This window comes from Poromitra crassiceps, assembly GCF_964638095.1.
Source record: "Poromitra crassiceps genome assembly, chromosome: 2".
Lineage (NCBI taxonomy): Eukaryota > Metazoa > Chordata > Actinopteri > Beryciformes > Melamphaidae > Poromitra > Poromitra crassiceps.
The window spans coordinates 50719799-50863977 of record NC_139624.1 but is presented as its reverse complement, the minus strand read 5'-3'; the positions used below and the strand labels follow the sequence as shown (position 1 = coordinate 50863977).

Below are 144179 nucleotides of genomic sequence, written 5' to 3'. Positions count from 1 at the left end.
TAGGTTTAGGCATTGGGTAGGTGGTCTTTAGGTTTAGGTATTGGGTAGTTGGTCTTTAGGTTTAGGTATTGGGTAGTTGGTCTTTAGGTTTAGGAAATGGGTAGGTGGCCTTTAGGTTTAGGCAATGGGTGGGTGGTCTTTAGGTTTAGGCATTGGGTAGGCGTGCTTTACTGTAGGTTTAGGCATTGGGTAGGTGGTCTTTAGGGTTAGGAAATGGGTAGGTGGCCTTTAGGTTTAGGCATTGGGTAGGTGGTCTTTAGGGTTAGGCAATGGATAGGTGGCCTTTAGGTTTAGGCATTGGGTAGGTGGTCTTTAGGGTTAGGCAATGGGTAGCAATTTTTAGGAGTAATAATCGACCACAACTTTAGCTGGAAACCACATATCAGATATATCAGGTCCAAGTTAGCAAGCACTGTGGGGATTCTATGCAAAACAAGGCACTTTTTGAATATCAAATCATTGCAAACACTGTACTGTACACTCTTCTTACCATACTTGACTTATTGTGTTGAAGTATGGGGAAACACCTATAGAAGCAACTTACAGACAATATGCAACATGCAAAAGAGAGCAATAAGGATAGTGAATAAGGTAGGTTATCATGAACACACAAATGTACTGTTTCATAAATCAAAGATGCTGAAGTTTTGGGATCTGGTGGAGTTCAAAACCGCCCAAACTCTGTATAAAGCGCGACATAATTTACTTCCTGGTAATATACAAAAACAGTTCAGTGATAGAGAAGGTGGTTATGAGCTGAGAGGGAGATTGAATTTCAAACAACCAATTGTTCATAGCACTCTGAAGAGCATGTGCGTATCTGTCTGTGGTGTGAAACTGTGGAATAAATTACCTGACGAGATCAAAGAAAGTAAAAATCTTGTGCAATTCAAAAAAAAGTATAGAAACATTATTCTGGAGAAGTATAGACGTGATGGTACATAATCAGGACTTATGGGTCACTTGTATTTCCTGTAGTATGTTTGGTATTAGCTATGTATGTGTAATTATATGTATAGGTGGTAGGTAGCCTATGTGTGTATGGGCATGTATAAATAATTAGGAGCATGTGCTATTTGTGTGTGTAAATCAATGCATGTATGTATCCATGTGTATGCATATGTACTGCATATGTTTACATATAACGTAAAGGAATAAGGGTAAGGGCATTTAACAAGCTAGTTAGCTTCAGCCCTAAACCCTTTCGGTCAGCCTTATGTATCTTTTGTTTTTTTCTGTTTTTTTTCTATTCTGTGAATATTCTTTTCTTTCTGATCGAAATAAACTAACTAACTAACTAACTAGGTGGCCTTTACTGTAGGTGTAGGCTTTGGTTAGGTGGTCTTTGGGTTTAGGCATTGGGTAGGTGGTCTTTAGGTTTAGGAAATGGGTAGGTGGTCTTTAGGTTTAGGTATTGGGTAGGTGGTCTTTAGGTTTAGGCATTGGGTAGGTGGTCTTTAGGTTTAGGCATTGGGTTGGTGGTCTTTAGGTTTAGCTAATTGGTAGGTGGTCTTTAGGTTTAGGTATTGGGTAGGTGGTCTTTAGGTTTAGGCAATGGGTAGGTGGTCTTTAGGTTTAGGTATTGGGTAGGTGGTCTTTAGGGTTAGGCAATGGGTAGGTGGCCTTTAGGTTTAGGCATTGGGTAGGTGGTCTTTAGGGTTAGCAATGGGTAGGTGGCCTTTACTGTAGGTGTAGGCTTTGGCTAGGTGGTCTTTAGGTTTAGGCATTGGGTAGCTGGTATTTATGTTTAGGAAATGGGTAGGTGGTCTTTAGGTTTAAGTATTGGGTAGGTGGTCTTTAGGTTTAGGCATTGGGTAGGTGGTCTTTAGGTTTAGGCATTGGGTAGGTGGTCTTTAGGTTTAGGCAATGGGTAGGTGGTCTTTAGGTTTAGGTATTGGGTAGGTGGTCTTTAGGTTTAGGTATTGGGTAGGTGGTCTTTAGGTTTAGGCTTAGGCATTGGGTAGGTGGTCTTTAGGTTTAGGCATTGGGTAGGTGGTCTTTAGGTTTAGGCATTGGGTAGGTGGCCTTTACTGTAGGTGTAGGCTTTTGGTAGGTGGTATTTAGGTTTAGGCATTGGGTAGGTGGTCTTTAGGTTTAGGTATTGGGTAGGTGGTCTTTAGGTTTAGGCAATGGGTAGGTGGTCTTTAGGTTTAGGTATTGGATATGTGGTCTTTAGGTTTATGTATTGGGTAGGTGGTCTTTAGGTTTAGGCATTGGGTAGGTGGTCTTTAGGGTTAGGCAATGGGTAGGTGGTCTTTAGGTTTAGGCAATGGGTAGGTGGTCTTAGGTTTAGGCAATGGGTAGGTGGTCTTTAGGTTTAGGCAATGGGTAGGTTTTATTTAGGTTTAGGTATTGGGTAGGTGGTCTTTAGGTTTAGGTATTGGGTAGGTGGTCTTTAGGTTTAGGCATTGGGTAGGTGGTATTTAGGTTTGGGCAATGGGTAGGTGGTCTTTAGGTTTAGGCAATGGGTAGGAGGTCTTTAGGTTTAGGTATTGGGTAGGTGGTCTTTAGGTTTAGGCATTGGGTAGGTGGAGACCAGGGTCTTCGGAGACAGGGGTTTTTGACCCCCTGAGACCCAGGGGTCTTCAAGCCCCAAGCCCCTAACCCAAAACCAGGGTGGTACTCACGTTGCATGGGCGGTACTACCATATTTCCCAACTCGTCCTGGACGACGTGGCCAAGGGCATGCTTGACCTTTCCCTCAACCCACAGCTGCGGAGTGCTTTTTAACGGGCCGCCCATGCTGCGTTCCATAAAATGCTTTAAGCTCCGTGGACACCGTCTGGCCTCAAGCCCTAGGAGGGTATTTACATTGTAACCAGCCAATCAGGAAGGCCGCTAGCAAAACAATAATGGCTGCCTCCATGCCTGTCCGCCTCGAGGACTAACGTCAACGTTCGTCAAGTTTAAACAGCCATAAAGTGCAGTTATTGCAGAAATACACTCAATAACAACAATAAAACAAGTACAGGAGTATGCAACAGCGGAGTTTCTCGGCAGAAAATATGTGGATTTGGGTTTGACTGGATACAACGCTGATTGGCTGAAGGAGTTGTCTGTCAAGGCAAGTACACCCGCCCAACTTCCGCCCACGTCACTACAAACACTGGGTGAAAGCTTGAGGCCAGACGGTCTGGTAGAACGAAATGAAATGTGAGTTCACGTGACCGGCTGGTTTACCATGCTACTTCTACAATGGATTTCTCCCTGTATGATTGTTGAACATCTGTGCAAAATGTTGAGTCTAGAAAGAAGCTGTAGACTGACACCAAGGACTGACACCAAAATCTGATTATTACATTGATATTTTGCCAGAATGAGAGATATACTGAACCCAGAAATGCAAGGTAGACACTTGTGGATTCTTCCTGCAAATGAATGGCGTATATAATATATCGGTGACATGCTGTATCTCTTGACCCAGATTTGGTTCCAGAACCGCAGAGCCAAGTGGAGGAGGAGTGGAGCTGGATCTCCAATGGAGACACACTGGCTGCAGCACGGCCAGGAGCCAGAGGAGCTTGTATTTGGCTACCAGCTGCCCAACTGGCTCCCTCTGTCCAGTCAACTTCCACTACAGCATGCTGACCTGACTTACTCTCCAGCTGGTACTCACCTGAAGCACTTCCTGGTTGAGACCCAACTCTACCTGGAACCCCGCCTAGAACCTTATCTGCTGCCTCTGTCGATGCATCATCATGTCTGTTGTCCCCGAGTGAGTCATCCTATTCAGGGACATTTGCTGAGCTAGGAGACTGCAGATGCAGAGGAGACAAGTGAAACGTTTTCGGTATTCTGGGTCAGTGCAGGTATTTCCCACAGCGCAGCCATTTTGTCAATGTTAAGTATTTCCATTTTAGGGGACTGTGTATTTTGAATTCACTGTGGTTTAAAACAAATATCATACTTTTTACTCCAATCTGATAACTGCAGGTTTGCACACCAATGTGATAAGTTCGTGAAAATGCTATTATTTAAATGTTTGGGCCAAGGATTGAATGCTCCCAAGCACCGAAACACAAGAACCTTGTTAAAGGGCTGTGTGCTTCTGATATTTAGTGACATTTAATTTAATGGTCAAGATCAATTAATTGTATTTCTCATTTGCATGGTATAATTTAACATGTAAAGTTACCCAAATTATTATAGCCTAACTGTCAGCATTGTGGAAATTTGACTGGCGTCCCTTGAAAAACTCAACAGAATTAAAGATTTAGAATTCCATTCTACCTTGTGTAAATGACCCGCCTGGGTAAACCCAGCCTTCAACGTGACATCACAGGCTATGCCTGTCTTTGTGACTGATATCACATAGAGGTCACGTGGAGGCTGGGTTTTCTCAGGCTAGTAAATGATATCACCTACTTTTTTAAAGATTTTTGGGCAGTGCAAGCCTATATCTGGCTTTGTCCAGTCCAATTTGGATGCCGATTTGAGTGCCGATGCTCGTGAACGCTTTATCGTGCTGGCCATATGCTAGGGTCCGACCTAGCCTTGTTGTTTTTTGATTTTGCATTTATTAGAGTGGACAGTTACTGTAGGCAGACAGGAAGGTTGGTGAGAGAGAGAGGGTACAACATGCGGCAAAGGTCAACGGGTCGGATTCGAACCAGGGTTGGCCGCGCAAAGGGCCAAGCCTCTGCGGCACAGGTGCCACCAGGTGAGCCACCAGGACGCCCAACCTACACCCAGGTTTTAATCAATGTTCTGATTGGTCAACAGTATGCATAGGTATGAAGTGCCCCATAAATCTGTCAGACATCCAGCTACCTGCCAAACTAGCCTACATCTCAGTGACTCCTGCTAGGTGTTGAAGTTCCAACACTGGATATTTGTCCTCAAAAATATAAATATTGGCTGCAGTGGAAGGTTTGGCTCTCACTCAGTACTATAAGCTTTGTACCAAAACTGAACAAAAAGAAGATGATGGCTGATTTGCAATCATTGTACTGTTGGATCTTTAAGAAGAACATAATTAATTTTCAGTACATACTCCTCTGTAGGAGGTGTCAACTACTGGGTGCTCTTGAGTGACCCTGATTACCCTGATTATTATTGATCAATTAAAATATTCTCAGAATAATAAACAGTATGCGAACAAGACAAACATGCTTAGACACAGGAAAAGAATGAAAGAAAGAGAAAAACAAACCAGACAAAAAACAAAAGACAAAACAAAAAAAACATAGGGGAGAGTGGGGTGAGTTGTGCCACTTTTTACTTGAGGTGTCTTTAAAGTGAGGGCATGACAGTAATGCCTCCAACTACAATATGTAAATATATTTCAGGATGTTGTGCACCACTGGGAACACTCCCTTTGGATCTTAAATAAACTGTTAAAAAAATATGGCTATTCTTAAAAAAGTGGTCTCTTGGCACAACTTGCCCCCGGTGCGGGGTGAGTTGTGCCTTTGGAGAGATTACGTTGGGGTAAATTGTGCCATTGATTACTGAAGTAAAACAGAACATTTTCATCTCATATACTGTAATGCTATATCAAAGCAAGACAAAATAAAGATAACACTAAAGTCCAGTGTACTATAACAGGGTTAAACAAGGCTAAACGGTAGCAGCAGTTGACCTACATATTTAACATTTTCAGAAATAAAAAATTATGTTCAAAATGAACAAAATCAACTATCACAGAGCCAGGCTACACTTGCCAATACTGCAATATTCTTCAACAAGGTCTATTTAAACATTTAAGAACAAAATGAAATAAAATTTCACTAAATCAACTGCAACTGCACTGGCACAACTTAACCCAGGCCTTTTGGCACAAATCACCCCATCCCCACCATTTTAACAAACTTGTATCATATAGCTGGTTTGGAGCTAACATCATGCTAACAGTATAGCCTCATATTGTAGCTTACTAAAACACTAACACATGTGTGAAATGTTTTCAAGCTTGTCTATAATTGTTCAGACACAACAATCAATAAACCTTGATCATAAAAAATTTACTTTGAGAGGCAAAAAACAGTTTTTTGAACTTAAATGTGCTTAGCTCTTGTGCCATCTGCCTCCCTTCTTTGCAGAGTGAGTAAAATGGATGCCTCTTCAAAAATGTGTGGTCACATGACCAATTTCTTCTATGGTTTTCTAGATACAAGGGGTGGCACAACTTCCCCACTGGCACAACTCACCCCACTCTCCCCTACATGTAAATCGACATTCAACATTATAACATGGTGCTATCAGCTGCTTAAGGTGCGCATGTGCTTGCAAGAGACAATGTGCACAGGATTCCACACAAGGGGCCCACGAGACACCAGGCGGGCGAAGTACTGTATATTCCAACTTTTACTTGAGGGTTTATCCCTAGTCGTAAAATAGACTATGGATGGGGAAAACCAAAGCCCAGTATTATATTGTAGATAGAGATGTCATGTTTACTTTGTATTTGCTTCTTATTATGCCAAATATGAAGTAAAATAACTTTTACAAAATTATTCCAAATATTGCTGGTGTGTAAATAAAAGTATTTTGTGCATACAATATACTGTCCATAATTATATGTAATACTTTGTTATGATGAAAGCTGGTTATGTAAGCGTTGCTATCAATAACTAACTGAGTCCCTCTTTTGACTAACCTTTGACCTTTTCTCATGTCAACAGTCTGCAGTCACACTTAAATGATTTGATGGATTTGTAATTTACAGTAGTTTAATATTTTGAGATGACTACAAAATAATGGGACTTATCCTGAACCAAAAAGAGGGGGTAGAAGCCTAAAGGTTAGAAAAGAATGTTTAAGGCCAGAAGGTTGATGGTTTCAATCCCGTGGTTTGCTCTTGCAGTGGTGCAGTGGTGGAGGACTGCGGTTCAATAACATCTAATCTTTATATCTCTTATTTATTGTAACGCTCAATTACCATATCACTGCACCTTAGAGATATGCTTGAATTCCTCAGTGCCTGTGCCTGCAATGAAATACTTTGTTCTGATTTCTAATGATTGCTTAGTTGGTTTATTGCGTTGTAAAGATTACGCCTGTCTTATCTTAATTTAACTAGGGTCAATCTATGGTCAGGACTGGTTATCTCAAAGCTTGATTTCATACTCCAGCACAGCACAGAGTGAAATAGGTGCTTCATCCATTCTGTGATAAAAAAAATATATACAAAAAATAAATCTGAAGGTTTATAGCACAATAGTAACATAATGGCTTTGACACAGTTTGCACTGTGATTTATTTGCTTGCTTCCTTGTTTATTTACTTTATTACAAGTTCTTGTATGTGATTCCTTTTCTTACATTTTTCTTTTTTTACAAGAATGTTTTCTGTTACAATTTTTTGCATTTTTGGAGGCTACACTTAAATTGCCTCGTGTCCTCTCCTGTCCCCTCTGCCACCACACATTGGACCTTGAGTGAACACCTGGCAAACAAAGCAACCAGTCAGAACGCTTCATCAACTTCCAAATGAGAATTTCTGTTGAGATGCATAATATATACCGTAAATTCCGGACTATAAGACGCACCGGTGTATAAGCCGCGGGACCAAAATTGACTATTTTTTTCTTCTATAAGCCGCACCGGACTATAAGCCGCGGGTGTTTTGATGTTTAATTACCATATGAAAGGGTTCGTGCACAGAGAGGAATGTCGGGAAAGAGATCGCTGTTTGGGGAAGCTCCCATTTATTAACATTTCAACAAAACAAAACAAAAGTCAGGTCACTAATCCCCAGACAAAATCACACAACAATAGGCTACCGTATATGTGCAGCAAACCTGTAACCAGAGAAGTCAAGTCACTAATCCTCGTCTTCCTCTTCTTCCTGCGTACTGAAACCACCAAAGTCCTCATCTTCAGTGTCGGAAACGAACAGGTTCAGGGTGGCTTCGTCAACCACTCTCCTCTCTCCTTCAGGTGCCATGGCACGAGTCCGATACCTCACGAGTCCGACACCTCACGAGTCCGAAAAAAGAGGCTAACTTCCCCCAGACCCTAACCCAAAACCTAACCTCTCCCACCCCCACGCCTAAACCTAACATCCCCCAGACCCTAACCCAAAACCTAACCTCTCCCACCCCCACGCCTAAACCTAACCTCCCCCAGACCCTAACCCAAAACCATGAGGTGTCGGACTCGTGAGGTATCGGACTCGTGAGGTATCGGACTAGGGGGCAGTCCCCGTGGCGTCATCCTCTTCATCCCGCAGCAGTCCAGCGTTTTGGAACCCGTTGGTAATTGTGGATGTTTTCACACTCCTATAATATTCCGTGATCTTCCTTTGTGTGAATTCGCCGAAGTTTGTGATTTTCTCCTGATAGTCGGGAGGGAGTTGTTCAGTAGTTCTCCCCCGGACGGACAGTCCCTTTTGCCCAGGTTACGCGCGGCTGCTCTGTTTGATCGGCGGCTGCTCTCTTTTAATGCGAGATTGACTGCTTTCAACTTGAAAGCTGCCTCGTGTGAATTTCTGCGTACCTTCCCCATGGTAAGTGAGAGTGTTGCTTCTACTGCTCGTCTTGTTGTGAATATTCCTTGATCTTCCTTTGTGTGAATTCGCCGAAGTTTGTGATTTTCTCCTGGTAGTCGGGGGAGGGAGTTGTTGCCCGAGTGGCCGTTTGCTTACCGTAATTACCATATGTAAGTGGTCACGCACAGAGGGGATTGTCGGGAAGAGATGGCTGTTTGAGGAAGCTCCCATTTACCGTATTACAACATTTCAACAAAACAACATAACACAACACCACCGTTGTTTATTTTTACAGTGCACACAGTGTCCGCGGTGTGGTGAAAAGAGGGCAAGAGAGGAAATTAAAACAGAAGTGGATTTATAGTTAGAAAGAGTGCTAAAAAAGAGAGATTTTTTTTTTTTTTTTTTTTTTTTTCTGAAAAAATCCATAGATAAGACGCACCGTTATATAAGCCGCAGGGGCCAAAAAACGGGAAAAAAGCCGCGGCTTATAGTCCGGAATTTACGGTATATTGCGCCATTCGCTCCATGCAATTGTGGTACTTTGGGGAAGAATAGCCTACGTACGCCCTTCTTGTGGATTTGAAAAAGGCCTCTGAGAGTATCCATCAACGTAGGAGGAATACTTTTACAAAATAATTCAGTGAGTCAGAAAATAGATCGATGACACATCCTATATACCAGTCTGAGACTGTGGGCCTCCCCCCAGACAAAGCTTGGAAAAAGGTGCCCCACCCCCCTCACTCATATCCTGGATGCCTATGGGATCATGATTAAGCTGGACTAATGCAACTCACTCTTCACCGGGATCTCTGGCAAGAACATCCAGAAGCTGCAGTACATTCAGAACAGCGCTGACAGGATCATGTTGAGAGTACGGAACCATGAACACATAACACCAACTCTGTTCTCACTGCACCTCTCTGTCTCCTTCAGGGTCGACTACAAAGTCCTGCTACTCACCTACAAATGCATAAATGGGCTACTGTATCTCTAAACTATCTCTTTAATCAAATCACACACATTTAGGCTATTCTATGATTTCCTTTTACACTTCCATTCACTGAGCCTCCCCTGAAACTGCTTGGAGCCCGCCTGGGAAGGCCCGCCTACCACTTTGAAAACCCCTGCTATATACTATGGGTTTAATCATGTCCAATCACAGAGAAATCCCCTATTAATGTTATTCAGGGGTCTGACAGCGACCCTCTGTCCCCTGTGTTGTTTGGTTGGTAATTTAGAGACACAATTCAGCTTCCAAACCATTTTATGTTGAGATATGGATAGAAATGTGACTTTAATTCACATGCTGAAAGATGTGTCCACTGTCCAGATGTAATCTGTGGCTTGAAGCAGAATGTTAATATCTGATGCCAACCAGGAATTTGGACGAAAGAATGACAAATATATGTACTGTAATGGAAGGTGAGACAGTGGAAAAACAGGAACCTGTCTTGGTGAAAGATGAGATGCCCTCCTCCATTATCAGTGAGGCTGTTTTGTGTCTGATGACAAAACAATGTCAAAAAGACAGAAGTCCCACCCATCTCCATCCCACCCAGTCCCATTCCACAGTGTCTTACCTGCATGTCCAAATTTCTACGGTTGCAGAAGCCGTCATAGATTTGTCTTACCTGTACATTGTCATTGGTTGGCTGGACCAAGTGTTCTGTTGTTGCCATGGAGATGCAACAGTTGTCTACCTTTCATAATCGCCATGACAGTATGAAGAAAAAAAACATTTTCCAGCTTATATGGGTGGATGGAGAAAAAAACTATATTGGAGAAGAGACATCATGTTCACATAAAGGCAAAAGGGTGAAATCTACATTTTGGACTATTCTGTGAGCCCGCCTCTCTCAGGCCAAACGACTTGTGTGTTCCCCATTTTAACAGATTTGGGTTGGTAAGGTTGTGAGTGCCTGGAGGAAAAGGCAGAGCACGTGGAGATCACATGCTGATAGTGAAATAAATAATAATAGTGAAAATCATGTTAATATTTGATCCTCTGCATTGATCAAAGTATTACAAAATTAAGTGCAGGCCCTTATGACAAACGTGAATATAGGAAATAGATGGTTGGAACCCTGAAAATGTGTTTTATTTATCTAGTCAATGAATATAAATCTTTTTACAAATCATTCAATAATGTTATGACAATTTGATTATGCATACTACTTGTGGCAGCTAAGTATTTACAAAAAAGTTTAAAACGTAATTACACGTAAATGGAAAAAGTAAAATAATTAGCTATGTAGGCCTAATATTCATCCAGATCATAGGTGAATCATTCTCATTAATAATTCACAACTACTTTACCATTTCTCTGTTCATTGTCTATTGATAAACAATAGTTATAACTATATACTTCACTCCTCTAAATGTAAGGTCGCTACACACTTTCCATTGAAATGTTCTGTAGGCCTATACCTACTTTTCCCAGAACATAAATACCTGACTGGATTTGAAGATTTTCTTCAGTGTTCAATAGCTACTGTATATGACTGCAGGCTATTCATCCTCCAGACTTTACAGCCTGTGTAGCCTACCCCAAAAAATATTAAATTCTAAAATACACCATCTTGATCATTATTCTCACTCTCATTGTCGACTCTGCACAGAACTGTCAAAATCTGGCAGTGGTTTTATGACGCAGACCTTTCCTTGAATCCTACAGCGCTTCCATCTGTTGAACTCTTGACTCCTGCTCTTATCAGTCTTTTACAGTTAACCTCCTAATGAACCTGCTCGTTATCGTGGCCTTATCGAGACCAGCTCAGTTCTCGGGTCCATTCCTCAGACAGCAGCAACAGCGACATTTGCCTTTCAATTATTTCTTATTATACTTGTTTTGCAACTGTCCTCACAATCAAAGGGAATAAAAGATAATGGCATAACAAATTATTGCTTGAGATTAGAGGTTATTGTGTCAGTTAAGAAGTACCAGTCAAATGATTGGACACAACTGTTTGAGTGTACTGTTTTTCTATTATCTTGAAGCCATTTTCATCTAAAGGCATGATCAAAATCTGTTTCTCAGACAAATACAGTGAAGTTGATGCCTGTGCATGAATTTCTTTCCAAAGCACTTGCCTTTCCATCAAGGTAAAGGGTGGCTTTGAAGAAGTTAAAGAAAGATTTACAATGTAGCTTTACTGATAGGTTACTAATTTAATACTAAATCCTAGCAAAGATGTTCCTATATGGGTCCCTGGAATTAAATATTAATCAAATGTGGGTCTAATGTGCTATGTTGTGATTACAGCTGGAAGCCAAAAAAAGCGAGCCAGGCTAAAAAAAAAAGAGCAAGGTCTGGTACTTTATACTCTGTGTGAAGTGAGCTCTGGTACCCTCTGGTGGCTCAGTGTGAGAAGACATGCTCTCTGCTGGACTGCAGGGATGAACCTCTGACAGGTGGTGGTGCTGTAGACTAACTGCAGGAAACCGGGTGATAGTTCCTACACATGATTCTCGATTTTCAAAATTCGACTTTTCCTCCCACTTTATCGTCTTGATTTGACTTCAAAATTAAATAGTTGTCTTGCTCCTACACAACTCTGTCACATTGCTGTATAGATAGGAGGGATGACTGGAGTCTAGAACCACAGAAAATGTTTTGTATGCATGTCCCCAACAGTTTTCGCCATACTTTTCCAAATGTTTTGCCATTTCCAAAATTATCAAAACCCGGACATGACCAGCTTCTTTACCAATACATTTCCTGTGTGGGAACCCTGAGAAAGAAAGAAAAATCACTAAAGAGGAGAATGATACATCTACACAATCAATAGCACAGTCCTAAGATACTTTGGGCCATGAATTCATACCAGAACAGGTTAAGTGACCTGAAAAATGTAAGTGTATCCTAAAAAAGAAAAAGGGGGGGGGGGATGAATTTAGACTGAAGCAAATTCACAAGTGTGTACAAAGTTGGCAATGATCCAACATAAAAAAGGGTAAGTAATACTGTATTACATTACCTTAATGCACACAGGGAGTTAAACCTATTTCTGAAGCATCCAGCACTTGAACAGGGCAGTCGCTTTCTTTCTCGCTCTCCCTTATCTCCCTTCTTTCCCTCTGCCTGCAACAACACCCAGAGCAAACTTGCATTCGTCTACTCGAAATGACAAATATGGATTTATTGGATTTACTAAGCTGGTCTCTCAACGCAAATCAACTAAACTTTGAGGAATGCGGGGTCCGGGGAACCCCCACCCTCTGCCCAGACGGATCTTTCGCCGCGGGATACGGGAAGACAACAGCGATTGACCCTAGGCTGTGACGTCATGAAAATTGAGATGGGCGGTCAGTGAATTTGAACTGTGAAAAATTGATTATATCTGGATATATCATGGAAATTCCACTGATCTGCAATAAGAGTAATGCACTAAGTTTGGAATCAGAGACTTGACACCTGCTGTTGACTTTCTGGTCTGTGTGACCCTGGTCTGTGTGACCTGAAAGGAATTCCAGGCAACCAAAACATTTTATTCTAATCTGGAATCTCGTACTGCCAAGGACGCAACTCTCCTGATATTTCGTCTGCAACTGAGCTCTTCCCCCCCCAAACCCCCCGCCTTGTTCACTCTACGTGTGTTTTGTACTCTGGGCTTTCCTTGCCCTGAGTCCCACAAACCCACCGATGCATCATCTTCAAACTCAACTCAACCTGGGATGCCTCATCCAACATGGGACAGACTCCTCCAGCGACCATTCCCACATCAATGATTCCTTTTTAACAACTCAGATCCTTGGTACACCATCTCTCTCTTTCTCTCTCCCTCCGGCTCTATACTCATGTTATCTAATGAAACTGATCCACAGTTTTATTTCACTGCCATCTGATCTCAAATCAACTGTCAGAAAAAGGAAACATTGTAATTATTTTTCCATACTTTGTCGTGCCTTGATTGTATTATTGCTGATTATATCTGGCAATGTACATGTTCATCCTGGCCCTTCTGCCGTAGCTGTTAACCCTACTGCTGGCTTATGCTCAAATGTTGACCAGTGCTTTAATGATCTAAGCTTTTCTGAGTTTTGTTCTCGTAAAGGTTTAGGTTTTTTACATGTAAATGCTAGAAGTCTACTACCTAAAATTGATCAGATAAAAGTGTGGGTGCACAGCTCTAACCCAGATGTGTTGGTTATTACCATTGACAGTACATAATATGGACCACCTTAGCTATATGTTTTTGACACAGCAAAATGAAGCTCACTTCCCGATATTGTTTGATTTCGTTTGATTGGATGAATGGATTTTCCTGTTGCATTGTGGGAAATCTGTTCAAACCTGGAGCCGGGAAAACAGGAAAGGGCGTGAGCGTGGACGGGACTCGGGGGAGGGTTTCCTCCGCCACGGCATCCATCTTGTTCATGTTATTTTCCATGCTAGCCGTTAGCTTGGCTAACAAATGTTGCTAACGTTAGTTGCTATTGCTAGCCTTGCTCCATTGCTCTCACATTGAATACAATAGCCCGAAGAAAAACCAGAGTATTATTTCCTCCAGACCTCGCGCGGCGTCACCAGCCTGCCGCTTGCATCTTCCACAAAATCGAGGTAATCTTATTTTCTAACGTAACGCTAATTACATAGCATGACATTAACGCTAGCTACGTTAGACTAGAGTAGCATAAGTTAACGTTATACAACGTTAAACAGTATTGCATGCTGCACAGATTCGGACGTAGACAGAAAACAAACGCAGTTCTGTTTACCTAGGTTACCTCTTTGAGATGAGGCAGACTCAAAGCATACTCATGATCTACCAGCTATAGCGTTATATATCTAGCTAACGTTAGATCAACTATCAATCAATGAGAGGGAACAAGGGGGTTAAACTCCTCTGGATAGTTTATCCACCTCTGCATTTACAGTATTTACCAATTGCACGTAGTGTTGGGTAAGCAAACGTTAACGTTATACAGTGATTAACAGTGTCTAGTATTGCATGCTGCACAGATTCGGACGTAGACAGAAAACAAACGCAGTTCTGTTTACCTAGATTACCTCTTTGAGATGAGGCAGACTCAAAGCATACTCATATGATCTACCAGCTATAGCGTTATATATCTAGCTAACGTTAGATCAACTATCAATCAATGAGGGGGAACAAGGGGGTTAAACTCCTCTGGATACTTTATCCACCTCTGCATTTACAGTATTTACCAATCGCACGTAGTGTTGGGTAAGCAGACATTAACGTTATACAGTGATTAACAGTGTCTAATTCGTTTCTTCCAGGGGTAGGCGCCGTCCAGTACCGATGGGACACACAACAGAGGATTATGATTTGTGACGATCAAAGCTATAATATTCTGTTCTCCTGAGATTAACGCTAAACTACATGTTACTGCTGATCAGTTGTTTCAACATAGGAAATTGCCATAACACACAAGCCAAATGCTGACATGAGAGATTTGCTTTGAACAAGTTGTAGCCTAGCTAGTATCTGCCAGTGACCGGAGAATATTGTTATATTTGCTTGTTTTAATGCTTTTGTCAATAAACATTGTCAACAAAGATAGCCTTGTTGTATATTATCATGTATCTGAATGTCGCAAATATGATCGCGCAGAACGATCCATTAGTTGTCTGGTCAGAGGCAGGTTGGATAAAATGATCAGATGTGATATAAAGATTGTTGATGTCGAGTGAACACGAACTACGAACCGAAGATTGGACCATGAGGACATGACGACGGAGAAACAAGCGATCAGCAGTCTGCTTCAATCAACGAATGCTTTATATTTATTGAAATGAAATATGGTGATATCTGGTGGTCTGAAATTACTCTCTCTAGCTAGGCTAACTGGCTCATATTATGTCATATTATTGTAACGTCTGAATCAGCGTTTCATAACTTTATAATAGCCTAACGTTACTGTATAGCCTGGATGACAAATGCTACCCATCCTTCCATTGGTGTATGCTGCCTTTAGCTTGTGGTATTATGGTACAGTAATATTGTCTAGCTACTAGACAGACAAGTTTATCTGAAATCAGGGTGACAAGATCCCTGCTGCTAGCTCGTCTGCCTTTCTGTGTCAGAGTATCTAGCATGTTTACAGTATCTTAACAGACTGCATTACATGCTACACCATGCAAATATATTTCGATATAATTCAAACAATGGTTCCAATCCTTAACCATACCATGGTGGGCTGGACTGTGTATTGCTGTGAAAAAGTTAAATTTGATTGTTTCAAGTGTTACACGTGGTTACACGTTATATTTTTAATTGAGCTTTGCGGAATACCTCAACACAATTGTGTATCAGCTTTAAATGTCCAATATATACAGCATTAAACAAACGACCAGCAGCATTCAAATGTGCAAAAACGTTATATTTATTGAAATGTGGTGATCATGTCACAAGTCACATTACATAACGATATAGCGTTAGGTGTTCTTTTGATCAACATACCTCGGGGGCTCTATACTGTTGCTACGTTGCTAGCTAGCTAGCCGCAGATCAGCTCTGCCCGTCCACTAAAACCCGATTTCGATATAGCGTTTTAGGTGTTCTTTTGATCAACATACCTCATAACGGGGATCTATACTATTACGTGTGTCTACTAACATCATTAAAATATCATAAGGGTAACGCTGTTTCTGTTATTTTACTTTTAATCTCTGGCTACGTTGCTAGCTAGCTAGCTAGCCTGCCTTGGCAACTGGTTGGAATCATCTGGTTTCCTGTGGCTGGTGTAAATCAAAGAAAATCCCGCCCCCAAAGTTATAATTTTTATCGGCTCTTTTACTCGAAATGGGACCATAATTTAGAAAACGGAGCCCAGGAGAGCATGAAAAAGACTTGAAATTGTTTATTCAGACCATAAGCTCATTCGGAAAATGTTTATTTAAGACACAGAACGAGAGAGAAGTCGGCTCATTTTTACATTGGAGCCAATGTACGTGTCGTCACTTCCGGACCTGACGTGCGCCCCCCGGCGGGATTTTCGAATTAATGGAATTCCAGAACTGGCTTCATACATTCCCTAGTTGACTTGCCCACTGGTTATTACAGAAACATGGCTAAAAAAGAATGTTCAGAATTCTGACATTAACATTGTGGGTTACAATGTCTATAGGCAGGGTAGATCCTCTAAAGCTGGTGGAGTGGCCATTTTCCTGAAAGAAAATCTTCAGTGTTCTATAGCTACTAGTAAATCTGTCCCCAAGCAGTTTGATTTACTTGTGCTAAACATCAAGCTATCAAATACCTCTACATTGACAGTTGCTGGATGTTATCGACCACCCTCTGCTCCAGCCTGCACCTTACCTACTCTTAGCTCCCTGCTGGTCCCTTATATCAAAGCTGAGTTTGTGCTGATGGGTGACCTAAATTGGGACATGGTTAACCCCCCTGTCCAAGTTCTAAAACAATGGGATTATCTTAATCTCTCTCAGATCATCACCACTCCCACACGGTTTAACCCCAAAAACCCTGAAAAGGCCACTCTCATTTATGTGATCCTCACAAACAACCCAAATAGATATAGGTCAGGTGTTTTTTGTAGTGACCTTAGTGACCACTGCTTTATCTCCTGTGTCCGTAATGGTGGCACAGTTAAGCAGCCTGCTCTAGTTACCATTAGACGGCTGATGAAACACTTTAATGAACAAGCATTTCTTCATGATTTGGCAGCTGTCAATTGGAACAGAATCAGTTTGATCCCTGACATTCATAATGCATGGACCTTCTTCCATGACCTTTTTAGTGAGATAATCAATAAACATGCCCCCCTCAAAAAAATGAGGACAAAAAACAGGTGCAGCCCCTGGTTTGACCGTAATTTAGTAGAACTACTTCGCCTCAAGAACTGCTCTTGGCGCAAGGCTCGTGAGTCAAAGTCTAAGGAGGACTGGTTGGCATTTAGGAAAAACAGAAATAAGTGTACCCAGGCTATCCGCAAAGCTAAGGTTGACTATTTCCACGAACAGTACAATCGCTGTGGCTCCAACCCAAAACAGTTTTGGAGGACAGTGAAAGACATGGAGAGTAAACCATCATCCTCTCAATTGCCTAACTCCCTTGTTGTGGATGACACTGTAGTTACAGACAAGGAGCGTATGGCTGAACTCCTTAATTGCCACTTCATTAAATCTGGGAACCTGTTTGACTTAACATCTCCGCCTCCCCCTCCCAACAGCTCCCTACCCCCCAGCCCCCCTAGCTTAGCTCCACCTTACAGCTTCTCCCTAAGGGAAATCACTGTGGCGGAGGCACAGCAAGTACTCAGTAAACTTGATCCCAACAAACCACCCGGTTCTGATGGGTTGGACCCTTTCTTTTACAAGGTTGCGGCCACCATTATTGTTTATCCTATCACCCACCTATGTAACCTGTCCATATTGTCAACAGAGCAGCCTCCTGCTTGGAAGGCAGCCTCAGTGGGCCCACTGTTTAAAGGAGGAAAACAAACGGATCCTAACTGTTACCGTCCAATATCTATATTACCCTGTATAGCCAAAGTTTTGGAGAGGCTGATTTGTAAACAGCTTACAGGTTTTCTGGATGTATATAGCATTTTGTCTAATGTGCAATCTGGATTCCGTGCAGGTTATGGGTGTGAAACTGCAACCCTTAAAGTATTGAATGATGTTATCACTTCCCTTGATTCTAAACTAAGCTGTGCAGCCATATTCATTGATCTTGCGAAAGCTTTTGACACTGTAGACCACAAACTGCTTCTGGATCGACTAAAACATATTGGTGTCACAAAGCAAACAGTAGCTTGGTTCAGAAATTATCTCTCTGGACGTACACAGTCCATCAAATATGGAAACGTGTTATCTCAGCCTCTGTCCATCTCTATGGGAGTGCCACAAGGTTCCATTTTAGCTCCAGTTCTTTTCTCCATTTATAGCAACAATATAGGTCTCGCAGTTGGTAACTCTTCCGTCCATCTCTATGCCGATGACACTATTCTATACTATGCTGGCCCCTCCCCAGATGCTGTCCTGAAAACTCTGCAGGAGAGCTTCCAGCTAATTCAGGCAGGCTTCTCTGCCCTGGGTCTGGTTCTCAACACCAGTAAGACTAAGGTCATGTGGCTCGGCAGAAGGAATGTCTCCCCACCTGGTACAATCACATCCTCCGATGGCCAAGAGCTGGAGTCAGTCACCTCCTATAAATATCTGGGGGTCTGGATTGACAGCACTTTGTCCTTCTCAGAACATCTGACGAAGCTCCAGGCCAAGGTCAAATCCAGGCTGGGCTTCCTGTATAGGAACCGTTCCTCTTTCACTGCCTCGGCCAAACTCACCCTGGTCCAGATGACGGTCCTCCCTCTATTTGATTATGGAGATGTGATCTACAGGTCGGCTGCCAAGGGAGCTCTCGATCACCTAGATGTCCTATATCACTCTGCCATCCGTTTTGCCACCAATGCCCCTTACAGAACACATCACTGCACACTGTACTCCATGGTAAACTGGCCTCCCCTTGAATCCAGGCGCAAGATACACTGGCTTACCCTGGTTTACAAATCACTCCTAGGCCTCACTCCCCCCTATCTTACACACCTATTGGAACACTCAACTCCCACTTACAGCACCCGCACTGCATCTCACATTCTTCTGAAGGTCCCCAAAGCTCACACATCTCTGGGTCGCTCCTCCTTCCAGTTTGCTGCAGCCGATGACTGGAACAAATTACAAAAAACCCTGAAGATGGAGAGCTTTGTCTCCATCCGTTCCTTCAATGACCTAATTACCAACACTATGGCACACACTTGTCGTTGCTCCTCATGATGTTGTCCATGTTGCCCATTTTCTCTGATTCCCTTGTTCTTGTATTCACTGTTGGCTACTTCCTCTCTTAAAATGTAGATATTGTTGCCGTCCTGTGTGCTAGCATACTATGCCAGCACACAGTTTAAATGTATACATATAGTATGTGTACTGTTCTGTCTGTTCTGTCTATTGTCTGTGATGGCCTGCTTGTGTTCTCTGCTGAATCTAATTGTTTCTTGTCCTATCTCTGTGTAACTTTTATGCTTTTATTTTCCCCCCAACCCCTTTCCCCTCAGGAGTTTTTTTTTTTTCCTCCCACCAGGCCGTTATTGAAAATAAGAATTTGTTCTTAATTAACTTGCCTGTTTAAATAAAGGTTGATGATGTTCCCTGACAGCTCTTGCATCATCCACCCCCCCCCCACCCCCTCTTCCTCCGATACATCCATCTGGCGCTGATGACAGCGAGCCACTTGCGTTGTTTGAGGAGCTAGTGCAACGGTGGCGCTGCGCACGCAGCGACCCGGCTGAGGGCAGCAGATGGTCCTTTGGAATCTGTACATAATGCAACAAGTGAGGTCTCTAGACCATATTTCAAGCAGAAGGCCATTCGTGCATAATCTAATCCGATCACCCCCTGACGTCAGTCAAGTTCTAGTATGACGTGGTCAGTCAAAGTCTTAGTATGACGTCTGTAATGACGTCAGATATGACGTCAGTTAATTCTCATATATATAGCAAGGGTTCTACGTCACCTCTCTCTCTCTGGCCGATCATAGCAGCAGCTAGCTTCACGGCAGTCCATCTCCCCTGAAGCCGTCCTCCGAAGCGTTGTTTTGCGGCTGTTTTGCACCACATCTGCAGACCGAATCAGCACCCCCAAGTCCTCTTTACCCGTGGATAATCCCCGCGGATCTCTCAACGCTCCCCACCCCACTCCTGGCATGTCGGATCCCGAGCCAGAGCAGTCCATGGACAGTGACGACAGCTTAAACAACGATACCCTGTTCCGGATCAGCCACGGAGCGTATTTGCCCTCCGAGACGCCTGACGACACCGGCGAAGCGGCCGTGCCACAGGCCGCCGACGTAGCCACGACGAGAAGGCACGGGGCGCGCCACTGCGACGGGCCGCGCCACAGCTCAGCAGCCGATCCTGTCCCGGGTGTTCAGGCGTCCAGCACCCAGGCTTCTTCTCCAAGCAGGCATCACAGGCCGTTCCATTCCACGTCGCTTGTGGTCAGTTGCACGCAGGCACGGATCCCTCTGCTATCACCGGGCAGTTAAGTCTTTACTTTAACCGTAAATAAACGGGAGGTTGCGTGAGTAAAAGATGTCACGTCGCTGCCTGATGACGGTGACGTTATCACCGCACATTGTAGCCTATATTTCATCCATAATTCTGTCAGCATGTTGTTGAGCTCATCAAAAAAAAAAAAAAAAAAAACTTGGCTCATGGAGCACGGGGCATCAGTTTGAGTGTTAGCTAATCATAACCTTAAGACCGAAGTCAGACGGCCCAGGGGATGTTGACAGATCATCATCATTTTTCTTAACAGCAAAGCTTGAAACGTTTGCATTGAGGCCGTATCACCACTCTGACAGTAACAGCGTCTTCGTTTACATTCACGCTGGCTGTCTTATTTCACGTTTTTTCGCGTCAAGCTACCCAGTCCTAACTCACCACTTCCTGTTAACGAATTTCAAGGTAAAACGCCTTTGGCGTTCCTGTTGACCATAAATAATACCAAAGCTAAAACAGTTAATACAGTGACATGCTAGTCATGTAACAAGAGGCTGCGAAACCCACCGTTATATAACCATATAACCAACCATAACATATCACTGCGAGTTGCAACTAGCAGTATATGGTGCATTTGCATGGGGGTGAAACTATTTTATTCGTTTGTTAACCAGTTTCTTTATATCTCATGCATTAAGCATTTCATTTCAGCTCTAGGGTTGCGCCAGAATGAACAGTTTGCCCCATGGATCTCTTGGTCTGCCCAGAGCGTCCGAGATGATATGGCACTCCCGCATCAGTGCTGCAGGCCGGGTCCCGTCAATCACCGTGAATCTGCCCAGACTTCCCCATGGTCTGGCCTCAGCTGCGCCAGCAAGGCTATGAGCAGTCCGTAGCAAACAGGTGTTTGTTGGGGGAAAAGATGTGTTTGTTGGGGGAAAAGATGGTCGCTATCTGATGACATCATCACCGGCCGTCACCGTATCTTTTTCATACAAATAGCTACTAATAATGCTTGCATTCCCATGAATTATTGGCATGTAATCTTGAAATAATTTGTCCTTGAAAGGGCTAAAAAGTGTTGAAGCTATTATTATAAGAATTTCGCATCGGGTGAATCATGTCTGCCTCTCCACCTAGCGATCCTGTCCATGTGTCATATTTATTTTCAGCTCATCAATCTCATCATGTGATGACTGCTCCGGATTCGGATTCTGGACTCCTCATCGCACAATTTGGTTCACCAGACAAACCACTAAGTAATCCAAATCCAGCACCAAGTCAAGTCAATAAGTCACCCAGGCCAAGTCGGGGACCCCTAAGTCACTAAGTCACCAACCCCTAAGTCATCCAAGTCCAGCGCCAAGTCGGGAAGTCACTAAGTCACCGAGGCCAAGCTGGGAACCCCTAAGCCACTAAGTCACCAACCCCTAAGTCATCCCCTAAGCCACCAAGTCACCAACCCCTAAGTCATCCCCTAAGCCACTAAGTCACCAACCCCTAAGTCATCCCCTAAGCCACTAAGTCACCAACCCTAAGTCATCCAAGTCCAGCGCCAAGTCGGGAAGTCACTAAGTCACCGAGGCCAAGTTGGGAACCCCTAAGCCACTAAGTCACCAACCCGGATCCGGATTCGGATTCCGGACCCCTCATCGTACAATTCGGTTCACCATACAAACCCCGAAGTCACCCAAGTCCAACGCCAAGTCACCCAGGCCAAGCCGGGAACCCCTAAGTCACTAAGTCACCAACCCCTAAGTCAGGGGGAAGATCCGGATCCGGACTCCTCGTTGTACATTTGGTTTGCCATTCAAACCCCTAAGTCATCCAAGTCCAGCGCCAAGTCAAGTCACTAAGTCACCCAGGCCAAGTCGGGAACCCCTAAGTCACTAAGTCACCAACCCCTAAGGCATCCAAGTCCAGTGCCAAGTTGGGAAGCGCCAGCCGTAAGTCACTAGGTCACCTACCCCCAAGTCACTAAGTCACCAACCCCTAAGTCATCCTAACTTCTGGAAACAATCTACTCCCCATGGCTCGCGACATCAGGCTCAGGCCTCAGACTGGCCCCCAGCTCCCCTGTTCCTCATCGCACCTCGTCACCACATGACAAGATCCTGGTTCATCCTGCACCTCAAGCGGACGCTCCCGCTGGTCTTCATCAGCTCTCCAGCTACACCCGCCCGGAGCAGGCGGCCATACCGTGGCCCAAAGAACCCTCCTCCCTTAATCGGCGAGCATGGCAACGAACAGTGTCCCGGGCTTCCGTGCCAAAATGTCTCGTTGGTGGTGGCTCCCCGAAAAGCACAGCGCCCAGTAAGGCGCAGTAAATCTCCCGGATCATTTTTGGGGGAAGAGAGAGTCGAGAGAGTCAGGGTCAGTCAGAAGGCCAAGTCGTGCGGCGCGCAAGGCCCGACCGAGTTGGGAAGCGCCAGCCGCAAGTAGGGGGATCAAGATCGAAGGCCCGACCGAGTTGGGAAGCGCCAGCCGCAAGTAGCTGTAAGTCGTTAAAAAGGTCGAAGGCCAGAAAAGTACAATCAACTACTAATGTACCGAGATCGAAGGCCCGACCGAGTTGGGAGCGCCAGCCGCAAATAGCTGTAAGTCGCTAAAAGGTCGAAGGCCAGAAAAGTACAATCAACTACCGGTGCCCGCAGATCTCAATTAACCTCCGGTAATCAGATCTTCCTTTTGGGGGATCTCCTAGCCTATGCAGATGCCCTCCTCTTGCCTCAAGAGCAGCGCCACTGGCTAATGGAGTCATGCGCCAAAGTATTTGCCATGCATGCCGATTGCTAAATAAAGTTTGTTAAATCCTACCAACTGGCCTCTCATGATTGAAGTGAGGTCTCTAGACCATATTTCAAGCAGGCCATTCGTGCATAATCTAATCCGATCACCCCCTGACGTCAGTCAAGTTCTAGTATGACGTGGTCAGTCAAAGTCTTAGTATGACGTCTGTAATGACGTCAGTTAATTCTCATATATATAGCAAGGGTTCTACGTCACCTCTCTCTCTCTGGCCGATCATAGCAGCAGCTAGCTTCACGGCAGTCCATCTCCCCTGAAGCCGTCCTCCGAAGCGTTGTTTTGCCCCACCCACCTCCCCAGTCCGCCACCAACGAGTCGTGACTCCTGATCCCCCACTGGGGGGGGATCTCCTAGCCTATGCAGATGCCCTCCTCTTGCCTCAAGAGCAGCGCCACTGGCTAATGGAGTCATGCGCCAAAGTATTTGCCATGCATGCCGATTGCTAAATAAAGTTCGTTAAATCCTACCAACTGGCCTCTCATGATTGAAATGTTTATGTATTGTATAATATTGAAGTGTGCCTTTATTATTTTAAAACTAGTAATAATGTATCTCAATTCTGAAGTGTGCCTTTATTACTAATCTCAAACTAGTAATGATGTTGTAATTATCCACTACTGTCTGATGTGAACCAAAGTGCCCTTCTGGGACATGTATTAAACTGATTGATTGATTGATTGATTGATTGATTGATTGATTGAAGAAAATGGTGAAAACGACATACCCAAACTAAAATGCTTACTGTGGCTGAAGCGCTAGGGTTACAGACAACTGCCTGACCTTTTCTGAAAGGTAAGACTTTGAAGTTTCTGTTCCAAGTGTCAGAATGACTCTATGTGTTACTGACCCTGAGTAACACCAGCTCAAACACAGTGGTTGATTCTCGCCTAGAATAAAAAACACTTTTAGAGTGTAAACAGTTACCTGTGGTTGTTGTATTTATGGCTAGAAACCCAATGGAGACATAGCCACAGGCCTTACCACATCCCAACTCAAAGAAGATGAAAAAATACCAAAACATGAGTATTTGGCAGTGGTTTTTGTAGGGAGATACCTAGGCGGATTTCCAAAAAGCCATTATAAAAAGCCATTTGAAAAAGCCAAATAATCTGAAATGTTGTCTTTGTCTTTGTACAAAGACAGCTATAACTTCTGCTGTGTTTATCTGATCTGAAAAAGGAAGACATGGTTCGATGCGCAAGATTCAGCCGGTTAATTTGATATATAGCATGAACAGTATTGTTCAGAATTAACTACCTAATTAATCACATAAATGACAGATGAACAGCAAAAAATCAGAAACATAACGCCGGGGTTACAGTGCCATGCAAGAGGTAAATAATAAAATACACAATTGCAATTAACACATTTAATGAAAAAGTATTCATTAACACATTCACTGCCAGCCGCTCATCTGGCTCATCTTTCAAGACCCGAGGATTCTTTTCTGCTAAGATTTTGTGAACACACAATATCTCAAAATAACTAATAGAATGTGTGCTTTCTCTGTCTAAAAGAGTTAGTTTGTAGAGTTAGTAGTTATGTAAGCATTAGCAGTTGAATACAGCATGGTTTCAGCGTCAGAAAAATTATTCTGAGATAAACGGCTTTTTGTGAAATTCGATAGAACAGTCACTTTAACCATTCATTTTTGGCATCAGTAAGACGTCAGACATCTAAACAATAGTTTTGAACAGTAATTTCCTCCATAACAGCAGGAAACCCCCCTCTGCTTCCAACTCCTCCCTCCGTGTGTGTCTTCTTGGCTGCAGCGGCCGTGTCACAAGCTCGTTGCTGCTGCTGTAACCTCGCGTCACCAGGCTCATTGCTTTGCTGCTGCTGTGCCTGTCTGCGCGGCCGCTCTTTGAGGAAGTCTGGATGGACTCGCTCGTTACTTGGAGTTTTGGTTGAGAGCTTTGATGAAGCTTTTGCGATTCTGGTCATATTTATGCTGCGTGTTTCAAAGTGTGTTCCACCCGTAATCTATTATGCAAATTTGCAATCCCGCACCGCCAGCAATCAGCGCGAAAACGAAAGCGTTTTCGCCAATCCATTTTCATGAGAATGGCTTGATCACACTGCTTTTTGCTTGCCTTCCTCTAGTCAGGAGAGCACTGTCGCCACTTAGTGGGTCGGTGGAATGGGTTGTAAACGTTCGGTGGCTCCAATAATTATATAAGAGATGTAAAAGGGTTAGATGCACATCCCACGGTCAAAAAAAAAAAAATCTTTTTTTTGACGGAGTAATACGTCATTGGCAGTGAACCGTTGGATTTTTTTTGACGGAGTAATACGTCGTTGGCAGTGAACGTGTTAAGTGCCAAAAACGTTGGCAAACAGTAACAGGGAATAGAACAATATAGTCAGATAACCGTTTTCTGAACATTCCTGTTGTGCCCATAAAAACCATTGTGCAAGTGAAAAAAATAAATGAACTATCAGGAGGCTAGATAAAAGGTTCTTACACATTCTTAGCTGGATTTGAAGAAACAGTGGCTGGACAGTATAACTGTAAAGTAGGCCATATTCACCAAAACAAGCAAATTCCCAAGTGTGTACAAGGTTGGCAATGATCCAACATAAAAAATGGTAAGTAATATTGCATTGCCTTAATGCACACAGGGAGTTAATTGTTAATTGTTGATTAATAATAAAATACACAATTGCAATTAACACATACAAAATAATTCATTAAGTGCCAAAAACTTTGGCAAACAGTAACAGGGAATAGAACAAACAGTAACAGGGAATAGAACAGTAACAGGGACTAGAACAAACAGTAAGAGGGAATATAACACACAGTAACAGGGAATAGAACAAACAGAGAACAGATTTCTGAATATTCCTGTTGTGCCCATAAAAACCATGTAAAATAAGGCAATACCAAATAACATTGTGCAAGTGAAAAAATAAAGGAACTATCAGAGCAGGCTAGATAAAGGGTTCTTACACATTCTTAGCTGGATTTGAAGCAACAGTGGCAGGACAATAAACAATATAACTGTAAACTAGGCCATATTCACCTAAAGCCGGTCTTTCCACAAGGTAAAGCAATCTCCAAACTATTCAAGACATGGGAATGAGCAGTACAACGCCCCCTGTCTGCCAGCATAGTGCTGACACCCCGTTTTATACACCAGGTCTCACTTTAACTTGCTCTTAATATCCATGTTTTCACCCGTGACTCATTTACAAAGAGGGACAAAGGAGGCACTTGAGAGAGAGAACACAAGTGAGGGCTTTGCTAAGAGGCTAGAAGTTCCAGGTTGATAGATGACTTTGCTGAGCTCTTTATTTGAAAAACCTGAACTGTGTGAGGGGGAAACATCAGATGAGCCAGATCCATCCAGGGATAGGATTTAGGTCAGCCAAGTCGAATGATATAATTGACTGATTGATATAATTGGCAACACAGCAGGCGAGAGAAATGGGGTAGATTCCTTTGATCAAATCAAAAACCTGTGGGATGAAAAAGGGCTTCCAAAATAGCAGGAGGATACAATCAAGATAAAGGGTTTGGAAGCATGCAGACTGCAGAGAAAATGGCAATGCATTGCATAACCTGCATGTTTATACTGCATGTTCACCTGCTCAGTATGCACTTTAATACATTTTTGATGTTGCACAAGTTAGATGCTTCCAATCCGCTTATTTTGATTTGGGTCTATCCGCCGGTGTGACATGTGAAGGGCATTTAATAGGAAAGATTACTTTTTCTTTCAGCAAACTACTGCAGCGTCTAAATAGCAGATAAAACTGCTTTCTGAGGTTCTGTATTATTCCAAACAGATATATTTTCATCCTCATCGTCAAGAGCAACTGACATGTAGGTAAAGTTTTTCTTGCCAATTCGATGGCTGTAGGTAATTTCCCCCTGACTCGAGTTCTGTTCAAACAGTTGATATCACCTGTGGACCAGCTTCCTCCGGCCGCTGACCCGTGTCCACAGGCTGCGGGCCGTCTGGGCGATAGCCACACCGCGGGGCAGACGGAGGCTCCTCAGGGGCTCCCTGATACATGCTAACACCCCTGGCTCTGAGGGCTGCCCCAAGCATTCGTGGGAAATGTAGTTTATTCTTCTTAGCTGTTTGCTGTAGTAATTCCTGAGGTCGCAGAGCTCCTCCACTGCGGTCTCAGAGATGATGGAGGCCTGGGATGGAGAGCTAACCAGGGCCGGCTTCTGGTGGGCAGTGCTGGCAGCAGGGGGAGATGTGGGAACTTCTGCCGCTGCACAGGGTTTCCTTCTCAGTCTCTGAGGGGTGGTGGATTTTCGTTTGGAACTAGGTTTAGCTGGAGGCGTTTTTTCAAAATGGTCAACAGCTACATTTTCTATTATATTAATCTCAACATCCACCTCAACTACATGTTGAGGCAAGATGGTTTTTCTCTTGTCCTCTTCATCCTCTCCATGTCTGGCCATCTGTTTGTCTGTTCGTCTCTTTTGACCTCTCTCCGTTTGGCCGACTGGGTTTGGGTCTTGCTTTCTGGCCAGGTTCCTTTGTTCCTTTATTAGTTTGTGTTTTGGCGGTAGAGGACTGCTGCTGTCCATGTCAACAGGGTTGAAGGAAATATCAACCTCTTCCTCGTTGGCTTCAACAGCTGATGTGTCCGTCTGTAACCGTAAAGACTAGTGTCAGTGGCCAATAGGATGAAGGTGATGCATTCAAACATCAGCAATGCATGGAAGAACCCAGAGGCATGTGCATATAAAGAGATAATGGCCATTACAGTTTACAAATTATTATTATTATTGCTAAAAGAAAATAATCATAAATAGCTGGTAGGCAATAGGAATCCATAATGTACAATTTGGCCAACCTCTCTATATACTTGATGATAAAACGACCATGTTAGTGGAGCCAGTTAGTGTGATGCAGGGTTAGTGAAAGCATGCTCCAGAACAAGGAGAATGGGACCAGAGGGAGACCATGAGTGATGTTAATTTTACAAAGCGCTGGTTAGGATGCAATTATTAGATCGCATCATGCATGATATTTCACAAATTATAAAAGCATTTCCATTAGATAACAAAAATAAAATAAAATAAAATAAATCAATGGCTATCAATCCAACTTTAACATTCAGACAGTGGCCTAATCCCAGTTTCAGATGAATCTGTAATTGCCCGGACAATGCCATGCCAACAGATGCAGTAGTGAATGCAACAAAGAATATGGGAACTGTACTTTGTCAATTCATCTTCTGGGTGGGAGGGGGAGGGGGGCTAATGGTCTGTCTTGACTTTCTTGGCAACAGGGGAGTCTCCAGCACTTTGAACTGCTCTCTCCCCTTTGGATTTGGATTTTCCCTGGCCAGTCGCACCAGAGGGTTTTACCTGTAGGTCATCAACAACAGTATTTTACCTGAGAGGGTCTAACTCTTCTAGACCTGCACAGAGTGGGAGGAGGAAATACCAGGCGGAAGAATATGGGGAAAGTCTGGACGAGAGAATGTCAAGTATCTTCCAAGAAGAAAGAATCTTTGCAAGAACCACAATCCCAAAAAATCCCTTTCCTCCCTTTATTTGTTTTAGATTTTTATTTATTTATTTTAGGACTTAAAAGAGCCACAACTACCCATAAAGGAGCCGCATGTGGCTAGAGCCTCGGGTTGAATATCACTGATCTAAAGCAATCAGCATGTAAAACAACCTGAGCAACACTTTTTGGCAAAGGTAATAACCTCTTTTGATTCCAACAGTGGCCCGCTTGCAAGATTCCTCAATATTCCATGGCTTTGCCAATGAACTGATCAAATTCCATTACTGTCTGGAATACTCTTCAAATTAACTGTTCACATTCATTTAGTTGTGGTGACCTGTCACAGCTAGAAAATGTAAATATAACAACAATTAATCTCATGTCCTTATTGCTTAGAAATTATATCATCCTCATTATTTATCACAATAGAAATATCCAAATATGAAACATTCCTAAACTACAATATCTCCCTGAATTGAAGCAACTGGAATGGAACAAGGAGAAAACGTAGATCTCACAAGCAAAACCACAACATCTAAAACTCTAACCAACAGAACAATGTGGACCAACAGAAATATTGTGAACAGTACTATTTCTTGGTGAACAGAATAGGTGTTTTTGGAACATTGCACCGCACATTGGCAAAGTGCCTGGTGATTGGTGAAGACAAAACCAACACTCAAGCTAACGCCACTGCTTTCGGGACATGGGGACAAGACGACCGAAAATTTAGCTGACATCCAGATGTGAACTGAAGGATACATGTTAAATCTGGCCATTACGAGAAGTTGGGAGAAAAGAGGGTATGAAACAAATTAAGTGTCAAAACAGAGAACAAATCAGTATTTTGATGTGCAGAGTAGTAATGGCTCTACATGAAGTGCAATGATTCAATCTACTTATTAGGTTAGAGTACTAATGATCAGCAGTGGTGTGTGGTGGTTTTAGTTAAATATCATTATGGCTTCTAAAAAGCCCTGGAAATTAAAACAAATCACAATAATCACTATGTGGGAATAGCGTTGTTTGCAGAGACTGAATGATGCGAGTCACACTGCTAAGTCACACATCATCAAGGTCTTCAACCCCGAGACAAAATTTGCTCACCTTGACACGTTTGTTTGAGACATTTAGAAAATGTGTGGCGACATTTGAAAGTGACATGGAGGAAAGACAGAGAAATTCTCAAAATGTTCAAATGTTGAGAACCACTGGTTTAAACAGAAAGTCAATTTTGTGATTTGTTTTTGTTTTGCTTTAGTTTTTTAATGAACCAAGTGGGGTTTGGCCTTTTCTTTACTGAATTCATATCGAATGGCCTGAGCAATAGGGGTGGGCGATATGACCCTCAAATAATCGGCCCCAAAAATCCAGTATCAGTCAGGCTCTAGTGCGTGTTACTCACCACAGGAGCAGACCCAAGCCCTGTCTTCCTTATCTTCATGGTGAGCGTATGAGCCTGGTTCTTCAGCAGAGGAGCTTTGTGGCCCACCTTCAGGTAGAAGTAGGTGGTGTACGGCGTGAAGCTGAATTCCTCACTGAGGCCAAGAGACAAAACCCAACAGTGCAGATGGAGAAAAATCACAAACCTGAGAAACTGAGTTATTACATTTCAGCCATTTAGCTGGCTATAGTCAGCCCAGAGTTTAAATTGTTCCCCATCTAGCTTGTTATCACAAAATAAAGTGAATACAATTGTGTATTTAAAGGGCTCATGTTTCTAACTTTTAACAAACTAGGCATCTCGCGCGCTATGCACACTCGATTCCTGCTCGCCGAGCTGGCCCTGCAGCTCGCATACGCAGCTCAGCCACGCTCGACCGCTGTGCGGGCTCACTTGCTCCCTCACCCTCCCTGCAGCCCGCACAGCGGGCTCACCTGCTCTTATGACATCACTGATGATGTTACAACTTCGTATCACTGATGACATCACAATTGCTCTTATTGCTCTCATAAAGTCCGGCATTGTGACATCACTGATGATGTCATCAGTGATGTCATAAAGTCCCGGAAGTAATGCCGGACTTTATGACATCATCAGTGATTTATGACATCACTGATGACATCATCAGTGGGACAAAAATTTAAACAGAGAAACATTGCCCACATGCTCCCTTTTATAAAAGGCATCTCACGCTGATGAGATCATCAGTGATGTCACAATGCTGATGATGTCACTGATGACATCATCAGTGATGTCACAATGCACAATTGCAAGTGACATGATGTCATACCACTGAATTGTGATGTCATCAGTGATGTCATAAATCCTTCCCTCCTATCTGAAGAGCAGTTTCTCTGCTCCATATGTCTGGATGTGTTCACTGATCTAGTCTCCTCTCCACACCATGTGGACACAACTTCTGCAAACACTCTATCACTCAGCACTGGGATGTTAATCCCCCATGCAAGTGTCCCATGTGTACAGAGGTTGTTGACAGAAGAGAAAACGTAAGCTGTGGGTCAATACTTTCATATCTGAGATGGCTGCTCAGTTCAGAAAGTCAGTGAGTAGTAGGCCTAAGACAGAGGTTGAAATTCAGCAGGTGATCCAAGAGAGACAACTGAAGATTCATGAGGTCAGTCAGTAGAGCTCAGCAAGGAAGATGCAGACGGAGAGATAGCAGACAGTGTGTGTGTCTTCACTGCTCTGATGCAGTCTGTGGAGAGAGGCCAGGCTAAGCTCATTGAGACGATCGAAGAGAAGCAGAAAACAACAGAGAATCAAGCTGAAGGCTTCATCAAAGAAGTGGAACAGGAAATCTCTGAGCTGATGAAGAGAATGAGCAGCTCTCACACACTGAAGACCACCTCTATCTCCTCCAAAGCTTCCCATCCCTCAACACTCCTCCACACACCAAGGACTGGACAGAGGTCAGGGTCCATCGCTCATCATATGAGGGGACTGTGAGGAGAGCTGTGGCTCAGCTGGAGAGGAGACTCAGGAAAGAGATGGAGAAGCTGCTTGAGGCTGAGCTGAAGAGGGTCCAGCAATATGCAGGGATGTGACTCTGGATCCTGATACAGCAAATCCCTTTCTCATCCTGTCTGATGATGGGAAACAAGTACATCATGGTGATGATGTATGGAAAAATCAAACCGACAACCCAGAGATTTTCTCCTTGTATCGATGTCTTAGGAAAGCAGAGTTTCTCTTCAGGAATGTTTTACTATGAGGTTCAGGTTAAATGGAAGACTAAGTGGACTTTAGGAGTGGCCAGAGGGTCGATCAACAGGAAAGTAGGCATCACACTGAGCCCAGAGAATGGTTTCTGGGCTATACTGTTGAGGAATGAAATGAGTACAAAGCTGCTGCTGGCCCTGATGTCGTCCTCTCTCTGAAAAGGAAGCCTCAGAACGTGGGGGTGTTTGTGGATTATGAGGAAGGTCTGGTCTCCTTTTATGTCGTAGATGCTGCAGCTCCTATCTACTCCTTTACTGGCTGCACCTTCACTGAGAAACTCTACCCATACTTCTGTCCCTGTTATAATGATGGCGGTAAAAACTCCAACCCTCTGATCATCTCTCGTGTCAATCACACAGGTTGACTAATCATCTTCATCAACACATTCACACATACATTGTTTCTTCAGGTAACTGTTATAGCCACTCCCTGCCTGTGTAAAATAAAAATAAAAGCCCAGTAACTACTAATGTCACCTGTCTCTTTACTCTTCTTGGGAACATTATCATAAAACATCACACCCAGGACAGGTGCTGAAGTAAGCGGTGCAGACATAATTTTCATCAGTCAAGCAATTGCGTGACATCTCCAGTTGACATCACTTCACACACACACACACACACACACACACACACACACACACACACACACACACACACACACACACCCCTTCCGTCACAAATTGTGACTAAGATAAGATAACGATTTTAGACGGACAAGCCCGTCTTTTATTGTCACACGGTTACACATCAACACATGCACGGAGGGCCACAAACACACACATGCTGACGGTGGCCGGTGAAATTTGTCCTCTGCATTTAACCCATCCTGGCTTTGTCCTTTCCTCCAGGGGGCAGGCCAGGAGCAGTGGTCGCTTTCTCGTACAGCGCCCGGGGACCGACTTCGGATGTTGTCGTCACTGGTCGGATGACGATGACGATCTGATCTTCTGCATGTTTTTTTTTAATGGGGGGGGGTTATATACGGAGGAACCCCCCTGGGGGAGCACGGGGAGAACATGCAAACTCCACACAGACAGAAAGGCCCTTACGACGAGATACCCCACCTGGGCAGTAGGCACTGAAGATATGGGGGGAACACAACCACAGCGCCCGCAGTGTCCCAGGTGAGAATCGAACTCAGGACCTTCTGACTGCGAGGCGACAGCTCTACCACTGAGCCACCGTGCCCCCTGATGACAGTTGCACGAGTGACATCACAGTTGGGCAATTGCAAATGCATTCAACATTTGCTCAAATGACATCACTGATGGCATCACAACTGCCTGATCATCACAGTCGAGCAATTGCGTGACATCACTTCCAGTTGAGTGACATCACTCACACGAGATGGATTCGCTGACCTACAGGTGACTACATCAGGCAGTTGTGATGATGGCCCAGGAACCAGACGATGGCTTGTTCTGCCCCTGGGCTGAAATCTCTATTAACGGAGGACCCCTTCACGAAGGTGAAGGCGCGTTGCTCAGGAGGGATGAGGAGCGGAGGGAGGAACATGAGACGAGGTGCAACACCCAAGATTGAGGAGGTGTGAGAAACAAAGTTGAAACCTGAAAAAAGAAGAACCAGGTCTAGAGTGAGACAAGAAGAAGAAGAAGAAGAAGAAGAAGAAGAAGAAGAAGAAGAAGAAGAAGAAGAAGAAGAAGAAGAAGAAGAAGAAGAAGAAGAAGAAGAAGAAGAAGAAGAAGAAGAAGAAGAAGAAGAAGACCTTTGCACGTAATTTTAAGATATCAGTTAGAATAGTGACATAATTTCATTATGTTTGATAATAATTCTATAGCTGTCTGACTCCCCTTTTAGTTGATGGCACAAGGCAGCTCAATTTAACCCCTGGTTGTCACAAAATCCCATGGCACACCTGGACTTGCCTCATTAAGCAGGAAATCCGATTGAGTCTAGGGATGCACCAATCGATCGGCACGTGACCGGAAATGGCCGATTTTCAGCTGATCGGCATCAACCGGTGACCTGCACCGGTCAGTCCACATAGCCGATTTTGTGCCCCGGTCGGCTCCCCCCGTTTTTTGTTTGGTCAATTACCTACAGCTGCACGATGCACGCGTTCACGTGACGTGCGCGCACCCCAAGGCAGAGAGACAGATGGGCTGCAGCCAAAAGGAAACACACGCCAGCATGTCCTCCTCATTGTGGAAATTTTGCAGTTTGTCACACATGCAAGTCGAAAATAAGCCAGAGGTTCGGCCGAATCCCGCTCAGCTGGAGTCCACTCCAGTCTGAGCAGCTCGCTTCACCTCACTGCCCCCTCTCTCTCCCCGGCCACAGCGCAGCACAGCCGGCTTGGCGAAGTGAAGGTGAGATGGAGCCCTGTGTCCAGTATGATATGGTTACCCTTCCCTGACCTGCTGCAGCTGCAGTCCCCATCACCGCTGCTGCAGATCAGCTGCTGCTGCTATCTGTCAGTCATGTTGTAACGTGGATACAGGAGAGGACTATTTGTTTCGTATTGCGAATAGAACTACGAACATAATAATAAAACGCATTGGACTTCAGTGTGCAAGGTTTCTGAGCGTGATGATTTTTTTTTCGGATGGCAGATTTAAAAAAAACGCATAGGAAATTTCAGACTATGTGTAAACTCTGACATTCATCAACTCAAACTCATTTCCTCATCTACGGTACTCAAGAACAGCCAAATCCACTACTGTAGAGTGGGCGTGGCTTCGAAGGTCTGGACTCCAGACCTAGGCTATAAACACCTTGTCCATGGATAACATTTTGATGTTCTGTTGCACCTTTTTTCTTTTGGAAAAGTAAATGCATGATAGCTGTGGGATATACTGGAATTAATTGTTTTATATTCATTGTATTTTCACAAAAAAGAAAAGCTCTGTCCAGTAACCTGGAACACTTTTATTTTGAGATGTGTTTGAGTGAGATGGTCCTACCTCATGCAAACGATAAGAAATGTGACATGAATCTTAATTTTCTATTAAAGCAAAGTTAAAAAAAAAATTGTAACCCGTCAATTATTGTTCTTAGAAAGAAAATCGGAATCGGCCAAAATCGGTATCGGCAAGTCAGACTATTCAAAAATCGGAAATGGCCAAGAAAATGGCAACCGGTGCATCCCTAATTGAGTCCAACACAAGCAAAGTCACATAAAAGAGAGCAGAATAGAAATAAATTAATAGAAATAAATTACTTCTATATGTGCTCCAGTACTAGGTAGTAATCCTGTATTAGCACATCAGCAAGTTCATTATGGAAAAACTAAGACAGCTCCTTACTGAGACTCAGGCACAGGGTCCTTCTAATCTTGACCAAGTGAAACTCATCAAGAGACCAGCTCTTCCAGCTCCACATCATAAGAACACTGGAGTGAGCAGCAAGCGGTACCTGAGGTATCCCAGCAGCAGTAGGCGGACGATAACAGACTCCGCCTCCAACCGAGGCATGGTGGTGATCTGAATCATCTTCCTGCGCTTGGCGGGGCCTTTCCCCATCCAGGCATCCACCACCTTCAGAGGGGTCATCTTCTCATCCATGGACGCTGCCAGCTCCACTATCTGCACCACCTGCCGGGCATGCTGACTGATGTCTACGGTGGTGCAGTCTGCGGGGGGAGGGGGGTTGGTGGGATGGGGAGATCAAAAGAAAACGAAATCAAGCGTGAACAACTACGAAATCATTCGAGAAGTTGGCCGGTGACCCAAATTCAAGTCACGCAAAACAGGAGACTCAAACTAATCTGAATGCATTCCAGACGCGAAAAAAACAGAACACACATTTTGAAATCACACACACAAGGATGATTCCATGATGCGAAGCACACACACCTTGTCCATGGCGGCATGCATCACACATCTGGTCGCATCCCTCATCGTCCCAGACTTCGTCAAAGTGAACAGCCATGAGCGACCGCCGACACCTTCACACAGCAACAGAGAAGAGACGATCACATCAATCCATCCCTGCCACATTGTGCACCATATCCAGACTCTCTGTGTGTGTGTGTGTGTGTGTGTGTGTGTGTGTGTGTGTGTGTGTGTGTGTGTGTGTGTGTGTGTGTGTGTGCGTGCGTGCATGATCTCTACCTGTCAATGTTTTGGCAGTACTCGACCATCTGCAGTAGCTTCTTCTGACCGACGTTCTCCATCACCACCATGGTGCTGATCCTGAAGACGTCAGCAAAGCCAAAGAAGACGATGCAGTCCGCCGGACGGTCGTCTCTGCCTGGACGTGGAGGGAATAGAGAGAGGGTGATATTGAGTATCATAGCACCAATACTACAGCAATATAAACTAGTATAATGTCATGATAGAAATGAGACAGGGTCTACCTGCCCGTCCGCTCTCCTGGTAGTAGTTCTCGATGGACTTGCTGATCGTGTGATGGATGACAAACCTGACGTCGGGTTTGTCAATGCCCATGCCAAACGCCACTGTAGCTACCACCACCTGCAGTGCAACACAATGACATACTGTAACATATTCCAACTACGGCAAGTACAACTACAGTATGGCTGCTTTGCCAGGAAGGACAACACCATTCAAATTCAAGTCAATTCTAGCTTTGATTTAAAAGTTTCTGACAATTACTGTAGTCTACTCTAAGTAGTGAAATTTGGGGAGCACTGCCCAAAGCTCCTATGAAATAATGAATGATGCCCCACTAAGCACCACCCATATACCTGGATTTTGTTGGTGGTCCATTTGCGGTGAACCCGTGACTTGTCGTCCGGCTCCATGCCAGCGTGGTACGGATAGGCCAGGATGCCTTTCTCCTGCAGGGCGGATGACACCGCCTCAGCGTCCTTCTGGGAGAACACGTACACAATCCCTGCCACATACAAGTCACAAAAACCTTCGAAAATAAATTCAGTTTCGGGAAAGTTTGTGCGTAAATGTGAGAAAACCAAATAATCAATTCAGCAATATCTGAAACGAGTTTTGTAAATTTTAACATATAAATGTATGAACTGCATTGAATCACGAGACTTAACGGCCTTGTTTGCCATTGTACCTGACTGGTCCTTGTATCTGTCCTTGATCAGAGAGGAGATGTCACTTATTGATATGTCATTATTGGAATCTTTAATACGAACCTGCAAAACAAACAGTTGTACTTTTAGTATCACAAGCTATTGCCAAACTTGCATCCAGTACTTGCAAAGACAACACTGGATTCACTTCTATGTTCGATGCAAAACAGTGGAGATTATTTACAAAGGTCAGACCATCAGCAGGTGCTATAGCGTGTGTGTGATGAAAATACACAGGTGTGTCAGTGAGCGCACATGCATATGAAGCAGGTGGGGCTGACAGGTGTGTGTGTGTGTGTGTGTGTGTGTGTGTGTGTGTGTGTGTGTGTGTGTGTGTGTGTGTGTGTGTGTGTGTGTAGTTGCCATAGCACCCACCTCGTAGTAGAGGTTGGTCCGGTTGAAGGAGGCGGTGAGTGTGATTGGCTGAGGCACAGACAGGATCTTCTGACAGTCCATCAGAATGCTGCCGGTTGCCGTGGCCGTCAGCCCTAGCAATGGGACCTTGGGGAACTGCCTCTTTAGGATGCCCAGGAGCTTATAATCTGGAGAGAAAGAGAGGAAGAGCTTGAACATTGTTTTTTTTAATCTCTTCCCCCCCCCCCCCCGATTTTTTCCGCCAGCCGCTTCAGAGTTTCACCTATAGGACGTAGCACGTGGGAAGATCACGCTATTCCCCCCAGTTCCTCTTCCCCCGAACAGGCACCCCGACTGACCAGAGGAGGCACTAGTGCACTGACCAGGACACATATCCTTAATCCGGCTTCCCACCCACAATTGTGCCTGTATGGACGCCCGACCAAGCCGGGGGTAACACGGGGGCTCGAACCTGCTACCCTCGTGTTGGTAAGCGAAGAGCTTGAATTTCATCACCCCAAGTCTACAGAAACTATACTGTACTTCATATTTCTGGGGATAAACTTAGAGTTACACATCAACTGACATCTCTGTCTATTTAAATAGTTAAAGCCAAAAACTGGACACCTACTCCAAAAAAAGTATTAACACAAAACAAAAAGAAATTGTGGTACTCTTTGAATTATCGTAGGTCTTTTAAATCCTTGATTGACAAAATAGAGAGAACCCAGTCTTTTTTCAAGTAATGATCACTTTTTCTCATAATATATTCTGGTGAAAGCTGGTTATATCACAGATCCGCCCCACACTCCCCCCAGACCACGACCCGCTACAATTTGCATACCGCCCCAACAGGAGCACAGCGGATGCAGTAGCACACGTGCTCCACACCGCCCTCTCCCACCTGGAGGGGAAGGACACCTATGTAAGAATGCTGTTCGTGGACTACAGCTCAGCATTCAACACCATAGTACCCTCCAGGCTGGTACGCAAGCTCAAGGATCTGGGACTAAACACAGCAATGTGCGACTGGATCCTGGATTTCCTGACAGATCGCCGCCAGGTGGTGAGGGTGGGCAACCTCAATTCAATTCAATTCAACTTTATTTAAAGTGTAAAATCACCATGAGACATGGTCTCGAAACACTTTACAATCAAGGCATCACACAGCAGAAAATACAAATACGAACAATACTATATACATTATATGGGCTAGGACATAGGGGTGATTCATGGTGCAAGAAGTAGAAAACGAATAAAAAGTCATAATACAAAAAATAAATAAAAATAATTGCAGAAGGCAGAGTGCATAATGTCAAGAAGTGCCATGTTTCTGAGAATAAATGGGTTTTTAATCTGGTCTTAAAAACATCAATGGAGCCCGCATCCCTAACTGATTGGGGAAGTTGGTTCCAGAGATGGGGAGCACGGTAGGAAAATGCTCTACTACCTGCTGTTTTTTTATTAATTCTCGGGACGGTGAGGTAGTTACCTACCTGTGAGCGGAGGGTGCGGGTGGGAGTATAGGGGATGAGTAGTTCCGATAAATAAAGCGGTGCGAGCCCATGCAAAGATTTATATGCTAATAAAAGCACTTTAAAATCTGCTCTGGCCTGGATTGGAAGCCAGTGGAGGGCAATTAAAACCGGAGTTACATGATCAAACTTCCGAGTTTTTGTAAGTAGTCTGGCCGCCGCGTTTTGTACGAGCTGTAGATTTTTAATGGCCTGAGTTGGCAGGCCAGAAAACAGTACATTACAGTAATCGAGTCGTGATGTGACAAAGGCATGAATTAGAATTTCTGCGTCTGGTGAAGTTAAAAGGGGGCGGATCTTAGCGATGTTGTGTAAGTGAAAAAATGCCGTTTTGGTTATTGTTCTAATGTGGGCGTTAAAAGAAAGTGCTGGGTCAAAGGTCACGCCAAGGTTTTTCAGGGTTGAGGTCGGGGTGATGGTGCAGCTGTCGATGGTCAGGCTAAGGTCAGCGAGGAGTGGGAGTTGGGTTTTTGGGCCGATAATGAGGAGCTCGGTTTTATTGGCATTGAGGTGTAGGAAATTATGAGACATCCAGTCAGTAACAGCAGCTAAGCAGGAGTTGAGGTTTGTGAGTTTGGAGCGATCGTTGGGTGTGATGGGAATGTAGATTTGTGTGTCGTCGGCATAACAGTGAAAATTGATATGGAAACGGCGGAAGATGTCACCTAGGGGCAGTAGGTAGACACCAAAGAATAGTGGACCCAGGACGGATCCCTGTGGTACACCAAACAGTACGGGGGAGAATGATGATATGACGTTTTTGTGTGAAACACAGTGCGTTCTGTCAGACAGATAGGATTTGATCCAGGCGAGTGCCGTTCCACGGATGCCCACATAGTGGCGTAGGCGGTCTAGCAGGATGTTGTGGTCAATAGTGTCGAAGGCGGCACTTAGGTCTAGCAGGATGAGGAGTGAGGAGGAATTATTATCAGATGCCATGAGAAGGTCGTTGGTGACTTTAGTAAGTGCAGTCTCGGTGCTGTGAAGTGATCTGAAACCTGATTGAAAAGGATCGAGGAGGCTATTGTTTGTGAGATGATCGATTAATTGGGTTGAGACTATTTTCTCGAGGGCTTTCGAGAGGAATGGGAGGTTAGAGATGGGTCTGAAGTTGTTTAAGATTTCGGGGTCCAGGTTTGGTTTTTTGAGTAATGGTCTGATAACGGCTGTTTTGAAAGAAGTGGGCACGGTGCCGGATAGCAGAGACTTATTAAAGATGGTGAGTATGGTAGTGCCTAATGTTGGGAAAAGTAGTTTAATTAGTTTTGCAGGGAGAGGGTCGAATAAGCAGGTTGTGGGTTTGGATGACATTATTATTTTGGAGAGAGCGTCGAGGGAGATGGTATCAAAGTCTGAGAGAATGATGGTCTCATCTAAGGCTCTCAGAGGAGGGCTGAGCGGGGGGGTTGTAACCTTATTGGATAGGGAGATTATTATTTCGTCTCTAATACCTATGATTTTGTTGTTGAAGAAGTGGAGGAAGTCATTGGCTGTAAATGGAGAGTTTGTGGTGGGAGGGGGTTGGCGGGTGAGTTTTGTGATGGTGTCAAATAAAAAATTTGGGTTATCTTTATTGTTATTGATGAGGTTGGATAGATAAAGGGTTCGGGCAGCAGAGAGCATACGCTTGTATTTGGTAAGGCTCTCACTCCAGGTGAGTTTAAAAACCTCCAGCTTGGATGAGCGCCATTTTCGTTCCAGTTTTCTGCAGATCCGTTTTTGGGCACGTGTCTCCTCGGTATACCAGGAGGAGGGTTTTATTTGACGGCGGGATTTTACACACAAGGGTGCAGTAGAGTCCAACGAGGCGAGTAGAATTGAGTTAAAGTCGTTTGTAAAATCGTTAAGGGAATTGATGTGTTCTGGGAGAGATGAAAGTGATGTTGGTAACAGGTCAGTGAGAACAGTAATGGTGGAGTTATCTATACGGCGAGTGCTATATGTATCATTCTGGAATGGCTGTTGGTGGGGCAAATCAACTTTAAATTTAATGAGGTAGTGATCTGAGAGAATTGGAGGGTATGCTAGAACTGACAGATCGGATATCTTAATAGTACCGCGGGTAAGGACAAGATCAAGTGTGTTGCCACTGGAGTGCGTCTGGTCATGAACCAGCTGCGCAAAGCCGAAGGCGTCAACCAGGGACATGAAAGCCTTGCAGAGTGAGTCAGTTGCACGATTTACATGGACATTAAAGTCACCGGTGATAATAATATTGTCGGCGTGGGTCACGAGGTCGAAAAGGAAGGTGGAAAACTCATCGAGAAAAGAGGAGTAGGGCCCAGGTGGGCGATAGAGGAAAACGAGGCGGAGCGCTCCCAGGCCAGCAATATTTAAGGGGCGCATGGAGAGTATTTCACAAGATGTGAGGCTGTGTTTCTGATCGTGAGAAAAATCCAAACGTGACTTATAAATTAGAGCGACGCCTCCACCTTTTTTAGATGTCCGTGCAACATGCATATTTGTGAAATTAGAGGGGGACGCTTCGTTCAGTGAGAAGGCTTCGTTTGGTGTTAGCCATGTTTCACATAATCCCATGACATCGATATTGTGCTCTGTAATCAAATCATTGATTAGCAGCGCTTTATTAGTGAGAGAGCGGATGTTGATGAAGCCGAATTGAATGGGCTGACTCGTGGGGATAGCATTGCTGCCAGGAGAATTACAGTGGATGAGATTATTATGAGTGTGATTGGTTCGGCGATGACATACTGTTGGGATGGGATACACAGTGATGGGAAACATGGAGATTGGGTTATTGGGAACAGGGGTTATCGTAGGAGGAGAGGCGGAAAAGGGAGACAGATGAAAGGGGCTAACATATCTATTGGTTATGTGGACAGGAATGGAAGAAGGCGCAGTACAATTATTTTGACAGTAGGGGGGGCTAGTGGTCGGAGCAGTGGTCGGAGCAGTGGACTGTTGTGGAACTGTAGAGGAAGAAAGTCATTCAGGTGTGGCGCATGCGCAGTGCACTGCACAGCGTTGCCAGACGTACGATAATTATCGTATTTGTACGATAATTTCGACCTCTGTACGATGTACGATCAATAATCCCAAAATCCCCCAAATGTACGATAATTTCATCATTTTGTGACACAGACAAATCCTACGTCTATCACTCTATCTGTTTATACAATCATCTCTTCAAACAACATATTTGCAGCCAATACGTGCAGGGTGTTTTGTTGTTGTTGCAACACAGGCTGAGATCACAGTGTTGAAAGATCATGCCAAGTCCAAAAAGTAGCCTGTGATCAGCCGCAGGCCCCCCGACTTTGGCGCGCCGTAGGCGCGCCGCGCTGGGGAGGGGGCGTACGATAATTTCACTCCAAAAACGATAATTTTGACCCTCTGGTACGATAATTCAACATTTGCCATCTGGCAACACTGGCACTGCATGCTGAATGTTTGCAGCCAGTACTTGTGATCCCAGTTTGTTTGGATGGATGCCGTCTCCCCTAAAGAAAGACGAACGATTCCAGAACAAATTAAAATTGTCAATGAAGCATATATCGCGCTTGCTGCATTCGGACTGGAGCCAGGTGTGGAGGCTGAGGATTCTGCTAAAACGTCCTATCCCACGGAATAATGTGGGAGTAGGACCAGAGAAGAAAACGGACTTTCCACAACTATTTAAGAGTGTGAAGAGACGCCTAAAATCTTGTTTGGTCAGCTCAGACTGTTGACGAGCGGTGTCGTTTGACCCCACGTGGACAATTACCCGTTTAATAGAGGACGGGAGTGAAAGCAGCAACCCTGGAAGCCTATCCAGGATAGTAGGGACTGTAGCCCCGGGGAAACAGTGAGTGGCAGCGTTAAAGAAACGGACATTTCGGATAATGGAGTCCCCAACTATTAATGATGTCGGGGAGAAAAGAGGGCGAGGAGACGGCTGTGTGTTGCAGACAGACGTGGGGAGAGAGGGATCCTCCGCTAGCTGCGGACAAGGAAAAGCACCGGACCGAATGTTCACTACAGCCTCCTTCAGTAGCCTGCGTCGGGAGGAGGGGGACGGCCCCCGGCGCTTGGTTTGCTGACCAGGCTCAGAGCTAAACTGGTTGGCGGGCTGGCCAGTAACAGTGACCGGAGAGGAGACAGCAATACTAGCCAACTTAATCGGAGAAGTAGTGGCAGGGTGAGGGGTGAAGTTGATTGACCCTAGTCGGGGGAGAGGGGCATGGTACCGTGAGGACGGGTCAGTAGCTGGGCCAGACGGCTTGGACAGATCCGAGCGGGGTGGGTGTGATGGCGATTGCGAGGGGGTGTTGTGATCGTGGAGTGGGGGAAAGTCAAGCTCGTTCAAGATGGAGTATTTATTGCTGGTGGTAAGCGGGGGGGGCTGTGGTGGATGAAAACAGGGACCCGATTTACCACCGAGTTTACCCCGACTAACAGATGACCAGGGCTGAGCAGGAGTGGAGTTTAGCGGGATCTTGGGCTTGGCCCCGAGATGGAACCAGCGCTCAGCCGTCCCTCCTAGAGACAGAACAGTGGAGTCCAGTTCCCCAAGTTTTGCGGTGGCGCCGGGGGGGCCCACGGAGACCACAGAGTCCGTGGAAACCTCTCCGGGGACTGAAGTTACGATGGCAGGGCAGATGGAGACCAGGGAGTCGAGGATCAGCTCCTCGTCCCTGAGCAGATAGAGCGTGGATATCCTCCCCTCCAACTCGGACACTTTCTGGGACAGGCGATCACAGCGATCACAGCTGGATGGTGAGGTAAGTGGACCCATGCCTTATGTCTGGTGGTGGATGCTGGGGAAAGAAATACTATGGCCAGTAAAAGTGATTTTTTAACAAGGTGAATGATGCTGGTGGAACGTTTAGCAGGCAGCCAGAGGTACAGGGCGAGACTTACCCGCGAGGGCTACACAACGGTAGCCCACAGCGGAAAGTAGACGTGCACAGGAGGTCTTTAGTTGGATCAAAACTTACCGACACAGGCCCAAAGACTGGGCCTGCTGCGGTGGGACAACCTCTGGTAAGCGGATTCTGTAGCCTTGGTCTCCGATGTCTCAGATTGGTGTTTGAGGCTAGCAATAGCTAGCAGCTGTCAAGCTAAGCAGGCAGGGATTGGGCGCCAACCGCACCCGGAAGATTTTTTTAAAACCACTTAAAATGTAGGATCAAAGCGACCGATTGTCGAGACTTTTTATAATTATAACATAAAAAGCTAAAACAACCAAGCGCTAGCGTGTAAGATAAAAAATAACGCTTAGAAATGAATAAAAAAGCATAGAGTTGCAGGAGCTGCTGGCGGGTGAAACACAACTCTGACGCATGCGCTCTCACCTCCTCCCCACTGACCATCAGCATAGGAGCGCCCCAGGGGTGCGTCTCCAGCCCCTTCTGGTACGACCTCTACACCCACGACTGCGTGGCGACTCAAACTTCGAATACCATCGTGAAGTTTGCAGACGACACAGCTGTCGTGGGGCTGATCTCCGGGGGCGACGAGACGGCCTACAGAGAGGAGGTGGGGGCCCTGGAACAATGGTGCCAGGACAACCACCTCTCTCTGAACGTCTCCAAGACCAAGGAGATCATTGTAGACTACAGGAGGGGGGGGGGGGGGGGCGCCATCAACGGCACAGTGGTGGAAAGGGTGGACAGCTTCAAGTACCTGGGAGTCAACATCCACCAGGACCTGACATGGGCCGGTCACACCACCACTGTTGTCAAAAAGGCCCAACAGCGACTACACGGACTCAGGCGCCTGAAGAAATTTGGGCTAAGGCCAGAAATCCTTAGGGACTTCTACAGAGGCACCATTGAAAGCCTGCTGACTGGCTGCTTCACCACCTGGTACGGGAACTGTACCACCATGGACCGCAGGGCGCTACGAAGAGTGAGACGCGCGGCCCAGCATGTAACAGGATGTGAGCTGCCAGAACTGCAGGAACTGTATAACCAGCGGTGCCTCAGGAGGTCCCTGAAGATCATCAAAGACACAAACCATCCCCACAACAGCCTGTTCTCCCTGTTACCCTCAGGGAGGAGATACAGGGTCCCAAAAGCACGCACAAATCGCTTGAGGGACAGTTTCTTCCCACAGGCCACGAGACTCCTTAACATACACAAATAGTGTAGTAGCTGTACTGTACCGTACTGTAGCTGCTACCATTATGTATGTCTAATGTTTAATTAGGTATATGCTATTTGCACCTGTACGTCAAATACGTCGAATTTAAAATGTTTAAGCACGTCTAAAGTATGCACATGACATGTGCACCTATGTGCAGTGAATATGCCACTGTCTCTGACTTGTCTTATCACTCTACTGCCTTATTGCTTGTTGTGTCTCTTGTTGTTTTTGCACTCATATGGCCTGTTATATTTGTACTATGTTGTAAACGGAGTCCACAGCACAAGAATTTCACACATGATACTTGTACCACGGAGTGACAATAAAAATCTTGAATCTTGAATATAATGGAATCATTTCATTTGATTAATTCATGTGAGTGAAAAACATGTTTAAACCAAGGAAATTCCACTTCTGTGAATTACACGTTCACCTGTTGTTGTACCTAGAGGACAAAGACGAGCACTGAATACTATCAAAACTAGCGGAATACCCGTGCAGTGTATAGAGTGTAAACATTTTCCCATATAGACTCTTTGCCGACAGGCTGGCCAGCAGGGACAACCCGTATAGACTCTGTGCCCACAGGCTGGCCAGCAGGGACAACCCGTATAGACTCTGTGCCCACAGGCTGACCAGCAGGGACAACCCGTATAGACTCTGTGCCCACAGGCTGGCCAGCAGGGACAACCCGTATAGACTCTGTGCCCACAGGCTGGCCAGCAGGGACAACCCGTATAGACTGTGCCCACAGGCTGGCCAGCGGGGACAACCTGTATAGACTCTGTGCCCACAGGCTGGCCAGCGGGGACAACCTGTATAGACTCTGTGCCCACAGGCTGGCCAGCGGACAACCCGTATAGACTCTGTGCCCACAGGCTGGCCAGCAGGGACAACCCGTATAGACTCTGTGCCCACAGGCTGGCCAGCAGGGACAACCCGTATAGACTCTGTGCCCACAGGCTGGCCAGCAGGGACAACCCGTATAGACTCTGTGCCCACAGGCTGGCCAGCAGGGACAACCCGCATAGACTCTGTGCCCACAGGCTGGCCAGCAGGGACAACCTGTATAGACTCTGTGCCCACAGGCTGGCCAGCAGGGACAACCCGTATAGACTCTGTGCCCACAGGCTGGCCAGCAGGGACAACCCGCATAGACTCTGTGCCCACAGGCTGGCCAGCAGGGACAACCTGTATAGTAGGGGTGGGGGAAAAAATCGATTCACCTAAGTATCGCGATTTTTAATGTCACGATTTTTTGGATCGATCTTTTATTCCAGAATCGATAATCGCAAAAAAAAATAAAAAAAATAAAAAAAATAAATAAATTGTGTGCTTGCAGTCAGGCCACTCACTGAACAGCAGGCCAGGCGCCGCCTACTGGTTTACTAGTGGTTTTATTACTTTATTAGTTAGTCTGAAGTAATAATTACACTTCAGGGTTAAAGTGGGTGCATCTCATTGTAAAATTGGACTTCAAACGGCCCAAATCTGGCTTCAAACGGCCCAAATTTCACGTTGGCCCATATCGGCCTGGCCTGCTTGGTATCTAATGCCCGGCCTGAATTATGATCCCAGTCCGCCCCTGTTTTTAACTATATCGCCCAGCCCTACTCATGATATATAATATACAGTCTCTAGTGTATGATTCAACTTTTCCCATGTTCTAATCTAGTGTAAAAAAGCAAACAAACTGAAAAAAGAAAAGAAAAAAATAAACAAAAATCGCAATAAATCGTAATATCGAATCGCAATAATCGTAGAATCGCAATACTTAAGAATCGCAATATAAATCGAATCGGCACCCAAGAATCGTGATAGTATCGAATCGGGAGATAAGTGAATCGCCACAGCCCTACTGTATAGACTCTGTGCCCACAGGCTGGCCAGCAGGGACAACCTGTATAGACTCTGTGCCCACAGGCTGGCCAGCAGGGACAACCCATATAGACTCTGTGCCCACAGGCTGGCCAGCGGGGACAACCCGTATAGACTGTGCCGACAGGCTGGCCAGCGGGGACAGACATTTCTGCGACTTGTTTGTTCCAGAGACCCATAAATGTCATACAAATCGTCAAAAATAGCGCCCCAATAGATACAAATACATGAGCATATAGTATGTGTTTGATGTACATACAAAGAACTGCCGTGATCGGATTTGTGAAACACGCTTTTTATAGACCGGTCTTGGTCTCGAGACCGGTCTCAAGACCACATTTTGATGGTCTCGGTCTCGTCTCGGACTCGCCCTCCATCGGTCTCCTAGGGTTAACCCTGAAGTTACCTCGCTAAGCCACTAATCTTGCTTCGTGGTATAGGCTGCAGGTAAAACAGATGGGTTTTGAACAGGAAGTCGTAACACTAAGTCGTACTGTAACTGGGTCAAGTGGGTAGGGCTACATAAGGTGAATAGCTAGGCTGAAGCTACCTCAAGTATTGTAGACTGTAAAGCTTGAAATATACTTCCGCGATCACCTCAACTTGGAGCCTTGCCGGCGGCAGCTGGTCCTATATAGTCGAACGTCGGCTTGACGAGGGGTCGCAGGGCAGTCCCCAGCAAAATGAGTAAATTGTGTGATTTCAGTAGGATTTCAATGACTAGAAGTTAGCCCAAGGAGAGAATGTAGTGCATATACTTGATAATAGGGTAATAGGGATTTTTTTTCGACCGACAACCGACCATCATTAGCAGACTATTGATCGGTTAACCGAGAAGATTAAAATGCGCTATTTGACTGTCTGTGCCCCATTAAACAATTACCACAACAAATGCTTTATTTTTTTTATTAGAAAGCGTTATTTTTACGTCTACAAGCAGAAAGAAACACATTAACAAAACAAAAAGACAAGTTGAATCCTCCAGCACACTAAACAAAAACATTCCTCCGATAGGCTACTGCTTTAAGAGCTGCACGCATTGCAGAAAGGGGAAACGCGGACAGACGGAAAAAAAATCCATACTCAAAATTCACAAATGAATTATGTTACTGCAGGTGTCAGAATTAGTCTAATAAAATCAGCAGAAATTAATTTTAAAAGTTCAGTACGAAAATGTGTTGCTGGTGAACGAATTTCCACTTTGAAGAGCATGCAGCCGCCTCATCCCTTTCTTTCAGTACACACATCAACAACCTTCAGACTAAAATCAAAGCAAGATTAGCCCTCCTCTTCCGCAATAAATCCTCCTTTACTCACCTGGCCAAACACACCCTCGTCAAGATGACAATTCTCCCGATTCTGGACTACGGCGATATCATTTATAGAACAGCCTCAGCATCAGCCCTCAAAAAATTAGACACGCTCCACCACTCAGCTATCCGCTTCGCCACCAACGCACCCTTCCAGACTCACCATTGTGACCTCTACAATCTGGTAGACTGGCCCTCCCTTAAAACCTGGCGATCCCTCCATTGGCACCACTTTATTTTTAAGTCTATACTAGGCAAGACACCACATTACCTCTCATCTCTCCTCCACATAGCAACAAACACTTATAGCACAAGATCAAGCGGGTACATCCAGCTTTCTATCCCCAGCTCAACCGCTTATAGAACTGTCTTCAGCCGCACCTCCTTCCGTTTTGCAGCAGCATATGACTGGAATATTCTTCAGAGCACCCTCAAACTCGCAACCCTGACATCACTTTCCATCTTCAGACAGAAACTCCAACAGCTCTTTGTTGACCGCTGTGCCTGCTTCCCCCCCTCATAGTACCCCCCCCTCCCCCTTCTCCTTTTCCTACCCCCCCTCTACCTCTCTACCCCCTCCCACCCTCTACCCCCTCCCCCTTCTCCTTTTCCTACCCCCCCTTCTTCCCATCCCCCCTCCCTCTTTACCCCTTCCCTCCCTCTACCCCCATCCCCTTTTCCTCCCCTCCCTTCTTCCCATCCCCCCTCCCTCTACCCCCTTCCCCTTCTCCTCCCCTCCCCCTCCCTTCTTCCCATCCCCCCTCCCTCTACCCCCTTCCCCTTCTCCTCCCTCCCCCCTCCCTTCTTCCCATCCCCCCCTCCCTCCCTCTCTACCCCCTCCCTCCCTCCCTCTACCCCCTTCCCCCATCATGCTGTGTTTTGTTTGGTTTATGCTGTATTGTTTTGTCTTGTTGTGCTGCGTTGTGCTGTGTTGTGTTGGTTCTATTCTGTGCCGTGTTGTGTTATGCTGTGTTATTTGGCTCTATCCTATGTTATATTTCTCTAGTGCACTTTAGCCATTTACCCTGTCTCCCCCCGCCCACCCCCCCTTACCCTAATCCGGGTTCGTATCCTGCCCCCCCCCCTCCCTCCATACTTTATATGTGAATGTTGATATGTTTTATACCCTGTTTTTATAATGCACTGTTTTTATCCTTTTTTATCCTTAACTTGACTCTTTTTGCAGCCCCTCTCCCTTACCCCTTAAATAAGAATTTGTTCTTAATGACTCGCCTGTCTAAATAAAGGTTAAATAAAAAATAAATAAAAAAATGCAGTGTTTCCGCAGATGACAGGCTGCAGGGCGCATCGCTATCTCCTCCTTTTAGCAACATTCTCACTAATCCCACAGTGGTTTACCTGCTTTTGAGATCTGCCAAAAATAGTCCCCCCCTCTCTTCACACGTCCTTATCCACAACTCCGGAAACAAGTAGACTATAAGAGAACTACGCGTCCATGCCACGCAGCTGTCCGTTTCAAGTATATCAGGGCTGTAGGTAGGTAGCGCCCCTTTCCTGACCGTCCAGGTATAATAATTAATAATAATGAATGCCCATTTCAATGTGCGTATCGCTGATTTAGACAGCTTGGGCATGACTCTGGAGGCGAGGTGATTAATTATTATTAATTATTATACTTGGAAGGTCACGAAAGGGGCTAGGCTGAGTGCAGCGGCCAGTCCGCCGTCTCTCGTTGTGAAACAATTTATCTGAACTGGCATGTGTTGGACAGTAAAGAGTAACGTTAATTGATACTTTTCAATCGTCAATTAGACCGCTTCATGTCTGCATCTTTGGAACATGGTAAAAACTAGATAGGATGCTATGATTGTTTATATGTATTATATATCCGTTCCTATTTTGATGGCTGTCATTGAGAGAAAGGGGTTGGCTCAGGAAATGATGTACGGGGTGGGCAGGTATTTAATAAGCCCGGATGCAGCGATTGCTCTCTCTTGAAATCTACGCAGAAGACGAGCCAGACAGTTGAGAGTCCCAGTTTTGTCTTTGTTTTATGTCACGTTATTTGCCAGTGTGTGTTTTGAGTTTTGTAACGCGTCTAAATGAACAGAGGTGGAGTTGTCAATCTCCACTCATCCTCAACCGCCTGAGCTGTCCGAGGAAGAGAGCCTCACCACCACACCTGGGCCGGACTGCAATAGCTTCGCCAGGTGAGCCACACTTTAATTTCTCTTTGATGACAGCCGCATTTCTTTCATGTTGCAGAGTTGCGGTGCCATTTGTTTGCCCCTAGACTCGAGCTTATAACCGAACTTGTAACAAGAGTGAGACTGAATGAGCCAGTGAAGAAAAAGTAATGTTTTACTATCAATCACAATGATTAATGCACTAATGTACCCGATCCAGAGGGAAACAACAACAACCACAACAACATGATTATCAGGCACTCCCCCACAATTTTACATGGCATGGCATGTGTTAAAGGGCACGTGCAACTTTTCTTTTTAACCGTTTAACTGAAAGTATTAAACGGTTAATGTTGAAACGGTCGATTATCAGTTAAACGGTTATCGGTCGACATCCCTACTTGACAATAGCTTTCACTCTCTCCTGTTATCTCCCCATATATATTATATTATACTCGCGCTGTTCGCGTCAGCTGCGTCGAGTCACATTTTCGAGGAGCAGCACGCAGGCTGCGCCAGCAGGCTCGCCGGATGCGCCGAGGGGTTTGATGTGGAAGTATATCAAGGCTTTAAGTGTTTCCTCCCCCCACCCTAGTGAGGGCCACTGTGTGTCGTCTCACCAGGTCTGAAGTCGTGGCCCCACTGGCTGCAGCAGTGCACCTCATCCACAGCGATGCGACTCAGCCGGTCTGCGTTGTAGGCCTTCTCCAGGCGAGACATCAGCATCTTGCTCTTTGCGATCTTCTCTGGAGTCACGTACAACAGCTTGTAAGGAGCCGCCGGGTCCGTCATTGCAGCCATGACTGTTTTGGTGTGTTCCTAGGACCATAAAAAACTTGTATTGTAACATTTACAGATTCAAGATTCAATACTTTTTAGACAGTCTTCCTGGAACTTTGCCGGGTCAAATCCACACGAGTTGTTGTAAAATCGGAGTGGGGGTTAGTGAATAAGTAATGCGCTCTCCTCCCTCTACAGCTGATGTTTAGGTGCCTTTGATTATGTTGAAATGTGAGCTGCTGGCTGGGAGACAACGGTCACTTCAGTCCCCTAGTGGTAATTTCAAGTATGACGTGGGATTTTCGTACACTGGTTTGAGAAATAGCTGTTGTACCGACGACCGTACTGTGCACTGTGTGTACTGTGTACACTACAGAGAGCTAGGTCTAATCTAGGTCCTCCCCATCCTGTCAAATATACACAAGAGAACAAGAGAACCACACACACACACAGAGTACCACACACAAACCAGAGAACCACACAAACAGAGAGTACCACACAGCACACACAGAAACATAGAACCACACACACAAACCAGAGAACCACATAGAGAGAACCACACACACAAACCAGAGAACCACATACAGAGAGAACCACACACACAAACCAGAGAATCACACACACAGAGAACCACACACACAAACCAGAGAACCACAGACACAAAGCAGAGAACCACACGCACAAAGCAGAGAAACACACACAGAGAACCACACACACAAACCAGAGAACCATACACACAAACCAGAGAACCACATGCACAAACCAGAGAACCACAGACACAGAGAACCACACACACAAACCAGAGAACCACACACACAAACCAGAGAACCATACACACAAACGAGAGAACCACACGCACAAAGCAGAGAAACACACGCACAAAGCAGAGAAACACACACACAAACCAGAGAACCACACACACAAACCAGAGAACCACAAACACAAACCAGAGAGCCACACGCACAAACCAGAGAACCACAGACACAGAGAACCACACACACAAACCAGAGAACCACACACAAACCAGAGAACCACACACACAAACCAGAGAACCACACACACAAACCAGAGAACCACACGCACAAAGCAGAGAAACACACACACAAACAGATAACCACACACACAAACCAGAGAACCACACACACAAACCAGAGAACCACAGACACAGAGAACCACACACACAAACCAGAGAACCACACACACAAACCAGAGAACCACATGCACAAAGCAGAGAAACACACACACAAACTGATAACCACACACACAAACCAGAGAACCACACACACAAACCAGAGAACCACAAACACAAACCAGAGAACCACACGCACAAACCAGAGAACCACAGACACAGAGAACCACACACAAACCAGAGAACCACACACACAAACCAGAGAACCACACACACAAACCAGAGAACCATACGCACAAAGCAGAGAAACACACACACAAACAGACAACCACACACACAAACCAGAGAACCACACACACAAACCAGAGAACCACAGACACAGAGAACCACACACACAAACCAGAGAACCACACACACAAACCAGAGAACCACAGACACAGAGAACCACACACACAAACCAGAGAACCACACACACAAAGCAGAGAACCACACGCACAAAGCAGAGAAACACACACACAGAGAACCATACACACAAACCAGAGAACCACACACACAAACCAGAGAACCACACGCACAAAGCAGAGAAACACACACACAAACCAGAGAACCACACGCACAAAGCAGAGAAACACACACACAAACCAGAGAACCACACGCACAAACCAGAGAACCACACGCACAAAGCAGAGAAACACACGCACAAACCAGAGAACCACACGCACAAAGCAGAGAAACACACGCACAAACCAGAGAACCACACGCACAAAGCAGAGAAACACACGCACAAACCAGAGAACCACACTCACAAAGCAGAGAACCACACGCACAAACCAGAGAACCACAGGCACAAACCAGAGAACCACACACACAAACCAGAGAACCACACACACAAACCAGAGAACCACACACACAAACCAGAGAACCACACGCACAAACCAGAGAAACACAGGCACAAACCAGAGAACCACACGCACAAACCAGAGAAACACAGGCACAAACCAGAGAACCACACTCACAAAGCAGAGAACCACACGCACAAACCAGAGAACCACACGCACAAAGCAGAGAAACACACACACAAACAGATAACCACACACACAAACCAGAGAACCACACACACAAACCAGAGAACCACAGACACAGAGAACCACACACACAAACCAGAGAACCACACACACAAACCAGAGAACCACATGCACAAAGCAGAGAAACACACACACAAACTGATAACCACACACACAAACCAGAGAACCACACACACAAACCAGAGAACCACAAACACAAACCAGAGAACCACACGCACAAACCAGAGAACCACAGACACAGAGAACCACACACAAACCAGAGAACCACACACACAAACCAGAGAACCACACACACAAACCAGAGAACCATACGCACAAAGCAGAGAAACACACACACAAACAGACAACCACACACACAAACCAGAGAACCACACACACAAACCAGAGAACCACAGACACAGAGAACCACACACACAAACCAGAGAACCACACACACAAACCAGAGAACCACAGACACAGAGAACCACACACACAAACCAGAGAACCACACACACAAAGCAGAGAACCACACGCACAAAGCAGAGAAACACACACACAGAGAACCATACACACAAACCAGAGAACCACACACACAAACCAGAGAACCACACGCACAAAGCAGAGAAACACACACACAAACCAGAGAACCACACGCACAAAGCAGAGAAACACACACACAAACCAGAGAACCACACGCACAAACCAGAGAACCACACGCACAAAGCAGAGAAACACACGCACAAACCAGAGAACCACACGCACAAAGCAGAGAAACACACGCACAAACCAGAGAACCACACGCACAAAGCAGAGAAACACACGCACAAACCAGAGAACCACACTCACAAAGCAGAGAACCACACGCACAAACCAGAGAACCACAGGCACAAACCAGAGAACCACACACACAAACCAGAGAACCACACACACAAACCAGAGAACCACACACACAAACCAGAGAACCACACGCACAAACCAGAGAAACACAGGCACAAACCAGAGAACCACACGCACAAACCAGAGAAACACAGGCACAAACCAGAGAACCACACTCACAAAGCAGAGAACCACACGCACAAACCAGAGAACCACAGGCACAAACCAGAGAACCACACACACAAACCAGAGAACCACACACACAAACCAGAGAACCACACACACAAACCAGAGAACCACACGCACAAACCAGAGAACCACACACACAAACCAGAGAACCACACACACAAACCAGAGAACCACACGCACAAACCAGAGAAACACAGGCACAAACCAGAGAACCACACACACAAAGTGAGATGAGATAAAGTAAGCCGTCAGTTATCACCTTGCTGCTGGAAGCGTTGAGCGTGACTGCTGACACATTGATGGACTTCAGGTACATGAGCTGGTCCTCCATTAGGGACACTAGGGGACTGACAACCAGGGTAAAACCTGACACACACACACACACACACACACTTGACTACAGTAGGACAGATGTTCAGCAGACCTGTATGTGCTTGCAGAACAAACATGATTAACTGATGAACTGGGAAAGTGGTGTTTGAGAGCATGAACGATGTAAGGAGGCATCAGATCAAAGATTGTGAAACTGTGTGTGTGTGTGTGTGTGTGTGTGTGTGTGTGTGTGTGTGTGTGTGTGTGTGTGTGTGTGTGTGTGTGTGTGTGTGTGTGTGTGTGTGTGTGTACCATTGGAGCAGACTGCAGGGAGCTGGTAGCAGAGGCTCTTCCCTCCCCCCGTGGGCATAACCAGGAACACATCCTTGCCCGCCATGCTGAGGTTGATGGTCCTCAGCTGGAGCGGCCTGAACTCCGAGAGCTGGAACGAATCTTTCAGCTGCTGCTCCAAATCCTTGGACCACGGAAAATCTACAAGAGAGATGAGATTAATTCAGGTCAAAACACAAGCACAGTTTCTAAAATCAGGGTTTTGTTTTTAAACAAGCATTCAGGATATAGTAACACAGTTTTCACTAGCACACTGACTATTTTGCCTGTGTAGAGCTGTACTGCATATCATCAAACTATGGAGCAGGGATGGAATTTAACACAAGCCAGCTAAGGAAAGTTTGAGGAAATTATGGCTTCACCTGGTAAATCTGTCTGAGCTACCAACCACTTTGGCAACTATCCAATCATTATTTTTGAAGCATCATTTGCAGTGTTGGGCAAGTTACTTTCAAAATGTAATATAGTACATATTACTAGTTACTTTCATTTGAAAGTAATAAGTTACTTTACAATATTACTGTCTGTAACTTATAGTAACTTATTACTTATTACACTACTTTTGCATTACTTTCACCAAAATAACAGCAGTAGCAGAATGACATCACCGCCCCGGAACCATCCCGAAAAAGTAATTGTAAGTGTCTTGAAGTCTGTGTAAAGTGTCCAAAATTCTAAATGTTGTCCTTTTCCTTTGTTATTGTCATCTATAGTGGTTATTTGCATAAAAACACACAATTTCATTAGGAAATGATTGTATCTTTATTTAAATATGTGCTTTGATAATAAAAAAAGTAACTCAATTTGTAATGTGTGTTACAAAGTACAAAGTTAAGTAACTAGTATAATATTACTGAAATCCTATTGGTAATAAGTTACATTACTGAGTTACTGCTAAAAGTAATATATTACATGTCATGTAATATATTACTTTTGTAATGAGTTACCCCCAACACTGATCATTTGTAGCAAAAAAACAAGTTTGATGAGAACTTCTGAGTCCTTGGAGGATGCTTCCTGCCCTGATCTTAGAGGGCCATGCTTAGAATGGTTTTGTTGTCATAATAGTAGGTTAGGTTACCACCAAAATCTGTGTTTTTAGTTTACTGTACAACCCAGAACATGGCGCTAATGGAGTCAGCATTGTCCATCCACAATTCCACATACTGTTTAACATTAGCATTTGAGCTAACGCTATTGTAACAAACTATATCCAGGATGCACAATGCATGTGACATTAGTAATCTGATTAACACGTTGACTGCCAATGACGAGATATCTCGTCTTACAGAATCCAACCGTTGAGTGCCAAAGACGAGATATCTCGTCTTAAAAAAAAAAAAAAAAAAAAATTTGACGGTCGGGCGTGGATCAACGCTCCCCCCGTCTCCTATAAAAATATTGGAGTCAGCGAACGTGTACAACCCATTCCACGGACCCACTAAGTGGCGACAGTGCTCTCCACACTAGGAAAAGCAGAGCCAAAACTGTAGGGTAACGCGCGAGGAAACCATTCTCTACTGTAAAATGGATTGGCGAAAACGCTTTCACTTTCGCGCATTATCGCGCTGGGAGCTGGCGGTGGGGGATTCCAAAAATAGACTGGGTGGAAAACACAGTTTGAAACACGCAGCATAAAGCCTAGAATCGCACAAAGCTTCATCAAAGCTCTCAAACCCAAGAAACAAGTGAGCCCTATCCACACTCGCTGCCAGGGAGGGAGGCTGCTCAAACTCGCAGCAGCAGCAGCAGCAGCAGAACACTCGCTTGTGACAAACGCAGGCTGAAAGCCACCACACGCCCACGGAGGGAGGAGTTTGAAGGAGAGGGCGTTCAGAACTATATTGTTTAGATGTCTGATCTCTCACTGATGCCAAAAATAAATGGTTAAAGTGACTGTTCTGCCTGTTTGATTGAATTTCACAAAACTGCGATTATCTCAGCTTTCACTCTCAGACGCTGAAACCATGCTGTACTCAACGGCTAATATCTACATAACTACTAACTCTACAAACTAACTCTTTTAGACAGAGAAAGCACACATTCTATTAGTACTTTTGTGAACTTTGTGTTCACAAACTCCAAGCAGAAAATAGTCCTCGGCTCTTGTAAAATGAGCCAGAATCCTCAAAAAAAAAACTCTGGCAGAACCTACCTACAGTAAAAAAAAAAAAAAAAGGCTGGCAGTGAATGTGTTAATATCACATATTTGGGTGATGTACGCCATCAAATTGCTGTAGCGGGCTGTTTTAAAGCTAGAGCAAAGTTTCTGGTATTTCAGGGATTTGAAAGCCTTCAGCTCCTGAGACGTGTATGCCAATACTGTATTCACAATGTAGTTATAAATGTCCGGTAAGCCTACGTTATATCTGGCAATATAATGAGTTATATTTACTCCAAGTGTGTTTTATAGGGGTCCGCACCTCCGACCAAACTTATTTTTTCATCACTTCTCTTCAACGAAGCCATAACTGTTGCTATACGCTCAACCAGACTACGTTACGGCTGCGGTTTGTCAACAATATGGCGCCGTCCGTGGGGTTATCGAATAAGGTCTATAATAAACTTTGATTACCAGTCCTTTTCATCAAATTAGTAGCTATAATTGGGAGTGATGGTGTTACAGTAGGCTACTGGTGGAAGTGCACGGTCACAATCTGGCCCTCTGGTAGCGAGGAATTGTTTGCCCTCTCTATCATCGAAGTTGCCCATCCCTGGTGTACATGAATGTGAAATAAACTCACAGTGGGCTCTATCGTTGCATCGGCCTATGAACTGCGCCCAACACCAGACGCAGCCCAGAGTAGTGGGCGTGGACCAGCGAACTCGATATTTTGGTATCGGCGCTACACGCAGCCTTAAGCATTACAACCACGCCTTTTAAGCGTAAAATTATGCACGGTCTGCTCATTGGAGAAGTGCAGTAAACCAGTCCCCAGCTTGCCTTTTAAGCTCCAATTCCACGGAGCGATCCAGTCCGGTCAAAGCCAAGCGCTCTGCTCCCCCCCTCCCTTTCATCCCCAAGCGCTCTGTTCCCCCCCTCCCTTTCATCCCCCTCTGTCTGTCTCTATATATAGGCTATTATTCCATATTATTATGCTTCTCAAACCAATCTAACTGCAGTTTAAATACTGCAAGCATGTAAATACGCTACACTATAGCAAGATCAAAGTGAAAAGAATGTTCTAAACGCATCGGCTAGAAAAAAATAGCGTATCCCTCTGATGAGATTAGATTGGTGAAAGTTTGTCCAGAATGATATCGTTTTCTCTCCCCTGCTGCACAGGTAGGATGATGCACATAAATATAGCCTACATTATGTAAAGTCATTGCAGAAATGTGTTTTTATTGTAAAACTAAATGTGAAATAGGGCCAATTTATTGGAGCAGACATCACAGTATAGCACGACAGTAGAACCGCGTTACGCTGTCACTTATCTAAATCACGTTAAATCTGTGAGGGATATATATAGGCCCAGGCTGACATATATGTTTCACATAGGGTTGTGTTTGGATTTCGCGATTTTATTTTGTCCAATATTGAAATGTTCTACAATTTCATGTTGTGGTAACATTACACATTATTTCGATCTATTTCGATGTACCTTTCTATCTATTTAGGCTAATTTGGATGTGATTTATTATCCAAATGTATTAGCCCAATGCATGCTGGGAGATTTCTTTTTTCTATCGGACTTGTGTTGTGTCTGTCTGAGCGAGGGAGTCCGAGAGAGAGAGAACCGGCGAACTTTTTTTCAAGCAGTCGTATTGTGCCTGTCACACTGATGAGCAAGAGAGAGGGAGTGACACAGAGATGGGGGACAGCAACTGGCGCACTGAATAGGCCTGGTTTTCAAAAGCGCAAAGCGCTAAATTAACGCCAGGAGGGAAGATATCATTAGGCCGGTATATAAGGCCGAAACGCCCATTCTCGCCCATTCTGGGACTGCGCCACGCCTATTTCGCGTAAAGCGCATTTCGGGGCCTAAAGCCATGTTGCTATCTTCCCGAGGCAGGCGCAAGGCACGTTTTTTTGCGTTTAAGGCCAGTTTTTGCGCCGAAGGCCTGTGGGAGAATAGGGCCCACAGTCACAATACCACCTATCTTCAATCTTGTAATCATGTCTGTTACCGGAGTTATCGTAGCGCTGCATCTCCTGCTTGCTCATTGCCGGGCCAGCTCCGGACGCCTTCGAAGATGACGAGGAGGATGACCCCGAGGGCAGGGCAGCATCACAGGCCTCCCCCAGCCTGCGCAGCAACCTATTCTTGCTGGAGGTCAGCTCAGCCTGCCGCTCCTTGAGCTCCGTTAGCTGGAGCTCCACCACCTCCAGCTCAGCCTCCACCGAGTCCAGCTCCGCCTGCACATCTAAAGAGGTGGAATTTATTTTAGCAATGGCAATAGTGTTTCAAATTGCAATTGTTAATTTCAAGTCTGAGTTTCAGTCTCTGTTTTTATGTTGGTGCATTTTGTAGCACTATAGGCCTAAGGTCATCTGTGTGATAAACAGTCTAGATCTGTGTAGCAGGTTCCCTCCTGTTGGGTTTAGAGCAGACCCGGGCATTATGCAGATGCGGCCCGCATGATGCTTCTGTCTGGTCCTTCTTGGATTTTCATTTTGAAACACTTGTGTCTCGTGTGTCTCTTCCTGAATAAATGCACAGGATGTTTTCCATAATTTAACTGAGTTATAAAATTAGAGGTTACTTCATGACAAAGAAAAAAATTGGCCCCTGGGGACAATCTGGGATTCTCATGTGGCCCCCCAGGAAAAATAATTGCCCACCCCTGGTTTAGTGTAAGGCCGCGGCCACAGTGATCTGTGGTGTCTGTACGTCTCTGTTCACTTCAATTCATTTTCAAAGATAGCAGACTGTTGTCCATGCAGCGCTGATGAGGCGTATGTCTCCAGCAGATCTCCATATGTTTTGATGGACAGAAGTTCAAGGGGGTTGAACTTTTTCTGGATGGACGTATTCGTCACCATCCGTTTTCCAATCAGAATTGAGGAGGCGTTCTGACGTAGCACACTGGACAAAAACAACCTAATGGACAGAAATCTATCCATTTATAATTCTGTCCATTTTCTGACAGATCAGTATCAGAGTGTATGAAGATGACTCAGAACAGGGACTGTGAGGTCTGACACCTCCACAGGTACTCAATCACCTGTGGCTCACAGGTTGAGAGCTAATGATCCATTTCTCTCTGTCTCTCCACTCCCTCTGGGACTGTGGCAGAGTGAGATCTGCTGTCTGTTCCCATGAGGTCCACCTCTCTCACTTACAAAACAATTGTGTCATCATCACCACAGATATTGTTTACATCTTAGCACAATTTATTCCACTGGATGTATTTATTTAAGGTATAAACTTACCATTCGTGTTGTCACCGTCCATTTTTCTGGCAGATTTGCTCAGAAAGCAGACAACTTTCAAACTGTCATAGATCTCGCGGTAACGTTATTCCTCTGTAAGAGAAACACAATTTCAATACATTATCTGTAATGATTACCAAGGCTACTAAAGTTACAGCGGCTATTCTAGAAATTGAGAACTTAAATCCAGACTAGCTAATAGTTTCTTATCCAGTAAAGTTAACTGTGGGGGCAGTCGACGGCATTGGGCACCTGCTTTATTTACACAAGGAGGAGCTAGCTTGTCGGTTAATGGCTAGCAAGCAGGCTGATAGAGCACCAAGTATGGGCAGTTTCTCATCCCTTCTTTCCTACGCAAATGCAGGATAAACTGTTAGCAAAGTGCAACACAATCCCTTTCTCTCTTGAAGGTTAGCTGAATATTCCAAGAAGATATTTGGATGAGGTATGGAATATATTATAACTTACTAACCATTCGATGACCACTCAGCAACCCGACCCCCGTCCAAGCCCCCCTGTTGTTGACTGAACCCACTTGATGGTTGCTAACTGGGTTGCTAGAGACAGATCACTCCACGCGCCCGATAGAAAGTATCTGATCTGGCGGGCCCAGGCCAGCGGGGTTGGGTGGTGGAGACACATTCAAGAAACACTGTTCAACGGTGAAAGAATAATGTCGGTGTTTCAAGACAAAAAGGGCACATACAATAAGGAATACCACGTGCTACGCCTCACCGTATAGCTAAAAACAGACAATTTCGATGTCAGATGACAGGAATGTTGATCAATTAGAAACCCAGTGGTGGTGGTGGTGTTGAACAGCGAAGAACGAGTGTTACCGTTGATGTGTTGAATGCAACCCAGGTTTCTTCGGGAACGTGTCATCGCGAGAAGGCGTGTTTCCGGAAGACGTGGCTGTTGCTGCAGTGGCAGCTGTCATCAGAATCACAGGAGAAGCAGACCCATAATATCCTCTTTTCCTGCTTCTCTGTGATCCTCAGCTGTTTGATTCATCGCCAAAATGATCTCTCTAACGGACTCCCAAAGTAAGGCTCGTTGTATTTCAGTAGCTACTCTACAGGTTTCTGCTCTCTCTAACCGGCTTCAGCTGTACTAACAGCAATAAGCTAACTAGCATACAGTGCTAAACAAATTAGCTTTGAATTTCTCATCATGACAGCTAGCTCATCTATGCCACTAACCTGAGTAGATGCTGGCAGGCCTTGGTAAACATTTGGTCATGATATTCTGTAAAATCAAGCGTCGACTATCTTCAAATAGAGATTGGAGACTCATAGCTCCTCATGTTACTAAGTGTCAACATAGTTTCAGTATCACTGTGCCTGTTAGAGATTCGTGCTATTTTATACGTAGTTCCCTCTGTCATATGAAAGCTCAGTAACCTCCGTAAACATGCATAATGATGCAGTTATACATTATTGTTTATAGTGTTAAATACACCTTTACACGCATCTGATAGCAAATACCATTTGTTTAACCAGCTCGCACACTGCAGGGCTCCATTTTCACTTATGTATTACACTTTGGTGCCCTGCAGTCTGCAGTGGACGAGCTGTTTTGTTTATTTCATATTTTTGGTCACCTTGGGCTCAGCACCTGCCATCTTGGTTTTGTGTGTGTGTGTGTGTGTGTGTGTGTGTGTGTGTGTGTGTGTGTGTGTGTGTGTGTGTGTGTGTGTGTGTGTGTGTGTGTGTGTGTGTGTGTGTGTGTGTGTGTGTGTGTGTGTGTGTGTGTGTGTGTGTGTGTGTGTGTGTGTGTGTGTGTGTGTGTGTGTGTGTGTACTCCTAGTTTAACCATAACTTGTTGTGTCGGTGCCCTGCAGAGATCGGGATGGGACTAACAGGCTTCGGCGTGTTCTTCCTCTTCTTTGGGATGATCCTGTTCTTCGACAAAGCCCTCCTGGCTATTGGAAATGTGAGTGTTAGTGCTCCATTGAACTGACATTATCTCTGACACTGAGAAAGTCCACAGCTGCATCTCTCTCTCTCTCGCTCTCTCTCTTTCTCTCTCTCTCTCTCTCTCTGTGTGTGTGTGTGTGTGTGTCTTTCTCTCTCAAAACATTCAACACATTGAAACCCCCCTCCTTCACTGTAGATCCTGTTTGTGGCTGGACTCTCCTTCGTCATCGGGCTGGAGAGGACCTTCCGCTTCTTCTTCCAGAAGCACAAGATGAAGGCCACCAGCTTCTTCCTGGGAGGCGTGTTTGTGGTGCTGATAGGCTGGCCCATCATCGGAGTAGTGCTGGAGGTCTACGGCTTCTTCCTCTTATTCAGGTGAGGGGGAAAACAACAAATCATTGACTTTCTTTAGATTGAGATTTAGGCACTCATCAGGAAATTTATTTTGTCCTGTGTCTTTTGTATTTAGAGTGACTATAGACAGGACTAAATTATCTCTCTCTCTCTCTCTCTCTCTCTCTCTCTCTCTCTCTCTCTCTCTTCCTTTTTTTATTTTAATCCGATCCAGGGGTTTCTTCCCTGTGGTAATAGGCTTCATCAGAAGAATACCTGTCCTCGGCTCAATCCTCAACCTGCCGTTCATCAGTGGAGTGAGTATTATCCAGTGCTGAAGCAACACTGTTTACATGCAGCCATGCTCTTATTTCCAAATGAACTGGCCTTGTTCAAACACCTCAACCAGGCTAGATGAACCTACCTGGCCCCCATCCAATGACAACTATGTTCCTGTACATTAACAGTCAATCCAGTAGAAGAGCACTGCTACTTTTCAGTGGGATTTGACTGTAATCCAGCTGCAGACTGCCTGTAAACATAGTTGTGAGCAGCTGCATTCAATAGACACAAAACCTGATAAATAAAGGTGAGGCTTTTGTGTTAATTGAGCATCAAATTGGCTGTTTTGAATTTTCCAAAGTAAGGGTAACCAGTGGAGACTATTGCTGCCTGAGAGTCAAGTTATAGCATCTTTGTTGAGTGGAGATGCATACTAACGCTACAGTTATGAAGAATTCCTCAAAATAACAACAGCCTGGTTAGTTTTTGTGGCTACTGAACATGCTGCTTGTGCAGTGTGGTGTTCAAGGCTTGGTTTTGAGGTGGATGTCTCTCTGTCTTTTTAAAGCCTTCGTAAGGCTCTGCGGACAATCAGCAGTCGTGGTCAGTCACTGCCGATTTTCCCTTGCATGTCTGCATGCATAACAGTAAATTAACTCGTTCTTCAGTAAATTTGTCTGTTTTCGTTTTTCTTGCTTTCGCTCAGGTCATGCATGCCTTCCATTCAAAATACACTATAGGATAACGTCCAAACAGTGCAGTCAAGCCATTGCTTTAGCATAGAAAGTCACACTAACACTTTGTTTCTCATTTATGTCTCACAGGTCTGTGTGACAGATTGAGCCTTTACATGTGAAGAGGGATGAAGAACACATGAGTGACAAATAACACAATTTCTTTATTTTCTTTCAGTATGTGGACAAAGCGGGCGAGAGCAACAATATGGTATAACGGTGACTTTTTGTATCCAGAGAGGTCTGTTTCAACTACAGTAGTTTTTATAAAGCAACGCAATCAGCCAATGGTGAATGGCTGATTCACAGCAGTTAAGGTTATATACATTAAGACCCCCCCCCTCCCCCTCCGGCAGGCAAAAGACTGTTTTCTATGTTTCTGTAATTTGACTGGTCTATGCGGCTGCCAATCAAAGGGTCATCAGAGCCTTGCAGACTGTTACTCAAGGAAGGAGTCACTATGGAATATGTCACGTGTCGTTGATCCCTCCACCGTTGAAAGCATCACGCATGAAAATGGAGGACCCACCCCGCCAAAAGCACCATGGACTCTATCCAAGTGTCTTTCTCACTCTGGAATGTACAGAAAACACTCGTGGATGTGGACAGAGAGCTTTCAGTGTTGTTACATTATTGTGCCTGTGCTTTAACTTTATTTGGACAAAAGCCCAATATTTGTGTCTCTGCAGTTATTTTATGACACCTTTTTTTCCCCTCTCGCAGCTGTTTGAATACCAGGTGTGACAGTTGTAATACTTTCCGATACTGTTAGCTGTCATTTCTGTGTACGATTGGCTAATGATTACTTACTGTTGTTTTTTTAATGATCAGCGCTTGACTTTCAGTATACAGTAGTAAGGTGTTTAAGGGGAAAAGCACTTGATTGAAGTAAATTTAAATAAGTTAATTTTGTGGTTTAAGACACTCCAATCAGTATTTGTGAAAATGAACAACTCTCTTTTCCAAACATGATAATGTAAACTCAAACCTGTGATGTCATCATGGTGTGAAATCTGAAGCTGGCAATTGGAGATAAATAGGTTTTTATGGATCTACAGAGCTTTACCTAAATGAGCTTTATTCTATAAATATGTTATCAGATCTGAACCAGTTTATGCCCAGAGAATCCCTCTAGGTACTTTTACAGTCTACCGTCTTTACTCATTCTTTCATTCATTCGTCAATCACCCCCCACTTCACAGGTTCAAGTTGTTTGGTTTCTGGGTTTGGGAGAGAGTTCACGATCGCTCATATTGATCGCTCTGCACCACAGAGGGAGCATGAGATGAGTGAATTCTTAAACTATGAGGTCTTTCTGTTCAAAGCATAGATAATACTGAATGGTTACATGTGAAATGATAATGATTTGCTCTTTTGTAAATATACAATGAAAAATAGCTCTATGTTGTCCATGTTATTTGTGGTCATTTCTAACTTTGTAATTGTTACTCTCTAGTGTAATATATTTATGAATTCAGTGCCAGTCCATCTATGACAGCACTTTCCTACATTAGATCTAATATACATAGAAATACATCAGAGATACCGTACATTTCTCCTTTCATTGAAAGTGTTTTCATTCATAAAATCCAGCACTCATTTATCTGTTGACTGCTTCAGTGAGCAGGGCACAAACATATCAATATTACCAGGAAGAAGGGGAAAAAACCTGTTCTTTTTAACCAGGGGCATACAGCATTAAGGCTGACTTGTCGCCAGATTTATTAATTTTGATTCTGTGGTGGACGTGGAGTCCTGGAGTTGCTTTATGGCAGCTATTTTCATTCAGAAATATTGCCCGCAATGAAAGAAGATGAATTGATTGGTTGCTAGATTCATTCACTCTCCTAACCGCCCCCATTTCATCAAATTGGCGTGACCTATCGCTGTTGGCATCTATTAGCCGTGGAGCGCCGCGCTTTCCCCTCCCCGAAGAATATAAATACAGGGTGGGATAACCACCAACAAAGACGACCTGGACTTTCTCCCTCCTGGCATCTGAGACGGAGCTACAGTCCCATAGCATCTCTGTCGCGATGAAAGTAAGTAGGCCTATAAGCACATGCACTGAAAAAATGTCCGTCATTAAATAGTGTTGTATTGGGTTTGGGAATCTCGTAAATTAGGTGGAAAGGTCTGCCACTTATAGGTGAGATTCTTACTTGTTTCCAACGCAGTTTCACCTGAAATAAGGTGGGAAACAAGAAGACCGTGTTGCTTAATTTAAACTTTTAAATGTATTTTGTATTGGAAACAAGCGAAATTATTTTCAATTGCATAAAAGAAAACGATATTTTAAGACACATCATTATAGTCTGGTCATTTACGCATCAGGCCGCTTATCCTACTTGTGTTTTTCTGAGTGTCAATTGTGTAGTCTATCATTTTGTAGCCTATAGCCTACTGCCGGCTTTCAAATTTACGTAAATGGATGATAGCATATATTTGAGACAGGCAAGATGATGCGTAAATCGCTTCTGCGTAATTACGCACGGAATTGGGAACGTTGTCACGTTTAATTTGGCTTTAAATAGGTGTGTTACTTGTTCGCTTTGCTTTTCTGTTATTTTCAAGCAATTGTTATTGCAGTTCATGGGTTTCAACGTTTCTCTTCTATCTCCTGCAGGGTTTGAGGACCATTACATTAGCTTATATACTGACTCTTTTACTACTGGCAACTTTTGTCTCACACTCGTGGAGCGCACCGAAGGTAAGGCATTCTCACCCTATTCTAAAAGTGGTGATGGTTTATTTTCAATCAATGGCCAAATTGAAGATTGTGCTCGAAACAATCAAAATTAGTCCAAATAATTCTGGACCAGCAGCTACAAATCATGATGGTACAAAACAATTAATCTATAGTTTCATCTTTTGTATTCTGTTCCTTCAAAAAAGGGAACTTTCCAAAGGAGAAACTGGACTCCCCAGGCCATGCTGTACCTTAAAGGCACTCGTAAGTAGCCTAACCGCAGAGATGGGCAGTATTTTAAATATGTATAATAATGCAACTAATACATGTAGGCTATTTAAAACTAATGTGTCTATGTAAATGCATGTATTTCAAATACGTATTTATTTTTAAATAAAATAAGATGTAATTTGTATCAAAATACTTTCATACAGCACCTTGTATTTTGTGTATTTTAAATACTTTACTGTTATGATGTCAGATATCTATGGCTAAACATGATCAACGTTCCAAAACTTGAGGTTAACTAGAAATGCTCCCTATAAGTCAAAAGCCCTCACAGAAACAGACAGTGATTAACAGCTGAAGTGAGGGAGAAATTAGCTGTGCTGAAAAAACAGCTAAAACTGAAATGCAAGAACTGTTTACACAAAGGAGAATACTGTCACAGAGGACTAAAGAGACGATTTACCATCTAAAGAAACCAGAAAATGTCACATTTGAGAAGCTGGAATCAGAGAATTAGGACATTTTTCCTTAAAGAAATGGCTCAAAATGATTAATAGATCATCAAAATATAGGCAATTAATGTAGTATTTGGCAATGAATCTATGAATTTACTAATTGTTCGATCTCTATCAGTTTTTATAACATATATTTGTATGTATTTTCAAAATACAAAATACGTATTTGTATTTCAAATACATTTTTCAGACCAGTATTTTGTATTTTGTATTGTGATACATTTTTTGAGCAAGTATTTGTAATTTGCATCAAAATACTTTATGATGTATTTTCGCACATCCCTGCTTAACCGTTAGCCAACAGCAACTGAGACAAATCTTTAATGAATGCTGGATTTTTTAATTCTGCACGTTTTGTTATTTCAGAGGGACGCAGGTTCATCTCAGAGGACCGAAAAGAGGGAGATGTGTACGACACGCTGCACTTAGGTACAACTAAGTTTCTTTACATTTCCTTCCATTCAATTAAGCAATTTCAGCTTATTCTTCTGTTGCTCTGGTTAGCTCTGTTAAAAGAAGTGACAGCCATCTAAAAGACAACTAAATGTAAAATGAAGATAGCCTACAGCATCATACAAAAATGCATCTTTAAGCAGCCATGACTTAGTCAAGTAGCCTAACAACTGAAAGTATAGCGAGTAACTGTTTGTAAGTGAATCCATTATACCCATACTCTTTCCCCATTTCCCAACCATAGTCTTTTTGTTTATATTTTGCCTTTTTTCACCCCCTGCTGAATCCTATTACTTTTACGGCCTAATTTCACAGCTGGGATCAATATGGATTTCATCTTATGCCATTACAGTTCAGCACCAGCATGAATTGTGGGTGTCTACAGTTTTACAAGCCGGGTTTCCCCAAAAACAATCTGAGAACTGAGATCACCTTTGTCCCATGGGTGGCCACAACAAATAAAGATATCTTGTTTTGGAACCCAGAAGGGCTGAATGGCGACTCTACTGTTTGTATTGTTGTTGGTTTTTCCCAGAGACCCGCAGTCAAAACACAGAGAAGCTGAGCATCAACCAGGCAGCGACCGTCCTGCTCAACTTTCTGCAGCAGGCCAGGGAGGGAGGTGAGATCAGCACACAGTATTATCGTCAAACAGACAGCTGTGCTGCATGTCTTTAAGGAGCATGCAATCATAATCTCAGCACAATGCAACATCTGCAGTCAGTTTCTTTCTGGGAATTTTAATGGTGTTAAACTCGAAAACATTCTGCACTCCTCACTCAAAATGCTTTAAATAGTCGACAATTAAGGCACACACTTAACGGTTGATGTTGTGCCCTGGAAGTACACCAGGGTTCCCACTCACTATAGAAACATCAAATTTAAGCACTTTTCAGTAACTTTCAAGGTCTTGTTTGGTGAAATTCACAGACTCTAAACGACCCTTTCAAGGGTTTTCAAGGGCAATGGGACCCTGAGAACCCTGCAAGGTTTACATACTGAGTTTGTGTCCTATATTAGAACTTTGCCTAAAAACTTTTATATCACTTACATAACCGTCTTAATATTGTATTTCCTCCTCTGTGTACAAGTGCATATTAACCATGATATCCCCATCCCCTCTCTCTCCCCCTCATTAAGTCGATGAAAACCCAGAGCAGGTGTACTTTCAAGAGCTGCCAGTGTGGAAGAGAGAATACTTCTAATGGTCTTTGATATGTTTATAAAAAATAAAATAAAAATTGCCAGCCAACGTGATCTTGGTGTTTGGATGTGAGACATTCAATTCTGTGTGCGGGGGGGGGGGGAAATGACTGTTTTGTAAATATGACTACTAATGTTTGGATGTAATGTTTTAATAAAATGAGTTTGAATTCATAGCACCATTCGCTTCAGACTATCCGATCTTATAGAGGTTTACTTAACAGATGACCCAGTAAATTTCCTTGACAAACTATTAAAGTATATTTCTCTTGTTATGGTCACAAAGCATCATACTACTTTGCATTCTGAAAAATGTTGAAAAATAAAAGATTGAATATATATATAGAAAAAAACAAAGCATCGTACTACTGCATTTTTATGATAAAGTGTCAACTATGCAAACAAAACAGCTTCATGCTATAAGTATTCAATCATGAGCATAAGTGTGGAGCACCTGATTGAATTAAAATGTTCTGAGAGCAATACACTTGATTTAATTATGAGTGATGGGGAATATCAAGATTGCAGAAGAAAGACAGATGTGATTTTTTTCAGTGGTGAAACATAGATTTTGCTCAAAGGAGAATCAGGCCCTATACTAGATATTGGTAACTGCAATCTTACAAAAGATAGAATTTCAAAGAAAATTGAATTGATTGTCAACAAATCTGTCTACTTTCAGGCAACACATTCTCTGTGTGTTGGGAGGGGGGATCTTGAAACTTGTTAAACTCATCACATATCCAGAAAGACTTCTGATAAGCTGCCCATTGGCGCACACAATGACTAATTGGCCATTTAAGGCCTTGCTCAAAGAGTTGGCATGCAGCCTCTCCTCTCTCCCCCTAGAGGGCTTTCCTAGTCCACTTCCCTGGCTGATTCCAACAGGTGTGCTCCATCAGTAGCTAATGAATGGAGTTCTCCATGGTGCTGAACCCGTGTTCATTCATTTTGGCCACTAATGAGCCATTTTTGCCCATTTAGTCGGCCCTAATAACTAGAAAATCCGGCCCGTCTGCTCAGGACCTCTGCCGGTACCCATGCCTAATATGAATGCTGTCAGGCCGACGGTGTCCGAGGAAATTGAAATGGAGACACAGACAGAGATACATACGTAGACACAGACAGAGACACAGGCACAGACAGAGACACAGACAGATATACATACATAGGTTTGCTCATTTATGTGTGAAATATGTGAACGATGCATGGTGGTCAAGCAAAAAATAAGACTGATTTTCTTAGCTCCTCAAAAAGTTTCATTTTGGGGGTACAAGCTTTTCATACAACAGTGGTAATAACAGCATGTAGCCTACCTGTATTAACACACATTGACATAATACAGTATGTTGTCATGTCTCAAATTGGGTTCATCTTGCAGATAATCATCTGTGAAAATACACATTCAAAAACTTTAAGCCATTATTATTTTTTATTTTTATTTTGTTGTCATGTACACAAGCCTCAATCTTCTGAAAAGGGATTTAAAAGACCACTTGATTCACAAAGTTACCAAATTAACTTGCATCAAGGACTTGTTTCGGGATAAGACATGACATTGTTCAAAATTTGACTTCACAGAGGCATATTTCTTCTTCTTTTTGTACGCCTGATGTTGTCAAGTGAAGAAATCCTGGTGGAATGTGGTGGAAGCCTGTTAAGGCATTATTAATTTTTTCTCAAATCTGCAAACTTTCAAAGGATTTTCAAGGCCTGTAGGAACCCTGGATTCAGGTGAGCTGGTGTGAAAGGGTTTTTTAGCATGACCTGGCAGCAGTAGAGGTAGCAGTAGGCGTGTAATGGCAGTTGAGGGGGTGAGTGGACTGCAGTGGAATAAGTCTGATCCCCGTATCCAGTATGTGAATCTGCTGGGTGATTATTCTCTCAACACCCAGTAAAAGCAGCAGGTGGCCAGGGGTGTCGCAGTAAAAGCAGTGGGTGGGCGGGGTCTCAGTTTCCCGACCCCCCCGGTTGCTTCTTCTCACCCCCCGGCATGGCACCCAGACTGAAGGGGGCCTTGATGTTCATGCGGTCCCTCTCTGCCTCCTCATCTTCGTCGTAGGACTCATCCTCGCTGTGGTGCGGGGTGGAGTGGAGGGAGGCCGACGGCGAGGGGGGCACCGAGTACGGCCGGGGGTAACGGAAACCCTCTGTCTGCGGAGGGGGAGGAGTCAAAGTTATTGATACACATATAGTCACTCACATGGAGACACACAAGCCTACATCCACTTAAACAGACTGAATAGTTTCACTATTACTTGGAAATGGCTTATAAGCAATAATCAACTCCTAGGTGTGCGTTAAACGATTTTAATCCACTTTGCAGAGGCGAAGGTGTGTGCGCGTGTGCATGTGCGTGTGTACTATAGAAGAAGGTTAAGGCACATGTGAAAAATGTTCTGAGATGAATTTCGGAAGTCAGAATTCTCAAATTCAAGTCAGAATTCTCAATCAGAATTCGGAGTATAAAGTCAGAATACATCGATGAAAGTCAGAATTTGGAGATTCTGACACTGCTCTCTTACAATTCTAATCTCAGAATTCTGACTTTGTTCTCAGAATTGTGAGGCGGTAAATACAGAGAGAGAAAAGCTGAATAAAATGGGAGAGAGACTAGTTAACCACGGGGGGGGGGGGGGGGGGGGGAGAGTTTCATCCCAGTATCACCACAGAGATCGGATCGGCACCAGCAGACTCCAACATGATGTCTTGTCAATCATCCAAATGTTAGGCTGTCAATTAAAGCCCGATCAGAACACTATGCGCTCTGTCTGTCAGTCAGCAGATCACACAGCTTCTCAGGTACGTCTCCTGGAAGATGCGTGGTCAAATGAAGGCTGTGTGTTACGTGATTCAAGTTCTCAGGGAACAGAGAAACTTACTGTATGTTTCAAAATGGTGATTTTCAGCTCCTGAGGCCATGTCCTCAACAGGTAAAAAGTTGGTAAAGTTGTTTGGATTCTCACTTTTTGTTTTCAATAAAAGCTCTTGATTAAAAGGTATTGTGAATTCAGTGTGATACAACATGGAAAACAGGGGCATAGGAGACAGTTTTCTGTGTATTTCATAGATTACTGATCTTTGCATTCAGAGCTTTACAATGATGAATTACATAACAGGGTGGCAATTTTGGTGCAACTGTTAATTAGTGAATCAAAAGACTGGACTTTGGTCAAATGTTTCTGATGTAAAAGGTGTCTTCTGTGACGTTAAAACAACCTGGGTTCATGGCGCTTTGGAGACATGACGTGAAAACGTAGTATTCTATTGCCATGTAATGCATATAGGGTGAGGTTAGAAGAAGCACTTCTTATCGTTGAGATTAGGATTTGGCACAAAACAGCCAAACTCTTGTTTTTTCCTCCTTTTATTTCACAGCTTTTAATGTAAAACTAGAGATACTGCATCGCGGTGGTATGCCTCTGCCAACAAGTCAAGGTTGCAGTCTACATCCATGTCTGTCCAGGTCCAGACTCATACAAGCACAAATACCTTGAAGCCCACAGCGCAGTGCTGTGGCCATTCAGCCTTATGGCCCTTTAGGCAATGTTTGGGGGTGCCTCAACAACACGGCTAATCATTTTCAACATGGAAAATGGTCCTACCCCTACCCTAGCCCTAACCTTGACTTTCTACAACCTTCCTATCCCTAGCTACTGCCCCTTTCCCGTAGCCCCACCCCTTCCTTCACCATGCCCCCTCCCATCACCCACATCTCCCTAGCCACTCCCTCTACCCACCCTTCGAACCCCGACTCTACAAACTTCCTATCCCTAGCTATGTCCCCTTTTCTCTAGCCCCGCCGCCTTCTCTCACCATGTCCCCTCCCATCACCCACACCCTCTAGCCACTCTCCCTACCCACCCCTCCAATCCCAACTCCCTATGACCTTCCTAACCCTAACTATGGCCCCTTTTACCTAGCCCCGCTCCCTTCTTTGAACCCCACACCCCCTCCCACCACCCACACCCCCCTAGCCATTCCCTCTACCCATCCCTCGAACCTCGACTCTCTATGACCTTCCTATCCCTAGCTATGGCTCCTTTTCTCTAGCTCCACCCCTTCCTTGATGGAACGGACAGACGTGAGGTCACAGTGACCTTGAACTTTGACCTTTAACCATCAACATCTAATCAGTTCATCCATGAGTCTAAGTGGACGTTTGAGCACAATTTGAAGCAATTCCGTCAAAGCGTTCCTGAGATATTGCGTTAACGATCATCAACCATGGCGGAGGCATAAAAAAGTGCAAAAATATAGCTTTCTTCTTTCTTTGTTTTTTCCCATACATACATACATACATACATACATTTAGTCCTTCATTCATTAATTTGTTTTCTTATTCTCTTGTTTTTGTGTTGTGTTTTCTCACCTTCAGAGGGGCAATGGGGTCCAGTTTGAACTTGTCAGGGAAAGCTCTGCTGAGAGCGAGGTGGCGAGCGTGAATGTAGAACTGTCAATCACAAGTCAGCAGAGAGATGTCCATCATCAACAATTTAACTGAGATTTAGATTGAAAAGGCATTTGAGCTTCATAATATCCACTGGAGCGTGATATAGGAGAGACAGAGAGGCCATTTACACCTGGCACTCATACCTTTTTTACATCAAAAGTCCCACTAGTACACGTGTTTTTGTTACCAAGGAAAGCAGCAGGGGGCAGCAGCAGCATCGCCTTTTAAACTTTTATATCGCACTCACGCTGGAAAAGGGGCGGCAACTCACAGAAAATCACGAGTTGGACCACCGCCAAGATTTATATCGGCAGCCGGAGCAGAGCCGCCATGTAAAAACCCACCTCACTTGCAGGGTCGCTATATCGGCTAAACGGTCCGGCTTGGAAACTTTTAGACTGAAGAAAATGCCACTAGTTTGTGGATATTAGTGGGATTTTTGGCCAGTATTGAATCCCTTTTAGATTGGCCAAAAATCCCACTAATATCCACAAACTAGTGGGCGGCAATTACTTTTTGGATACAATGCATAAAAGTATAAATGGGACTTCTACTTTTATGCATTGTATCCAAAAATGAATTGCCGTTGGACTATTTCTGTATCCCTCTCAGTCCCAATAAACAAAGCATTGTGTATTAGCGCTAGTGCAGCCGATACAGACCCTCCCCAGGTATCTCCAGTCCAGCAGGTCAGACAGCCTCTCAGTGCGGTTCCTCTGTATGATGCGCTGGCGCCGAGACTGCTGGCAGAACCCGAACATGAACTGGGTCAGCTGGTTACATGACTCATCGGCCGAGCGGAAACGCCGGTCCACGATGTAAATACCTGAGAGATGGGAAGGGAAAATGAGAGGAGAGGATACACACAGAGTCACTGATGGTCACTGATGGTCACAAAGTTGCAGCGGTCTGAATAGACTCGTCTCATCTCCACTCCAGCCATTTTAAAGGTAGCCAGAGTTGGAGAGCATTGCAAGTTTCAACTCGTTGCGTTGCGATAGTGTGAACTGGGCTTAACATTTGCAGAGATGAGGTAGTACTCCTATAAAAAGAATGCAAACTGTGTGTGTGTGTGTGTGTGTGTGTGTGTGTGTGTGTGTGTGTGTGTGTGTGTGTGTGTGTGTGTGTGTGTGTGTGTGTGTGTGAGTGAGTGAGTGAGTGAGTGAGTGAGTGAGTGAACAGAAATTGTGTTCAGCCACAGCTATGCCAGTTCGTGTGTGATCGCGCTGAATCTTTCAGCAAGTGTAAAGAGCACCCCATGCGGGTGACCTAATGAGATTTTTGAATTAGGCAATTAGGGCTGACTAAATGAACAAAAATGGCTAATTAGTGCCCAAAATGACAGGTTCAGCACCATGGAGAGCTCCATTCGTTAGCTACTGTTGGAGCTCACCTGAGTGGAGGAGCACAGCTGAGCTGAGAGTTGAAATCAGCCAGGGAGGAGACCCTTCTCACGGGGGCCATTTTGTGTCGAAAAGGCAGGGTAAACACGTGCAAGCAAAACACTAATGAGGGTTTCAAACTTCCATGATTGGAATTTGGAAACCCTCATTAGTGTTTTGCTTGCACCTGTGTTTATTCTGCCTTTTCGACACAAAATGGCCCTCTTGAAAAGGGTCTAGTGGGCTATGAAAACCCTTTGGGGAGAGAGAGGAGAGGCTGCATGCCAACTCTGTGAGCGAGTCTAAATGGCCAGTGATTGTGTGTGTGTGTGTGTGTGTGTGTGTGTGTGTGTGTGTGTGTGTGTGTGTGTGTGTGTGTGTGTGTGTGTGTGTGTGTGTGTGTGTGTGTGCGCGCACGTGCATGTGTGTGTGTCCGCGCACGTGCACGTGCATGTGTGTGTCTGTGGCCGTACCGTAGGCAGCAGGGTCTGAGACGTGCTCCTCCATGAAGCAGCCGAACCCTGACAGATTGGTGGTCACACTGGGAATGCCCATCACAGTACATTCACCTGAAGCACAACACAAAAATAATGTGTGTGTGTGGGGGGGGCTTTCAGGTGACAGAACACACCCTCTGGCGCCATATTGGAGGTATTCAGTGCTTGGACAAATAGCTCTCAACAGCTGATTGTGTTTCTAAACATACAACTTTTGCAGTCTCAACTGAATTAAATAGACACGGGTAATATGTTGTTTTTGACATGACACTACTTGTCAGTCTGGCATCTAGATGCCATTCTCCACCTGTCCACAAGATGCCCTCAGACTTTCCTCCCTTCTGTAGGCTACTCCTTCCCTCCACACCTGCCGTGCATCAAACCTCATTAGCCCTGCCCAGCACTCACCTGTCACTCAGTTAGTTTATTTGTTATTTCAGTATTTATAGTATGTCTCAGTTACTTTGTTTGCTGGTTTGTTTGTTGTTGTTACTCTAGTCTCTGTTACTGTAGTCTCTGCTACTCTCGTCTATCTTGACCTAAGTTTGATAGGTCATAACTCAGTGACTGTAGATCATAGGAACAAAATTATGCTTGATTGCTGGATTCCTTGCGCCAAGTCGCATCTATCAATATAGGCCACTCCCTTTTCCGCCCACAGGTTTTTCCGTCATGTTGAATTTTGTCCAAAAAAGTTTTTTATCTTTTTCGTTACTGACTGACCCCAGGAACGACATCACTGGTGGGAGACGACATGTTTGCTATTTGCTTGTTTAATTCTGAAGTCTGTCTCCAGCATCGTCGTAGTTATGCCCTTGGGTCCATCTTAATCCCTGACGCTAAAATATATACAGTATACAGTATATATATATAGAGAGAGAGAGAGAGAGAGAGAGAGAGAGGGAGAGAGAGAGAGAGAGAGAGAGAGAGCTCTCCAATTGACCCTTCTCACGGGGGCCATATTGTGTCGAAAAGGGAGGGAAAACACAGGTGCAAGCAAAACACTAATGAGAGTTTCAAACTTCCATGATTGGAATTTGGAAACCCTCATTAGTGTTTTGCTTACACCTGTGTTTATTCTGCCTTTTCGACACAAAATGGCCCCCGTGAGAAGGGTCTATAGACGGTTTTAACTTGACAACAAAAACATTCTAAATTGAACCCCCGCTCACTTCCTGTTGCAGTGTTTGCTATGGACATAAAAGAAAAAAAAACATTCAAGTGCAGGACTGACCATTCTGTGAAAACCGTCTATACAGCTGAGCAGCGAAAACAAAAGTAACGATGTCGAGTGAATATTTCTGCAGTTTGCCGAATGCTGAGAAAAAGGAAGTGCTGTGGGGTTGTGCTCTGGTGAAAAGCGTCTATAGACCACCATCATGGCAGCAGTGGCTAATAAGAGATTTGTGATGCAACTGTGCAGCCTTGAGGGACATCATGACATGAAGCATTTTGTGTGTGTATGTTTATGGTAGCCTATGTGCGTGTGTGGGTGTGTGTGTGTGTGTGTGTGTGTGTGTGTGTGTGTGTGTGTGTGTGTGTGTGTGTGTGTGTGTGTGTGTGTGTGTGTGTGTGTGTTTATGGTAGCCTATGTGCTTGTGCTTGTATTTGCATATTTGCATGTGCTACCTGGTGTGTATCCCCATGGTTCATAGTAGGAGGGGAACACTCCAAGGTTGCAGCCACGGACAAACTCCTCATAGTCCATAGGCAGCAGGGGGCTGGTGGAGGACAGGAACTCAGGGTGGAAGATAATCTGTGGGAGATGATGTTTCAGAGATACTGTTACAGGGAACGCCAATGCAACGTAGCCTACCTCAAAATGTCATGATATTTCGCAGGCACATTTCATTTGTTGAACTTTCGGCCCTCTGTCTTTCAGCACTCAAAATGACTCATTTTTGAAGTCACAGTATGATATGTGGTTTCTTAAAGGAATACACTGCTGGCCCATTTGTCTAAGCGTTAATTGATGAGAGTATAGCCAACAAAATCACCCATGTGTCTGCTCTTGGCTCCGGTGCTCCATGCTATCTCGTTAACATACATGTTGAATGATATAGGCGACTAGCAGTATCTCAGAAGTGAGAAATTGAGAATTTGCAGCAGCTCTGAAGCTAAGTGGAAAGTAATTTTAAATAATAAGCAGCTGTGTGGCGGGTTGTGGTAACAATTTACATATAAAATTAACAGTTTTGAGCTACCAGGGTCTACTTTCCCCGCTACAGCTAACCATCAGTGGATAAATTGTTGCTCACCTGAAATAAATCAAAAAATAAACTGTGGCTACATCAGGTATGCTGAGCTAACATGTTTAATGTAGGCCCTACAAGAAAATCCATTAACTGTTGAAAGTTCAGTCCTAAATAAAAATAATCTATTACTCAATAGTGCAGGGCCGCGGGAAGTACGGGTGCTGCAGGTGCTGCAGCACCCCCTAGTGGCGAGATGGTGTTTTTTTTTTTACAAATGTAATTAAAAATATTTTGCAGTGCACTATGTTCCTTTCTTGTTTGGGAATATTTTGGGAAATGATTGCATTATTGATATACGGAAAATGTAGCCTATTTAAATAGAATTATCAACAATAACAATCAAGGAAGTTACATGCTTGTAGGCTTGAGAAGAAGAAGAAGTGCGCATGCGTGCACATGTTGTGTTGAACCAACCAACAACCAATACGAATTGTTTAATCTGGCAATAAAGAAACGTGAACTTGACATGCTATTTTAATAGCCTACTCAAAAATGCACCTCCCACTATACAGCAAAGAGAGGAGTCAATATTTCTTGATATAATCATTGCCATTCAGATCAGAATAATTAGTCTAGTTAACTTAAGTTTGTTGATAATATTTCTATCATGTTAACTGTGTCATGTTAACTGGTGTATTCAGAGCAAATAGGGAGATATAGAGCATTATCATCATGCTATATATCTCCCTCTTTGCTCTGAATAAGTGAGAAAAGGAGAAAATACTGAATAATTACATCACAACAGTATAATCCTAATGTTAATTTAAAAAGAGATATTCCTCTAAATATGGCTAAAAAATGTCCAAAAAAACGTCAATTCTTGGGGCCCCCTGCTTACAGTGACTTCCAGCGCCCCTGCAATAGCGTATGCTAAATTGCAAACAATCTTTGAAAGACATGATTTTGGTGTAAATCGATCTCTTGCGCTTCAGCCCCTCCACAGAGGGAGGTCGCTGCTCTCAGAACAGGACAAAATACTGGAAACAGTTTAATGGGCCACTTCAAAAAGACTGAACCCAAAGAGAGGACTGGAGCACACGATATCACTGGTAAGGTGCAAAGCCTGACGTTTCGACGCGCACAGCGTCTTCTTCAGAGTAAAGTGACTCGTTGAATATGATAATAAAATTATATTCCGATGGAGATTTGATTCTCTGCGTTGAGTTTGGAGCTATGAAAACAACCATAAAATCTCCATTTTCAGGTGAGGTGTAACGTTAAATAACACTCTTGTTTTATTCTAACTACTGTTCTCTAAGTTGTTCATCTAAGTTCTTCTTGTTCCTCACCAGGAGACTCGCGATTGAGAGATTCACAAACAGTGGCTAGCTACATAGAAAAGCATACATAGAAAAGCCTGTCATCTCTGTAGGGGCCAACCTTGACACGGTCGTTCCTGGAGTTGAAGAGGCCGATGCGTCGAACGTTGGCCAGGATGGGGTCCGTCGAGTCATCCTGCATGTTGTGAGTGGTCACTGGAGGAAGGCTGTGTCTCTGCAGTGTGTGTGTGTGTGTGTGTGTGTGTGTGTGTGTGTGTGTGTGTGTGTGTGTGTGTGTGTGTGTGTGTGTGTGTGTGTGTGTGTGCGCGCGTGCGCGTGCATGCATGCGTGCGTGTGTGTGTATGAATGTATGAAAGAGGGGGGAATGTAGAAATAGAGAGACATAAAGAAGGATGTGTGGTCTACCTTAGTACAATGGTAGGGAATGTGGAAGCCCTCCTCAGACAGACACACACACACACACACACACACACACACACACAAATACTACACAAATACTGCATCTACCCTGCATTAATGTGTACAGTTGCAGCTATTGTACTCCATTGCCTACTCCCTATAAGCACACGTGCATGACGAAAAACAACGTAATGAGTGTTTGAGTCACTGATCCGTGACTAGTAACCTTTTAGAGTAGGATTCTGAGGTATTGATTAGTGGAGCAATATCTAACCCATGGGCTAATGATATCTGATTGGTGTGACCCTCTCACACCACGACAAAATATATAGATAATCCTTTGGTTACAGTCCATGTATTTGGAGAATGTCAGGCACGCTTGATTCAACTCACCAGACACATGACGACCACCAAAAAACAGTGGACAAAACCTACTGTACTAGATAAGGTAAACCATTATGCCAAGATCTGGTTTTACATGACAGTGACCTTCATCCTTATAGGAGAATCCCCTCGTCACAGTGTAAGGAAGAGCAACTTTGCAGAGCGATAGAAATTCTTGTGAAACTCTCAATGCAGTAATCGAAACTGTGTGTGTGTGTGGGGGGGGGGGTGAGGTGAATGGGTGTAGAAATGAAAAATTACAAAGACAGAAATAATCACAGCCTTTCCTCCAATCACCGCTCAGGGCCGGTCTCGATTCTCTCACTTGTATGTCGATATCCCTCACCCTCTGATTTCCGACCTCTGAAATATCGACGTTGACATAAATTCATTTAATTGAGAAAGGCTTTTTTATTGGCCTTTCTGCTTGTAAGACTCCTATTACGCGCCAAGGGCATACATCACAACAACACGCCCAGTCTATTGACCCATGCTTTGGCGTCGGGGAAGGTAATTAACTCACGCCCGACTTGGCTGCTGCGCTGACGTTCATTCATGCTTTTAGCTCGAGGGAATCCCCCCCCCATGGCCCCTTCATAATTCATCATCACCGAGGGCCATATAGCTCCCATTGATCGCTGCTGGGGAAATGCCTGATCCATTCATAAAAATAGAGAATATGAGATTCTGGGAGATTCATCTTCCTCAGCATTTTTTGGATTCTTTGGAGAATTTTTTTTTACTGTTTTGCTGGGCCCTGTTCGATAAGTTCGCAGAGAGTCAGACAACCAAGGAGCAGGGGGAGAGGATCGAGAAGGTTTCAAGGTGAGAGGGCAGAGAGAGTCAAGAGCAGAGGAGAGAGAGAGGATAACAAAGTAGTGGAAGCCTCCTGAGTGGATAGGAGAGAGAACTGCTCAGCTGAAGGGAGCAGGGACAGGACAGCCGAGGAGAAGGCTGTCGGTGAGAGAGTTTTTAGGTTGCGTCAGGTGGTGATAGTATGAGTGGGAGCTGGAAGGGGGTTGGGGAGGGAGATGGGAAGGGTTATAAAGTGATGATCAGATACAGGGAGAGGAGAGACAGTGAGGTTGGAAGTGCAGCAGGATCAGGTGAAGACCAGGTCAAGCAGGTTCCCTGCTTTATGAGTGGGTGGAGATAGAGAGAGGGAGAGATCGAAGGATGAGAAGAAGTTAAGCCGAAAGTAAAGCAGGTGTAACCAATACCATTAATGATGGTTCCATTCCATTTAGGTATTCCAGTGCCAGTGCCCTCATTAATGGTATTGGTTACACCTGCTTTACTTCCTGCTTTGCCACCTCAAAACGGTTGCTGGCTATTATTGGGAAACATCCAATACGGTGTTGGGTCACATGACAAAACCTGGATGCTATGTCAAAATTCTATGAAAACAGCATCCACGTAGTAATAAAAAGTTAGTATTTCAATAATGTTGTGTCAACTTGCCAAATTAGTCTATGCCATAGATGGTGCCAATTGAAGATATTCAAAAGAAGAAAAAGGGGTGTGGTACCTGAGTGGCGTAGATGGCTCTCTTCATCATGGTGAAGTCATCACGGTCCAGAATGCTGTTCATATCAGGGATCTCCCCTCTGAGCACAGGGCAAACAACAAAACACTTTCTTTAGGTTTGCATGCAGAGTTCACATCAACTGCATTTTAATGTCGAGACTATGGGCTCTATCTTCCCCCTGGCCTTAAATTAGCGTTTATGGCCTGGCGCAGCGCTATTAGTGGGCGTGGTCAGGCGCATTCCCTAATTTTTCCTCTGCGCTAAAGCCAGCGCTAACTATTTAACCACGCCTTTTTAAGCATAGAATTATTCACAAGTGTTGGATTGGCGGTCTCCAGTAAACCAATCACATTCTTCCCTTCCAAGGTCCCGATCCACCGAGATACTCCAGTCCGGTAACTCCGGTTGCGGCTGCATGCTGTCATCTCTTCATGCCAATTTGGATATCTCAGCGCATCACAGATCATAGCCTGAATAAAACTATTTAACCTACAGGCAAATACAGATCTGTTCAGCAGGGCTGATGGTCTCCCTGTACAATATTTAAGCAATATCACACGAGAGGGAGTGCGGTTGTTGGCTAATATCGGCACTGCTGTGATTCAGTCGTAGGCACGAGGCCGCAGGCCGAGTGCCGAACATATGAGAAAATATATGATTTCTCTATTTATTCCTCCGCCAACAAAAATAGTTCCCTCAGCTTTCTGCTTTGCCGAAAATGTAGCCTAATCAGCCTAATTAACTGCAGGCTGTCTACTTTACTACTGTCTACTCTACAGCTCTGCCCTACAAAGGAGAAAGGCAGTAACTAATTTTTTGTCAAAAATGAGTTATTATCATTTTTGTGACATTAAAGACATCCTTTGTCTTGTGGAAAAATATCTTGTGTCAAATGTGTTGTGTTTTAGAAAAAATAGGGGGTCGTATTTGCAGTAACTCAAAAAAGCCCTAGTGAAACCAAGGCCAATCACTGTAACTCAAGTTGCTGTACTCTTTTGTTTAGCTGTGCTGAAATTGAGTTACTGTCCCGTGCCCTTTGTTTTGCATCACTCTATTTTTCGCCCCTCAAAGTTACTGTGATTGTCATTGGTGGCAAAGGTGACAAACATTTCAAATGTTACTCATTTCAAATGTATTTGTCTTTTACTCATATCATATAAATCAAACGTATCAATGTCACTTATCTGAATTTAACTGTTTAACTATATTGAAGCATTAAAATTAAGCAATCAGTGTGATATTTTATTAGAATATAATTATTAGTTAAATAATTTGATTTAAAAAGATACTTGGAATATCACAAACATACTTGCATACAAATATGATAACAAATGTTATTATACAATAATATGAATGTAATGAATAACAGTAAAAAGTGCAATTTCATCTTATATCATCATCAGACTAAGGATGTTATTATATTTGTCATTATACTGCTTTTTAAAACTAAAAAGATGAGATAAAATTTGACTTACTGCCCTTCACTTTGGTATAACCCCATGCTTTTTCGTAAGGCATGCAAAGGAGGAATACAGTAACTCCCAAATGAAGGTCAAAGGTCAAGAGTTAGCTAAATATTTGTATATGGATAAATAACTTGACTAAAAAAACAAAGAATTGCCCCATATTTAATGATCTGCCTGCAACTATTTTGTCTGGACGACAAGAAAACTTTAAAGTCATTTTTCTCAGCTCTGCACTCTGGTGAGTTACTGGCTTTCTCCTTTGTAGGGCAGAGCTGTGAAGCGTTTTGTTGATTAGAGCAGCTGTGAAGCGGAGTGATCTACACACAGTGAAGCGCCAGTGCATTATCATGAAATATTGGCACTGGTAGGATCCCTCTTGTCCAATCAAATTGCCCGGCCGGAACTAACTGTTGTATAAGTAAGGGATAATGTATATTGAGGCGGTGATTACGGGGGAAATAATGACCGACAGGTGGATTGAGCCCGACGCGTAGCGGAGGGCTTAATCGTTCACCTGAAGGTCATTATTTCCCAGTAATCACCGCCTCAATATACATTATCCCGCTTAGAACACGGCCTACAACTAAATCATTCAATAATCTGACAAAAATAATTATTCAAATATATTTTTTAATAGCGTTTTCAACGACAAAGCGGTTTCATTCGTAATTGGCACACAAGACACCACAGCTGCAACTGGTTGGCCTAATTAGTAGTGGCTTGCTGACAAAAGACTCTTATCAACTGATTAATCCAGGTGTGGCAGAGCAGCGGTCGGTTGTCGAGAAATAATGACCGGTGAATATTGTTGATTGACCAATCAGAATCGAGTATTCAAGAGAGCCGTGTTCTAAAGAACATTAACTCGGTGACATTCCTGATACCATCCACTTCCATGATCTCTATACTGTATGTTGTAAACACATAACTTTCACAATAGTGAACAAGCACCCCCACTCGGCTCATTCAGGGCAGGCTTAGTTTTATAACTTGTAGGCTACCTGCTGCTCCTGCACATCACATCACAGGCTAAATGATGCGACATAAATATAGCCTACATTATGTAAAGTCATGGCATAAATGTGTTTTTATTGAAAAAGTAGGCCTACGTGTCAAGTAAGCTAAGTCTTGTTGGAGCGGACATCACAGTACAACCGTGTTACGGTTGTCACTCGACTATACCACGTTGTATAGGACGAATCAGCGTGACCCTGCGGCAGTTAATAGTATGAGTTGTGCCAAACAAACGTTAATATCTCAAAAACTATACATCACATCGCTTATATTTTGACATTCTGAGTGAGAGCAGAATTAGCTCAAGAGTTTGATGTATAATAATACATGTTGTGTTAAAGTTGTGTGAACTGTCACAGTTTTTTAAATGTAAACAGAGTTAGCCGGCTAGAGTGAGACACGCAAGCCTCGCGCCACTTGGGCTCCATAGGGTTCCATTGCCGTTGCCACCCAGTGACGTGGTTTGTTTACAAAAATGCTGCTCGGCTGATCCCTCATATTTGCAATGGATATATATATGGCCTGGATTACATGTAGGCTATGTTTCACATAGGGTTGTGTTTTGATTTTTATGTTTTATTTTGTCCAATATTGAAATGTTCTAGAATTGCATGTTGTGTTAACATAAATATTATTTCTATCTACCACTTAGCCTACTTAGGCTGATTTGGTTGCTTTTTCTTGTCAAAATGTATTAAGCCTCAATGCATGCTGGGAGAGATGCACATGTGTGTCTGTGTGTGGCGTTTGGTAGGGGAGCCGGCGCACTGAATAAGGCCTGGTTTTGAAAAGCGCTAACCGCAAAATTAACGGCAGTTGGGAAGATCGCTTTAGGCTGGTATTTAAGGCTGAAACGCCCATTCTGGCCTATTCTGGCACTGCGCCACGCCTCTTCAGCGTAAAACGCATTTCGGGGCGTAAAAACGCTATCTCCCCGAGTCACGGGTAGGCAGTCGCAAAGCGTGTTTTTTTTGCGTTTAATGCCAGTTTAGCGCCTAAGGCCAGGGGGTAGATAGAGCCCTATTTCTCTGTTCTCTCTAAAAAAAAAAGGCTTTTCTTTCTTGATAATAATATGTACTGCAATGACTGTGAAAACAAATTTCCTGCAGGACAATAAAACTATATCCATATCTATCTATCTATCTATCTCAGTTTACTTACTTTAACAAAGAATCATACAGCTTCCTTCCAAACTTCTCCTTCACATTATGAGCCGTGTCCCTGTGACAGAGGGAAGAACCTCAGAAATGATCTAATGCGTCCGTGTCAAGCCAGAGCGTCACCGCTGTTCATCACACTGAAGAGCGTCACTGCTGTTCATCACACTGATATTCAAAATGGGAAATGTAGCCATGACTAATGTGGATGTGAAATTGACAGTGTTTGTGGTCAGAGAGACCATTCTGTAAACAGAGGGTTGTCGGGTAAATACCTAAAATATAACATGTAAAACGTGTGCTGATACTCTAATGGTATGTTGGCACCAGTGGGCAAGCTTGGCCCTTCCCACCTGAAGTCCAGGAAGTGTTCCTGAAAGTGTAGTTCCTCGAATGGCCACTTAGGGCTGGGTGCAGTAGGCATTCACCCCATGTTAAAATGCCTGACTTTGTAACATGCATGATATAACATCTTTCCAGTCAGGGGCAAAACATGGTTTTGGTCTATATAGGTAATTTCACCTTTTCATAAGCTGCCCTCTTCTCCAGCACTTGAACAGGGCAGTCGCTTTATTTCTCGCTCTCCCTTATCTCCCTTCTTTCCCTTCTTTCCCTCTGCCTGCAACACAACACCCAGAGCAAACTTGCATTCGTCTACTCGAAATGACAAATATGGATTTATTGGATTTACTAAGCTGGTCTCTCAACGCAAATCAACTAAACTTTGAGGAATGCGGGGTCCGGAGAACACCCACCCTCTGCCCAGACGGATCTTTCGCCGCGGGGCACGGGAAGACAACAGCGATTGACCCTAGGCTGTGACGTCATGAAAATTGAGATGGGCGGTCAGTGAATTTGAACTGTGAAAAATGGATCATATCTGGATATATCATAGAAATTCCACTGATCTAAGGAGAATATGAACTAAGTTGGGAATCAGAGACTTGACACCTGCTGTTGACTTTCTGGTCTGTGTGACCCTGGTCTGTGTGACCGTAAGGAATTCCAGGCAGCCAAAACATTCTATCCTAATCTGGACTCTCTACTGCCAAGGACGCAGCTCTCCTGATTTTTCGTCTGCAACTGAGCTCTTTCCCCCCCAAACCCCCTGCCTTGTTAGCGCTTGCATCCTCCCCCCCCCCACCCGTTTTCCTCGGCAACCCCCCCCCCCCCCCCCTGCTGGTAATCCTGTACATTTACAACAAATGTATATGTATTGTATAATATGGAAGTGTGCCTTATTACTTTTCAAATTAGTAATAATGTGAATTGAGTGTATTTCATCCATTTCATTTAGATGCTCTGTTCAATGCAAGACGGCGCCGCCCATGGCTGCTGTGGCGTTACTGTGCTCTTATGTGAAAAAAGATTAATGCACCTTAATGCCAAAACAAGTTCCTATATGTTACATAACATAATGGCGAATAAATGATATCTGATTCTGATTCTGAGGGTGGTCATTTTTATATAATTAATTTGTAGTAAAACAGATGATAGAAAAGGGGGTGATTGACAGGTAACATGTCCAGTGATCGTGCAGCTTGCCGATCACGGACCAATAGCAGGCGGAGCTGCGGCTCTGGGAAACCCCCATCTCACATGAGCTGTGCAAAGACCCAAAGATGGCGACATACACTTTGCTGCAAAAGTGTCCAAAAAGTAGTGGATGGCTTTGTCCATATTCTTTAGGTGAGTGGTTGGCACTAGGTTGTTATAAATCAGGGTGTGGCATACCAGAGCTGTTTGCGTATCGCCTGCCCCTTCAGAGACTCCACATTAAAGTTGTTGGTTTGAGCCGGCATGATGAAAAAAACTACCACTGTCACATCATTTCTATGGACCTGTGGAAAGAGAGGTGAGAAAGATACAGGGCGTTAGGGTCACGTGACAAAATCATCATAAAAAACATCATCCGAATAGTAATACAAAGTCACAGTATGTCAATAATGTGAACTTGTCAAATTTCAACATAAAAATATGTAAAAAAAAAAAAAATCATGTAAAAAAATTATTTGCCTGTTTTGATATTGTTTGTTTGTTTATCAAAAGGATCCCCATTAGCTGACGCCTAGACAGCAGATAGTCTCCCTGGGGTCCAAGAACAATACTGCCCTGCAAAGCCAAAAATGGGTAACTCGCCAGAGTGTAGAACTGACAAAAATGACTTTAAAGTTTTGTTGTTGTCTAGCCAAATGTATTGTAGGGGGAAAACTGGAAATGGGTTCTGTGACGGCTGCACCCAATCGCCGCACATCGTGTCAGTAAACATCTTTAAAAACACCTCTTTCCCTTCATTTAAGTTAGTTTGTATCAGCATTTACGTTTACATATCATCATCACCACCACCACATAACAAATCGACACACAGCCTTAGTTTCAAAACACCATCAAACTTTATTTGCATTATTGATACCACATGTTTCTAATTTGAGTGCACGCATTTTGGTTACCATGTTTTATCATTTTGCTATGCTTATATACAACCTCCTTCTTTCTCCTCCTCCATGCTGGGGATCCATGCGTGTGTCTCGTCGGGAGTCGCCCGCCACCTCTTCCGGATACGATCGGCAAAGACTGAACAAACGTTCCGGACCCTGCTAAATACCAGAGGTGGGGGTGGTGGACTGCACCATCTCCCGGGAGACTATGGGGGGGGAATTAGCTGTAGTCTAGTAGTTATGTTAATTTATGTAATGATACAAACGTAATGCTAAACAATTCCAATGCTAATGTGTTTATATTATCTACCTGTTATTTGTGTTGGATTGTTTTGAACATAGTAATTTATTTTTGTATAGCTTAATTAATTTATCCCCCTGCTTAATTTTGTGTGTCTGGCCAGGCCTATATATACCCCTGAGTTCCTCATTTGCTTTTAGGCTCCTCTTCTGTTCAGTTGTTTTTTCTGTTTAATTATTAGCTATATTTTGGGCCCACAAATTATGTTTTTCATTATCTTTTTGTAATTCACATTTGGTTTTGTTACCCTTTGTATTCATTTTTGGGTAAATAAAACCCCTAATTTTGCACCTTCTCCCTGTGTCCTCGTGCCGACTTGCTTGGTCCATCACAATTGGTGTCAGAGGTGGGATATGCAAGTAGAGGACACAGGTAATTCTATTTTTTACATTTTTACCACCTGCCTCATCCTCTGGAAATGAGACGTGGAGGCAGAGCAAATAGAGGGGGCGCTGGCCAGGAGCAAGTGGTGGCCCAAGTGGTAGCAGATCTTCCTGAGGGGGAAGAGGAGCAAGAAAATGAAAATGGAGGTGCCACATGGCCTGATGGCAACCAGGGGGCTGATGGTGAGGATGACGTCGCCTCATCAAGGGAACCAACCCTTGGAGACCTGACTGGCATACTCCGGGCACACATGGCGCAGCAGCAAAGCCGGGACAATCGATGGGAAGCCGAGACAATACGGCAAGAGCAGAGGTTTAAGGCACTACAGCACCACTTTAGTCTCCTCCAGCTGGAGGTTCAAGCACGGACTTCCCCAGTTCCGTTACCACCCAGTAGGGGGCAGAGCCCTCTAAGGGTGGCATCCACAGACCAGGTATATGATTCTGCACAGGACGGTTGGGTCCCGGGAGTCAGCCAACAAGGTGGCAGCCAGTCTGGTCAGTATCGGTTCAGTAAAGAACCCAAACTTGAAAAATTGACTGATTCAGATGACATTGAACATTTTCTAATAACTTTTGAGCGCATTGCTGTGGCATGTCGGTGGCAGAGAGCAGACTGGGCCTTTCGACTCATACCTTTACTTACCGGTAAAGCCAGAAGCGCATATGTACATATGGATGTTGACGACTCACTTGATTATGATAATGTCAAAATGGCAATTCTGCAGAAGTATGATATTAATCCTGAGACATACAGACAAAGGTTTCGATCGTTGGAGGTGCAGGCCAATGAAACCCCTAAAGAGCTTTATGTAAGGCTTAAAGAGCTGTATGGGAAATGGGTCCAGCCTAAAGGCAAAACTATGAGTGACATTGGGGAAATCTTAATATGTGAACAATTCTTGAGAATGTTGTCCCCTGAGCTACAGGTGTGGATCAAAGAGCATGATCCTGCTACTGCTGCGGAGGCTGCTGGCCTTGCCGATGTCTTTGTGGCTGCCCGTCGGAAAAATCAACCGTGGAGCCATGTTGCTTGGAGGGGGCACAGGGACACACGGAGACCAACCTCCTCTCAGTATGCTAACTTCCGAACATCCACAGATGTGGGTAAGCCTCCTCAAAGGGAGAACCAACCAGTGACTTTCAATAGCTCAAAATCAAGAATACCTATTTGCTATCTGTGTGGACAGGAGGGGCATACTAAGCCTATGTGCCCTAAAAATTCTGCCAAGTTAACACAGATGTGTTATGTTCCAGGACTGAGCCAGAGTTTAAGCTGGTGGAGCCGGTAAGGGAAACTACAGTGGAGATCAATGGCCAGGAGCTCAAGGCCCTGATCGACACTGGGAGTTCTCAAACCCTTGTCCATCAGCAATATGTACCACCCCGGTTTGTGCGCACCACTGAAACTGTATCCATCTGCTGTGTGCATGGTGATGAAAAGCCTTACCCCACTGCTGAGTTGTATATCAAAATACAGGGACAAACATACCTGCTCAGTGTTGGTGTTGCTCATAATCTGCCCTTCCCTGTCGTACTAGGACATGACCTACCTGTTCTGCTTGATCTACTGCAGCCCCCAGCGGTGGTTGGGCTTGATCTGCTGCAGGCCCGCCAGACCTGCAATGTTGCCCTCACCCGAACTCAGGCAAATCAGGCAAAGGAACCTGACCAGATCCTCGCTGCCTTACCCTTCTATGACGCGGAGGTAGAGGGTGAGCCAGGTAAAACACGCAAGTCTCACAGGCAAAGGAGAAGAGAGAAGTTTCACCATACAGTTGTGCATCCACAAGCCGAGCAGGCACCAGAGCTTCCCCTAGGCTTCCAACTTCCCATTAACATTGTGGAAATGCAGCAAGCAGACTCCAGCCTGACTGACTGTTTGGAGAAAGCCAGAGGGAAAGGGGAAAATGAGGCTAAGTTTGAGGGTGGCTCTGAAAATTACTTTCTACAGCAAGGTATCCTGTATCGCCAGTATAAGGCCGCTAAGCAGATGGTGGTTCCAGAAGAAACCCGGGGAGTAATACTCTCCTTGGGACATTCTATCCCCTGGGCTGGCCACCTAGGGAAGCACAGAACCACTGCTCGCATACAACGGCATTTTTTCTGGCCTGGCATGCGTAAAGATGTTGCAGAATACTGTAGAAGTTGTCCTCAATGCCAGTTGACCTCAGGTAGAGGCTTTACCAGAGCTCCCCTTCAGCCATTGCCTATTATAGGAACCCCATTTGAACGGATTGGAATGGATGTTGTTGGTCCCCTGGAGAAGAGCAAATCTGGTAACCGGTTCATGTTGGTGATAACAGATTACGCCACAAAATATCCTGAAGTGTTCCCTCTCAGAACTGTCAAAGCAAAGTGTGTTGCATTCTGTCTCGTGCAGTTTTTCTCCAGGATGGGCTTTCCTCGTGAAATACTCACTGACCAGGGCACTAACTTCATGTCCCAGCTCCTGAAGGATGTCTACCGGCTGGTGGGCATCAGGGGTCTTCGAACAACACCTTACCATCCTCAAACTGACGGTCTGACTGAACGCTTCAACCAAACTTTGAAACACATGCTCCGTAAGTTTGTCAGTGACACTGGTTCTGACTGGGACCAGTGGCTCCCGTACCTGCTTTTTGCTTATCGGGAGGTACCACAAGCATCCACAGGCTACTCACCATTTGAGCTCCTTTATGGACATGAGGTAAGGGGGCCTCTGACACTCCTGAAGGAGATCTGGGAGGGAGACAAGGAGGTGAAAGAACCAAATAATGTTGTCTCTTATGTTATCCAGATGAGAGAGAAACTGGAGAAAATGTCTGCTCTGGCACAGGAGAACATGGCAGCTGCCCAGCAACACCAGAAAAAGTGGTATGATCGGTCCGCCCGGGAGAAGAGCTTCAAACCAGGCCAGAAAGTCTTGGTGATGCTGCCTACAGATGAAAGCAAGCTACTGGCAAAATGGCAAGGTCCCTTTGAGGTAACTAAAAAACTTGGTCCCACCACTTACCAAATCTCCACTCCAGGCCGCTCCCGCTCTACCAAGAACCTGCACATCAACCTATTAAAGGAGTGGGTGCCCAGATCGGCGCAGCACTCAGCAGTGTTGATGATCAGGAGGGTCCAGGATGAGGAAGTTGGTGAAAAGTATCTACCTGGGCGTACCTCTCCTGACATTGATTTACATCATCTATCACCAGAACAGCAGGCTCAGGTGAGGGCTCTTTGTGAACCTGAAGTGGTCCAGGAAAATCCTGGCCGCACCAATGTGGTGGAACATGTAGTTGTGTTGAATAAAGAGGCCTCCATCAGACGTATGAGTTACAGGATCCCTGAAAGCCTGTTGGTGTCCCTGAAGGAGGAGATTGATCTCATGCTGTCCCTGGGCATCATCGAGGCTTCAAAAAGTGAATGGTGTAACCCCATCGTTCTGGTACCAAAGAAGGATGGAACAATCAGGTTCTGTATTGATTTCCGCTATTTAAACTCAATCTCAAAGTTTGACTCGTATCCAACGCCACGCATTGATGATCTGATTGAACGTCTGGGCCAAGCTAAATATCTGACTACAATTGACCTTTGTAAAGGCTACTGGCACGTTCCCCTTTCCCAGCAGTCCCGTGAGCTGACAGCATTCCGGACTCGGTGGGGGCTGTTCCATTTCACAGTTATGCCCTTCGGGTTGCATGGAGCACCAGCTACTTTCCAGCGGCTTATGGACCAGGTACTGTGGGGGCTGTCAGAGTTTGCCTCTGCTTATCTTGATGACATTGTTGTTTACAGCACCACCTGGGAAGAGCACCTAGAACACCTGGGGATGATCTTCCAGTGTCTCAAGAAAGCCGGCCTCACCATCAACCCCTCCAAGTGTGCTTTTGCCAGAGTCGAGACTGAGTACCTGGGCTACATCATTGGGCACGGTGTCATCAGGCCTCGAATCCAGAAGGTCCAGGCTATTCAACAGTGTCCACTGCCTCAAACTAGAAGGCAGTTGAAATCATTTTTGGGCATGTCAGGTTGGTACCACAGGTTTGTACCCAACTTCTCTGGCAGAGCTGCCCTCCTAACTGACATGACCAGTAAAAAACATTCCAGTCGGCTGAGGTGGACAGAGGAGGCCCTCTTAGCCTTTAAAGACATTCAGCAAGCTCTTAGTAAGGATCCAGTATTGCGCTGCCCAGATTTTGCTAAACATTTTATTCTACAGACTGATGCCTCAGATCGGGGTCTAGGTGCTGTCCTTCTGCAGGGGCCACCTGAGGACCGACACCCCGTGGCCTTCATCAGCCGAAAGCTGTTCCCCAGAGAGACGCGTTACTCAACTATTGAGAAAGAATGTCTGGCGGTGAAGTGGGCCATCGAGTCTCTGAAATATTATCTTCTTGGACGGGAATTCACCCTTGAAACCGATCACAAGGCGCTGAAGTGGATGAATAGAATGAATAGAATGAAAGACTCCAATGGAAGGATCACTCGCTGGTACCTCGACCTGCAGCCCTACAGATTCAAGGTACACTACATCCCAGGCAAGGAGAACGTGATTGCCGACTACCTGTCCCGCTGTTCCAGCGAGGTGCCAGAGGAGGGGGTGTGTGTGACGGCTGCACCCAATCGCCGCACATCGTGTCAGTAAACATCTTTAAAAACACCTCTTTCCCTTCATTTAAGTTAGTTTGTATCAGCATTTACGTTTACATATCATCACCACCACCACATAACAAATCGACACACAGCCTTAGTTTCAAAACACCATCAAACTTTATTTGCATTATTGATACCACATGTTTCTAATTTGAGTGCACGCATTTTGGTTACCATGTTTTATCATTTTGCTATGCTTATATACAACCTCCTTCTTTCTCCTCCTCCATGCTGGGGATCCATGCGTGTGTCTCGTCGGGAGTCGTCCGCCACCTCTTCCGGATACGATCGGCAAAGACTGAACAAACGTTCCGGACCCTGCTAAATACCAGAGGTGGGGGTGGTGGACTGCACCATCTCCCGGGAGACTATGGGGGGGGAATTAGCTGTAGTCTAGTAGTTATGTTAATTTATGTAATGATACAAACGTAATGCTAAACAATTCCAATGCTAATGTGTTTATATTATCTACCTGTTATTTGTGTTGGATTGTTTTGAACATAGTAATTTATTTTTGTATAGCTTAATTAATTTATCCCCCTGCTTAATTTTGTGTGTCTGGCCAGGCCTATACCCCTGAGTTCCTCATTTGCTTTTAGGCTCCTCTTCTGTTCAGTTGTTTTTTCTGTGTAATTATTAGCTATATTTTGGGCCCACAAATGATGTTTTTCATTATCTTTTTGTAATTCACATTTGGTTTTGTTACCCTTTGTATTAATTTTTGTGTAAATAAAACCCCTAATTTTGCACCTTCTCCCTGTGTCCTCGTGCCGACTTGCTTGGTCCATCACAGGTTCATTATTTGTTTTTTTATGTAGTTATTTATCTACTTATTTTTTTTATCTCAAACCTGACCTTTGACCCTTATTTGGAAGTTACCTTACTCTGGCTTTGCATTGTCTGCAAAATAATAAGGGGTGATGCCAAGTGAAAAGACAGTAACTTCAATTTGATCCTTCACTTGGTTGCTTATCACTATATATAAAACCAGTATATATGATAATAATGATAACATAGACATGAAGTCTAATGTTCATGCACATTAGGCTTAATAATATATGTATCAATATAATATAACTAGATTATCAGGCCGCTACACATCCTTCAAGCCTAATTTGGTAGGACTCTTGTTGGCCCGTTGTGTGTCTGTGTATTGGCGCCTCTGAGGTTAATGTCGTATGAGCTGGCTCCTCATGGGTTAATGTTGTATGAGCTGGCACCTCTGGGGTTAATTTCATATGAGCGGCGCCTCGGGGGTTAATGCTGTATGAGCTGGTAACTCAGGGGTTAATGCCATATGAGCTGGCACCTCTGGGGTTAATTTCATATGAGCGGCACCTCGGGGGTATACATTGCATACATTGCATGTATGCATGTAATGTATGCATGCATGAATGTATGCATGCTAGTATGTATTTTACATTTCTGTATCAAAGAGTGAAATTTGACTCAGAGGTCAAATGCATCTTGACGTCATCTGAAATCAGCCTTGTCTAATTTCTCTTTTGAAGCATGACACAATTGAAGCACTGCAGTAACACATACATGTAGGCTAGCTGAAAGGCATCAGCGGGGCAGCTAGCGGTTTATCATCTGTGTGAAAGTGAAGTAGCGTACCTTCAACAGGTAGTTCAGTCTGGACAGAAACTCCAGGAAAATATCTGCTCCCTTACCTTCAGCAGGTAGTTCAGTCTGGACAGAGACTCCAGGAAAAGACCTGCATCCTTACCTTCAGCAGGTAGTTCAGTCTGGACAGAGACTCCAGGAAAAGATCCGCTCCCTTGTTCGAGAACTCATAACGTCCAGCGATGAAGAAGTAAAGGGTTTTCTCCAGGTTGAAGTCCAGGTGGCTGCCAGGCCATGAGGAAGGGTGTTAAAGGGAGATACCACTCAAATTAAGGATTCATACATGTCTATGGTGCCCTTACAGTAGCTTAACTCTCTCACCAAGCCAGACACCAGAGAACTAAGACTCCTCAAGCTGTAAAATGAGTGCTTACAGTACAGTATATTGAAGACAGAAACACTATACATTGACCAATATACAGTATAGGCTAATGGGTCAATATTGGCCTTTTATAGAATACTGGATGTCGGCCATCCACTTCCGATTCTTAAGGTCAGCTGTATCAGGCTAAGATTTAGACCTATCGCTAAGTCACGCCCCGAACGCAGATGAGCAAATCACAGCGCGTGTAGCTCCACAATACACTTGGACAACCTGAGCCGAGAGCTCCATAGAGAAGGATAGAGAAGCAGAAGGAATCGGGATTCGCCTCTGGTTTTATGGTGTTTCATACAGTTATAAGTAGAAAAGAAATGGTCAAACGATGTGCATGGGGGTAAATGCAACATTACGAGGTATCCTGGGAGGCCACGCAATGGATAATAAGAAACTAGTAAATGTAGATCCACTCACATCCACAATGATGCTGCTGTTTTGGAAGTTAAATATGCAATCGTGGTGACAGCGAGATTACCTTTTTATTTATACAGGGGGAGTCTCACTGAGAGCAATGCTCTCTTTTTCAGGAGCGCCCTGTTCACATTCACACACATTCATACCTGGAAGCTGACCAGTACAACCACAGTCTGATCTGCTGGCCACTGATCAGCTCCACTGGAGCAGTTTGGGGTTAAGGGCCTTGCTCAAGGGCACCTCGGTGGTGGTAATGAGGGAGGGGCAAGCGCTGCCTTTTCACTTTCCCCACCCAGATTTATCCTGCTGGTCCCGGGGATTGAACCGACGACCTTCCGGTCACAAGCTCGCTTCTCTAAGCGTTGGTCCACCACTGCCCCTGAGATGAGTCTTCTCCCTCATTTGCCTTCCGTGATCCAAAGGTATCATGAAATCATCATGGTATTCAGAAAGTCAGCAAAAGAAAATGCTGAATTATGCGAGTTTTATTAGAAATTAGCAAAGTTGACCAATCAATTAGATGGAAAAAGGATTGCAATCAAAGATGACTCAATTTCCCGTGTTCGTTAATTCTGGTGGAGAGTGAAAGTGAAAAGTGAAGAAACGACACCAAGTCTTGGACTGAAGTTCAGGTCTCCTCCAATGAAGAAGCAATCTTTATTTCATCAAGCAGTGGTTTATATACAATCAAATTAGAGGCTGGATCTTAATAGGGGAGTTTCCATGTGTGGGTATGCAGATTGCCAATTTCGCTATTCTCATTGGGTGCTTATCTTCCTGGGGGGTGTGCAAACAGGTGGCTCAAACTGTGTACGTGCACATACATACATATGCACACAGAACGTCCTGCGCACACACATACACGCACACACTCAGAGAACATCCTGTGCACACACCTACACACACACATTCAGCATCTCATACGTCACAGGCGTCAGCTCTCAAAATGCATATCATGCGTCACAGGCGTATAACGAAACTAGTGGAAAAACCCTGTGGTTAAACCATGCATGCTTAACCTCTGTTCTTTATGTCTTCATGGGGACTAAAAGACGGCACCTTAACCACAACGCCTTTACTGAGACGAGAGACGACGCAACACCTCTTAACCACAATAGGCATGGAAATAAACGTCCATCTTACTTTTAGATAACTGAACTGTCGACACTTTTGTGTGTGACCTCAGCAGAAATGTCAAATGGGGACAGAGGACCTGTCTGCAAACCATTTTCCCCTCCTGCTTTTATGAGGAGGAACTTTGACCTTAAGGAAACTTGGATCAATTCCAACAGACCCCCTGTTTACATGATTTACTTATGTAACTAAATAGTTGAATTTATCCAATCTAAATCAATAATCATTTACCTGTATTTTGTCCTAACCCTTCAATTTTATAGCAGCATTTTAAACATATTAAAAAGATATTATAAAAATAAAGATAAAATAAAATCCAATAATCATAGTATAAAAATACACAACTCAAATAAATCTGTTCCAGGATTCATGACCTCTTGTCTTCAAGCTCCATATTTCCAAGGACTATGTAAACACTGCCTCAGTGAATCTATGAGATTTCTTCCACCATCCAGGCCATCGTTATGACCTTTCAGAGCGCTTGAATCCTTCTATTCCTACTGCTCTGTAATAGTTGTGTCTTCATTTAAATTCTGAGTGAAACAAATATTTTAATAAAAATATTAAAAATATAAAAACATACACAATGTTAATAACATAAAAGTATAAGAAAATAGAAACATACAACCACATCATACATCTTAGACTGTTCACTTCGCCCAAGAGCACATCAACTCGGTAAAAACTCCCGGAGACCTGTTTTTATTTTCAGGAGAAACCTTGTTGATGTATCCTGTGGGTCTGTGGTACATTCAATGTTCCTAAAAACAACAAAAGTCTATTATAAACTATAAAATTCAATATTGCATAGATTGACTTTTTCAAGAGTCCTACAAGAGTCCCCTTAATTTTGTTTTAGCAAGCTTTTGTTTTAAGAGTATAAAAGTATAAAATGATAAAGAAACAATATATTTTCCACGCTCTAAGGCCAGTTGGCCTCACTCAACTGCCTATATTATTTTCATAACCTCAGGTCCCAGCCGGTACACCTGTTTTTACATCTTTTGTGAGGAGCACAAATCTAGGAAGCTTGTAACCCCATGTCACAAGGTTACGGCGTTTCTGTCCCTCTCTACACTATTCTGTCTTTACCTCACACCGGTTCATCTCCTTCTTCTTCCCATTCCAGTCTGACTCCATTTCTTCCATGATTTAGCAACAGCATCTGTCTCTCAACGATTGGTCCAGCGTTTTGCTTTGAGCTGCTGGTGGACTGCCCTAAAGGCTTCCTCACTCTGATTTCCCTTCTGCAACTGCTGAATATAAGCATCTTAACCTGTACCAACTACAACTCTCCGTTCCTTGGCGTATCACGATACGTTACAATATGTTATTTGTTAAATCAATTCACCTATGGAAGAAAAGATTAATACACACATGCTTTCTATTATTTTATCCTAATTTTAACTTAATTAGGTGAGAGTTAATGAACTGTTAAAAGTGATCTTTCGGTGACCCTCTAGACACAAGTAGCTGCAGGTTTTATTGTGGGCAGGATGTGGAAACTCCCCCCCCTCTTTTCTACGGGCTTTTTAGAGACATCTTCGTTTGCTGGATAATCTACACGATGCGCTCTTTCCATGCGGTCAAAACCACATCAAATACATACAGACGTCTGTTAGTTTCGATAGCGACTGATATACGCCTGAATGAACTTTTGGCCCCGGTGAGCTGCACCATACGCTTGCAGGAGACCCTGCAAGAGATCTTTGCAGCAAAACACCGCCCGATGACAGTGGAGCAGAGGTCACATGAAACAATAGAGCATCAAAATGTGTATTTCAAAAATAACATATTTAAAACATAATAAAATATATAATTGAATTAGCATAATGTATTTCAAGATGAAAATACATATTACATGATTAAATATCAGAAAACTGAGGAACATACTACATACTTGACTTTCGACATCCATAATCTTGCACATGAGCATAACTAAGCTTAAAAACATTCAAAATAACATTATCTCTGCCTGAGATTGGCATCTGTGTCCCATTCGAAGCCGGATACCTGAATGAGGAAAGGAACGTGAGAAATCCCATCAATCCCTCTTTATACACCTTTAACAAAGATGTATAACTACTTACTCAACTCCGCAGCAAAACTGATCTTTCCTTTCATTCTGTAACATAGCCTGTACTCCATTAGCATTGCAATTTGAATCATTTTTAAACGTACCCTTCACTTATTATCGCAACTGTTATACTGACTATCCTGGCCGGCTCGAGGCACCGCCCTCTTTGTGCATAGATGATTGACATATCTCCAAACTCCTACTCAGGCATCAAAGCCCATGCCACCTTACTAAACGAACCATGTCTACCAAAAACGTCTCTTCCCACTACAGTGAAACCGGCCGTAAACCCTGGCCTGCAACGGGCAGCCACCACATACATCGGAAGCTGCAAACACTTTACCACTCCCCTAGACTTCCAATTACGGAAGATACCGTTTCCTTTTCCCGTTTCCCAAGTCATGTAAACAGTGTAATCTTCAATCGGGGGCTCTAAATTGTACTCTTCCTCCACGTTCCAGCTTACGACGATACCGGGGGGCAATCGGATCAGCGCCACCTCAACAGTAACCCTCGAGGGTCTATTAAAATCGACCGCTTCAACGCTCGATCCGTCTGAAAGATAGTGGACAGTGCTGTCTGGACCATTGTGAATTGGGAAAGGAGGTAGTGACTCCATCTTTTCGGCGCGTCTGGTCCACTAAACTAACAGTCTTAGGTAATTGTCCAGTCTCCTGGTTCCCCGATGTCTCCACTTCCTGTGTACAAAAACAGACACAGTCAAATCTCAACATCAACACACTTGACCCATCATCAGCTAACCTTTCCTAATTCGTCATATTATTTCTTCCCATACCCCAGTTCCCAAACTCTGCCCTCTTGTCCCAATTTATACAACGAATGCATGAAAATTTACTTAGATCCTCATTATGTAAAATTAAAAGCCGCACCTTAAAATTGTAGTCAAAAGATCGGAATTTGTGACCTCAAAAAGAATCAACACAAACCTATAACAAATATAATCTCACTCCATGACATGACACTGATTTTTTCTCTCTAGTCATTTACTGAACTAGCTTAAGTGTAGTGCTTTGGTGAAAGTTTCCTGTATGACATCTCCACCCAGCATTATCTCACAGTGTGCCTGTTTTCAGACAAACTATTTTAATTACGACAATAAGTCTCTTCAGCAGATGATGTTTGAAATGTGACCCCCTCCCCAATCCTTTACATTTGGTTATAATGACTTTCCCCTTAGACTAGATGGCTCCTGGGGTGCATTTCAAGCTTACAGCGTTTTCAATGTACTGACTTTGTGGTTTTGTGACATGTCTGTGATACTGAGCTACTGGATATCTTTCAAGACTTCATGGAGGCTGGCTAGACCTCCCAGTTCACTAGTGTGTGGAGGCTGGCAAGACCTCTAGATAGAACAGTAACAGTTAACATTGTTTACATACTTCAAATGCACCTAAGGACAGTCTGTCCTAAAAAGTCATTGTCTTAATTCATAGACAAAATTTTGAACCCTCTTCCCGTCGCCTAGTGTAAATTTCGCTATGTGTAGCTCATCTCAAACGGAAAAATGTTGGTGTATGTTACCTGGGTTTGTGTTAATACCTTTATAGAGATAACTGAGGGAATTCTCAAGTTAATCAACAAAGCCTCCATTTATGCAAATTTGTCAACTAAGCAAACTCATCGTATGAGTTTCTGCAAACTTTCTATTCAGTGAGTATTACTATACAATGTGCAGTATTCAGTGTTCCCCACCGTTGTAATTAATTTCCCGGTTAAATCTATTTTATTTTCCATAACTTATTATATGTGACAATGTGTTTCTGCTGAGACTTAACCGAGCCACACAGGAAACGGACACAGGGGACCCACGAAGCACTGTGTGTTCATCTTTTTACCCATGCACTCCACAATTCACCAAATGATACAACACTCAACTCCATTCAGCCAACAAAGTAAACCGTGCCTCCAGTTTTAGCAGCATAGTCCCCAATGAGGACAACAAACGCCGGAGGCACAGGGGCGACCGTGCCTGATCAGTTAGCAGCTGATGCTCTCACATGGGGCGGGAACTTCGATCACTGAAAGCCGCGTTCCCCCTTGTCGATCTAAACTAATCAACCCACTATCAATACTCAACCCCATTCCTCCTCCATTCAACAATGACCGATCAGCCCGCATTAATCAGCACTGATCAACTCCCACTCCATTCACTCCTCAACCAATCAATCATTACAACACAATAACAATCACACATGATTATTCACACGCTGCAACCCCATTCCTTTCGCTCTCTCAAACACTCCGTTTCCTTATTCTCAAACATGCTGCTGCCTCTCTCCTATGCCTGTACAACCGTGCCTGTTCTCTGCCTCCACCAGCAAAACTACACCACGTCATTCTGTAGGCACTTCCGCCATCAGGAACTCCACACCCGCTACTCTCTAGTTGCCTTCTTTGCTCACATCACAGATACACGCACGCGCATCCTCGTCCATCTTGACCCCGCCTATACAATCAACATCCGGGGTATGTCAGCCGGAGAATCTAACACCGTTTCTCGATTAGCGCTTTTCGCTACTTTACCCGACGGACTTAAAATATAATTTAGTTCGTTATTATTTAACTTGTTGCATAGTTCATGCTAAATGGCTAACTGCTTTAGCATCACACAACCTGTCTGTTTGCATAGTTACTCGCCATCCGCACAGGGCGCATAATCGCGTATATTGACTGTTCGATATGTCTACGCTTAAACCATTTTTTCAGTATGACCCAGATCGTTACTAATAAGGCAATTAGGATAGGGTTTATCACCCCCATCGCCACCAAAAATCTCCCAGACTGGAGCAGAACATCTGTTGTAAGGACCGGTTCAATAACCACTACCCTCGTTCCGTTGCTAATCGCTTCTTTTAAAAGGGGAATCTCTATTATGACATGGCAAAAATACTGTCCGCTGTGCCCGTATCTAACATTTGATAACGTGTAATTAGAAGTAATTACACCCGCCTCCCCTTGACTCTGCTTCACAGAGTTGTTATACACTTCAGTGGAAAGTCTGTGTTGGCAGTATCCTGGAGTTCCCACTCTGTTAAAACACCAATTTACCCTAACTTTACGCTCGGCTTTAAAACTACATCCCAGAGTAAAATACGACCCAAACGGAATTTTCACCTCCCCCGACGGATTATCCAGAATATGCAGTTTAGGATCTGACATAGATATGATCGTTACTATTAGCAACAGCAGAATTGAGCGTTTCTGCCACATTTCTATTTTTAGCATATCAGAGGCGATCTCTCATACTCCTATTCCTCCTAATTTTGTTTGAGTTCTAATTTATATGGCTAAACAGGGCATTCAAATTATTTTATTTAAACTCGCTCCGGTTTCTATCAAAAATCTCAAAGTTCACTGTCAATAGTACAGTATTTCTCAATGAACCTATTCTCAACTCTCTATAACCACATCAAAGGTCGCCACAAGAGCCACGCTTGCCGCAGCCGCTTCCTTCTGAGAACACTACACCCGCTGTTATATGTCCCTTCAAGAACAACTTACTTTCACTTCTAATGTCTTCCTATAATACAATGAAGCGCCGGGAGAATCAGTAGTTCTATTAATGAAAACTCTATATCCATCCAATTTGAAAGTTCGACTATTTTGCAGTAAAACCTCTCTATTGAATGTGTTTCAAAATAGCCGATTACCGTGGCATTCTCGCAATGAATAATACTCCACACATGCCACCCTGTTATTGTGGTTTCTAAAACTCCCCCTATTTTAATAAAAATTATCAAGGCAGGCATATAAAATCACTTCACCCCCGTCAATTGTCAGTTTTACTCTGACAAGGCGTCCCTTGTCAGAATCGAACTGTCACTTTGAGCCCAACTGCACTCCCTCTCCAAATCCAGGAGTGTGGCTAATTACACAATTTATTTATCCCTCTATGTTATACAGAAAATGTACTTCAATCTCCCTGCGGTTTTGATCCTAAATCTAACGAGTTTTTTCCTCGTTCATCTTGCTTCAGTCCAGACACACAAGCAATGGAATCCTATTGTCTATACCAGGACTATTATCGGACTATCGGACTATCGGATTATCGGACCTTCGGACTATCGGACTATCGGACCTTCGGACTATCGGACCTTCGGACCGTCGGACCTTCGGACTGTCGGACCGTCGGACCTTCGGACTGTCGGACTGTCGGACCTTCGGACTGTCTCAGTTGTTCCACCCTCTCTACAATCCTGTTTTCCCCTAGATCCCGGAACGATATATCTAAATACTATGAGGTATAGGAAATACTTATAAAATTAAACTTAGAAGAATTTAAAAAAAAATTATTTTCTGACACTACTGTAAGGAACAAATTATTTTGACTCAATCGTTCTACTCTTTGTACTATTCTATTTCCCCCTAGATTTTGGCACAATATATCTTCTGTTATGAGGTATGTGAAATAATTATTAAAAATAAATTTGGATGAATTCTAAATTTTAATAAAAATTAAAAAAAAAAAAAAAATTATATTTTGGCCTTTCCTCTTAAGAGTGGAGTCTCCCTTTTCACAGATGCCAGCTCCCGTTAGGGATTCCGTGGTGGTTTAGTTGTCACCGTAAGGTATCAGCCACCGGTATGCACTGGTCAGAATCTGCTATTTCGGCTAGACTCTTAACTTAAGGTATCCAAGTGTGTGTGTGTGTGCTAAACTACTCACTCTACACACAGCAGCGTGCCAAATTTCACTTTCACATTCAAAAAAAAAAACTTATGTCGTCATTTTTAAATGTACTCTCCTATTACCCCACATTCTCGCGCTTTAGGAAAAACAGCTCTAAATATTATCCTCTTTAAGAAATAATTACTAAGCACAGCTATTTATTTCTCCTGCCAGAGTTGTTTAGTTATCTTCCAGCTTCTGAGGACCTCTTCTGTGCCCTCCCTGGTCAAACCCTGCAACCTCTGGGCTTGACACACGCCAGTAATGAAAGTGATTTTGAGTCGCAATGCTCAGAACCTTAGTGTTCAATCAAGAAGCTTCTAGTGAGTTTACTGGTTACTGGCCGAGTTTCACACTTTGTTTCATACCTCGGTAACCAGCTCTCACCGCTCGATTGTATAGGGTTTTAGAACCATCCAGAAATGCTTTCCAGGATGTTCTCCCAAACACTGTGACCGTGCAACACCGATAGTCACTCGTTAGCGTGTGCTAACAGTTCTTTTAAATATCACTTTCAATTACACACAGTTTCAGAGTCAGTGCTAACTTAGAGCACTATCAACAGACTTCTGAAATCCCTCCACAGTAATTGGTTAGACAAATACAGTTTTACAGATTATCAGAAAAAACGTTTCTAGTGCTTGATCATCTTCCAAGCCCTTAGCCAGGTCAAACCCCCACACTTTCCCGTGAAACTGTCCCTATGTCCCTAGCGTTTGATTGTCTTTCAAGCCCGTAGCTTGGTCAAACCCCCGCGCTATCCTGGAACTATTCCTAGTGTTTGATTGTCTTTCAAGCCCATAGCTTGGTCAAACCCCCGCACTATCCCTGGAATATTAGGCTATTACTCCTACTCAGTTAGGTAAAAATGTCCTATATATAATTTATTCTCCAGATTTAATGTCGGCAATTCACACTCCTACCTTCAATCAATCCTCTGAGCATCAGACCGATTTACATATGCCAAAGTGCAGACTTCAATATAATAGGCTCCGCTTACCTTGGACGAGGCGGCCACCCTTGTCAGAGGTCTGATGCCCAAAGAAAGATCGAAGTCTCTCCTACTCAGAGAACGTCGGCGTCACCAACTATTAGAAATTAGCAAAGTTGACCAATCAATTAGATGGAAAAAGGATTGCAATCAAAGATGACTCAATTTCCCGTGTTCGTTAATTCTGGTGGAGAGTGAAAGTGAAAAGTGAAGAAACGACACCAAGTCTTGGACTGAAGTTCAGGTCTCCTCCAATGAAGAAGCAATCTTTATTTCATCAAGCAGTGGTTTATATACAATCAAATTAGAGGCTGGATCTTAATAGGGGAGTTTCCATGTGTGGGTATGCAGATTGCCAATTTCGCTATTCTCATTGGGTGCTTATCTTCCTGGGGGGTGTGCAAACAGGTGGCTCAAACTGTGTACGTGCACATACATACATATGCACACAGAACGTCCTGCGCACACACATACACGCACACACTCAGAGAACATCCTGTGCACACACCTACACACACACATTCAGCATCTCATACGTCACAGGCGTCAGCTCTCAAAATGCATATCATGCGTCACAGGCGTATAACGAAACTAGTGGAAAAACCCTGTGGTTAAACCATGCATGCTTAACCTCTGTTCTTTATGTCTTCATGGGGACTAAAAGACGGCACCTTAACCACAACGCCTTTACTGAGACGAGAGACGACGCAACACCTCTTAACCACAATAGGCATGGAAATAAACGTCCATCTTACTTTTAGATAACTGAACTGTCGACACTTTTGTGTGTGACCTCAGCAGAAATGTCAAATGGGGACAGAGGACCTGTCTGCAAACCATTTTCCCCTCCTGCTTTTATGAGGAGGAACTTTGACCTTAAGGAAACTTGGATCAATTCCAACAGTTTCCAGCCATTACGTTATGCACATAATGGAGTTGGTTGAAGAGGAGGCGCATTGATTGATGTGATTAAAACATCGCCAGACACCAGTCAAACCCTAAAACGAGGGAATTAATCTCATTCCCCAAATAAATGTGAGGTAGTCTAAAGAGAAAACATGATGGAAAAAGTGGTCTGCTGTAGGCTATGCCTCTCCTGATCTGCTACACCCATGCGTGCGTGCTGTTGTCTCGCTATGAAAAACATTGACACTATTAATTTAAAGTTTCTTGATTATACAGAGGTAGGCCTACATAAAATAGATTGCCAGGCGCCACTCTTCAATTCGGCATATAATCCACAGAGATGTTACTCAAGTGAATAAAATGTAAATTCTGGATGTCAGTCGCCTGTTATCCCCACTGGTTATCTTCTGTCTACCTTCGTTAAAAGTGCATGTTTGGTTAAAGATTCGCTAAAGCCGTTTCCATGCACTTATCGTTTTTCTTTTTATCGATAGCTTTAAATGTTGTACATCGCCCTCCATGGCATAGTGAAGTACTTTATGATGGCTTCTAGACAATATCAGGCCTCAAAAAGTTGTTTAGAGCCTCTTGGGATATAACTTTGACAGTGACGGCTGCCATTTATTCTAGTCAGCGTGCCCTGTGTTTGTCCAAGTGAGCACGGGGAGTGGGGCTTAGCGATAGGTCAATTGACACAAAACTTGAAATGAGTAAATAAGTGGGTAAAGAAAATACTGTTTCATACTGGGTCCTTTTGTGTCAAAAAGGCAGCGTAAACACAGGTGGAAGAAAAATACTAATGAGGGTTTCCAACTTCCATGATTGGAATTTCCATGTGTTTATTCTGCCTTTTCGACACAAAATGGCCCCCGTGAAAAGGGTCTATCTTGAATTGGCATACTTTTTTGGCATGGGAAATGATCAAATTTAAAGATAATGAATATTAGGACAAAATATCAGCTATCAGCGACTTCAGTATGAAAACGTTGGTATCAGCCTTTGAAGACCCATATTTCTGGAACCCTAGTAAACAAGCCTGCTTTTTATTACATTATAAAATGGAGTGAATTGCCTCCTATGTTTTAGAAAAGCATGAATATGACTACCAGATACAATAAGCCCCACCCACCCATAGAAGTGTCCTCTGACAAACTCCTGGATGCGGGCCTTGCTTGTGGAGTGCAGGTTCTGAAACTCATGCATGGCCGAGAACTTCTTCACGTTCAGTCCGTTCGGGGTTATCACATCTGTAGCATCAACACAGAAACAACAACAGAGCTTTAATGGCAGCAGATGAACAGTTCAGCTCAAATTGTTCTCCTGTAAGGAAACTTTGATCTGAAGAAAGGATTTGCAGCAAATTATACAATATCGAGGTATAGGCTACCGTAATACATGTATAAACAAGACAGGCATATGGTTAAATGTAGTTATGGGTAAATGTATGTCTTTATGTATACACATCTATGGGTTTGTATGTATGCAGGTAACGCTAAGCAGAGATATTTGTGACCATATCTATTTGCCTGTTTTTCTTTTTATTGTCTAACCCTCTTTGTACTCTGTATAATGTCAATTATAATGTATGTACTGTATGTATGTATGTACCGTATGTACAGTATGTATGTATGTGTGTGTGTGTGTGTGTGTGTGTGTGTGTGTGAGTGTGTGTGTGTGTGTGTGTGTGTGTGTGTGTGTGTGTGTGTGTGTGTGTGTGTGTGTGTGTGTGTGTGATGTTGTTGTTATTATTTCTTTATCATTATTATTTTTATTATACAGTATTTATTTATTTATTCATTTGTTTATTTATTTATTCTCTCTCACACACACATTGGTCTCTCCGCCTTTACACACAAAAAGAAATGTCATCAAGTTGTGCTGCAATAAGATGTATGCTTGCATGATGTATGATGACAATAAAAAAAAACATGAAAATACACAATAAAAACAAACAAAACCACAATGAAATCACCAAAATACACACCATATCATTCATGAATTGAGGAATGCCAATTCAATTCCAATTCCTCTGTTGAATTGGAATTGATAAGTTAGTTGGATGCAGTGAAAGCCTTCCCCACCTGGCTGCCTCTGCAGCATGTGATTGGCCTCCACAGCGGTGATCTGGGACACGGTGGTGAAGACGTGAGCGCAGTGGACGGCCGCTCTCTCCAGGCAGTAGCGATGGTAGATCTGCCTCTCGCCCGCTTCCTTGTCGACGTCGAACTGCAACATACAGAAAGGTTAAAGGTCAATGTGACGTAAAAGCAAACAAGTGTGTGTCTAACCTACATGAGTCAAATGGATTGCTGTACATATTTTTGAAGAAATCAAATTAAAAACTCGTTTAAAAAACTCTCGTAACGGGTCAAGTCCCGTCTTTTATTGTCACACGAACACCACAACACATGCATGCGGCCACAACACACTCATGCTGACGGTGGCCGGTGAAAAGTGTCCTCTGCATTTAACCCATCCAGGCATGTCCTTTCCTCCGGGGGGCAGGCCAGGAGCAGTGGTCGCTTTCTCGTACAGCGCCCGGGGACGTCACTGGTCGGATGACGATGACGATCTGATCTTCTGCATGTTTTTAGTGGGGGGGTTATATACGGAGGAACCCCCCGGGGGAGCACGGGGAGAACATGCAAGAGAGAAAGGCCCTTACGACGAGATACCCCACCTGGGCAGTAGGCACTGAAGATATGGGGGGGAACACAACCACAGCGCCCACAGTGTCCCAGGCGAGAATCGAACTCAGGACCTTCTGACTGTGAGGCGACAGCTCTACCACTGAGCCCCAGAGCAAGCTGCTATATCATCAGCCCAAAGATGCCTCCTTCCATGATTGGTAGGAAGTATTAATGCATTTCGTTGGTGGCGGTCTTCTCTCCCAATCCCCGTTTGGTGCCCATGCCCGGGCAATTTGCATATAACCCCATAAGTGTCCTTGCTATTGCTTAACCTCAGTCAGCCCACGTCCTGACAATTTGCACAACCCATCATCCCTGGCAATTTGCATATAACCCCATAAGTGTCCTTGCCAATGCTTAACCTCAGTCAGCCCACGTCCTGACAATTTGCACAACCCATCATCCCTGCATTCTGCTTAAACATCAGTCAGCCCATGTCCTGGCAAGTCAGCCCCCGTCCTGACAATTTGCTCAACCCATTATCTCTGCATTCTGCTTAAACCTGTCAGCCCACGTCCCGAGAAGTCAGTCCACATCCTGACAACTTGCTCAACCCATTATCCCTGCATCCTGCTTAAACTTCAGTCAGCCCACGTCCTGACAAGTCAGCCAATGTCCGACAATCTGCATAACCCATCATTCCGGCATTTGCATAAACCTCAATCAGCCCTCGGCCCCCTTTTCCTCATCTCTCCCCATCATCACATGACAGGATCCTGGTTCATCCTTCACTTCAAGACCACACTCCAGAAATGCAACATCCCTGCAGAGAACTATTCCAGTCACTCCTTCAGGATCGGAGCAGCCACATCAGCAGCCATGTCCTCCGCCTCCCTTCAACAACTGGGGCGCTGGTCCTCATCCGCCTATGCATCTTTCATTCGACCAGAGCAAGACACCATATTATCAGCCCAAAGATCCCTCCTTCCATGACTAAAGAGGCAACAAGCACTTCGTTGGTGGTGATCAAACTCTCCTTTTCCTCATCAATGCGCCCATGCCCGGGCTATCCACATCCACGCCCTTGCAACCCCGCTTTGCCTTAAAAAACCCCGGTCAGCCCCTCATCTCCCGACATGCCTAAATTCTCCCCCCGTCAGCCCACGACCTGACTAAAGCATACCCCAGGCGAGCTCCATGACCCCCGTTTTCACTCTCCCAGTTCCTGAAATAACTTTAAATTCCTTTGGGGGATGTCCTATCTCATACAGCACTGACGCCCCTCTCTCATAAGCAAGAGGAGCGTCACATCATGGAGTCATACGCCATACTCAAACTGTCTATTCTGATTCAATAAAGTTTGTTAAAATTATATTACGAGTCTCTCATGATTGAAGTGTAGTCGCAGACTGTAGTTCAATCATGGAAGACCAAATAAGGCATTAATAGAGCACCCCATGCTGTCATACCCCTCAGCCCAAATGACGTCACTAAATGACGTCACCATCTCCGACGTCACCTTCTCCATGACAGAAACTCCGGCCAGAGGTGATCAAACACACTAACAGTCTCAGTCGTGGTGGCTACATTGATAGTAAAACTAAACATCCTGGCCACACAAACATTGCCATTACCACATAATGCAATCAAAACATGAGCACAACATCACTAAACCACGTTTTTAACTGTAACAGTAATAATCTTCCCACAAGAACATGAACTCCCATAATCCTTTGCGCTTCTTAGAGCAGAACTGTCACCAATCAGAGCGACCGCCTCCTCTGGTCGCTACATAATGCTATTTTCGCTTGTGAAACAATCTTCAGTCTGTGTATATCAATATTTGTGTTTAAATAGCAGCTGATGGAAAAAAGTTAGCCGGTTCTATGTGGCGGACTCTCCACTCTCTGTCCCCTCTCTCTCTCTCTCTCACTCCCTCAGCAGACAGGCACAAAGCCACACATGTAAAATCTCCCAGCATCCATTGAGCTACATTTCGATAACAAATAGCATCCAAATTAGCCTAAATAGATAAAAAGGTAGATAGAAATAATGTTAACACAACATGCAATTGTCGAACATTTCAATATTGGACAAAATAAAATCTCGAAATCAAAACACAACCCTATGTGAAACATATATGTCATCCTGGTGGTATAAATATCCCTTGTAGACTTAACGTAATTTAGGAGATGAGTGAGCCGTAACTCGCCGTAACTCGGTTCTACTGTGACTTCCTAGACTTATCTGGCACAACGATAGAGCCCATATATATTTTGTGATGCCATGTCTGTTTGTTTGCTCGACATATATATATTTTGTGATGCCATGTCTGTTTGTTTGCTCGACTTTTCGTGCTGGAAATGTAGCCTACTTCCATATTGTGGCACCTAGAGACCACAGCCACAGGCTCCAACGTTGTTAAGGCACACACACCAAGAAGCAGCTTAATATTGTAGCGTTTCAGGTAATCCAAGTATTACCTGTAATGTGATGTGCAACATAAGTGTCTGGATTGTAGCTAGGAACTAATGTGTGTGGGTGTATTCCTAGGGGAAACGGGGTATATAAGACCAGCGGCCGCTGTGCCGGGGGGAGTCTAGCTATGGAGCGAGCTGAGACGGTTGTTATGTGTGGAGCTAGCTGTGTGAAGCTAGCTGCTAGGAGCTAAAGAAGCCTGTGAATAAAGAACCTGTACCAACTACAACCCTCCGTTCTTTGGCGTATCACCGATACGTTACATTGGTGTCAGAAGTGAAGCGGTAACGCCTGATTTCGGTCGAGAGGGGAGAGAGTGAGGAGGAACGGCAGAGGAAAAGTTGGAGATCAAAGGCTCGAGCGACCTAGCGGTAGCGAGCTAGCTGTGTGAGCTAGCTGCTACGAGCGCCACGTGTGATGGTGCGATTAGAAGAATGCCTGTCGGCGAACGGGAGAAAAGAGGGGCTGACGACAGAGATCAGCTCGATGCTGGCGGGCATGGAGGCCCGTGTGTTGAAAGAAGTCAGACGGCTGGTGGAAGAAACTCCTGCCTGGGCAGTAGAGGTGATGCGGACGCTGCGAGAAGTCATGCAGCGGGTGGATTTGATGAGCGCAGAGGGAGCGCAGTGTGGAGAACGGCCGGAGGAACCACAAAATAGACTGTGTTGGAGCTGTGGAGAACCGGGCCATGTGGCGAGGTGGTGCCGAGGCGGACCCGGGAGACGGACCGGGTATGCGGGACAACGACATGGACAGCAGGGAGCCTGCTGGGCATGCGGCGCGATTGGACATTTAGCCAGAGAATGTCAAGAAGCAGGCGGCGGACAGGTGAGACTTTGTTGGGCTTGCCAGTCGCCTGAACATTTAGCTAGAGACTGCACTAAGAGTGCGAACGCTGGAAGAGACACACAGCCGGGGGAGCAGCCTGAGCTACAAGCAGCGGAGCAACGGGGCAGTACAGAGCCGATTGTTCTGGGCAGGAGAGTGACTGTTGAGCCGGCCCAGGCTAGCTGCTCTGGAGCGGGGATCGTTTTGAACAGCCAGAGGGAAGTGAGCGACATCATCTGCAGAGCTGTTACAGTCGGGGGAGCGGCACTCGTGTCCCCGGGGGAGCGAGAGGGGTCAAGGCCGGAGGAGACGGCCCAACCAAGCCGCTACACAGCCCCCACGGCTGCACTGCAGAAAGCCGAGGTGGAGATCGACGCCGATGGTGTTCGCCCTGCTGTCCTCAACACGCCGCCCCCTGGGGGAGCGGGACGGGAGGACGAGCGAGTGCAAGAGGTGGAGCAGACAGACGAAGAACAGGGCCATCTGGGAGGTCGACGGGCATGAGCGGAGACGCAGACAGATGGAGGATGCGGATATCGGTCCGGTGTATGCGTGGGTGGCGGCCGGACGCCGGCCCCCTGTGGAGGAGATTCACATGTTTTCCGGTGCCACGAAAGGACTGTGGAACATGTTTTCGGACCTGAAACTGGGTGGAGCTGGGGTTTTAGAGAGAAAGGGGCACGGGAAAAGCGGGACCCAGTGGGTTGTACCCGGTTGCCTGCGAGAATTGGCACTGAAGTGGATGCACAAGGGCCCATACGGTGATCGTGGGCCCGAAGAGACACTCAGCCTCATCCGTGGACATTTCTACTGGGGCAAACAAAAGGAGGACGTGCGGAGATACTGCAGGGAGTGTGAGGTCTGTGGGGCACAAAGGGGGGACCGAAAAGAGTTACACTGCAGAGGACTAACCCCACTGGGGGTTGAGCGGGACTAGCGTGCTTCAGATGGGACAGAAGCTGTAAAAGGGGGGATGGAAATAGTGGTTGAAGTGAAGTGGGATAATGGGAGTAAGAAAAAAGGTTTAAATGAAGGTAATGGAAAAAGAATGATGTAAATGTTGGGGCTTGTGTTAAGTGAAAATGTTGGTGAAAAGGGTGCTAATGGGAAGTAACTAAATGATGGTGGGAGTGAATGCAAAATTAAGTGGTGTTAAAGAGAAGGGCTATTGGAATGGGAATGTGAACGGAAATGTGGGTTGAATTTAAAGGAATGGGAAAAGAGGGAAGAAATGAAAAGAAATGCAAATGGTGGTGGTGGAACGGAAATTGAAAAGTGTGCTGAAAAATAAGAGACAAATTGGGGGAATACAAAATGTTGTGGGGTGGTGTGTTTTGGTACAGGGGGATATGTGTGGGTTGTGGGTGTTAACGTGGGCGTTAACAAATGTTGGGTGAGGAGTATGTAGCGTTTCAGGTAATCCAAGTATTACCTGTAATGTGATGTGCAACATAAGTGTCTGGATTGTAGCTAGGAACTAATGTGTACAGTGTGGGTGTATTCCTAGGGGAAACGGGGTATATAAGACCAGCGGCCGCTGTGCCGGGGGGAGTCTAGCTATGGAGCGAGCTGAGACGGTTGTTATGTGTGGAGCTAGCTGTGTGAAGCTAGCTGCTAGGAGCTAAAGAAGCCTGTGAATAAAGAACCTGTACCAACTACAACCCTCCGTTCTTTGGCGTATCACCGATACGTTACAATATTAAAATAGGAATCTTTATTATCGACAAAAATATATATATATGTTTTCATTAAAACAGCTCATAGCATCACAGCACAGGTTGGTTGACACTTGTTACATATCACCACGTCATGATAGCACGCAGCAACAATAATTACGTGTAAGGGCTCCCGCAGGATGGTGGTCTTACACTAAGTTATACAATCAAATCAAACTAATGTATCACAATGAGTCGGCCACTCATTACGAAAGACACCTGGGGCTCGCGCTCCCGAAAGAAAGCAGCAACAGCACACCAGCCTGTCGCAGCCTCGCTGGTATGAACGTATAGGTTACCCCAGCGGTGCGTACAAGACCCCAGCCCTCCGTCGAGGCGTGATTTCTAACCCCACATAGGATAAGCAATAACCACGCCCTGTGGCGCCGGGATTGGCCAGGAGCATTGAAGCTTGGGACTAAAGCACCTGGGGTTTTTCATCTTTTAAAATAAAGATGTTTAAAAAACTATTGCTTGTTACATTTTCAGTGCTGTACCTTTTCTCTGGGTAAGAATTGAGCTTGAAATTAACGATAATGATACATTATATTATATGAGCTATGAACGTGAACACAACACCGTTTATATTATTGCATGTTTTTGTAGATTGTGTACATTGTGTAGATTACAATTATTATGCTTATTATTAGTATCGCTGGGCTGCGTGCCCTCCAGTGTTGCTCCTGGCCAATCCCGGCGCCACAGGGCGTGGTTATTGCTTATCCTATGTGGGGTTAGAAATCACGCTCCGTCGAGGCAAACAGAGCCCAGCAGCCGTGGAATCACCAGAAAAGCGCCACAGATTCGCCAGATACTGTACACGCCTACTGTCTGGATAGGCCAAGCACAAAGATCGACAGATCAGACCGCCAAAGAGAAACAATGCACCGGGACATACCAAACAGTTTGGACAGGAGGGGTGTAAATGAAGCAACTCAGTAGTTGTTGAAGTCCGAAAAGCAAACATTACACACAAACAAAAAGTTTATATATTTTTATCTAATCAAAATTGTATACCCATTGTATACATGGCCGCCTGGCACAGTGATTGCACACAGTGCCTCAAAATGGCGTGTGTGTGTGCGCGCGAGCGCATGCAAGCTCAACTCTGCTAGGGAAGGAATAGGCCATTCATCTGTGGAGCGCCGGGGGTCATAGATTGAGGATGATTCTTTTTAAGTGTTGGTGCCCTTTTGCACATAATTTCGAGGTTTAATCAGTTAGAATAGCGACATTGTATATGTTTAATAAACCTATAGCTGTCTGAGTCCCCTTCTACTGTAGTTGATGGCCCCAGGAGGCTCAATTTAAAGTCGAACTGAACTCGTTCGGAGCCCAAGTGGCGCGTGGGTCGGAGTACGTTTCAGACTGAAAACATAACTTGTCTGACTTGTCTGCTCTCCTCGGGAAGAGCCTGGTGATGTTTAGTGGCTGAGTGGAGCTCGGCGAGCCGCAGGCAGCCAACTGCCACTGAAGAAGAAGGCCTATGCGTCGAAACTTGTTTGTTGCTGTGCCCTACCCAGACTACAGGTATTAAACCTTTGAAAGGACTTTTTTGTGTGCTGGCCTTTTCTGCTGTGACTTGATATTATATGTGCCTTGCACTGAAGTTATTTATACATTTTTTGGAGTGTGCTCGCTGTTGCCTGTCAAACATCGCTACCCAACCCTAACTAGTCAATAAAGCTAAAAATGCATATTATGATATGACACGATATGATACGATACAATATGATATGATACGATACGATATGATACGATATATGATACGATACTTTCAAGTGCCTTCTGACTTGATGTTGGGGCTTCATGTTCAGAACACCTTCTTTTCAGAAAACCAAAGGCTGTCAATTATCCAGCTGGCCAGCATGTGGCCTTTAGGTTCACCCTGACCTTTCGGCTGTGAGCAAAGGAGGTCCAATTACAAACATAGAGGCCAAACACTGGCCCGTCCTGTGTGTGTGTGTGTGTGTGTGTGTGTGTGTGTGTGTGTGTGTGTGTGTGTACCCAGCAAGCACGGACGGACCCGGACGAATCGAGAGAGCCCAATCGGGGTCAGCTCAAGTCATATCATGACGACTCAGATCTGGCCCAAGTATCACTATCCAACTAATTTCACTCACCACTGAAATATCCATGAGGATAACTAAATGGTTGCAATCAATCACATATTTCTCAGCCTGGGCTATTTTTTATCCAGAATCCGAGTGATCAGCACTTGCATGTGGACACTGGACAATCTGCGCTGATTAACAAACTGTTTATTCGTGGAGGTACGTGACTACAGGAGATGAATTGCAGGGGAATCCTGCAATTGTCTCACTTGCATATCTTGTTGCCAGATTCCCAGCAAACATCGTCTTGACCGTGACGTCACCAGACGATAGAATTGTGGTTTGGCATCTACCATCTAAGTCTGACGTTCTCTCCACGTTCCTCCAATGTAACGTTTAGACTGTCACTTCAAAACAAAAAATATTGATCTCATATTGCTTTGAAAACACCACATGTAGGTGTCTTTTGTGTTTTTGTTGAATAAAATGACATTGGATTGACAATTTACCTGTTGTGTGATCAGATAGACATGCACTCCATGTGCAATGACGACTTTTATTGAACGCCCTTTTCTTTTTTTAATATGAAAACACGTTTATGTCATATAAGTGCAAGTGTCTCTTGCTATTGGCTTGTATTTATCACAAACTTCCTGAATCCTGTGGTCCCATCCTGTGGTCCCAATCCTGTGGTCCTGTTGTCCCATTTCTCTTGCCGTAACTAAACGCAGTGTTGTGGGTTTTGGATGTGCTATGCTGTCTGCTAGTCACGTTGGTTATATTATCGTAAATGCTATAAATATACCTGTCTCATCGCTGGTTGAAATCATGAAACAGAATTAGCGAGGCAGCTAGCCTATCAACGCAACTTCCAGTCGGGACCGTCAAAATGCTAAGTGCTCAATGTTAAGTATCTCTATATATGACCAAATCCGTAGCATTTGTAACTAATTCGGTGGCCTAATGGATAAGACACATGACTGCGAAGCGGACGCCGCAGGATCGAATCCCGCATGAGGTGCGATCTTTTGTCTTTCAAAAATCGTTGAATCTGGACACGTTGTGGGGAAGTAGAGGAATTACGTCGCTACGATTTCCATTCAGAATATAGAATTAGACCCTGACTAGATGTAGTGGTTTGACGTGCAGCTGACGTGTAAATGTTTGCTGGGTTGTTTTGAAAGAGAGAAAATACACTGCGAGGCGTAAACTATACATTTGAGTTGGGAGTTGCATGTTGTAGCATGTGTTTCGGGGTTCTGCTTACACAGATTGTAAACTGTTACACACACTGTGATGTGCGATCCACAAAAGTTCGGTAAAGTTGGAAATATATTGACAGATTCGCACTTCCCGGATCAAGAGCTCATAAACGAAGCGTGTACTGCACACACGACTCTTTCCCATCTTATGGTAGACAACGAACTACAACCTCATTTTCACCTAAATGAGCGATCCTCCGAGCTGGACAAATAACTATGCTGCGGGCGGTGAGGCGAGTGCTTCGGGATGTCAGACTTGACGGCAACGTTTTAAATAAACAAGTTTCTGCCATAATCCTATATGGTATACTATATCCGTGTTTCATCTTGTTTGTGTGTGCAGGAGCACTGGCAAAAATGTTGGTGACACTTGTAAATTTTGAGGGGACCCTCAATGATTCTTCCAGATTAAGGTTTGAATTTAATTAGCTTTCGTTTTTAATAAAACTGTCCCGACTCCATGGATGTTATACTGGTATAAAAAGAACAAGGGGTGCATGTTTTGAAACTAGGCTATATTAGTCAACCTACAGCAGAATGTTTCAGTGAACAGATAGCGTAGCTGTAAGTCGTAGATCACGAGTTCAAATCCCACACGGGGCGGTATTATATTTTTTGAAAATGTAGCATAAAATTGTTAATCTGGACATAATTATAGCTTTATGTATAAAGTTGCTGAATATACACTGTTTACATAGCAGAATAACTGAACATGCCCATTCATGGTAACGGTCATATTTCGACGTCAGCTTGACGTTCCCGCGTAGACGTCTAAATCATCCCCAAATCACCATGTGATCTGGCCTAGTCCTGAACGTCACTGGAACACGTCATCACAACGTTATCATGACGTAATTTTGCTTGCTGGGTACCAATAGTGTGTATGTGCACGCGTGCGTGCGTGCGTGCGTGCGTGTGTGATGTTTCTGTGTGTGTCTAGAAATGCTGTTGTTGTCAAATGGAAACTTTGTAACTCCAATTTTGGTCATTCCCATGTTCTCAGATGGGTTGAGAAGTTAAGAAAATTATTAGAAATTTACTTTTTTTATGAATGTAGGCTATATTGGAGATTTACTTCACAATAAAAGCATTTGAAACAAAAAACCTTTTTTCCACCTCTTGGGATGATGAAAACCGGTGCATGGGATCGTCACCCATGTATACCCATACACATTTTAACAATCAACAGAACACATATAAGCCGTCATCTGATTTTCCACCTTTTTTCCCTGTTTGTGTTTAGGGATGCAGGATAAAGATTTTTTTTTAATTTATTTTTTTTATAAATGCTGCAGCTGCACACTTACTGTTTAAACTTGAATTATAATTGTTGTTTTTCTTTGTTCTTTGATGTGAATGTATGGCTTTTTGGCACCTATATGTAAACTTTTAAGGTTGAGATAATTGTATTATCATTATATGGTCCAAATATTTCAGTAAAGCACTTGAAACACTTGAAATATTCTTGCTTGGGTGGTATCATTCTACTTGAAATGATGGTAAAATGTATTATTTTTAGTAAAATAACATGTCACGTGTGCAATGCAATATTTGTAATGGAATCATTATGGGACACGGCTAAGAGCCAAACATAGCCATAGTTCCATAATGATTCCATTTGCATTGCACACGTGCTACACTATGCTAGCTAACGCTGTGCCAGGTATTAGCCGTGTCCCATAAAGATTCCATTACAAAACACGTTAACGTTAGCCAAACGTTTTTTTGGTTACACAATGCATTGCCAGCTATCTCAAAAACTAATGTGACAGGATAAGGTCCGTTTGATATGTTGTTAAACGCGTTATTTTACACCGTTTGAAAGAATTAACCCACCTTGAATTCTTTGAACAGGTCTGGGTGCCTGTCTTTCAGGTGCTTGGCGAGATTGGATGTGTTACCCTTGCCATAAAAAGTTGAATGTAGGCTAAGTAAGCAGCAGAAGCACTATTGTTTTTGTTTTAAATACTTGAGGCCACTGGTGTTGCACTGTCTGCACTCACTGCCATACAGAGTTGAATGTAAGAAGTATGCAGAAGCACATTGTTTTGTTTTAAAGTTGAAGGCTACATGCCATTTGTTCATTGGAAATGGTTGCATACTTTAATAAAGGAGATCTCACCGCTGTTTACATGCTTTTCCGATCGGCTAACACGCTAGTTGTAGCCTACTTAGCTCAGCTGTTAGCTACTTATCTTAGCTCTCTGCCTCGCGGTAAGATGTTCATGTTCCTTACGCATAACATTCATGTATATTTGCTGGAAAGGGAGACGTCTCCCGCTACTGTTGATGTCCAGAGACACTGGGAAATGTGTGTTTGTTTATTTGTTGCGTTGCGTGTAACGTTAACATGGGCGCGGACCCTCTGCGGCCGTGAGCGACTCTGTCAAGTTGAACAAGATCAGATCAGGGCAGACAGGAAGTCCGAAACCGGACATTCGTCAAATAAAACAAATTTCAAAGTAAAAGCCCATCTTGATGAAAGGGTGCCAGGAGTCGTGTATGCAGCGATTGGGACACACATGCTCCCATAGGCCAGTGCAAGCACCGGCCTAAAAAAAGAAGCTAAAAACAAGGCTTTTTCATAGGTCCTGAAAAGCAAGTGTGTCTAGTCTACACATCAAACATCCAGAAACCCTTCCCTCCCTTTCTCTCTGTCACACACACACACACACACACACACACACACACACACACACACACACACACACACACACACACACACACATACACACACGCACACACACGCACACACACACACGCACACACACACACACGCACACACACACACACACACCTTGTCCAGATTGTTGTAGAAGTCGACGCTCCCGGCGCAGAGGTATCGGCCCAGCAGTGTAGCGTGCGTGGTGAACACCGTGGCCATGGGGAGCTTACGGGAGCGGGAGAGGATGAGTCCGGCTCCGGCCTGCCACTCGTGGAAGTGGGCGATGACATTGGGCTTGTCTTCGAGCTGGTCTGTTAACTGGGAACCAATCAGATGAGGCAGCTTGAGCAGATGTTGGAAGTTACCCGAGATTACATCAGTTCACGTTTAGTAGTGGCGGATCGTACCCACACTTGAGAAAAGTAGTAGTAGTATAGGCTATTTTACCCGAAAATAACTTTGGTAGTTCTAAGTCACCTATTAGGCTACTTGAGTTAAAAGTCAGATATTTAATTTAGGCCTACTTAAGTATCAAAAGTAATTTTCTGATATTAAATGTACTTATTGAAAGTACAAGTAGTCTACAAGTACAAGTAAATACTATTAATAAAAAGCAAGCAAAAGACATGCCTGGGGTGGAGTGAAAATCTTCTTCTCAGTTTTATAGTGGTTGGCAAACCACCACCAACTTGAATGGAGTGTGGATTGTGATTAATGTAACTTGCAAGCTATTATGCACTGATTCACCAAATATGCTTTACTTGCTTTCCAAATTTTCTTTATAATACAAATTGTTGCGGAAGCCTCACGTCTGCATATTGCTGGGTTTGCATTCCCCTTCGACTGACGTTTAGATAAAACTATTACACAGAACTTGTGTTATTATCATGTTATTTGGGTTATAATTCCTTCAAAGGTGACAATACAGTAGGCCTACATCATTTTCCAAAGCTTCTCCCAGCTTGGAGGACAGTGTCCAGGACTTTTCCAAGACCACAGAAACCCATTGAGCATGCATGAGCATCAGTGTTGAGTATCTTTATGGAATTTCTTCAAAGTGTCAAATGGTGCAAAACTTTTGGCATGTTGTCAAACTTTACATTGTGATGACGACCCTCCCCCTCTCCTGGCCCCGTCTTGCAGCAGCCTGGTGGTCGGGGTCATTAAAAACTCTCGTAACGGGACAAGCCCGTCTTTTATTGTCACACGAACACCACAATACATGCATGCGGCCACAACACACTCATGCTGACGGTGGCCGGTGAAAAGTGTCCTCTGCATTTAACCCATCCAGGCATGTCCTTTCCTCCGGGGGGCAGGCCAGGAGCAGTGGTCGCTTTCTCGTACAGCGCCCGGGGACCAACTTCGGATGTTGTCGTCACTGGTCGGATGACGATGACGATCTGATCTTCTGCATGTTTTTAGTGGGGGGGTTATATACGGAGGAACCCCCTGGGGGAGCACGGGGAGAACATGCAAACTCCACGCAGAGAGAAAGGCCCTTACGACGAGATACCCCACCTGGGCAGTAGGCACTGAAGATATGGGGGGAACACAACCACAGTGCCCACAGTGTCCCAGGCGAGAATCGAACTCAGGACCTTCTAACTGTGAGGCGACAGCTCTACCACTGAGCCACCGTGCCCATTAGGATGATTGAGTGCACCTAGGGCCGGTGTGCTCCTTGGCGCGTCTCTGCACCTTTTTGTTGTTCTGTTCTTTTGATTTGATGTACTTTGTGGTCTTGTTTCGTCCTTAGTTTTAGTTAATAATTTGTTCTAACTTTTACTTTGACGTATTCCCCCTCATCACTTCCCTGAGCCAGCTTTTAACAACATCCAGCCTATTAAAAGGTAACAGAGTGAAAGTGAGCTGACCTCTTTGAAGAACCAGGCGATGAGCGAGCCGAGGATGAGCGAGTCGTTGGCCTCGCGGTCGTGGAAGGGCATGCCGATGCTGCAGGTGTCCCACAGGTCGCCCTTCCAGCGGTCCAGGTTCCAGGCCGCCGAGCCGATGTCAAACAGGATCACATAGGGGCTGCCTTCAATCAGCCAGCGGCCAAAATGTACCTGCAACACAACATTGACACATACAACCTTCAGTGAAGAAATAAGTACATTTTATCTCATAGCTACCTGTTTTATTTTATTGGCACTGTCAATTTCCAATATGCGGAATATATACCAATGTACATAGCCGGCTACATGCAAAAGACTAGACCCAAGCAGCTCAAACAGCATAACATTACAGGCCCTTGAATTAATGTTGTACAGTTTAGGACCTAAATAGATAAGATAAGAGTACCAGCTAAACACCTAAACTTTAGGTGTTTAGCTGGTACTCTTATCTAGAGTGGGGGAACACATTGAAAAAAAAAACATCCATCTTAACGAGTTATAGTCTCATATTCAGCCATCAATTCATATTTTTCTTAAACCAAGAGAAAACTTCTGTCAATGAGGTAAGGTAATTCCACTTGCTTAATCTTCTGGAGATGAGTGTCAATATCTTCAAGTCAAAATAAGGCACTCGAGAAAATTACACTTTATTCTACAGTTTCTTTTAACAAGTTCATTTGTATTGGGGAAAGAATGGCAAAAAGTGAAATTATCTATCCCCATTGGCAGAAAATTGTGGTTTTGGTACTCAATAATAATAGACTTATTAAGCTGCTGACCTGTGACCTTTCCTTTACAGGCCAGTGGTTTTCATTTGTGTCATGTGACCCGAGTCTGCATTCCAACCAAACACTGCACCAGCTGATTTAACTGTAGACTGAAGGAAAACTGCACTATGCCATTCTGCTGCAGTGCTGCCCATAACCTATAGGTGGTGCATGTCTACCATTTTGTGGCTGTATTGGATTATTATGTTGCTTCCATCAGTGTACGTACGCCATCTAGTGAGCAATGAGCATTACACAAATGATACACAACCATCACTTTTACCTTTACTGGCCTAGTAAATAAAGGTATTGAGACAGAAGAATGACATTCACTCTCACAAGCTATTCATTATGTTTATTATCATTATCAGTGTGTGTGTCACACACACACACACACACACACACACACACACACACACACACACACACACACACACAGGGATTCCTATCTGGAGCAAACACCAGGGGAGCACAGGGAGAACATGCAAACTCCACACAGAAAGGCCCACAGCGTCCCAGGCGGGAATGGAACCCAGACCTTCTTGCTGTGAGGCGACAGGACTACCACTACGCCACCGTGCCCACACACACTCTTTATCCTCTCTCTGTCTCTCTCTCTCAATCTCTCTCTCTCTCACACACACACACACACACACAGCACACGCACACGCACACACACACCTGACAGCCGTTGTTGATGAGGGCATCCATGGCCTTCCTGATGGCAGGGTTCGGGGGCTCACACCCCTCCACCTGGGTCTTGAAGTTGTGTTCAAAGTACGGCCCCATCATGCAGTAGTTCTCCCCCCATTCATCCACTGTTATCTTGGCTTTGGTCTGGATCACGGTGTAGATGCCTCCGACTGCACACAGAGCAACAGGAGACAGAACATCTGAGCTGAGCTGATACTGTGGAGATGGGTGAAACTGAGCATAGACGTAGAAAATCATCACAATGGATAGAGTTCATTGTGCATGTTGAAATATAAAGAGAGTAATCTCTCTTCAACACTTTTTTATACTTTTAACTTCCTCTGCATTTGACCCATCCTCTACTAGGAACCTTCCTAGAACTAGGAGCAGTGTGCAGCCGCTGTGCAGCCGCAGTGCAGCCGCAGTGCAGCGCCCGGGGACCAACTCCATTTTTTTTGCCAGTGCCTTGGTCAGGGGCACTGACAGGAGTATTAACCCTAACATACATGTCTTTAATGGTGGGAGGATACCGGTGCACCCAGAGAAAGCCCACATGACCACGGGAAGAACATGCAAACTCCACACAGAAAGGACCTGGGAAGGACCGGGGTTCGAACCCCGGACCTTCTTGCTGTGAGGCAACAGTGCTAACCACTGAGCCACCATGCCGTCCGTGTCGTGTTCATTATATCATCACTACGAAACTAAACCCTTTAATTTAAATCCCTTAAATCTCCTTAATTTCTCAATTACATAAACATTAATTATCCAGAGATGTCGAAAGAACTGCCAACAACCAGATGAGGTGTAGGCCATTCGTCAATGGCCTATGCAGAAGAGCCAAGGGCTTAAAGAAGAATTATTTTTTCTTTACAACCTGGATCTTATTTTCAGCTTAGTTTATGTTATACTAGTCACCCAGAACAGAAATGTCTGAAAATGATGCAGTATAGAGCTAGAACGCGTCGCGCAAAAGCCTAGAGCAGAGGCATGTGGTCACCGTGCATTTACGTCCTGTAAATAGATTATTTTCGGCCATGCAGTGGCTCATTGCTGCTTGCTGCTTCATTCATTGAAGTACCCTTTTCTCGACTTCTGTTAATCTGGCTCCTGGGGCCCCCGGTGGCTGAGGATGGAGGCCAGCTCTATTGCAGATTCTTCCTTGTCAGCCTTGTTGTTTTCTAAGCTAGAAAGGCCCGGCGCTCTAGCAAATTTAAGCTTTGTTGTAAAAAACTCCAAACCAGGGGCCTGTACTACAAAGCAAGATTAGTGGTTTAGCGAGGTAACTTCAGGTTTAAACCTGGTTTAGCCATACTACAAAGCAAGTTAACTTCTTACCGACATATATTTCCATAGCAACTTATGCTTCACACTTAACCTGGTCCGCAGCCTTTCTCTTCCTCCTCTCTTCACCACATTTTTGCTGTTGTCTTGTTTGTTTGTTTGTTTGTTTTTCTTTTGCTATTTGAGTAGAGGGGGGGGGCATAGTCTTTTCTTATTTCCTTCTTTTCATGATGCTCAAGGAAAAGAGTATTGCCATACAGTGGCGCGGCAGGTTGAGGTTACATTTATTTTATGTTGGTCTACAGCATAGCCATGTTCTGTGTGTGTGTGTGTGTGTGTGTGTGTGTGTGTGTGTGTGTGTGTGTGTGTGTGTGTGTGTGTGTGTGTGTGTGTGCGTGCGTGTGCGCGCGCTCGGGTGCGTGTGTGTGTGGGGGGGGGGGGGATATGCATGCTCTTGTGGAGCTCAGCTCTGGTCAGCTTTTATATCTTTGTTTTTGTTCTGTTTTGTGCGTGTGTGTGTGTATGTGTGCGCGTGTGTGTGTGTGTACTCCAATTTGCTGCACGGTGTACCTGTAATTCTTTTTTGTCTATAAATGCCTGCTTCTCAGAATAACATCCAGTTGGGGGGTAGGGATATAAAAATAGTAACATGGAATGTCAAGGGGCTAGGTAAGCAAGTCAAAAGAGAGAAGGTGTTTAAGCACCTTAACTCGCTGTCTGCGAATATCATCCTTTTGCAGGAAACTCATGTCATGTCAACGCAACAACATAAGCTGAGGTGCAACTGGGTTTCCCAGGTCTACCAAGCATCATTTTCATCCCACGCTCGCGGTGTTGCCATCCTCTTCAACAAAAACACTCCTTTCCAGCTCACCTCCATCACCTCAGATCCTTTTGGAAGGTACATTTTAATTTCTGGCACTATTGATTCTTTTCCGTTAACTTTACTTAATATTTATGGTCCCAACACAGATGAACCCACCTTTTTCAAAAATGTTTTTGATTTACTTCCTGATGCTAATTACTCGAATATCATAATCGGAGGTGACTTGAACTGCTACCTAGATCCACACTTAGACAGATTATCTTCACGCCCACCCCCACATATTTCATCAGTACAGGTCTTAAACAGTTTGATTAAATCTAGAAATCTGGTTGATGTCTGGAGGATTCACCACCCCACTGACAGGGAATACTCATTCTACTCTCATGTGCACACGTCCTATAGCAGAATAGATTACTTTTTAATAGACTCTCAATTGCTTTCCCACGTCACTGACACCAAATACCATAACAGACTGATTTCTGATCATAGCCCCTTGACATTGTCCCTAAGTCTCTCTCTCCCCAAACAGACTCATTCTTGGCATTTTAATACCTCCCTGCTCGCTGAGGGGAAGTTCATAGAGTATATCACCTCTAAATTGATATGCTTTATGGAATTCAACGATAACGGCGAAGTCTCAGATTCCATACTATGGGAAACACTCAAAGCTGTCATCCGTGGAGACATAATCTCATATGAATCCGCTGCCAGAAAGGAGAGACGGAGTCGATTATTAGAGATTGAGAACACTCTCCCCGCCCTTGAAGCGACATACCAGGTCTCGAAATCATCTGAAGATTATAATAAAATACTGAAGCTAAAATATGAATACAACTGCATCCTGGGTGGTCAAATAAATACTCTCCTCTTCAAGTTGAGACAAAAACAATTTGAATTGGGAGATAAGCCAGAGGGGCTCCTGTCGCGCCAGCTTAAGGGCATTAAAGCCTCCAGGTCAATCCTTACTATTAAATCAAAGAGGGGCACCTTGCTGACGAACCCAAAAGAAATAAATTATCGTTTTAGGGAGTTTTACAGTGAACTCTATTCATCTAAGTATGATGCTGCTCAGTCTGATCTGAATGACTTCTTTGACCCTCTCGAAACACCCAAACTTAGCGATGCCGCCAGAGACGACTTAGATTCTGATTTCACACTGGAAGAAATAACATCTGCTATTAAATCATTCCCATCAGGCAAAGCGCCCGGACCGGATGGCTTTGGCGCTGAATTCTACAAGAAATTCTATGACATTCTTGCCCCACTCCTCCTCAGAATGATATCCAGCTCTAAGAAAGATAATTCCTTACCTAAAACATTGTATGAAGCTAACATCTCCCTTATTTTAAAAAAGGGGAAGGAGGAAGTAGACCCGGCAAGCTACAGACCCATAGCGCTGCAGAACTTTGACAGAAAGATAATCACTAAAACGTTGGCCACCCGGTTAAATAAGCATTTGTCATCTATTATTCACCCCGACCAAACAGGATTCATTCCAAATAGGTTTTCGTTCTTTAACGTCAGACGTCTTCTCAATACTATATATACAGATTATAGTAAGACTAACGGCGCAGCTATTTTATCGCTTGATGCACAGAAGGCATTTGATCAGGTTGAGTGGCCTTATATGTTTGAGTCACTGCGTAGATTTGGGTTCGGCAAATCATTCATATCCTGGGTAAAGCTCATATATGCTAGTCCAACATGCTCAGTAATAACTAATGGCGACAAGTCAACTAGCTTTTCACTACTTCGCTCGGTCCAGCAGGGTTGCCCTCTCTCTCCGGCCCTCTTCGCTGTTGCACTTGAACCCCTAGCCCTAAAAATACGTAGTCACCCAAGCCTTGCCGGGCTGGAGGTTGGTGGGACTGAAACGCGTATCAGTTTGTATGCTGACGATATAATATTATATCTACATAACTCAGAAAAATCGATTCCCCCTCTCCTAGAACTAGTCACCTCCTTTAGTAAACTCTCTGGGTACACAATTAACTGGACAAAGAGTGACTTCATGCCTCTTTCTGATGTTTTCACTCCCGGTTTTCTGGAAAATCTCCCATTCAAACTGGCAAAGGATCACCTTACTTATCTTGGTTTGACCATACCCAGAGATCCGGAACTAATAGTTAAGTTGAATTTTGATGACTTTATTCTAAGACTCAAACAATGTATAGAAAATTGGAAAATTTTGCCTCTGTCTATGATTGGTCGGATAAATTCAATTAAGATGGTCTCACTTCCCCGGTTCCTCTATTTGTGTCAGAACCTCCCCATTTTTCTCACAGTGGCTTTTTTTACAAAACTGGACTCCATAATTATGTCTTACATCTGGAACTATAAGAATCATAGAATTTCAAAAATTCATTTGCAAAAACCCAAGTCTGAAGGAGGCCTGGCCTTACCAGTATTTAGGCACTATTACTGGGCTGCTAATGTTAGAGCTCTAATGTTTTGGCTTCAAGGAACGCCTGGTGATCTGACTTCCGGGGCCCCCCTGTGGTTAAAAATGGAGGCCAGCTCTGTTGGCAACTCCTCACTGTCAGCTATATTGTTTGCTAAGTTAGATAACCCTGGGACCTTAGAAAATCCAAGCTTTGTTGTGAAAAACTCTGTTAGAATCCTAAACCAAATTAGGAATGTTTTGAATTTACCAGATGTTTCTGTTCACATGCCAATTTGTTTCAGTCACTCTTTTCTGCCCCCATGGTCAGACAGAAACTATCATGCCTGGAGTGAGAGGGGTCTAGTTTCCATCAAAGACTTATACATAGATGGCCATTTTGCATCCTTTGATCTACTGAAAAGGAAGTTTGAGCTGTCTGGTACCAACTGGCTCAGATTTCTGCAACTTAGAAATTCTGTTAGATCCAGGATTCACACCTTTGAAGTGCTCCCAAAGGAACATGCTTTCTTTGATGTATTGCTGAGCCCTCCTCACTCCAAATGTCTAATTTCTAGATTTGTATGCCTGTTTGATAATTGCACTACAGCCTCGACTGAGAGGATTAGAGAAGCGTGGCAGGGCGAACTCGGCATTGAGCTGTCTGACATTATATGGGATAGGAGCCTGTCTATGATACAACTCTGTTCAGTTAATAGTAGACACCAACTGATCCAATTTAAAGTCACTCACCGTCTCCACTATTCTAACCATAAGTTGCACAGGATTTATCCATCTGTCTCACCACTGTGTAACAGGTGTCATGTATCCGAGGGCACTTTGTCTCATGCTTTCTGGTTTTGTCCTTTACTGACTGGATTCTGGACCAAGGTATTCAACTGGTATTCTAAGGCCTACAGGATAGCCCTTCAGCCGGAAGCAGAGCTCGCCATCCTAGGCTGCTCGGAGTCCTCTCTGGACTTCCCCATAGCTGTGCAACAAGCTCCGGCACAGGGGACAATTGTTGCCAAGAAACAAATTTTGCAGGAATGGAAGTCCCCCTCTCCACCCTTCTTTCAGCGGTGGCTGGCGGATATGATTTCTGTTATACGGATGGAGAAACTCAGGTTCCTGAGGACCAACTCACTTGGAAAATTTGTTGTTGTTTGGGACCCGTTTCTGGCCTACCTCGATGTGGTCAGGGACGGCGGGTAATTCGCCTGACTGACCTCCCTTGGATCCCCCTATGCAGGATCCTATTCACAAGATTCATTTATTTTTATTTTTCTATCTTTACAACCACAATCACCATGTTGTAGCATTGGAGTGTGTGTGTACGCGCGTGTTTTTGTTGTCTGTTTTTTTTGTTTTGTTTCTGTCGGAGTTTGTTTGTTCTGGTATAAAGGACCAGAAGGGGGAAAAAAATTTAAGAGAAGAGAAATTTGCACCAAACAATCATGTAGTGCATCATGTCTCTGGAGATTGACCTTATTTTTCTTCTCACTTATTTTTTTGGTTTATTCTTTCACCTTCTGTCACTGTCCAGACCAATGTTGTGTCTGAGCTGTCATGCTCTTGTCTTTGTTTGTTATAATCAGAAAAACCAAATAAAAATATTATTTAAAAAAAAAACCTGGTCCGCAGCAGGTTAAGTTGCAAGGATAAGATTAGACCTTAAATACACCGCCCACGAACCAATCGAATCAGCAGTTTGGAAAAATGGCCAACCCCTTTCTGGATGAGTTTCCCATCTAGGAAGGAGCACGAATTGTAATGTTGAATTAATCAAGGATGAATAATTTAATTAAGCCCTACTTAACACTTTGGAATATGTTTTTATATATTCATTTTAGTGCTCTCAAGTAGCCTAGATACTGTACATTGTTTGACCCTGCTGATCGATTGCAGCTGAATAGTGAGTGGAGAAATATCACTAAACCGGCATAAAAAGGTTACATAAATGTCTCCAAAGCGCACGGTGCCGTGTGCGCAATGGAGCTGAGACTCACGTTGGGTTGGAATTGAAATGGTCATAGCCTACATGCTAGAATAGCCTACTACATCTAAGCAATTTAATATGGGATCACCTGCACATATCATCATCATGATGATTAATCATCTTAATCATATTAAGATGATTCATATCTAGGCTACTCCTGCATTTTGCAGCTGCAACTGTGTTGCTTTTGGCCTGTATGATGTGATTGAACTTCATATTTCCAGCATCATTATATGAAATATGGAGATATGCGACTCTGCTGACAATAGCCTATATATGTGACCACAAAATAGGCAATTTTTTATAAATGAAATCTATGCCCGCACGTACCGTGTCGATTCAGTTCAGAAGCATTTTTTAATTTTATTATCATTCTTTTTTTTATTGATTAGCCTATAGGAATTATTCAATCAAATAATAATGATCTCATGATGTGTTTAGTCGCACAGTGCGACTAAACACATCATGAGATCATTATTATTCATTGAGCCTAAATGGTCTATACATACGGATTTTGGACTGAGATACTGTAGATTACACATTGCTTCCACAAAAGACTGTAGATAGAGAGCTGTAGATAGCCTACGAAACCGCTCTTCAAAGAAATTACTGGTGTGGATAAAAGTGGTCACTTTAGACAGTCATTCGGGAACAGTAATAATATCCAACGCAGATTTGTATTTGCGGTTTTATTCAATGAGGAAATAGGCGTGTCTGGCGCTGTCAGAGTTGGAGCAGTCCATATTGCACTGTGATTGGCAGTTGTTAAAAACCACGCCTCTTTTGCGGGCACGAGCTCCAGTGCCCGGGCATTTTCATGTGCACGAGCTGTCAGCTTGATTAGAGAAACCTGGTTCGCGTTAACGAGTGGCAATCGACGTTCGTAGTACAAGTTAACTACAATCAAGCTGATCTGGTTTAGACAAACCAGATCAAGGGACAGATCCTGGATCTTCTTATCCAACATTCGTAGCACAGGCCCCAGGTTAGGAGAGTTGTGAATATACCTGATGTCTCTGTTCATACGCCAATTTGTTTTAATCACAGTTTTTTGTCCTCACGGTTAGACAGAAACTGCCATGCCTGGAGTGAGAAGGGGCTGGTTTCCTTCAGAGACCTATACATAGACGGCCATTTTGCATCCTTTGATCTTCTGAGGAGAAATTTGTATTTCCCAACACACATTGGCTTACATACCTACAAGTTAGAGCTCATGTTCGATCCAAGATTCATGACTTTGAAGTAATCCCAAATGAACATGCCTTTTTTATGTTTTGTTAAGCCCCCCACTCCAGGCAGTGGCACCGGAACGAGTTTGCAATTAGGGGGACAAAAGCTTACGGGCGCTGGCAAAAAAGAGGAATATCTCATTTTAAATTAACATTAGGATTATACTGTAGTGATGTCATTATTCAGTATTTTCTCCTTTTCTCACTCACTAGGTAAGTAAGTAAGTAAGTAAGTAATCTTTATTTGTATAGCACTTCTCAAAACAAAGTTACAAAGTGCTTCACACAACAAGATAAGAGATTATACATACTGAGGAATATAAAATAAATACCCCATAATAAAACCAAAAGAAACAATCAAATAATGCTGATAAAATAATCTAATTAAAACGACAGTAAAACAATGAGAATATGCAGATAAAAACAAATAAAAAGCAAAGAAATAGCATAATTAAGAGAAAGCTTGCCTGTAAAAATACGTTTTAAGAAGAGATTTAAAAGAAACTACGGAGTTTGCTAGCCTAATAGCCTCGGGAAGGGAGTTCCACAGTTGCGGAGCGCGAACCGCAAATGCCCGGTCTCCTTTTGAGACAAGGCGGGCTTTAGGAACTTTTAAAAAGGTTTGGCCGGAGGAGCGCAGGCAGCGGCTAGGCTCATATGGAGCTAATAAGTTTAAAATATAAGTGGGAGCAAAGCCATGTATGGCTTTAAACGTGATCAATAAAATCTTAAAATCACACCTAAATTTAACAGGAAGCCAATGAAGGGAGGCAAGGATGGGAGTGATGTGGTCATGTCTCTTTGTGTTTGTTAGGAGTCTAGCAGCTGCATTCTGTACGAGCTGGAGACGGGAGATGGATTTATGGCTGAGTCCTGAATAGAGAGAATTACAGTAGTCCAGTCTGGATGAAATGAAAGCGTGGATTACTTTTTCTAGGTCCGTTTGAGAGAGGAAGGTTTTAATTTTAGTTATGTTTCGGAGCTGTAGAAAGCAGGATTGGACTACCTTGGAGATTTGTTTATCAAAACCTAGATCAGAGTCAAAAGTCACCCCCAAGTTGCGCGTAGACTCTTTGATGTTTGTGGATAAGCTGCCTAGGTTATTATGCCATATAGACGTCCGGTTTGAGGAGCCAAAGAAGATTACCTCCGTTTTGGACTCATTAAGTCTGAGGAAATTTTGAGACATCCAGGACTTCACATCAGAGATGCAGGCCATAACACGAACAAGGTTGTCGGATTGTTCGCTTCGAAGTGGCATATATAACTGCGTGTCGTCCGCATAGCAGTGGAAATTAACATTATGCTTACGGAAGATCTGTCCCAGAGCAAGCATATAAATACAAAATAATAAAGGACCCAGGATCGAGCCTTGTGGTACCCCACATGAGAGGGGGGCAGAAGATGACGATACTTCCCCCATAACAACGGAGAAGGACCTATCAGATAAGTAGGAGCGAAACCAGGCAAGGGAACAGCCTGTAATGCCGACAAGATTTTCCAGGCGTTCTAACAGGATGCTATGGTCGATTGTATCAAAAGCAGAACTCAAGTCAAGCAAAATTAAGATTGAACAAGCCCCTGAGTCCGCTGCAAGCAATAGATCATTAGAGACCTTAATGAGGGCTGTTTCCGTGCTGTGTTGGGCACGGAATCCTGATTGGAATTCCTCAAATATGTTGTTATTGTTCATGAACGACACTAATTGTGTGGCAACAGCCTTTTCTAGAATCTTAGATAAAAATGGTAAGTTAGAGATTGGTCTAAAATTGTTAAGAATTAAAGGGTCAAGTGTAGGTTTCTTTAGGAGAGGTCGGACAATTGCGTGTTTAAAACTAGAGGGGAAACATCCAGTGGATAATGAAGAGTTTATAATAGACAGGATGTGTCGGCCAACTAATGGAAAAGTCTCCTTGAGGAATCTAGTGGGAAGGACATCTAGTTGACAGGACGATGAACTTAATTTAGACACTATCTCCTCTAGATTTTGCATCGAAATTTCCTCAAAATTGCACAACCTAGCTAAAGATTCAGAGTAGGAAGGTGCAGAGACAGCGCATGGGTTTTTGGCTTCCTGAGCAATCTGGAGCCTGATGTCATCAATTTTGCTCATGAAATGTTGGAGAAATTCTTCACATTTCTCAGCAGAAGCCTCCATGTGCTGGGTGGGAGGAGGATTGATTACAGTGTTGATGGTTTGGAATAGAATTCTAGGGTTATGACGGTTGCTTAAAATTAGATTCGAAAAATAGGAGTACCTAGCTTCTTTAACTGCCTCCTGATAGGCCAGCATCAGGTTTTTAAGGGTGCCAAGGGATACCTGGAGTTGATCTTTTTTCCATTTTCTCTCTGCTCTCCTACATTGTCTCTTTAGTTCCCTTGTATGGTCATTTAGCCATGGCAACACATTGGGATTAACACGTTTTGTCTTAAAGGGGGCAATGCAGTCAAGGATAGTTGAACAAGTTTTGTTAAAGTCAACTACGAGATCGTTAACAGAGACCCCGATCTGACTATAAGCATTTGTGGCAGAAGCAGTAAACATTTGTGAAAACCTGCTAGCTGAGTTGGAGTTTAAGGAACGAGAGTAGATGCGGGTAGGAGGCCTGGGGGCAGGAACTGGAAGCAGAGTATTAAAAATCACAGCCTTATGATCCGAGACATTAAAATCTAGCATTTTGAGATCATTTAAAGAGACACCATGGGAAAGCACAAGGTCGAGAGTATGACCCTTGCTATGAGTAGGGCTATTAATAAGCTGAACAAAATTAAATGATTCGAACAGGCTAATAAAATCAGCAGCGAAGCTAGACAGGGAAGGACAGCAGACATGTATATTAAAATCCCCGAGGATCAACACTCTATCATATTTGGTCATAATAAAGGAAAGAAGCTCAGAAAATTCATGGATAAAATCAGTGTTTCCTTTAGGAGGTCTATAAATTAAGATACACAGGATAGGGAGCTGGCCATTTAGCAGGAAACCCAGGGATTCAAACGATGAACAGCTACTTAGAGAGACTGGGGAACATTTAAAATTGTTGTTGTAAATGACAGCAACCCCGCCTCCACGTCCTGATAGTCTGGGTTGATTTAGAGAGGAATAGTTTGGGGGGGAGGCCTCAGTTAGAGGGGCATAGTATCCAGGGCTTAACCAGGACTCCGTAATAAAAAATATGTCAATATTATTTGACATAATGAAATCTTGGCATAGAAAAGATTTGTTTACAATGGACCTCACGTTAAGTAAGCTGAACACAGCAGAGATTTTAGGTTCAGATTCAATAGGAGATGAATGTAGTTGGTCAGATGGGATAGCAGGCTTTATAGTGATATTACTTGGAATAGGAACTAAATATGCTCTTTCTGCACGTTTTAGATGGTAGCCAGTGACAGACCTAGGAGCATGGTGGATTGGGTGAGACTGGTTAACACTAATACGGACGGGGATATGCGAAAGTAATTGGTGTATAGTATTTACAGCAGGACCCTCTGTGACGAGAGTATGAGAATCTATTATAGAGATGTCATTAATGGGGTCGAGCTGTGGTGACTGTCAGAGGGAGAGAGGGTCAGGGCCAACACTAAAAGACAGAAAGTTGATAAAGTTGTCTATTAATGTTTTGGTGCCCAGTCCAGTTAGATGTAATCCATCGGGTCTAAACAGTGCGCCCTGGGACCAAAAAGCATCAAAGTGATTAACGAAAGTAAAGCCTGTTGCTAGGCAGAAAGTCAGCAACCATTGATGTAGACTGAAAAGACGGCTAAATCGTTCGGATGAGTTAGATAGTGTTGGGAGCGGACCAGATAGATAGCAGACTTTGCCCAGGCTCTCTATAGTCACTGCCAGAGTTTCCAGATCTCTCTGGAGCTTGAACGACTCCCTGTCCATTACGTCATTTGTTCCTGCGTGCACTATGACCTTTCGGACAGACGGGTGCACATCAATCAACGCCGGTGCGAGTTCGATAAAGTCCTTGACTTTTCCACCAGCGAGACAGTAGGTTATGGCACCGGGAAGTTCGACATATCTAACAATGGAGTCACCTAGGATTAACACTTCAGGATTTTTGTAATGATGAGAGGCACCATACACAGAGAGCTTGGGTGAGAGCCGAAGATTAGCAGGCACTGCATTAGCGACATTAGCATTATTAGCCATTGCTACGTGCTCAGGCCGCTCTGTGGAGAGGGGGGCGTTTCTGACCAGACTTGTGGCACCGTCAGGTACGACAGATGACCGGCGACGTTTACCGAGCGGAGCGCCCTGGGAGTTTGGCGAGACAGGAGGGGCACGCCTTTTAGACGATATGGAGGAAGAAGTGGCCACGTTAGCTGCCTGGGGAATAGGAGAGGAGACGTCAATACGCGCATTGGGGCTAGTAGGTTGACGGATATGTCTGGTGGCTTGGACTGTTCTGCGTGCAGGAGGAGGAGGAGGAGGAGAGGGGGGGGGCGGAGTGGATGGAGAGTCAGCCAGAGGAGCGAAAGAGTTGGAAAGAGGAATCCCATCATCTTCACTGCTGGATGGGTCGAAAAAGGGGAGAGAAACCCTGCGCCCCCTTACTACAGAGGCCCAGGACTGGCATTGAGACGTGGATGGGATAGGGGGGACAGGAGCAGCCGCTGTATCGGAGCCGGAGCCAGACGGGCGCTGGCCATCCACCGGTTCGAGGCACGAAAGCCGGGAGAACAGTTGCGTCTGGCGCTGGAGGAGATCCTCGATGAGCCGCTCTATGGACCTCAATTCGCTGTGAAGCTCGGCCACCTCCGGCAATGGGGTCATCACAGCTGAAAACAGATGGAATACCACAGCCAGCAAACGGGAAACACCACAGGGACCTTATGGGACTATCGGCCACGGATTTGGAGCGGAGCCGGAGTGAGACTTACACGCTCGGGCTCCAAGAGGAGCCCGCTGCGGTGAGGAAACAGCTGAATGAGGAGACCAGGAAGACGGGACGAAAACTTACCACGGAGGGCCCAGGAAAGGGCCCGCTGCGGTGGAACGGCACTGGTAAGTTTGTCTGTCTGGGTAGATTTCCTACTGGGATGATGTCCAGGGATAGATGGTAGGATATCGGTAAAATAGAATCCTATTACCGAGCTAGGTGCCAGGGGTAAAAATACAAGCCCGGAAGTAGCATTAGCCTAGCATGCTAGCTAGTCGGCGTTAAAAACAACATAAAAATGGATCAAATCGTCTGATCGTTAAAAAGTGTAAGCCCTAAGTATACTAAAACAAGCGACTGTCGTGTATAGTATAAGATTATAGCTAGAACTCAGATAAAAAGCCAAAGTTAGGACAGAGCTTTTTCAGCAACCGACAGGTAGGAGTGTCAAAAGTGCACATAACACAAGTCGTCCACGCACGCACTATTTTTATGAAACGAAAGGAGATTTGTGTGTGTGTGTGTCCTAAAAAATGTGTAGAGAGGACTCTGCTCTCCCTTTAGGTCGTTTTACAATTACACTACAACAGACAGCAACACAGGCAGAAACACTGAACTTATTATTATTATTATTATTATTATTATTATTATTATTATTATTATTATTATTATTATTATTATTATTATTATTATTATCACTTTGAAACACAGTGCAAAACTTGTCATCTCAACACAAAAATCTGTCTGTCTCTCAGGTGTACTAATCCCACAACGATCACGGCTTTAACAAGCATCACAGGCTGTGTAAACAGTGTAAATTGGGCTCTCTGTAACTTGATCCCCGGGTCTGTCCCCGGGTTTGTCTCTCAGGTGTAATAATCCCACAATGATCACAGCTTTAACAAGCATCACAGGCTGTGTAAACAGTGTAAAGTGGGCTCTAAGCGTCATGCCCATTATAACTGGGGGGGCAATTGCCCCCTCAGATTTTTGAGGGGGAAAAAATTAGTATTAAAAAAAAAAATCTTAGGGGGACCACATTTTTAGGGGGACAAAATGTCCCCATGTCCCCCTGCTTCCGGCGCCCGTGACTCCAGGCATCTTATTTCTAGATTTGTGTGTGTATTTGATGGCTGCACCAGAGCCCCCACTGAGAGGATAAGAGAGGCGTGGCAGGAGGAACTTGGTGTTGATTTATCAGAAATTATATGGGACAGGAGTTTATCTGTGGTCCAACTCTGCTCAATCAACAGCAGCTGATCCAATTTAAAGTTACTCACCGTCTTCATTATTCGAAGTCTAAGTTGCACAAGATCTACCCCTTGGTCTTATCACTTTGTAATAGGTGTCAAGTGTTAGAGGGTACATTGTCCCATGCCTTTTGGTTTTGCCCTTTATTGGCCCCTATTCTCCCACAGGCCTTCGGCGCTAAAACGGGCCTTAAACGCAAAAAAACGTGCCTTGCGCCTGTTTTGGGAAGATATCAATATGGCTTTACGCTGCCAAATGCGCTTTAGGCCGAATGGGCGTGGCGCAGTCCCAGAATGGGCGTGTCGGCCTTAAATCTCGGCGTAATGATATCTTCCCACCTGGCGTAAATTTAGCGCTTTGCGCTTTTGAAAACCAGGCCTATTCAGTGCGCCAGTTGCAAGGAGCGCTCTTCTGCCTCTCCCCTGTCACCCTTCTCTGTCTCTCTCTGAAACCAGGCCTATTCAGTGCGCCAGTGCTCTTGGCCTGCATTTATATAAATGATATAAATATATAAATTCTGCCTCTCCCCTGTCACCCTTCTCTGTCTCTCTCTGAAACCAGGCCTATTCAGTGCGCCAGTGCTCTTCTGCCTCTTCTCTGTCACCCTTCTCTCTCTCTCTCTGACTCCCTCGCTTAGACAGACACAACACACTTCCCATCGGAAAAATAAGTTGTAAGTTGCCTGGCATGTCCCAGCATGCATTGTGCTTCTCCATTTCGCTACTAAATAGCAACCAAATGAGCCGAAATAGATATAAAAGGTTGATCTAAATTAATGTGTAATGGTAACACAACCTGCAATTGTCGAACATTTCAATATTGGACCAAATGAAACATCGGAATGAATACACCACCCTATGTGAAACATATATGTCCTCCTGGCCCTATATATATCCCTTATGGATTTAACGTGATTTAGATAAGTGACAGCGGAACGCGCTGTGGAACGCGCTTCTACTGTCATGTGCTATATTGTGATGTCCGCTCCAATAACTTGGCCCTACATCACATTTAGTTTTACAATAAAAACACATTTATGCAATGACTTTACATAATGTAGGGTATATTTATGTGCATCATCCTTCCTGCAGCAGGCGAGAGAAAATTATATCTTTCTGGACAAACTTTCACCAATCTAATAGGCTATATTTTTCTAGCTGATGCATTTAGAACATTCTTTTCACTTTGATCTTGCTATAGTGTAGGGTATTTACATGCTTGCAGTATTTAAACTGCAGTTAGATTGTTTGAGAAGCATCATATAATATGGAATAATAGCCGATATATGGAGACAGACAGACGGGATGAAGGGAGGGGGGGGGGGGGAAGCAGAGGCTTGGGTTTGTCTGGTTTTACTGGACCACTGGAATTGGAGCTTAAAAGGCAAGCGTGCGATTCGTTTATTGCACTTATCCAATGAACTGACGGTGCATAATTTTACGCTTAAAAGGCGTGGTTGTAATGCGTTAGGCTGAGTGGAGCGCCAGCACCAAGATATCAAGTGCGCTGGTCCACGCCCACTGATCAGCGCTGCGCCAGGCGCTCGGCCTAGAAACTACGCCGATGCAACGATAGGGGCCATTATCTACATTTTGGTCCAAAATATTTGATTGGTACTCCAAGGCCTATAAAGTAACCCTTCGGCTGGAGGCAGAACTTGCCATCTTCGGCTGCTCTGAATCTTCTCTGCTCCTTCCTACTGCTGTGCAGCAGTCTCTGACGCAGGGGATGACCGTCGCCAAGAGACTCATCGTAAGGGAGTGGAGGTCCCCCTCCCCACCTTCGTTTCAGCTATGGCTGTCGGACATGGTTTCAGTTATACGTATGGAGAGACTCAGGTTCCTGAGGACCAATTCACTTAGGAAGTTTTCTACCATCTGGCACCCATTTATGGCCTACTTGGACGAGGTTAGGGGCAACAGGTAACTCACCCAACTGATCTCTCGTTGACTCCTCCTTACACTGGATTCTATATATCGTCTCTTAGAAGCACATAAGCACCTTATGCGACTGGTAGCACCTCACTATGTTGTAATGTTGATATGTGTATGCAGGCCCGCCGCACCCCATTACGCAGAGTACGCAGACTGCGTAGGGCATCATGTGACTGAGGGCACCAAAAAAAAAAAAAAAAATTTTTTTTTTTTTTTTTGGTGCCCTCAGTCAGGCCACTCACTGAACAGCAGGCCAGGCGCCGCCTATTGGTTTACTAGTGGTTTTATTACTTTATTCAGGGTTAAAGTGGGTGCATCTCATTGTAAAATTGGACTCGGCCCAAATTGGGCTTCAAACGGCCCAAATTGGGCTTCAAACGGCCCAAATCTGGCTTCAACCGGCCCAAATCTGGCTTCAAACAACCCAAATTGGGCTTCAAATGGCCCAAATCTGGCTTCAAACGGCCCAAATTGGGCTTCAAGCAGCCCAAATTTTTTTGCCGCCGCCCTTCGGACGCCGGCACGCACATCGGCCCGTATCGGCCTGGCCTGCTTGGTATCTAATGCCCGGCTTGAATTATGATCCCAGTCCGTCCCTGCTTGCATGTACAGTTTAACAATCGCTTGTTTGCTGACATGTACAGTAATTCTAACAGTTGTTTGGTTGCCACATGTAATGTAATGTGAGATACACTAGTATCGTTCATAATGAATGATTATGCAGTCTTTCGTTTGACAGTTATTGAAAGTTTTGCGGGGGGGGCACCACAAAACAATTACGCTTAGGGCACCCAAATGGCCAGCAGCGGCCCTGTGTGTATGCTTTTTCTTTCTTTTCCTTTCCTGTGACTGAGCTTGTTTGTCTTTGTTTTTGTTGTTTTGTTCTTGTGTGTCTTTATTGCATATAAAAAAATGAAAAATAAAATATAAAAAAAGTACCATTTTCTCCTCCAACGTGCATCAATAGGTTATTTACTTTTGTTTAAATGACATTATTTTTGAAAGTTTTAACCGGAAGTTTCCATTTTGTTTTGGCTGACCTGACGCTGGGCAGCCGTGTGAGAAAACTGCTCAGGGAGGAAGGAGGGAGGGGGAAGAGAGCAACTGAACCACTTGAGCCCCCCACTCATGATCCATGGTAAAACAGCTCTGCGCCCGCTGTCTCGTTGTTTTCCTATGGGGGGACGCGGTGCCTCCCAACTATGCAGCAGCGCTACCCTTCCCTTGGCGTCGCGCACCACTCAAATTTGCCCCTTTGCGCTGCGCTCAAAGTTCAAATTGTTCAAACTTTGACCTACTTACTGCTGACCTTTCTCAGCTCTACCTCACGGTGAGAGAAGAGAAGATGGCTTATCATGTGGAGGCAGCTTTAGTGCGGGGGAGCAGCTGAATGTGTTGCGATCTAAGGGCCCTATCTTTGCAATCGGCGTAGAAACTGCGTTTAAGGCCTGGCGCAGCGCAGATTAGTGGGTGTGGACCAGCGCACTCGATATCTTGGTGTCGGCGCTACACGCGGCCTCAACCATTATAACCACGCCTTTTAAGCATAAAATTATGCACCATCAGCTCATTGGTGAAGTGCAGTAAAGAGTCACAAGCTTGCCTTTTAAGCTTGAATTCCAGGAGAAATCCGGTAAAACCAGACAAACCCAAGCGCTCTGCTCCCCCCCCCTCCCTTCATCCCGTCTGTCTGTCTCCATATATAGGCTATTATTCCATATTATTATGCTTATCAAACCAATCTAACTGCAGTTTAAATACTGCAAGCATGTAAATACGCTACACTATAGCAAGATCAAAGTGAAAAGAATGTTCTAAACGCATCAGCTAGAAAAATATAGCCTATCCCTATATGATGAGATTAATTAGATTGGTGAAAGTTTGTCCAGAAAGATATCGTTTTCTCTCCCCTGCTGCAGGTAGGATGATGCACATACATACAGTATACCCTACATTATGTAAAGTCATTGCATAAATGTGTTTTTATTGTAAAACTAAATGTGAAGTAGGGCCAAGTTATTGGAGCTGACATCACAGTATAACACATGACAGTAGAAGCGCGTTACGCTGTCACTTATCTAAATCACATTAAATCGACGAGGGATACATATAGGCGCAGGATGACATATATGTTTCACATAGGGTGGTGTTTTCATTTCGATGTTTTATTTGGTCCAATATTGAAATTGCAGGTTGTGTTACCATTACACATTATTTAAATCTACCTTTATATCTATTTCGGCTCATTTGGTTGCTATTTAGTAGCGAAATGGAGTAGCACAATGCATGCTGGGACATTTCACAGGCAGTGAACTTACAACTTCTTTTTCCTATGGGACGTGTGTTGAAACGCGAGAAAGAATGCGCCCATAGGGGGCGCTAGTACGGCAATGTTTTAGATGTTAAATCATTGCACCAATCGCCTTCAAACTTGGGGAGTGAGCTTAGGGGGACCTGTGGAGTGCAGTGACGAATTTCTAGTCATAGCGCCACCTACTGGCAACACAAAAAGCAGTTTATATTGAAAACCGTTGATCTGATCGACTTCAAACTTGGCGGCTGCGCTGCTGGTGCCCCGACAGAGTCTGAATTCCACACAATTCGGACATGTGCAGAGTCGTAGCACCACCTACTGGCAACACAAAAAATGGTTTATCTAGAGAGCCGTCCGATCGACTACAAACTTGGCGGGTGCGCTGCTGGGGACCCAAGAAAGTGCAGTGTCAAACTGCATGCAATTCGACCAATCAGAACATGGCTTTCATGTATCTCGGGAACCGTTCTTCCGATCTACTTCAAACTTGGCAGTGAGCTGCTAGGGACCCGAGTGCAGTGCCGAATTTCAGAATGAGTTTGGTCATGCCCCCCCAAAAAAAGTGTGCCATGGCATGGTGCATCGTCTCCAGTGTCTCCACTCTAGAAATGAGCAATTTATAGTAGAGGTAATTGTGACTTGGATAGTATTTTAGAGGTAGCCTATAATAGTGAACAATATATAAATCTAACTTCCAAAGTTTGGGAATATCAGTTTTCACATGTACATGAAAATAGTTGGGAGAAATCACGATCATGGTTTAGACACACAGCAATCAGACATGATAAAGAAAAGGGTGTGGTTGACAGTTGGAGCCACATGAATAAAGCAATAATAAACAGTTATTGCAATTTTCTTTTCCTGATTTTCCACGAGATCAAACTGTCAAAACATGAACAGCACACGGGTCACATAATTGGAGAGCAGGAGCATGCTACTCCTTCACCTACTCCCTCTAAAATGCATTTATCTAGAAAAATAATTTGTATTTTACTTAGCTTCACTCTTTTCTCTATGCCTGAAACAGTGCCATGCAGCCTGCTAATGTGGAGTGTTCTGACCCTGAGTTGAACTTTATTCATTGCTAAACTCTTGCTTGTTTATCTGCTTTTGAATTGTATTTTTGAAAGAACATGAGACCAAAGTGATAGCTGCTCTATTCCATCCAGCCACTTATCTGTGGCTTAATATTTAACTCTTCAGATGGCATCACACTGTCCTCACTTTCACTCTATTTCAATATTTGCTCTTTTAGGGGGAAAGAATCACAGTTTTACACAAAAATTACCAATATAGCCTAACCATCCAGTGTTTGTTTTTGTCAAACTTTCAGTGTTCATTTATAATGTCACATGGAACGCAGTTTTTTCCCCTCCATATTTTTAATACGATGCGGTATATAGAATGTTTTACTATTGTTATTATGCAATTGCTCAGAGTAAACATGCAGGGTTGGCTCTGGTCAACAGCCAGACCCTGAACTCATTCAGAGTCGTTCCACATCATTACGGCTGATCCTGATCGAGATACAAATGCAGTGAGCAAGCTGTGTGTGGAAATAGCTAGAAAAATAAAGATATTTGCATGGTCAAAAATTAAGTAATAATTAGCAGTAGTGATCATTTTAAGGGCCCAGCTGCACATCCTCATCTATATGGAAGCGTCAGTGATTGGAACATGTATTACCTTCAATAGTTATTATAGTGTCACTGTCATTGTATTATCATGAATATTCTGCTCTATTCTTGTCTATATACTATTTTCTACTGCTGCAACGACCTAACTTTTGTTAAAGAATAATCTCTCTGTGATACGGTTTTGTCTTGGAATCAAACACCAACCCTAACCCAGTTGACTGAAGCATCAACACACAAGAGAGAAATCTAAAGCCCTTTTCCCACATGCGCTTTGTACCGCAAAATGACCGGTACGTGGTAGAGAAAACCAATAGCTTTTAGACTGACCTTTGTTGGTGACCTCCCAGGCCACCTCGAACAGCAGAAGGTCATCCACAGGCAGCTCGTCCTCCTCCCACTGGGGCAGCACGCCGCTCAGTGACGTCATGGACAGGGAACGGGACAGCGGCATCTTGAGACGTCTGGAGGGGGGGGGGGGGGGGGGGGTCTGACACAGCCTGTAGGCAACCTGGAGCTCTGACCGCCCACCGAGCCTTCACAGAGGCAGAAAAAAGGGATCGGAGAGAGGGGCAATGACTTCCGGGGGAAGTTTGCGTTCACCAGACTGAAGTCCACAGATGTCAAGGTGAAAGTTTTGGCAGAGTCAGAAAAACATATTGATCAACTGAACTGACATTGTTGCAAAATTTCAAATGAACACAGGTCTGTCTATTTAGCAGGACAAGAGGAAGCATTCCCTCATGGAAAGTGTAAGGAATTTAGATAGAAATATGGATTTTTGATATCGCTATTGATTCAATAAGTTGATATCAAACATCCTCAGGGCACCACCACGTTGATAAGTAAATTTTATATTACCACTGCCGTAGGTCACAGTGAAATCAGAATCAGTTCTAAAGGAAGGGAGATCTTTAATCGACTGATATTATTATAACAAGCAATGAACACGTTTTAACTTCAAAACAGAATGCGTTTATTTAATCCACCAAATAGTAAAATCACAGTATTATGCATAACACCTTGTTCGATTGAGGTAAGAAAGGAGGAGAAAAGTGAAAAGGAAGGGAATAATATATTCAAAGAAAGCCTAGTTTAAACCTAACCTAATTAAATACATATTCTAATTCAATAGGTGAGTATTCTAAGTTACTCTATCTTCACAGCACTCTCACAATAAGCAGAAAGACGTGTGGTCACTTTGCCTGACGTGGGGAGGCTGAACAAGCCGGCAGACTCCTCTCTCTGGCCTGGTGCGGCCTGGGTTGTCATGGCGACGACGGGCGGCATGTCTGCTCTTGGACAGGCAGACGAGGGGGTCCCAGAGGCCGGCTGGCTGTTGGTTCAATTGTCTTTTAATGATCCTCTTGGTTAGAGGATCTCATCCCGTTGAAAAGGGATAATCAAAAATTATTTAAGCTTCACCTATCAAAAATAAAGCAACAAAAGTTATTTAGTCTCACTATATTTAGTTCGATGAGAGCCAGGTTTTCCTTGAAATCTGTTTCCACTCTTGGAAAACTATATCGTCTGGAACTGAAAAGCCATCCTTAAGAGTCAGCGTGCCTATTTGTGGGAAGACGGCAGGCTCAGTACAGCGGTCTGGAGTGGCTGTCCTTCCTCGATAGGGCCACGTGACACTCTTTGTTGGTGGCAGAATTATATGAGACAATCACCATTTGGTTTGGTGAAAGCTGCAATGGCCTTCAAAAGCATGGCATCTTTTGAGGCCTAAAAGTATAGGACTACATCTTGAATGCAGAGGGCTCTGCCTGTTCTAAAAAGTCCTTGTTGTTGTGCCAAAGTTCTTCTTTTGTCTGCCCAAATCTGTTAGAGAGCAGCCAGCCACAGTTTTTCCAAGGGCACGCCCCTTGCAACATGGCTCTGCCTTTTATTGCATTGAGATAAGGGTATAGTTCTAGAACTCAACTAAACTATGCACTTCTTTTACAAGCTTATTATTTCTTGACATCACTCTTGGTGTGAGAGAACAAAATATAGATGGAAAAGATAAAGGTAAATAGACTAGATAGATAGCAAAATAGATATAGACAAGCATTGGTCTTGTTACACAGTCATGGAGTCAGGCTGGCCGAGAGATTTATGGCCATGTTTTACAGGGACAAACATAAGACTTATCACATGCTTAAAACATCTCATCAAATGACTTCATGGCCATGACACTTTCATAATTACAACACACACATTATTCTGATTATTTTAAGACCAAACATGGATGATGTATCCTTATATTAAGGAATAAACCAAAATATTTCCTGGGACAATATATCTTTACTGAATCTTGTATACGTGTACGTAACAAAACCATATCTTAATGTCACACACACATTAACACACTATACATTCCTACTTATTAAGTACGTAATACTAATTAACTTGATTAAGTCTCACATCTTGAGAATAGTCAGTTCCTCTTAGCGCCATACAGCCCACTCCTGCTGCTCTTTGACAAAAAGGAATGTGAAGTGGTTTATAGCCTTTGACCCCCCACTTCCATTCGATGACCTTTGGTTTAAGGAGGAAGATGGGACCATGTTGTACATTTACAAAGCATTATTAAACATACCCACGATTTATATAGATCAATGGGGGTTGCGATTTGGAGAATATTGATACCAAACACTCCATGAGTTGCACGTACGGTACACAAGTTCCTAAACTGTTTGCTTCCAGACTCAGTGCCTGGGCATGACTGTTTTGCTTCAAGAGTCCTGTCCGGGGTCCCGTCCGTGTGACCTGTGAACTAAATCTCCACCAACCGGACAGAACGGACATTGACGAAACACACTGTCAGCAGTTAGAAATCACTCCTTTGGTATTTCCAGACAGGCTGGCGCCTTGGGCCCTTTTTGGCTCCCCCCAGATGCAGGGTGCAGCCAGAGGTCAATTCCTGTGACCTCTGGAGAGGAGAGATCTGTACATTAAATATTCAATATTTAATGCACGTTACTAGATGATTTTCGCTACAAAATGAAAATATTCCTATAATAT

General features: G+C 44.1%; 4 protein-coding genes across 5 annotated transcripts; 2 read left to right on the top strand and 2 right to left on the bottom strand.

Annotated features, from left to right (window-relative positions):
- Positions 1-25423: 25423 nt before the first annotated feature.
- Positions 25424-60855, bottom strand: recql (RecQ helicase-like). Its single transcript, XM_083657524.1, has 15 exons — positions 60771-60855; positions 60299-60391; positions 59053-59289; positions 54883-55062; positions 54518-54624; positions 50841-51039; positions 37285-37451; positions 36891-36972; positions 36559-36707; positions 36208-36325; positions 35963-36101; positions 35705-35796; positions 35265-35481; positions 30105-30241; positions 25424-27822 (listed from the first exon to the last, which is right to left on the bottom strand). Exons 2-15 carry the CDS (start codon positions 60318-60320, stop codon positions 27128-27130), a joined length of 2541 nt encoding a protein of 846 aa, XP_083513650.1. The 5' UTR covers positions 60321-60391; positions 60771-60855; the 3' UTR covers positions 25424-27127.
- A 353-nt stretch (positions 60856-61208) lies between these two features.
- golt1ba (golgi transport 1Ba) lies at positions 61209-64955 on the top strand. 2 transcript variants are annotated; one of them, XM_083656443.1, is made up of 5 exons: positions 61209-61344; positions 62142-62233; positions 62414-62592; positions 62786-62867; positions 63745-64955. In XM_083656443.1, the coding sequence occupies exons 1-5, from the start codon at positions 61320-61322 to the stop codon at positions 63781-63783; spliced, it is 417 nt and encodes a 138-aa protein (XP_083512569.1). In that variant the 5' UTR covers positions 61209-61319; the 3' UTR covers positions 63784-64955. The 2 variants fall into 2 exon arrangements, with proteins under 2 accessions (XP_083512569.1, XP_083512570.1); XM_083656444.1 differs by having other exon boundaries at positions 63657-63788.
- Positions 64956-65602: 647 nt separating this feature from the next.
- spx (spexin hormone) lies at positions 65603-68656 on the top strand (the record flags this gene model as incomplete). Its single annotated transcript, XM_083662408.1, has 6 exons — positions 65603-65608; positions 66193-66276; positions 66462-66519; positions 67365-67427; positions 67987-68073; positions 68592-68656. 6 exons carry the CDS (start codon positions 65603-65605, stop codon positions 68654-68656), a joined length of 363 nt encoding a protein of 120 aa, XP_083518534.1.
- A 1948-nt stretch (positions 68657-70604) lies between these two features.
- On the bottom strand, positions 70605-141621 carry gys2 (glycogen synthase 2; the record flags this gene model as incomplete). Its single annotated transcript, XM_083655564.1, has 16 exons — positions 70605-70808; positions 73027-73107; positions 73770-73933; positions 74963-75058; positions 76616-76742; positions 78622-78735; positions 80833-80911; positions 84474-84533; positions 86204-86310; positions 93947-94067; positions 105564-105681; positions 106516-106660; positions 118199-118384; positions 119944-120135; positions 121413-121594; positions 141498-141621. 16 exons carry the CDS (start codon positions 141619-141621, stop codon positions 70605-70607), a joined length of 2100 nt encoding a protein of 699 aa, XP_083511690.1.
- Positions 141622-144179: the final 2558 nt, after the last annotated feature.

Excerpts from the sequence above, each read along its gene's own strand:
- recql (XM_083657524.1), bottom strand. The coding sequence starts at position 60,320 with ATGGACGGTGACAACACGAATG. Across the intron at positions 54,625-54,882 it reads CCCTGCAGTCTGCTCCAATG|GTTTTACCCTGGTTGTCAGT; the intron begins GTACACACACAC and ends TGTGTGTGTCAG. Across the intron at positions 35,482-35,704 it reads TGCATGCCGCCATGGACAAG|ACTGCACCACCGTAGACATC; the intron begins GTGTGTGTGCTT and ends CTCCCCCCGCAG.
- golt1ba (XM_083656443.1), top strand. The coding sequence starts at position 61,320 with ATGATCTCTCTAACGGACTCCCAAA. Across the intron at positions 61,345-62,141 it reads CTCTCTAACGGACTCCCAAA|AGATCGGGATGGGACTAACA; the intron begins GTAAGGCTCGTT and ends GGTGCCCTGCAG. Across the intron at positions 62,868-63,744 it reads ACCTGCCGTTCATCAGTGGA|TATGTGGACAAAGCGGGCGA; the intron begins GTGAGTATTATC and ends ATTTTCTTTCAG.